Here is a 144179-nt window from a genome sequence, read left to right as displayed (position 1 = left end):
TGCTTTATTTCAAATGCGGCGGTGTTTTTATTGCACAAATTCCTGGAATTTAGGAGTAAATGTTTTTGCTTTAAAAAGCTGTATAAATATTTTGTATTTTTTATCATTAAAGGCATTGAAATTTAAATTAGGAACTGCTTACCAAAAATTTACTCAAGGTTAAATGGGTTGAGTGAAAAAAATCAAAACTTTCCGTTCTATACATTGCTTTAATTCAAATGCGGCGGTGTTTTTATTGCACAAATTCCTGGAATCTAGGAGTAAACGTTTTTGCTTTAAAAAGCTGTATAAATATTTTGTATTTTTCATCATTAAGGGCATTGAAATTTTAATTAGGCACTTCTAACCAAAAATTTACTGAAGGTTAAATTGGTTGAGTGAAAAAAAAACTTTCCGTTCTTTACATTGCTTTAGTTCAAATGCGGAAGTGTTTTAATTGTTCAAATTCCTGGAATCTATAAATAAATGTTTTTGCTTTAAAAATCTGTATAAATATTTTTTATTTTTCATCATTAAGGGTATTGAAATTTTAATTAGGCACTTCTAACCAAAAATTTACTCAAGGTTAAATGGATTGAGTGAAAAAAAAACTTTCCATTCTATACATTGCTTAAGTTCAAATGCGGAAGTGTTTTTATAGTTCAAATTCCTGGAATCTATAAATAAATGTTTTTGCTTTAAAAATCTGTATAAATATTTTTTATTTTTCATCATTAAGGGTATTGAAATTTGAATTAGGCACTTCTAACCAAAAATTTACTCAAGGTTAAATTGGTTGAGTGAAAAAAAAAACTTTCCGTTCTATACATTGCTTTAATTCAAATGCGGCGGAGTTTTTATTGCACAAATTCCTGGAATCTAGGAGTAAACTTTTTTGCTTTAAAAAGCTGTATAAATATTTTGTATTTTTCATCATTAAGGGCATTGAAATTTTAATTAGGCACTTCTAAACAAAAATTTACTCAAGATTAAACGGATTGAATGAAAAAAAACTTTCCGTTCTTTACATTGCTTTAATTCAAATGCGGAAGTGTTTTTATTGTTCAAATTCCGGGAATCTAGAAATAAGTGTTTTTGCTTTAAAAATCTGTATAAATATTTTGTATTTTTCATCATTAAGGGTATTGAAATTTTAGTTAGGCAATTGTAACCAAAAATTTACTCAAGGTTAAATGGATTGAGTGAAAAAAAAACTTTCCATTCTATACATTGCTTAAGTTCAAATGCGGAAGTGTTTTTATAGTTCAAATTCCTGGAATCTATAAATAAATGTTTTTGCTTTAAAAATCTGTATAAATATTTTTTATTTTTCATCATTAAGGACATTGAAATTTTAGTTAGGCATTTCTAACCAAAAATTTACTCAAGGTTAAATGGATTGAATGAAAAAAACTTTCCGTTCTGTACATTGCTTTAGTTCAAATGTGTTTTTAGTGTTCAAATTCTTATCTTCTAGAAATAAATGTTCTTGCTTTAAAAAGCTGTATAAATATTTTGTATTTTTCATCATTAAGGGCATTGAAATTTTAATTAGGCACTTCTAAACAAAAATTTACTCAAGATTAAACGGATTGAATGAAAAAAAACTTTCCGTTCTATACATTGCTTTAGTTCAAATGCGGAAGTGTTTTTATTGTTCAAATTCCTGGAATCTAGAAATAAGTGTTTTTGCTTTAAAAATCTGTATAAATATTTTGTATTTTTCATCATTAAGGGTATTGAAATTTTAATTAGGCACTTCTAACCAAAAATTTACTCAAGGTTAAATTGGTTGAGTGAAAAAAAAAACTTTCCGTTCTTTACATTGCTTTAATTCAAATGCGGAAGTGTTTTTATTGTTCAAATTCCGGGAATCTAGAAATAAGTGTTTTTGCTTTAAAAATCTGTATAAATATTTTGTATTTTTCATCATTAAGGGTATTGAAATTTTAGTTAGGCAATTGTAACCAAAAATTTACTCAAGGTTAAATGGATTGAGTGAAAAAAAAACTTTCCATTCTATACATTGCTTAAGTTCAAATGCGGAAGTGTTTTTATAGTTCAAATTCCTGGAATCTATAAATAAATGTTTTTGCTTTAAAAATCTGTATAAATATTTTTTATTTTTCATCATTAAGGACATTGAAATTTTAGTTAGGCATTTCTAACCAAAAATTTACTCAAGGTTAAATGGATTGAATGAAAAAAACTTTCCGTTCTGTACATTGCTTTAGTTCAAATGTGTTTTTAGTGTTCAAATTCTTGGAATCTAGAAATAAATGTTCTTGCTTTAAAAAGCTGTATAAATATTTTGTATTTTTCATCATTAAGGGCATTGAAATTTTAATTAGGCACTTCTAAACAAAAATTTACTCAAGATTAAACGGATTGAATGAAAAAAAACTTTCCGTTCTATACATTGCTTTAGTTCAAATGCGGAAGTGTTTTTATTGTTCAAATTCCTGGAATCTAGAAATAAGTGTTTTTGCTTTAAAAATCTGTATAAATATTTTGTATTTTTCATCATTAAGGGTATTGAAATTTTAATTAGGCACTTCTAACCAAAAATTTACTCAAGGTTAAATTGGTTGAGTGAAAAAAAAAACTTTCCGTTCTTTACATTGCTTTAATTCAAATGCGGAAGTGTTTTTATTGTTCAAATTCCGGGAATCTAGAAATAAGTGTTTTTGCTTTAAAAATCTGTATAAATATTTAGTATTTTTCATCATTAAGGGTATTGAAATTTTAATTAGGCACTTCTAACCAAAAATTTACTCAAGGTTAAATTGGTTGAGTGAAAAAAAAAACTTTCCGTTCTTTACATTGCTTTAATTCAAATGCGGAAGTGTTTTTATTGTTCAAATTCCGGGAATCTAGAAATAATTGTTTTTGCTTTAAAAATCTGTATAAATATTTTGTATTTTTCATCATTAAGGGTATTGAAATTTTAGTTAGGCAATTGTAACCAAAAATTTACTCAAGGTTAAATGGATTGAGTGAAAAAAAAACTTTCCGTTCTATACATTGCTTTAGTTCAAATGCGGAAGTGTTTTTATTGTTCAAATTCCTGGAATCTAGAAATAAGTGTTTTTGCTTTAAAAATCTGTATAAATATTTTGTATTTTTCATCATTAAGGGTATTGAAATTTTAGTTAGGCAATTGTAACCAAAAATTTACTCAAGGTTAAATGGATTGAGTGAAAAAAAAACTTTCCATTCTATACATTGCTTAAGTTCAAATGCTGAAGTGTTTTTATAGTTCAAATTCCTGGAATCTATAAATAAATGTTTTTGCTTTAAAAATCTGTATAAATATTTTTTATTTTTCATCATTAAGGACATTGAAATTTTAGTTAGGCATTTCTAACCAAAAATTTACTCAAGGTTAAATGGATTGAATGAAAAAAACTTTCCGCTCTGTACATTGCTTTAGTTCAAATGTGTTTTTAGTGTTCAAATTCTTGGAATCTAGAAATAAATGTTCTTGCTTTAAAAAGCTGTATAAATATTTTGTATTTTTCATCATTAAGGGCATTGAAATTTTAATTAGGCACTTCTAAACAAAAATTTACTCAAGATTAAACGGATTGAATGAAAAAAAACTTTCCGTTCTATACATTGCTTTAGTTCAAATGCGGAAGTGTTTTTATTGTTCAAATTCCTGGAATCTAGAAATAAGTGTTTTTGCTTTAAAAATCTGTATAAATATTTTGTATTTTTCATCATTAAGGGTATTGAAATTTTAATTAGGCACTTCTAACCAAAAATTTACTCAAGGTTAAATTGGTTGAGTGAAAAAAAAAACTTTCCGTTCTTTACATTGCTTTAATTCAAATGCGGAAGTGTTTTTATTGTTCAAATTCCGGGAATCTAGAAATAAGTGTTTTTGCTTTAAAAATCTCTATAAATATTTTGTATTTTTCATCATTAAGGGTATTGAAATTTTAGTTAGGCAATTGTAACCAAAAATTTACTCAAGGTTAAATGGATTGAGTGAAAAAAAAACTTTCCATTCTATACATTGCTTAAGTTCAAATGCGGAAGTGTTTTTATAGTTCAAATTCCTGGAATCTATAAATAAATGTTTTTGCTTTAAAAATCTATATAAATATTTTTTATTTTTCATCATTAAGGACATTGAAATTTTAGTTAGGCAATTGTAACCAAAAATTTACTCAAGGTTAAATGGATTGAATGAAAAAAAACTTTCCTTTCTATACATTGCATTAGTTCAAATGCGGAAGGGTTTTTATTGTTCAAATTCCTGGAATCTAGAAATAAATGTTTTTGCTTTAAAAAGCTGTATAAATATTTTGTATTTTTCATCATTAAGGGTATTGAAATTTTAATTAGGCACTTCTAACCAAAAATTTACTCAAGGTTAAATGGATTGAGTGAAAAAAAAACTTTCCTTTCTATACATTGCTTAAGTTCAAATGCGGAAGTGTTTTTATAGTTCAAATTCCTGGAATCTATAAATAAATGTTTTTGCTTTAAAAATCTGTTCAAATTCCTGGAATCTAGAAATAAATGTTTTTGCTTTAAAAAGCTGTATAAATATTTTGTATTTTTCATCATTAAGGGTATTGAAATTTTAATTAGGCACTTCTAACCAAAAATTTACTCAAGGTTAAATTGGTTGAGTGAAAAAAAAAACTTTCCGTTCTTTACATTGCTTTAATTCAAATGCGGAAGTGTTTTTATTGTTCAAATTCCGGGAATCTAGAAATAAGTGTTTTTGCTTTAAAAATCTGTATAAATATTTTTTATTTTTTAGTTAGGCAATTGTAACCAAAAATTTACTCAAGGTTAAATGGATTGAATGAAAAAAAACTTTCCGTTCTATACATTGCATTAGTTCAAATGCGGAAGGGTTTTTATTGTTCAAATTCCTGGAATCTAGAAATAAATGTTTTTGCTTTAAAAAGCTGTATAAATATTTTGTATTTTTCATCATTAAGGGTATTGAAATTTTAATTAGGCACTTCTAACCAAAAATTTACTCAAGGTTAAATTGGTTGAGTGAAAAAAAAAACTTTCCGTTCTTTACATTGCTTTAATTCAAATGCGGAAGTGTTTTTATTGTTCAAATTCCGGGAATCTAGAAATAAGTGTTTTTGCTTTAAAAATCTGTATAAATATTTTTTATTTTTCATCATTAAGGACATTGAAATTTTAGTTAGGCAATTGTAACCAAAAATTTACTCAAGGTTAAATGGATTGAATGAAAAAAAACTTTCCGTTCTATACATTGCATTAGTTCAAATGCGGAAGGGTTTTTATTGTTCAAATTCCTGGAATCTAGAAATAAATGTTTTTGCTTTAAAAAGCTGTATAAATATTTTGTATTTTTCATCATTAAGGGTATTGAAATTTTAATTAGGCACTTCTAACCAAAAATTTACTCAAGGTTAAATTGGTTGAGTGAAAAAAAAACTTTCCGTTCTTTACATTGTTTTAATTCAAATGCGGAAGTGTTTTTATTGTTCAAATTCCGGGAATCTAGAAATAAGTGTTTTTGCTTTAAAAATCTGTATAAATATTTTGTATTTTTCATCATTAAGGGTATTGTAATTTTAATTAGGCACTTCTAAACCAAAATTTACCCAAGGTTAAATGGATTGAATGAAAAAAAACTTTCCGTTCTATACATTGCATTAGTTCAAATGCGGAAGGGTTTTTATTGTTCAAATTCCTGGAATCTAGAAATAAATGTTTTTGCTTTAAAAAGCTGTATAAATATTTTGTATTTTTCATCATTAAGGGTATTGAAATTTTAATTAGGCACTTCTAACCAAAAATTTACTCAAGGTTAAATTGGTTGAGTGAAAAAAAAAACTTTCCGTTCTTTACATTGCTTTAATTCAAATGCGGAAGTGTTTTTATTGTTCAAATTCCGGGAATCTAGAAATAAGTGTTTTTGCTTTAAAAATCTGTATAAATATTTTTTATTTTTCATCATTAAGGACATTGAAATTTTAGTTAGGCAATTGTAACCAAAAATTTACTCAAGGTTAAATGGATTGAATGAAAAAAAACTTTCCGTTCTATACATTGCATTAGTTCAAATGCGGAAGGGTTTTTATTGTTCAAATTCCTGGAATCTAGAAATAAATGTTTTTGCTTTAAAAAGCTGTATAAATATTTTGTATTTTTCATCATTAAGGGTATTGAAATTTTAATTAGGCACTTCTAACCAAAAATTTACTCAAGGTTAAATTGGTTGAGTGAAAAAAAAAACTTTCCGTTCTTTACATTGCTTTAATTCAAATGCGGAAGTGTTTTTATTGTTCAAATTCCGGGAATCTAGAAATAAGTGTTTTTGCTTTAAAAATCTGTATAAATATTTTTTATTTTTCATCATTAAGGACATTGAAATTTTAGTTAGGCAATTGTAACCAAAAATTTACTCAAGGTTAAATGGATTGAATGAAAAAAAACTTTCCGTTCTATACATTGCATTAGTTCAAATGCGGAAGGGTTTTTATTGTTCAAATTCCTGGAATCTAGAAATAAATGTTTTTGCTTTAAAAAGCTGTATAAATATTTTGTATTTTTAATCATTAAGGGTATTGAAATTTTAATTAGGCACTTCTAACCAAAAATTTACTCAAGGTTAAATTGGTTGAGTGAAAAAAAAAACTTTCCGTTCTTTACATTGCTTTAATTCAAATGCGGAAGTGTTTTTATTGTTCAAATTCCGGGAATCTAGAAATAAGTGTTTTTGCTTTAAAAATCTGTATAAATATTTTTTATTTTTCATCATTAAGGACATTGAAATTTTAGTTAGGCAATTGTAACCAAAAATTTACTCAAGGTTAAATGGATTGAATGAAAAAAAACTTTCCGTTCTATACATTGCATTAGTTCAAATGCGGAAGGGTTTTTATTGTTCAAATTCCTGGAATCTAGAAATAAATGTTTTTGCTTTAAAAAGCTGTATAAATATTTTGTATTTTTCATCATTAAGGGTATTGAAATTTTAATTAGGCACTTCTAACCAAAAATTTACTCAAGGTTAAATTGGTTGAGTGAAAAAAAAACTTTCCGTTCTTTACATTGTTTTAATTCAAATGCGGAAGTGTTTTTATTGTTCAAATTCCGGGAATCTAGAAATAAGTGTTTTTGCTTTAAAAATCTGTATAAATATTTTGTATTTTTCATCATTAAGGGTATTGTAATTTTAATTAGGCACTTCTAAACCAAAATTTACCCAAGGTTAAATGGATTGAATGAAAAAAAACTTTCCGTTCTATACATTGCATTAGTTCAAATGCGGAAGGGTTTTTATTGTTCAAATTCCTGGAATCTAGAAATAAATGTTTTTGCTTTAAAAAGCTGTATAAATATTTTGTATTTTTCATCATTAAGGGTATTGAAATTTTAATTAGGCACTTCTAACCAAAAATTTACTCAAGGTTAAATTGGTTGAGTGAAAAAAAAAACTTTCCGTTCTTTACATTGCTTTAATTCAAATGCGGAAGTGTTTTTATTGTTCAAATTCCGGGAATCTAGAAATAAGTGTTTTTGCTTTAAAAATCTGTATAAATATTTTTTATTTTTCATCATTAAGGACATTGAAATTTTAGTTAGGCAATTGTAACCAAAAATTTACTCAAGGTTAAATGGATTGAATGAAAAAAAACTTTCCGTTCTATACATTGCATTAGTTCAAATGCGGAAGGGTTTTTATTGTTCAAATTCCTGGAATCTAGAAATAAATGTTTTTGCTTTAAAAAGCTGTATAAATATTTTGTATTTTTCATCATTAAGGGTATTGAAATTTTAATTAGGCACTTCTAACCAAAAATTTACTCAAGGTTAAATTGGTTGAGTGAAAAAAAAAACTTTCCGTTCTTTACATTGCTTTAATTCAAATGCGGAAGTGTTTTTATTGTTCAAATTCCGGGAATCTAGAAATAAGTGTTTTTGCTTTAAAAATCTGTATAAATATTTTTTATTTTTCATCATTAAGGACATTGAAATTTTAGTTAGGCAATTGTAACCAAAAATTTACTCAAGGTTAAATGGATTGAATGAAAAAAAACTTTCCGTTCTATACATTGCATTAGTTCAAATGCGGAAGGGTTTTTATTGTTCAAATTCCTGGAATCTAGAAATAAATGTTTTTGCTTTAAAAAGCTGTATAAATATTTTGTATTTTTCATCATTAAGGGTATTGAAATTTTAATTAGGCACTTCTAACCAAAAATTTACTCAAGGTTAAATTGGTTGAGTGAAAAAAAAACTTTCCGTTCTTTACATTGTTTTAATTCAAATGCGGAAGTGTTTTTATTGTTCAAATTCCGGGAATCTAGAAATAAGTGTTTTTGCTTTAAAAATCTGTATAAATATTTTGTATTTTTCATCATTAAGGGTATTGTAATTTTAATTAGGCACTTCTAAACCAAAATTTACCCAAGGTTAAATGGATTGAATGAAAAAAAACTTTCCGTTCTATACATTGCATTAGTTCAAATGCGGAAGGGTTTTTATTGTTCAAATTCCTGGAATCTAGAAATAAATGTTTTTGCTTTAAAAAGCTGTATAAATATTTTGTATTTTTCATCATTAAGGGTATTGAAATTTTAATTAGGCACTTCTAACCAAAAATTTACTCAAGGTTAAATTGGTTGAGTGAAAAAAAAAACTTTCCGTTCTTTACATTGCTTTAATTCAAATGCGGAAGTGTTTTTATTGTTCAAATTCCGGGAATCTAGAAATAAGTGTTTTTGCTTTAAAAATCTGTATAAATATTTTTTATTTTTCATCATTAAGGACATTGAAATTTTAGTTAGGCAATTGTAACCAAAAATTTACTCAAGGTTAAATGGATTGAATGAAAAAAAACTTTCCGTTCTATACATTGCATTAGTTCAAATGCGGAAGGGTTTTTATTGTTCAAATTCCTGGAATCTAGAAATAAATGTTTTTGCTTTAAAAAGCTGTATAAATATTTTGTATTTTTCATTATTAAGGGTATTGAAATTTTAATTAGGCACTTCTAACCAAAAATTTACTCAAGGTTAAATTGGTTGAGTGAAAAAAAAAACTTTCCGTTCTTTACATTGCTTTAATTCAAATGCGGAAGTGTTTTTATTGTTCAAATTCCGGGAATCTAGAAATAAGTGTTTTTGCTTTAAAAATCTGTATAAATATTTTTTATTTTTCATCATTAAGGACATTGAAATTTTAGTTAGGCAATTGTAACCAAAAATTTACTCAAGGTTAAATGGATTGAGTGAAAAAAAAACTTTCCGTTCTATACATTGCATTAGTTCAAATGCGGAAGGGTTTTTATTGTTCAAATTCCTGGAATCTAGAAATAAATGTTTTTGCTTTAAAAAGCTGTATAAATATTTTGTATTTTTCATCATTAAGGGTATTGAAATTTTAATTAGGCACTTCTAACCAAAAATTTACTCAAGGTTAAATTGGTTGAGTGAAAAAAAAAACTTTCCGTTCTTTACATTGCTTTAATTCAAATGCGGAAGTGTTTTTATTGTTCAAATTCCGGGAATCTAGAAATAAGTGTTTTTGCTTTAAAAATCTGTATAAATATTTTTTATTTTTCATCATTAAGGACATTGAAATTTTAGTTAGGCAATTGTAACCAAAAATTTACTCAAGGTTAAATGGATTGAATGAAAAAAAACTTTCCGTTCTATACATTGCATTAGTTCAAATGCGGAAGGGTTTTTATTGTTCAAATTCCTGGAATCTAGAAATAAGTGTTTTTGCTTTAAAAATCTGTATAAATATTTTGTATTTTTCATCATTAAGGGTATTGAAATTTTAATTAGGCACTTCTAACCAAAAATTTACTCAAGGTTAAATTGGTTGAGTGAAAAAAAAAACTTTCCGTTCTTTACATTGCTTTAATTCAAATGCGGAAGTGTTTTTATTGTTCAAATTCCGGGAATCTAGAAATAAGTGTTTTTGCTTTAAAAATCTGTATAAATATTTTTTATTTTTCATCATTAAGGACATTGAAATTTTAGTTAGGCAATTGTAACCAAAAATTTACTCAAGGTTAAATGGATTGAATGAAAAAAAACTTTCCGTTCTATACATTGCATTAGTTCAAATGCGGAAGGGTTTTTATTGTTCAAATTCCTGGAATCTAGAAATAAGTGTTTTTGCTTTAAAAATCTGTATAAATATTTTGTATTTTTCATCATTAAGGGTATTGAAATTTTAATTAGGCACTTCTAACCAAAAATTTACTCAAGGTTAAATTGGTTGAGTGAAAAAAAAAACTTTCCGTTCTTTACATTGCTTTAATTCAAATGCGGAAGTGTTTTTATTGTTCAAATTCCGGGAATCTAGAAATAAGTGTTTTTGCTTTAAAAATCTGTATAAATATTTTTTATTTTTCATCATTAAGGACATTGAAATTTTAGTTAGGCAATTGTAACCAAAAATTTACTCAAGGTTAAATGGATTGAATGAAAAAAACTTTCCGTTCTATACATTGCTTTAGTTCAAATGCGGAAGTGTTTTTATTGTTCAAATTCCTGGAATCTAGAAATAAGTGTTTTTGCTTTAAAAATCTGTATAAATATTTTGTATTTTTCATCATTAAGGGTATTGAAATTTTAATTAGGCACTTCTAACCAAAAATTTACTCAAGGTTAAATTGGTTGAGTGAAAAAAAAAACTTTCCGTTCTTTACATTGCTTTAATTCAAATGCGGAAGTGTTTTTATTGTTCAAATTCCGGGAATCTAGAAATAAGTGTTTTTGCTTTAAAAATCTGTATAAATATTTTTTATTTTTCATCATTAAGGACATTGAAATTTTAGTTAGGCAATTGTAACCAAAAATTTACTCAAGGTTAAATGGATTGAATGAAAAAAAACTTTCCGTTCTATACATTGCATTAGTTCAAATGCGGAAGGGTTTTTATTGTTCAAATTCCTGGAATCTAGAAATAAATGTTTTTGCTTTAAAAAGCTGTATAAATATTTTGTATTTTTCATCATTAAGGGTATTGAAATTTTAATTAGGCACTTCTAACCAAAAATTTACTCAAGGTTAAATTGGTTGAGTGAAAAAAAAAACTTTCCGTTCTTTACATTGCTTTAATTCAAATGCGGAAGTGTTTTTATTGTTCAAATTTCGGGAATCTAGAAATAAGTGTTTTTGCTTTAAAAATCTGTATAAATATTTTGTATTTTTCATCATTAAGGGTATTGTATCTTTAATTAAGCACTTCTAAACCAAAATTTACCCAAGGTTAAATGGATTGAATGAAAAAAAACTTTCCGTTCTATACATTGCATTAGTTCAAATGCGGAAGGATTTTTATTGTTCAAATTCCTGGAATCTAGAAATAAATGTTTTTGCTTTAAAAAGCTGTATAAATATTTTGTATTTTTCATCATTAAGGGCATTGAAATTTTAATTACGCACTTCTAAACAAAAATTTACTCAAGGTTAAATGGATTGAATGAAAAAAAACTTTCCGTTCTATACATTGCTTTAGTTCAAATGCGGAAGTGTTTTAATTGTTCAAATTCCTGGAATCTAGAAATAAATGTTTTTGCTTTAAAAAGCTGTATAAAAATTTTGTATTTTTCATCATTAAGGGTATTGAAATTTTAATTAGGCACTTCTAACCAAAAATTTACTCAAGGTTAAATTGGTTGAGTGAAAAAAAAAACTTTCCGTTCTTTACATTGCTTTAATTCAAATGCGGAAGTGTTTTTATTGTTCAAATTCCTGGAATCTAGAAATAAATGTTTTTGCTTTAAAAAGCTGTATAAATATTTTGTATTTTTCATCATTAAGGGTATTGAAATTTTAATTAGGCACTTCTAACCAAAAATTTACTCAAGGTTAAATTGGTTGAGTGAAAAAAAAAACTTTCCGTTCTTTACATTGCTTTAATTCAAATGCGGAAGGATTTTTATTGTTCAAATTCCTGGAATCTAGAAATAAATGTTTTTGCTTTAAAAAGCTGTATAAATATTTTGTATTTTTCATCATTAAGGACATTGAAATTTTAGTTAGGCATTTCTAACCAAAAATTTACTCAAGGTTAAATGGATTGAATGAAAAAAAACTTTCCGTTCTGTACATTGCTTTAGTTCAAATGTGTTTTTAGTGTTCAAATTCTTGGAATCTAGAAATAAATGTTCTTGCTTTAAAAAGCTGTATAAATATTTTGTATTTTTCATCATTAAGGGCATTGAAATTTTAATTACGCACTTCTAAACAAAAATTTACTCAAGATTAAATGGATTGAATGAAAAAAAACTTTCCGTTCTATACATTGCATTAGTTCAAATGCGGAAGGATTTTTATTGTTCAAATTCCTGGAATCTAGAAATAAATGTTTTTGCTTTAAAAAGCTGTATGAATATTTTGTATTTTTCATCATTAAGGGTATTGAAATTTTAATTAGGCACTTCTAACCAAAAATTTACTCAAGGTTAAATTGGTTGAGTGAAAAAAAAACTTTCCGTTCTTTACATTGCTTTAGTTCAAACGCGGAAGTGTTTTTATTGTTCAAATTCCGGAAATCTAGAAATAAGTGTTTTTGCTTTAAAAATCTGTATAAATATTTTGCATTTTTCATCATTAAGGATATTGAAATTTTAATTAGGCAATTCTAACCAAAAATTTACTCAAGGTTAAAAGGATTGAGTGAAAAAAAAAACTTTCCATTCTATACATTGCTTAAGTTCAAATGCGGAAGTGTTTTTATAGTTCAAATTCCTGGAATCTATAAATAAATGTTTTTGCTTTAAAAATCTGTATAAATATTTTTTATTTTTCATCATTAAGGGTATTGAAATTTTATTTGGCATTTTAACCAAAAATTTACTCAAGGTTAAATGGATGGAGTAAAAAAAAGCTTTCCGTTCTATACATTGCTTTAGTTCAAATGCGGAAGTGTTTTTATTGTTCAAATTCCTGGAATCTAGAAATAAATGTTTTTGCTTTAAAAATCTGTATAAATATTTTGTATTTTTCATCATTAAGGGTATTGAAATTTTAATTAGGCATTTCTAACCAAAAATTTACACAAGGCTAAATGGATTGAGTGAAAAAAAACTTTCCGTTCTATACATTGCTTTAGTTCAAATGCGGAAGTGTTTTTATTGTTCAAATTCCTGGAATCTAGAAATAAATGTTTTTGCTTTAAAAAGCTGTATAAATATTTTGTATTTTTCATCATTAAGGGTATTGAAATTTTAATTAAGCACTTCTAACCAAAAATTAGCCAAGGTTAAATGGGTTGAGGAAAAAAAACTTTCCGTTCTATACATTGCTTTAGTTCAAATGCGGAAGTGTTTTTATTGTTCAAATTCCTGGAATATAGAAATAAATGTTTTTGCTTTAAAAATCTGTATAAATATTTTGTATTTTTCATCATTAAGGGTATTGAAATTTTAATTAAGCACTTCTAACCAAAAATTAGCCAAGGTTAAATGGGTTGAGGAAAAAAACTTTCCGTTCTATACATTGCTTTAGTTCAAATGCGGAAGTGTTTTTATTGTTCAAATTCCTGGAATCTAGAAATAAATGTTTTTGCTTTAAAAAGCTGTATAAATATTTTGTATTTTTCACCATTAAGGGCATTGAAATTTTATTTAAGCACTTCTAATCAAAAATAAGCCAAGGTTAAATGGGTTGAGTAAAAAAACTTTCCGTTCTATACATTGCTTTAGTTCAAATGCGGAAGTGTTTTTATTGTTCAAATTCCTGGAATCTAGAAATAAATGTTTTTGCTTTAAAAAGCTGTATAAATATTTTGTATTTTTCACCATTAAGGGCATTGAAATTTTAATTAGGCATTTCTAACCAAAAATTTACTCAAGGTTAAATGGGTTAAGTGAAAAAAATAAAAACTTTCCGTTCTATACACTGCTTTAATTCAAATGCGGAAGTCTTTTTATTGCACAATTTCCTGGAATCTAGGAATAAACGTTTTTGCTTTAAAAAGCTGTATAAATATTTCGTATTTTTCATCACTAAGGGCATTGAAATTTTAATTAAGCACTTCTAACCAAAAATTAGCCAAGGTTAAATGGGTTGAGTAAAAAAAACTTTCCGTTCTATACACTGCTTTAATTCAAATGCGGAAGTCTTTTTATTGCACAATTTCCTGGAATCTAGGAATAAACGTTTTTGCTTTAAAAAGCTGTATAAATATTTCGTATTTTTCATCATTAAGGGCATTGAAATTTTAATTAAGCACTTCTAACCAAAAATTAGCCAAGGTTAAATGGGTTGAGGAAAAAAAACTTTCCGTTCTATACATTGCTTTAGTTCAAATGCGGAAGTGTTTTTATTGTTCAAATTCCTGGAATCTAGAAATAAATGTTTTTGCTTTAAAAAGCTGTATAAATATTTTGTATTTTTCACCATTAAGGGCATTGAAATTTTAATTAGGCATTATTAACCAAAGATTTACTCAAGGTTAAATGGGTTAAGTGAAAAAAATAAAAACTTTCCGTTCTATACATTGTATGTGCGGCTATTCTTCAGAGCAAAAGGATGAGCAGCTCTGCTAATGTGAATTGAGTTTGCGACTTCTCTTATCATTCTCGACTCAATTACTAGTGCAGTTTTCTAAAAAGTTTCTCAAGTTGAGATTACACTATTTATTTATGATTTTCTAACGTCATAAGCAGTGGCGGCGCTCGGGGTCGGCGACGTCGGCCACCGCCGACGGCCTCGCACCTGAGGGGCCTCGCAAAAAAGTTTTACAGTTACCTATTTATTTTAAATTTTTAATGACGCCAGTAACACCAGGTGACTACAAACTCATATTCGACAAAACATTAATTTTGAACACTTAAGCTCAATGCCGCTAGTAATGCCAGTAACTCTATGTGTTACTCTCCCCTGGGTAACGCCACATTTAGTACTGGTACTATGATTGAGCGACATCTGTAATTCGGTAATCGGAAGTTGCAGCATAATGAGCGGGCGACATCTGTTATCGAGATTTGCTGCTAGTCAACACTTCCTCTCAATGCCGTCAGTAACGCCAATAACACTAGTGTTACAGTGCGCGGGGTGATACCCTGCTAACACACTACTGAGCAGCGCCAAAAATTCTCTTGGCCTTATTATGCTAGCAGTTGGCGTAGTTGCTCAGGCAGGGAATGGTATCGTGGCGTAGCTGCAAAACACAGTGGCGTCAGATGGCGCAATTGTGTTAACTCATTGAGTTGATATCGGCCTCGATGTTGGTTTCATGGTATCGAAGCGAAAAAATAAATCGCCAATATCCACCCTTAGTCTGGCAAGACGACAAGGTTAAAATGTGTAGAATTTAATCACCGCTAATCGGAGAGTTAAGAAACTAACTAACTAAACAACATGGGGATTCTCCGTCCAGAGTCTCGTGCGCGAAATGAAATGAAAGAAATTTTCTTCCATACGGCGACTTGCAGACTCGCAAGAGCAAAGTTTCTTTTTATTTTATTATAAAGTCAACACCCCGACTTTCTAGTGGATAAACGTTTTTAAGTTATTTGTTATTAATTGCATACTTAACGGTAAGGTAAGTGAACATCAACTTTTTATCGACTTTAACGAAATTATTTCGTCAAGATCAATAGCTATATCTTTAGCAACTGGTAAATACTCGTAATATTAATCAAGAAATAGGTACTTAAGGTAAGTACTTAAATATAGGCAATCTATTTCTCCATAGAAACCGAAATAGAAAAGTGAATACATACCTAGTTTTAAACCTGCGCTAGTTTTTTTTCTCGAGAACATAAAAATTTGGGTAATTGTTTACTTTAGCACACAACTACTAAAATCCGACCAAAAATATCGGGAGAGGTGTCAAAAGACGCGTTTTGATCCCCACGAATCCGAGAGTGGAAATTCAAAATTTTATCTCGTTTCGGAGATATTTGCAAACAAAATTGAAAATTTTCATTTGGTTGTTGTTGTTTTGATGATTTTGTAGTACCCACAAGAAAAACTGTGGGTAGATGTGTTTTGCGCGGATATGGTTCTGGTCTCCAAACCGGTGTTGGACCCACCCAGGGTAATTTTTTATAAGCGCAGAAAGGTGTTCTGCGCAAAAATACTATGGATCGCACCCCCGGTTTCGGAGCGCTCCGGTGCCATTTTTCGGTTTCTTGGAAATAACACGGATTCGTGGTCCTAGGATCAAAACGCGTCTTTTGACACCTCTCCAGATATTTTTGGTCGGGTTTTAGCAGTTTAGAGTTAAACTAAACAATTACCAAAATTTGTTGCCTTTCGATCAGTGCCTTCGAGTTTGTTTTGTATGCGTGAAAATTCGTAACAATTATGTACAGAGTTCTTTTTCATACATCTCGTGTGGTGTTCCTTCAATACAAAATAATATGAATGAATAGGTATAACTAATAAATTCACTTCTCCATAAAAAGACATTGCTTATAAGGGGTCGTCCATAAATTACGTAAGGCAAATTTTCGAGCTGTTTTGACCACCACGCAACCCTTTGTCACAAACTGTCACATCTGCTTCGTATAATTTATTGTTTAATTAAGGGCATTGAAATTTTAATTACGCACTTCTAATCAAAAATTTACTCACGGTTAAATGGGTTTCGTGAAAAAAAATAAAAACTTTCCGTTATATACATTGCTTTAATTCAAATGCGGAAGGTTTTTATTGTTCAAATTCCTGGAATCTAGAAATAAATGTTTTTGCATTAAAAAGCTGTATAAGAATTTTGTATTTTTCATCATTAAAGGCATTTAAATTTTAGTTAGGCATTTCTAACTAAAAATTTACTCAATGTTAAATGGGTTTCCTGAAAAAAATAAAAACTTTCCGTTATATACATTGCTTTAATTCAAATGCGGAAGGGTTTTTAATGTTCAAATTCCTGGAATCTAGAAAGAATCGATTTTATTTTAAATAGCTGTATAAATATTTTATATTTTTCATCATTAAGGGCACTCAAATTTTAATTATGCACTTCTAACCAAAAATGTAGCCAAGGTTAAATGGATTCAGTGAAAAAAAAACTTTCCGTTCTTTACATTGCTTTAATTCAAATTCGGAATCGTTTTTATTGTTCAAGTTCCTGGAGTCTAGAAGAAAACGTTTTTGCTTTAAAAAGCTATATAAATATTTTGTATTTTTCATCATTAAGGGCATTGAAATTTTAATTTCACTTCTAACCAAAAACATACTCAAGGTTAAATGGGTTGAGTGAAAAAACATTTTCCGTTCTATACATTGCTTTAGTTCAAATTTGGAAGCGTTTTTATTGTTCAAGTTCCTGGAATCTAGAAGGAAATGTTTTTCCTTTAAAAAGCTGTATAAATATTTTGTATTTTCCATCATTAAGGGCATTGAAATTTTATTTAAGCATTTCTAACCAAAAATTTACTCAAGGTTAAATGGATTGAGTGAAAAAAAACTTTCCGTTCTATACATTGCTTTAATTCAAATTCGGAGGCGGTTTTATTGTTCAAGTTCCTGGAATCTAGGAGGAAATGTTTTTCCTTTGAAAAGCTGTATAAATATTTTGTATTTTTATATTTTTTCATATTTTTGTACTACCGACTGTTTTCTTTATTTATTGTAAATTTGTTTTTTGGTTTTGGGTTTACAGTCCAATGAATCAGAAAAACGCCTTTTTTATTTTCTCGCCAACGTTTCGACCTTTTATTTTGGTCTTCTTAAGGGCCTAATGACAAAAAAATATAAAACTTAGTATATAAGGCCTTGCATTGCAAAAGAGGGTTAATAATTATTAATTACATATACACACAAAAGTACATATATAACACAATTATTGAAATCACAGATTCTTACTCAAAATTACTGCGTTCTTCTTTGTCCAGTTGTTTTGTATAGATGTTTTGTTTTCTGCATTGTGCAGAAATTGTCATATATAAAATTTTATTTTATAGGACTTATTTATAAATTTGAATAAAATTTAAAAGAAATAAGTAATAAAATGAACACAATGTAAATTCAAACAACAAACTATATATATACGTATTTGACGTTTGTTGATATTTTGTCAGCCGGTTCGTGCTTGATGGACTATGTAGAGCAGCTGATGATTGTTGACATCGTTAGAAAATACACGTATAGATGTCGCTGATGTTTTTAGCTTCTACGCTTCTTTTATTAACGCAGTTTTTATCAGCTTTAATAAATATTTCTTCTAATAGGATTCTTTTTCCACAACTTTTCTCTCTAGCCAATACTTTAGTTCCTTCGAAATCAAATCTATGTCCAAAAGTAATAGCGTGGAGGGCGAGTGCACTTTTTTCTGTTTCTTTCTTCTCAACAGTTTTTCTATGTTGATTTAGGCGTTTGTATAAATGTTGAGATGTAGTGCCTATGTAACTTTTTCTTCGCTGGCAGTCAATACAGTCTATTTTGTATACAACGTTATTTTCTTTATTTGTTGGTATTTTGTCTTTAATCTTGTTGTACATTTTCCCAACATTGTTTTTATTTTTGTACGCAAAACGGACGTTGGCAGTCAACTCTTTGAATTTGTTTGTAATACATTTTGTAATATACGGGAAATATGAATTTGTCATAGTTTTAATTTCTGCTAATTGTTGTTGAGCGTTGGTGCTCGTTAATATTGGGTCGGTGTTTTTGTTGTTGATGGATATTTTATAATGATTTATTAATCTTGAAACCAATTTTGGCGTATAATCGTTCGCTTTGAGGATGCCTTTTATAATTAATTTGTTCTTGTTGTGGTATTTTTCATCACTTAAGTTAAGAACTCTGTTTATTAACCCTTTTGCGGTGCTGATTTTTTGGGTTAATGGATGTATTGACCTATAATTCAAAATACGACCTGATGAGACTGGTTTACGGTACCAGTCCGTGTTAAAGGTTCCATCCTGTGCGTTTCTGAAAATAACCATATCCGAGAATGGTAGCATATTTTGTTGTTCTTTTTCAAATGTGAACTCGATTCCTGGTTCTATGGCATTGAAGACAAAATACCAAGAAATAAAGAAAATAACGTTGTATACAAAATATACTGTATTGACTGCCAGCGAAGAAAAAGTTACATAGGCACTACATCTCAACATTTATACAAACGCCTAAATCAACATAGAAAAACTGTTGAGAAGAAAGAAACAGAAAAAAGTGCACTCGCCCTCCACGCTATTACTTTTGGACATAGATTTGACTTCGAAGGAACTAAAGTATTGGCTAGAGAGAAAACTGCGTTAATAAAAGAAGCGTAGAAGCTAAAAACATCAGCGACATCTATACGTGTATTTTCTAACGATGTCAACAATCATCAGCTGCTCTACATAGTCCATCAAGCACGAGCCGGCTGACAAAATATCAACAAACGTCAAATACGTATATATATAGTTTGTTGTTTGAATTTACATTGTGTTCATTTTATTACTTATTTCTTTTAAATTTTATTCAAATTTATAAATAAGTCCTATAATTAAAAATTTTATATATGACCATTTCTGCACAATGCAGAAAACAAAACATCTATACAAAACAAGTAAGGAAGGTTAAGTTCGGGTGTAACCGAACATTACATACTCAGTTGTGAGCTATGGTGACAACATAAGGGAAAATAACCATGTTGTAAAAAGAACCTAGGGTAACCCTGGAATGTATTTGTATGACATGTGTATCAAATGAAAGGCATTAAAGAGTATTTTATGAGGGAGTGGGCCATAGTTCTATAGGTGGACGCCATTTATGGATATAGCTATAAAGGTGGATCAGGGTTGACTCTAGAATGCGTTTGTACGATATGGGTATCAAATGAAAGGTATTAATGAGTATTTTAAAAGGGCGTGGACCTAAGTTCTATAGATGGACGCCTTTTCGAGATATCGCCGTAAAGATGGACCAGGGGTGACTTTAGAATTTGTTTGTATGATATGGGTATCAAATGAAAGGTGTTAATGATTATTTTAAAAGGGCGTGGGGCTTAGTTCTATAGGTGGACCCCTTTTCGAGATATCGCCATAAAGGTGGACTAGGGGTGACTCTAGAATTCGTTTGTGCAATATGGGTATCAAACGAAAGGAGTTAATGAGTATTTTAAGAGGGAGTGGGCCTTAGTTCTATAGGTGGACGCATTTTCGAGGTATCGCAATAAAGGTGGACCAGGGGTGACTCTAGACTTTGTTTGTACGATACGGGTATCAAATGAAAGGTGTTAATGAGTATTTTAAAAGGGAGTGGGCCTTCGTTTTATAGGTGTTCGCCTTTTCGAGATATCGCCATAAAGGTGGACCAGGGGTGACTTTAGAATTTGTTTGTATGACATGTGTATCAAGTGAAAGGTGTTAATGATTATTTTAAAAGGGCGTGGGGCTTAGTTCTGTGGGTGGACCCCTTTTTGAGATATCGCCATAAAGGTGGACCAGGGGTGACTCTAGAATTCGTTTGTGTAATATGGGTATCAAACGAAAGGAGTTAATGAGTATTTTAAGAGGGAGTGGGCCTTAGTTCTATAGGTGGACGCCTTTTCGAGATATCGCCATAAAGATGGACCAGGTGTGACTCTAGAATGCGTTTGTACGATATGGATATCAAATGAAAGGTGTTAATGAGTATTTTTAAAAGGGAGTGGGCCTTCGTTCTATAGGTGTTCGCCTTTTCGAAATATCGCCATAAAGGTGGACCAGGGGTGACTCTAGAATGAGTTTGTACGATATGGGTATCAAATTAAAGGTATTAATGAGAGTTTTAAAAGGGAGTGGTGGTAGTTGTATATGTGAAGGCGTTTTCCAGATATCGACCAAAATGTGGACCAGGGTGACCCAGAACATCATCTGTTGGATACCGCTAATTTATTTATATATGTAATACCTGCCAAGATTTTAAGGGTTTTTTATTTCGCCCTGCAGAAATTTTTCATTTCCTTCTACTTAATATGGTAGGTGTCACAACCATTTTATAAAGTTTTTTCTAAAGTTATATTTCGCGTCAATAAAACAATCCAATTACCTTACTATATTTCATCCCTTTTTTCGTATTTGGTATAGAATTATGGCATTTTTTTCATTTTTCGTAATTTTCGATATCGAAAAAGTGGGCGTGGTCATAGTCGGATTTCATTTTTCATACCAAGATAAAGTGAGTTCAAGTAACCACGTGAACTAGGTTCATTAAAGATATGTCGATTTTTGCTCAAGTTATCGTGTTAACGGCCATGCGGAAGGACAGACGGACGACTTTGTATAAAAACTGGGCGTGACATCAACCTATTTCGCCCATTTTCACAGAAAACAGTTAACGCCATAAAATCTATGCCCCTACGAAATTTCAAAAGGCTTGGTTAATTTTTGTTCGACTTATGGCGTTAAAAGTATCCTAGACAAATGAAATGAAAAAGGGCGGAGCCACGCCCATTTTAAAATTTTCTTTTATTTTTGTATTTTGTTGCACCAAATCATTACTGGAGTTGAATCTTGACATAATTTACTTATATACTGTAAAGATATTAAATTATTTGTTAAAATTTTACTTTAAAAAAAATTTTTTTTTAAAAGTGGGCGTGGTCCTTCTCCGATTTTGCTAATTTTTATTAAGCGTACATATAGTAATAAGAGTAACGTTTCTGCCAAATTTCATCATGATATCTTCAACGACTGCCAAATTACAGCTTGCAAAAGTTTTAAATTACCTTGTTTTAAAAGTGGGCGGTGCCACGCCCATTGTCCAAAATTTTACTAATTTTCTATTTTGCGTCATAAGTTCAACACATCTACCAAGTTTCGTCGCTTTATCGGTCTTTTGTAAAGAATTATCGCACTTTTTCGGTTTTTCGAAATTTTCGATATCGAAAAAGTGGGCGTGGTTATAGTCCGATATCGTTCATTTTAAATAGCGATCTGAGATGAGTGCTCAGGAACCTACATACCAAATTTCATCAAGATACCTCAAAATTTACTCAAGTTATCGTGTTAACGGACGGACGGACATGGCTCAATCAAATTTTTTTTCGATCCTGATTATTTTGATATATGGAAGTCTATATCTATCTCGATTCCTTTATATATGTACAACCAACCGTTATCCAATCAAACTTAATATACTCTGTGAGCTCTGCTCAACTGAGTATAACAACTGGACAAGGAAGAACGCAGTAATTTTGAGTAAGAATCTGTGATTTCAATAATTGTGTTATATATGTACTTTTGTGTGTATATGTAATTAATAATTATTAACCCTCTTTTGCAATGCAAGGCCTTATATACTAAGTTTTATATTTTTTTGTCATTAGGCCCTGAAGAAGACCAAAATAAAAGGTCGAAACGTTGGCGAGAAAATAAAAAAGGCGTTTTTCTGATTCATTGGATTGTAAACCTGAAACCAAAAAACAAATTTTGTATTTTTCATCATTAGGGGCACTAAAATTTTAGTTAGGCATTTCTAACCAAAAATTTACTCAAGGTTAAATGGATTGAGTGAAAAAAACTTTCCGTTCTATACATTGCTTCAGTTCAAATGTGGAAGTGTTTTTATTGTTCAAATTCCTGGAATCTAGAAATAAATGTTTTTGCTTTAAAAAGCTGTATAAATATTTTGTATTTTTCATCATTAAGGGCATTGAAATTTTAATTAGGCACTTCTAACCAAAAATGTACTCAAGGTTAAATGAATTGAGTGAAAAAAAAACTTTTCGTTCTATACATTGCTTTAATTCAAATTCGGAAGCGTTTTTATTGTTCAAGTTACTGGAATCTAGAAGGAAATGTTTTTCCTTTGAAAAGCTGTATAAATATTTTGTATTTTTCATCATTAAGGGCATTGAAATTTTAATTAGGCACTTCTAACCAAAAATTTACTCAAGGTTAAATGGATTGAGTAAAAAAAAACTTTCCGTTCTATACATTGCTTTAGTTCAAATGCGGAAGTGTTTTTATTGTTCAAAGTCTTGGAATCTAGAAATAAATGTTTTTGATTTAAAAAGCTGTATAAATATTTTGTATTTTTCATCATTAAGGGCATTGAAATTTTAGTTAGGCATTTCTAACCAAAAATTTACTCAAGGTTAAATGGATTGAGTGAAAAAAAACTTTCCGTTATATACATTGCTTAAGTTCAAATGCGGAAGTGTTTTTATTGTTCAAATTCCTGGAATCTAGAAATAAATGTTTTTGCTTTAAAAAGCTGTATAAATATTTTGTATTTTTCATCATTAAGGGCATTGTAATTTTAATTAGGCAGTTTTAACCAAAAATTTACTCAAGGTTAAGTGGATTGAGTGAAAAAAAACTTTCCGTTCTATACATTGCTTAAGTTCAAATGCGGAAGTGTTTTTATTGTTCAAATTCCTGGAATCTAGAAATAAATGTTTTTGCTTTAAAAAGCTGTATAAATATTTTGTATTTTTCATCATTAAGGGCATTGTAATTTTAATTAGGCAGTTTTAACCAAAAATTTACTCAAGGTTAAATGGATTGAGTGAAAAAAAACTTTCCGTTCTATACATTGCTTAAGTTCAAATGCGGAAGTGTTTTTATTGTTCAAATTCCTGGAATCTAGAAATAAATATTTTTGCTTTAAAAAGCTGTATAAATATTTTGTATTTTTCATCATTAAGGGCATTGTAATTTTAATTAGGCAGTTTTAACCAAAAATTTACTCAAGGTTAAGTGGATTGAGTGAAAAAAAACTTTCCGTTCTATACATTGCTTAAGTTCAAATGCGGAAGTGTTTTTATTGTTCAAATTCCTGGAATCTAGAAATAAATGTTTTTGCTTTAAAAAGCTGTATAAATATTTTGTATTTTTCATCATTAAGGGCATTGTAATTTTAATTAGGCAGTTTTAACCAAAAATTTACTCAAGGTTAAATGGATTGAGTGAAAAAAAACTTTCCGTTCTATACATTGCTTAAGTTCAAATGCGGAAGTGTTTTTATTGTTCAAATTCCTGGAATCTAGAAATAAATATTTTTGCTTTAAAAAGCTGTATAAATATTTTGTATTTTTCATCATTAAGGGCATTGTAATTTTAATTAGGCAGTTTTAACCAAAAATTTACTCAAGGTTAAATGGATTGAGTGAAAAAAAACGTTCCGTTCTATACATTGCTTAAGTTCAATTGCGGAAGCGTTTTTATTGTTCAAATTCCTGGAATCTAGAAATAAATATTTTTGCTTTAAAAAGCTGTATAAATATTTTGTATTTTTCATCATTAAGGGCATTGTAATTTTAATTAGGCAGTTTTAACCAAAAATTTACTCAAGGTTAAATGGATTGAGTGAAAAAAAACTTTCCGTTCTATACATTGCTTAAGTTCAAATGCGGAAGCGTTTTTATTGTTCAAATTCCTGGAATCTAGAAATAAATATTTTTGCTTTAAAAAGCTGTATAAATATTTTGTATTTTTCATCATTAAGGGCATTGTAATTTTAATTAGGCAGTTTTAACCAAAAATTTACTCAAGGTTAAGTGGATTGAGTGAAAAAAAACTTTCCGTTCTATACATTGCTTAAGTTCAAATGCGGAAGTGTTTTTATTGTTCAAATTCCTGGAATCTAGAAATAAATGTTTTTGCTTTAAAAAGCTGTATAAATATTTTGTATTTTTCATCATTAAGGGCATTGTAATTTTAATTAGGCAGTTTTAACCAAAAATTTACTCAAGGTTAAATGGATTGAGTGAAAAAAACTTTCCGTTCTATACATTGCTTAAGTTCAAATGCGGAAGTGTTTTTATTGTTCAAATTCCTGGAATCTAGAAATAAATATTTTTGCTTTAAAAAGCTGTATAAATATTTTGTATTTTTCATCATTAGGGGCATTGAAATTTTAGTTAGGCATTTCTAACCAAAAATTTACTCAAGGTTAAATGGATTGAGTGAAAAAAAACTTTCCGTTATATACATTGCTTAAGTTCAAATGCGGAAGTGTTTTTATTGTTCAAATTCCTGGAATCTAGAAATAAATGTTTTTGTTTTAAAAAGCTGTATAAATATTTTGTATTTTTCATCATTAGGGGCATTGAAATTTTAGTTAGGTATTTCTAACCAAAAATTTACTCAAGGTTAAATGGATTGAGTGAAAAAAACTTTCCATTCTATACATTGCTTAAGTTCAAATGCGAAAGTGTTTTTATTGTTCAAATTCCTGGAATCTAGAAATAAATGTTTTTGCTTTAAAAAGCTGTATAAATATTTTTTATTTTTCATCATTAAGGGCATTGTCATTTTAATTAGGCAGTTTTAACCAAAAATTTACTCAAGGTTAAATGGATTGAGTGAAAAAAACTTTCCGTTCTATACATTGCTTAAGTTCAAATGCGGAAGTGTTTTTATTGTTCAAATTCCTGGAATCTAGAAATAAATGTTTTTGCTTTAAAAAGCTGTATACATATTTTGTATTTTTCATCATTAAGGGCATTGTAATTTTAATTAGGCAGTTTTAACCAAAAACTTACTCAAGTTTAAATGGATTGAGTGAAAAAAAACTTTCCGTTATATACATTGCTTAAGTTCAAATGCGGAAGTGTTTTTATTGTTCAAATTCCTGGAATCTACAAATAAATATTTTTGCTTTAAAAAGCTGTATAAATATTTTGTATTTTTCATCATTAGGGGCATTGAAATTTTAGTTAGGCATTTCTAACCAAAAATTTACTCAAGGTTAAATGGATTGAGTGAAAAAAAACTTTCCATTCTATACATTGCTTAAGTTCAAATGCGAAAGTGTTTTTATTGTTCAAATTCCTGGAATCTAGAAATAAATGTTTTTGCTTTAAAAAGCTGTATAAATATTTTTTATTTTTCATCATTAAGGGCATTGTCATTTTAATTAGGCAGTTTTAACCAAAAATTTACTCAAGGTTAAATGGATTGAGTGAAAAAAACTTTCCGTTCTATACATTGCTTAAGTTCAAATGCGGAAGTGTTTTTATTGTTCAAATTCCTGGAATCTAGAAATAAATGTTTTTGCTTTAAAAAGCTGTATACATATTTTGTATTTTTCATCATTAAGGGCATTGTAATTTTAATTAGGCAGTTTTAACCAAAAACTTACTCAAGTTTAAATGGATTGAGTGAAAAAAAACTTTCCGTTATATACATTGCTTAAGTTCAAATGCGGAAGTGTTTTTATTGTTCAAATTCCTGGAATCTAGAAATAAATATTTTTGCTTTAAAAAGCTGTATAAATATTTTGTATTTTTCATCATTAGGGGCATTGAAATTTTAGTTAGGCATTTCTAACCAAAAATTTACTCAAGGTTAAATGGATTGAGTGAAAAAAAACTTTCCGTTCTATACATTGCTTAAGTTCAAATGCGGAAGTGTTTTTATTGTTCAAATTCCTGGAATCTAGAAATAAATATTTTTGCTTTAAAAAGCTGTATAAATATTTTTTATTTTTCATCATTAAGGGCATTGTCATTTTAATTAGGCAGTTTTAACCAAAAATTTACTCAAGGTTAAATGGATTGAGTGAAAAAAACTTTCCGTTCTATACATTGCTTAAGTTCAAATGCGGAAGTGTTTTTATTGTTCAAATTCCTGGAATCTAGAAATAAATGTTTTTGCTTTAAAAAGCTGTATACATATTTTGTATTTTTCATCATTAAGGGCATTGTAATTTTAATTAGGCAGTTTTAACCAAAAACTTACTCAAGTTTAAATGGATTGAGTGAAAAAAAACTTTCCGTTATATACATTGCTTAAGTTCAAATGCGGAAGTGTTTTTATTGTTCAAATTCCTGGAATCTAGAAATAAATATTTTTGCTTTAAAAAGCTGTATAAATATTTTGTATTTTTCATCATTAGGGGCATTGAAATTTTAGTTAGGCATTTCTAACCAAAAATTTACTCAAGGTTAAATGGATTGAGTGAAAAAAAACTTTCCATTCTATACATTGCTTCAGTTCAAATGCGGAAGTGTTTTTATTGTTCAAATTCCTGGAATCTAGAAATAAATGTTTTTGCTTTAAAAAGCTGTATAAATATTTTGTATTTTTCATCATTAAGGGCATTGTAATTTTAATTAGGCAGTTTTAACCAAAAATTTACTCAAGTTTAAATGGATTGAGTGAAAAAATACTTTCCGTTATATACATTGCTTAAGTTCAAATGCGGAAGTGTTTTTATTGTTCAAATTCCTGGAATCTAGAAATAAACATTTTTGCTTTAAAAAGCTGTATAAATATTTTGTATTTTTCATCATTAGGGGCATTGAAATTTTAGTTAGGCATTTCTAACCAAAAATTTACTCAAGGTTAAATGGATTGAGTGAAAAAAAACTTTCCATTCTATACATTGCTTCAGTTCAAATGCGGAAGTGTTTTTATTGTTCAAATTCCTGAAATCTAGAAATAAATATTTGTTACGGGCCCCTTAAGCCTCTTCCTTAAGATGGGCTCGCCTAGCGTGTTGGTAAAAGTGGTGTGTGCACTGGCATTAATGCGGGAGCTTCAGCCTGGGGAGGGTTCGAAACACGTTTACCAAACCAAGCCATCATCTGTGAGCTCGGGGCCGAACAAGAACTTAAACTTTGTACACTAACGAAAAGCTACCGGAAAGCCTGAGTACCACCAACTATGCCTGGAAAACCCCATACCTAGCAGCGCGTATCTTATTTTGGCGGCTGTTCTTAACCCACCCTACCATGGCTTTAAAGCTGTTAATAAAGACCCAAAAGACCAACCACACTACAGTGGAATTAGACCAACACAATTAAATTTACAATTTCATATTTACAAATTTTTATTACAGTTCAGCTCATTCTCCTTATAGGTTAAATAAATTTAAACGTATGTAAGACTTAGTGTAGGTGGCAATCTAATCGCAAAATTAATCACCAAGATCTTAATTTATATCCGTAACAACTAACTTTTTTTTCTTGGGTATTGATCAGACAGAAAAAACTAACCTACCTCAACAATATGTAAATTATATAGTTTATGAGTTCGGCGACCTTGCCGCTCACGAGAGCTTGGAGTTTCAGTGTAAAGATTAAGAAACCAAAACAAAAATTATTTCTCTAATTCTCTTGGTTTTATCATGAGATGATTCGAACTCCACACGAGAGATGGGTATTCATATGTATGTACGAAAGTACTTAAAAATGATGCGAACAACAAAGAAAGAAAGCTTGCATCCATGTGCATATCTGTACGTACATACATAAGTTGGTTATGTATGTAAGTACATGTCACTTACGTTCTCTATCGTAGCATTTATGTATACTTAGTAGGTTGGTGGATAAAATGAAATAAGTGAACTTACTTACATGTTTTCCAGTGGTAATGGTTTGCTTACTACGACGCTGTCCCACGAAGCGAAGAAGGCCTTCCTTGCTTGGTACGCAGCTGCTGGTGCACGTTCATATGCTTCAAATATTATAACCTATTTTATCCAACCAAATTTACCTTAGCAGTTAGGTGTGGTTATTTCTATGGCCAATATGGTATATAAGGTTTGCGAAGGGCGCATAAAAGGTGTCAAAGAATAACCGCCGCCGACCGGAGCGCCAGCAAAAAAAATGAATTTAAGAGAATGGTGAGCAATTGGAGCTAAGAGAGTCTCCCAAACATTGACAATTTCAAAGTTTTGGTTTTTGATTTCTTCGTTCTTTTTCTCAAAAGAGCGATCCGGAAATTAATAAAATGGATGACGATTTACAACATCTTGTGGAACTAGGTCAGTTTAACAGCTGATCATATGGTTTTCTTTATGTTAATGTACACCGATTAGCTATGTTGTTGAAATGCAATAACATAGTTACAATAAAAATATCCTAATGTTCATGGTTCAAAGTATGAGGTGGGTTTGGTCAAAGGCTGAGGCATGCTCAAGTCAATCCAGAGTCGGATGGAGGTCCCACTTCCCCCACCTAAATAAATACACAGTAAATTAGTGTTTTGCTTTCGAACACACACACATACGCGGCTCTCGGGCTAAAATATCCACAACCTTGAATCCAGAAGAGAGAGAGAGAGAGATGTTCACTAAGTAGTATCGCTGATATTATAATCCAAGGACGACGGCTCTCCGCAGAGAGAGAGATAGAGTGCTAGCTAGCTGCGGCCGAGATGGTGGAGACGACGGTGGCTCTCGCTAAGGGGTGCTAACGGCGGTAGTAGTGACGGCGGTAGTTAGGATCACGCCCAGAGAGAGAGTACTGGATGACGGTGGCTCTCACCAAATAGCTATGACAACGGGTGGCTAGGCTTCGGGATGGGATGTCCGTGGATCGGGATCGCGATGATGATGGTACCTACGGCGAAGTGTCTATATTAGTATGAGGCTAACTAACTACAATATATTGGCTCGGGTATTCGGCTAGGGTAGTAGGGGAGTTTGTCCCGCCGCAGGCGTTGGGAAGTGTTCCCCTCTTACCTGAGCCGTATATCCGTGCATTACCCTTCCTCTGAGTAATAGGGGGGGGGGGGGGGGGGGGGGGGTGAGTCCCGTCTTACTCAGAGGAGATGATAGCAAAATATTAGGGTTGCCCAATAGGCCGGGGGGGAAGTACCATCGGCAGAACCGACCTTGTAACTTTACCCCCCTCGACCCAAAGGGAGTCCCTGGAATATGGGTAGGGCTGCCCAATAGGCCTGGGGGGAAGTACCATAGGCAGAACCGACCTTGTAACTTTACCCCCCCCGACCCAAATGGAGTCCCTACAATGTATTTATATTGGCTCGAGCAGTCTACTAGAGTAGTGGGGAAATCCGCCCCGCCAATGGCGTTGGGACGGGTTTCCTTCCTACCCGAGAAGGCTGCTCGTGCATTACCTTTCCGATGAGTAATAAGGGGTGTGAATCCCGTCTTACTCACCGGAAATGTGGGTAAACCTGCGGGGTGTCCGATAAGCAGGGGGGGCGTACCATCGGTGGAACCGACCTTGTAACGCACCCTCCTAACCCAAAGGGCACCCCTTGTCGACCGCCAGTGGCGGCCGACACGCACTTCACTTACCTACGGCGAAGTGTGCCTGGTGTATTCCGGCCAATCATCTTATTCATAGGTAACTATGAACACGTTGGGAATTATGCTCGCATTGTCGCGCACAGCGCGCCACGAATGAAAATTCCCAAGCATTGTGCGTTCACCATCGCTGGCTTGCTTTGTGCTTGCGCGATGGTTGCTGGGCCGGTATGTATGTATATATGTATGTCGGTACATACACTACTAGGGGTGGGCAGTAAATGGAAAATATGATGTTAGGGGTGGGCGCTAAATAGAAAATAGATATTGTGGCGTAGCATTTGCTACGTTACAGTCCCCCTCCTACTTCGGCGGACGAAAGGTTGTGGTATTACAGGGTTTTTGCGCGGAGGCCTGAACTACCATGGGCAGAGCCCAGGTATGTTTTATCATTGGTTGAATCCGATGGCTCGGCCGACATGTGTGTATATGTGTTCGTTGATGTTTTTATTATTATGATTGATTGATTTTTTTTTTCTTCTTCTTTTTTCAACAATAATGTGTACATTTCATTTGTGTTTAAATTTACATTGCAAGTAGAAATTCATTTTAAATTTACATTTCAATATTAAGGTATATACATATGTACATTTTTATATTACAATTTCAATTTACATTTCAAAATTAAGGTATTTATATTTCATGTATAGAAAACTTATCAAACTAGGTCGGACCTTGCTTCTCCTCAACCAGCGAATCGTACCATCTTGTAGTGTTCTTTCAGCTTGATTATGGCGTGATCTTCGTCCACCCTACGCGCCGTGTTACACCCTTTTTGCGATTTATCCATAGTCCGGGCAAAGAAGTCTGGGCGTGGTTTCCATTAATAGTATCGTGTGGCTCTCGGTTTGGTGCATACGGTATAGTGTCACCAGCGGTTGGTTTGTCGCATACGATGGCGTTTAGATGGCCGGCTATTAATGGCGGGTTCCAGAATATCTTAGCGTCCAGTATTCGTGGCTTATTTGCGGGCCACGGTACTGCGTCGAATGGAGGCGGTTCCTCGGGCATGGCATATTTTGTTCGTGCTTCTCTCGGCCCAACGAAGTTGCGGTTAAAATTTATTTCGGCGGTTGATTTGTGTTGGGTCGTATTTATGGCGAACGCTTTTTCTGGTAGTTCCCGTTGCCAGTTCCGATGGTCTTGTTTCGTACGTTGTGCCACCCTTGTTTTGATAACGCGATTAACGCGTTCAGTAGGATTTTTGTGGGGGCACACGGTTTGGTAAATCGGTGGGTGATGTTATGATCCTTCAGGATCGTTGCCGGAGCGTTCGTGACGAGTTGCTCACCATTGTTGCTGAGGAGGATGGCCGGGTAATAACTTTGTTTTAGTGTTGTGTTGTGTATGTGTTCTGCGGCAGTGTTTGGCCCTTTTAGGTGTGTGGGTGCTTTTTGATGTGTTTCTATGAGCTCTAGGTGGTCTATCTTTCGCTCTTCGTCGAGGTGTTCCGCTTCTCTTATGTAATGCAGGGTTACGGGTGCGTTTGCTTTGGTTGCACCGGCTGTGGTAAGGGGCTTTCCATCCAGTGAGACGGTAACGTTGCGCTTTGCCAAAAAGTCCATACCCAGGATAACACTCTGCCAAATTAGGGATAACAGACACCAACGTACTGGCTGTTTGATCATTGTATTTGACCTTGACCGGGTAGGAGTGGGTGCTCGCAATGCACGATTGGTCGGCGAGTTGCACGTTGCGACGATTGGATAACGGTGGAATCTTTCGTCGTTCCAGATGCCTTCTTACGGCTTCATTGATGTATGTCACGGTGGCCCCCGTGTCGATCAGGGCGCGGCACATCAATCCTTCGATGGACACCTGTATGTAAAAACGTCCGTCGTTCCCCATCCCTTTGGCTACGGATGATAATAGTGCGGGTGTTATCGGATTATTTCGGTTCATTCCGTAGCACGCACAATCCCTGGAGAGCGTTCCGTCTCTGCCGCATCTAGAACAAAAAATTCGTCTTTTGTTGGTGCAATGGGAGCGGTGGTGGCCGCGTTTCTTGCATCGCCAGCAGGTGTTTCTTGCATCGTAACGGTCAGTGAGTGTGGACAGGGAGTGCGTTATTTGATCATTCTGCTCCTCCAGCTCCTCGATTATTACTGTGCTTAAGCTTTGTGCTAACAGTCGGCTCTGTTTGGCTTCTTCGCTCCGCAGTAGTTCGTACTCGTCGGTGAGCTCCATAAGTTGCTCTATCGTTTGGAACTCGCCCCGCTTCACAAAAAGTCGATACTCCACCCGTAGTCCGTCGTATATGCGTTCTAGATGATCTTCTTTGCACAAAGTCGGGTGGCGGCGAATCATCGTCTGGAGGGCGAGGATATAGTCCTTGGCCTTTTCTCTGCTCGTCTGTTTTCTTTGGCGGATAGCGTCCTCTAGCTGGCTAATGTGTCGCTTCGGCAAAAAGAATTTTCCTGCTTCGGAGCGGAAGTCAGCCCATGTGTGTAGTTGTTGTTTTCGCAGGCGGAACCATTGAAGGGCTTTGCCACGCAGTATCTCTGGAAGGATTGGGAGGAGTTGATCTGGCTTAATCAGATAGCATTCTGCCAGTTCCTCAATCCTTTCCAGGAAGTCGTATAATGTGTCGCCCCCAGCGTAATGTACATCCCAGCGGCGGACTCTATTCATGACCTCCGTGATACTTATTCCGCTCTGCTCGCGCTGGGGGGATATTGTTTTGATTGTGACGGCCGGCTTGGTGTTTTGCGTAGATGTGACTGGTCGGGCCTCTTCGGCGGCGATCTCCATCTCTACCTCTCTCAAAAGATTTTCTGTTGACTTACGCTTTCGTTGGTCTCGGACGTATGCACTGAGTGTGCTGCGCAATTCAGCGACGGTATGTCTTTCGGTGTAGATTCGGTAGCGTTTGCATTCTTCGATTAACCTCTCTTTCTTCAGCAGGTAAATGCAGCCTAGAGAGTCGACGTTGAGCGTGGTGGTGGTGTTTTCGCTTATCTTTGTGTCAATTGTTGGTGGTGTGTTCGGTGAACCCGTTCCTACAGTGTTGGTGCTCTCGTTGGCTTTGGCACAGTCGCCTGAGGAGACGGGTCCCTGCTCGGGCGCCATTTATGAGGTGGGTTTGGTCAAAGGCTGAGGTATGCTCAAGTCAATCCAGAGTCGGATGGAGGTCCCACTTCCCCCACCTAAATAAATACACAGTAAATTAGTGTTTTGATTTCGAACACACACACACACGCGGATCTCGGGCTAAAATATCCACAACTTTGAATCCAGAAGAGAGAGAGAGAGAGATGTTCACTAGGTAGTATCGCTGATATTATAATCCAAGGACGACGGCTCTCCGCAGAGAGAGAGAGATAGAGTGCTAGCTAGCGGTGGCCGAGATGGTGGAGACGACGGTGGCTCTCGCTAAGGGGTGCTAACGGCGGTAGTAGTGACGGCGGTAGTTAGGATCACGCCCAGAGAGAGAGTACTGGATGACGGTCGCTCTCACCAAATAGCTATGACAACGGGTGGCTAGGCTTCGGGATGGGATGTCCGTGGATCGGGATCGCGATGATGATGGTACCTACGGCGAAGTGTCTATATTAGTATGAGGCTAACTAACTACAATATATTGGCTCGGGTATTCGGCTAGGGTAGTAGGGGAGTTTGTCCCGCCGCAGGCGTTGGGAAGTGTTCCCCTCTTACCTGATCCGTATATCCGTGCATTACCCTTCCTCTGAGTAATAGGGGGGGTGAGTCCCGTCTTACTCAGAGGAGATGATAGCAAAATATTAGGGTTGCCCAATAGGCCGGGGGGGAAGTACCATCGGCAGAACCGACCTTGTAACTTTACCCCCCTCGACCGAAAGGGAGTCCCTGGAATATGGGTAGGGCTGCCCAATAGGCCTGGGGGGAAGTACCATCGGCAGAACCGACCTTGTAACTTTACCCCCCTCGACCCAAAGGGAGTCCCTACAATGTATTTATATTGGCTCGAGCAGTCTACTAGAGTAGTGGGGAAATCCGCCCCGCCAATGGCGTTGGGACGGGTTTCCTTCCTACCCGAGAAGGCTGCCCGTGCATTACCTTTCCGATGAGTAATAAGGGGTGTGAATCCCGTCTTACTCACCGGAAATGTGGGTAAACCTGCGGGGTGTCCGATAAGCAGGGGGGGCGTACCATCGGTGGAACCGACCTTGTAACGCACCCTCCTAACCCAAAGGGCACCCCTTGTCGACCGCCAGTGGCGGCCGACACGCACTTCACTTACCTACGGCGAAGTGTGCCTGGTGTATTCCGGCCAATCATCTTATTCATAGGTAACTATGAACACGTTGGGAATTATGCTCGCATTGTCGCGCACAGCGCGCCACGAATGAAAATTCCCAAGCATTGTGCGTTCACCATCGCTGGCTTGCTTTGTGCTTGCGCGATGGTTGCTGGGCCGGTATGTATGTATATATGTATGTCGGTACATACACTACTAGGGGTGGGCAGTAAATGGAAAATATGATGTTAGGGGTGGGCGCTAAATAGAAAATAGATATTGTGGCGTAGCATTTGCTACGTTACAAAAGGTAAGTATAACGATTTGATTAAAGGTTATTACAAACTCAATTAACATTATTTAGATACGTAGGAACCTAGGAAGATGGTTCTATTGTAGTTTCTTCAAAAAAAATCCTTTTATTAGGATGTTGTTCTTCTTCTCTTCTTGGCTAGGGTATAATTATTTGAAATGAAGTTAATTATTAATAACTATTTTCTTACTCTATTCAAAAGGTTACATATGGGTAAGAATTAAGCCAAACCAGTGAGAGTAGGTATTAATGCAAATTCATTCCTTTGTGCTTAGGTTTGCTTTGTATAATTATTTAGACTAACAGGTAACTCTAAAGGTAAGTATAATTCATGTTTTCAGGAGACGAATATTCAAGAACTAGAGATAAAATTAGTAGTAAGTATAATTGAAGATGTTCATTGTAGGTTATGACAAGGTAAGTATGCGCATGTACATCTACATGCAACTGGAATCCAAATCCCTGGATTTTATTTTTACATTGTAATGCGGGTCTTCTAACTCTGGTCTCTGGTGATTTCGGATCTGAAAGGGAAAACCGCCTTTTCCACTATCGGGTAAAACCGCGCTGGTTATAAACTTAACTTTTACATGTTTAGGGTTTACAATTATCAAAGCTAAAACCCTCTTAACAATTCCTTATATAAATGGTTGTAGGTAAATTGTTTTTTGTTGAATTAATTAGGATTTGTGTCTAGGTCCGTTTCTAGCTATCCCGAATCACTAGAACTTAATGATAAAGTGGAAAACCGCCTTTTCCACTGGCTCACTTGTATTCTAACTTTTTATATAAACGTTGAAAATTGACAAGTTAGATATAAGTATGTAGGATACATAGGAAAATTGTCTTGAAGGCTAAGGTTAAATTTTTACTGGAACCGGAATTTGTTGTAAGTGATAAGGCTTCGCATTGGGTGCGTATGGTCAGATTCGGCCACTATTTGCCGGCATACATTTGGGCATTATTTTGGCGCATTCAACTGGTGATTGATTCCGGCCGCAACAACACTTTTGCGCACGTTATTCAGGCTGCGATTGGAGGGCTTCAGTTAGGTAGCCTAAAAGAGGCATTTCACTTTAGACACTTTTAGCACAACACATAACTTTGATTTAAGTTTTAGAGCCTTTCTTACCAATTTCTTTAAGTTGGGTTTAATTTGATTGCAGGGAATGTAGTGGTGGTGGGAAGTGAGCTAGTTAAATTAGCACTCGCGATTTATCTTAACTTTTCGAGTTAAATTGGACACTTGGTTTACTAACTACACTTCCACACTTACGATCTGCTAAGCACGATGGTTCTTCAGGAAAAGAACGATTTTCGAGCCGGATATAAGGCCGAGACCCATGAGGTAGTAATTGACATATAGATTACCGATAATTTTCGTATCGAAAATCATATGTTCGAACTGATGATTGAAGGATGTTAATCTTAGAATAGTGTTGAGAACTACCGGGTGTTCTGTATGAAAATTTAAAAGAAAGCAAAAGTAGAAGAATTTTAAAAACAAGGGGAAACTGTGTTTATGTGAGGGTGAATAAAGTGCATGCATGTACCCATGGTACATGTTTTTGCTTTAAAAAGCTGTATAAATATTTTGTATTTTTCATCATTAAGGGCATTGTTATTTTAATTAGGCAGTTTTAACCAAAAATTTACTCAAGGTTAAATGGATTGAGTGAAAAAAAAAACTTTCCGTTCTATACATTGCTTTAGTTCAAATGCGGAAGTGTTTTTATTGTTCAAATTCCTGGAATCTAGAAATAAATGTTTTTGCTTTAAAAATCTGTATAAATATTTCGTATTTTTCATCATTAAGGGCATTGAAATTTTAATTAAGCACTTCTAACCAAAAATAAGCCAAGGTTAAATGGGTTGAGGAAAAAAACCTTTCCGTTCTATACATTGCTTTAGTTCAAATGCGGAAGTGTTTTTATTGTTCAAATTCCTGGAATCTAGAAATAAATGTTTTTGCTTTAAAAATCTGTATAAATATTTCGTATTTTTCATCATTAAGGGCATTGAAATTTTAATTAAGCACTTCTAACCAAAAATTAGCCAAGGTTAAATGGGTTGAGGAAAAAAAACTTTCCGTTCTATACATTGCTTTAGTTCAAATGCGGAAGTGTTTTTATTGTTCAAATTCCTGGAATCTAGAAATAAATGTTTTTGCTTTAAAAAGCTGTATAAATATTTTGTATCTTTCGACATTAAGGGTATTGAAATTTTAATTAAGCACTTCTAACCAAAAATTAGCCAAGGTTAAATGGGTTGAGTGAAAAAAGCTTTCCGTTCTATATATTGCTTTAGTTCAAATGCGGAAGTGTTTTTATTGTTCAAATTCCTGGAATCTAGAAATAAATGTTTTTGCTTTAAAAATCTGTATAAATATTTTGTATTTTTCATCATTAAGGGTATTGAAATTCTAATTAGGCACTTCTAACCAAAAATTTACTCAAGGCTAAATGGATTGATTGAAAGAAAACTTTCCGTTCTATACATTGCTTTAGTTCAAATGCGGAAGTGTTTTTATTGTTCAAATTCCTGGAATCTAGAAATAAATGTTTTTGCTTTAAAAATCTGTATAAATATTTCGTATTTTTCATCATTAAGGGCATTGAAATTTTAATTAAGCACTTCTAACCAAAAATTAGCCAAGGTTAAATGGGTTGAGGAAAAAAAACTTTCCGATCTATACATTGCCTTAGTTCAAATGCGGAAGTGTTTTTATTGTTCAAATTCCTGGAATCTAGAAATAAATGTTTTTGCTTTAAAAAGCTGTATAAATATTTTGTATTTTTCACCATTAAGGGCATTGAAATTTTATTTAAGCACTTCTAACCAAAAATTAGCCAAGGTTAAATGGGTTGAGGAAAAAAAACTTTCCGTTCTATACATTGCTTTAGTTCAAATGCGGAAGTGTTTTTATTGTTCAAATTCCTGGAATCTAGAAATAAATGTTTTTGCTTTAAAAATCTGTATAAATATTTTGTATTTTTCATCATTAAGGGTATTGAAATTTTAATTAAGCACTTCTAACCAAAAATTAGCCAAGGTTACATGGGTTGAGGAAAAAAAACTTTCCGTTCTATACATTGCTTTAGTTCAAATGCGGAAGTGTTTTTATTGTTCAAATTCCTGGAATCTAGAAATAAATGTTTTTGCTTTAAAAAGCTGTATAAATATTTTGTATTTTTCATCATTAAGGGTATTGAAATTTTAATTAAGCACTTCTAACCAAAAATTAGCCAAGGTTAAATGGGTTGAGGAAAAAAAACTTTCCGTTCTATACATTGCTTTAGTTCAAATGCGGAAGTGTTTTTATTGTTCAAATTCCTGGAATCTAGAAATAAATGTTTTTGCTTTAAAAAGCTGTATAAATATTTTGTATTTTTCACCATTAAGGCCATTGAAATTTTAATTAAGCACTTCTAACCAAAAATTAGCCAAGGTTAAATGGGTTGAGGAAAAAAAACTTTCCGTTCTATACATTGCTTTAGTTCAAATGCGGAAGTGTTTTTATTGTTCAAATTCCTGGAATCTAGAAATAAATGTTTTTGCTTTAAAAAGCTGTATAAATATTTTGTATTTTTCATCATTAAGGGTATTGAAATTTTAATTAAGCACTTCTAACCAAAAATTAGCCAAGGTTAAATGGGTTGAGGAAAAAAAACTTTCCGTTCTATACATTGCTTTAGTTCAAATGCGGAAGTGTTTTTATTGTTAAAATTCCTGGAATCTAGAAATAAATGTTTTTGTTTTAAAAATCTGTATAAATATTTTGTATTTTTCATCATTAAGGGTATTGAAATTTTAATTAAGCACTTCTAACCAAAAATTAGCCAAGGTTAAATGGGTTGAGTGAAAAAAGCTTTCCGTTTTATACATTGCTTTAGTTCAAATGCGGAAGTGTTTTTATTGTTCAAATTCCTGGAATCTAGAAATAAATGTTTTTGCTTTAAAAATCTGTATAAATATTTTGTATTTTTCATCATTAAGGGTATTGAAATTTTAATTAAGCACTTCTAACCAAAAATTAGCCAAGGTTAAATGGGTTGAGTGAAAAAAGCTTTCCGTTCTATACATTGCTTTAGTTCAAATGCGGAAGTGTTTTTATTATTCAAATTCCTGGAATCTAGAAATAAATGTTTTTGCTTTAAAAATCTGTATAAATATTTTGTATTTTTCATCATTAAGGGTATTGAAATTTTAATTAAGCACTTCTAACCAAAAATTAGCCAAGGTTAAATGGGTTGAGGAAGTGTTTTTATTGTTCAAATTCCTGGAATCTAGAAATAAATGTTTTTGCTTTAAAAATCTGTATAAATATTTTGTATTTTTCATCATTAAGGGTATTGAAATTTTAATTAAGCACTTCTAACCAAAAATTAGCCAAGGTTAAATGGGTTGAGGAAAAAAAACTTTCCGTTCTATACATTGCTTTAGTTCAAATGCGGAAGTGTTTTTATTGTTCAAATTCCTGGAATCTAGAAATAAATGTTTTTGCTTTAAAAAGCTGTATAAATATTTTGTATTTTTCATCATTAAGGGTATTGAAATTTTAATTAAGCACTTCTAACCAAAAATTAGCCAAGGTTAAATGGGTTGAGGAAAAAAAACTTTCCGTTCTATACATTGCTTTAGTTCAAATGCGGAAGTGTTTTTAGTGTTCAAATTCCTGGAATCTAGAAATAAATGTTTTTGCTTTAAAAATCTGTATAAATATTTTGTATTTTTCATCATTAAGGGTATTGAAATTTTAATTAAGCACTTCTAACCAAAAATTAGCCAAGGTTAAATGGGTTGAGGAAAAAAAACTTTCCGTTCTATACATTGCTTTAGTTCAAATGCGGAAGTGTTTTTATTGTTCAAATTCCTGGAATCTAGAAATAAATGTTTTGCTTTAAAAATCTGTATAAATATTTTGTATTTTTCATCATTAGGGACATTGAAATTTTAGTTAGGCATTTCTAACCAAAAATTTACTCAAGGTTAAATGGATTGAGTGAAAAAAAACTTTCCATTCTGTTCGGCTGGGGTGCGTATGCTCCTGAGTCGTAGGTCGGCGCACCGGGGTCGATCTCAGTGGGAATGTGGCGTGTAGAATAATGAAATAAACAAATAGGCGAGAATTTCTCGTTATAAAGGATGATCTTTATTCAGTAAAGATAAATAGCTAGGGTACAATATTACCTGAGTATAAAACGGCAGAGATCGTTGGCGGCAGATGCGTGCTGGTTGGCTGTTGAACTCAAAGAGGCCGGTTGTATAGCAAGCTACAACCGTTGACCCGCAAAATCCTCCGTTTTGGAGGGGAAAGGCACCCACACATCAACCCCGACATGCATATGCATGAGTGCTGACAAAAAGCACACATACACGCGCATGTACATGCATGCACATGCATGAGGGTGATGGTGTGGGTGGTTATAAATTAATTCGAGTATCGAGTATCGATTTGCAGAGTTGCATTGGGGGGGTCGCAATCAGATGCGGAAAAGTTAGGCATCCTGCCTAAATATGCCGGCCCCCCTTGCGATACGCAACATCGTTTTCCGCCAATGACCTCCGCTGAAACGAGAAAAATTATTATAAGACTTACACACTAAACTTAATCTAAGTGAAGAGTTCGTCTGCGACGCAACATGGCCGGGAATCCCTTTCGACTTGCTTAGCATGCCACCTGAGCTAAGATGAAAGAATTAGCGGTTATGAACAGTGAAGTGAATATTTCTTGCCATTGAATTGTACATAATTCTTAAATATAGAAATTCGGAATGTAATATGTGAATTGTCGATGGCCAGTAAGGCTGGACGAAGAGGCCGAGGTCTCCGTTCCAGAGTGGCACCATTGTTTGTTATTCTTTGGTTTTTTTTTTTTCCGGTCCGGATGGAGAGGCTGAGGTCTCCATTCCAGATTTGCGGGTTTTTTTTTGTTGGTTGGACGAAGAGGCAGAGGTCTCCGTTCCAGACTCGAGGGTTTTGAGGTTTTTCTGGGCTGGACGAAGAGGCCGAGGTCTCCGTTCCAGCGTATAACGTGTCGTGTCGCTCTCAGGGCGACTGTGGCATTTGATGGATGTGCCAGGGCGAGTGGCCGTGAGGTTGGTTGGGTGATGCGCGTTTTCGCTGCAGCGCATGCATTTCGTCAGTTGGGTATTATATTATTACCCTACAAAACACCTGGTCACAAACCTACCCACGCCCATGCAAATGTGACTACGAATGTAACCTGTCACCGTAAAATGACTAGTCAAATGACGTGGAGTGACGAGAGCGTTTTTGCAGAATAGTTAGGGCTGTGATTTCGAGCAGCTTATATATTTCAACATAACCAGCAAGATTGCGGTGTGTGGGAGGTTGGAGCGGACGTGATTCCAAGCCACCCGCGCAAAATTACTTGTTTTCGTGATACGCGTGGCGTTGTATTAACAAACGTACGTTAAAGTGTATGAATAAACCGAGTTTAAAACGAAGCGTAGACGCTGACAAAGGTATGTATTTAATTTTGTGCGCAAGCTCATGAAGAATAGCGAACATCGTAATTAAATTGGAACATGTACCAACTGCCGGTGCTTACATGCAGATTGGCGATGCGTTCTTCACGACGCGTTCTATCTGCACGTATCATTATTAGATTGCATGCAGCCCTGTCGTGTATTTATTGGTTAGCTGACAGCTGGTATGGTGAATTTGTGGTGTGCGAATATATAGATATATACATATATGTACTTGCTTGCCCTTGAAAAAAAAACTAGGTCACTGGGGCAGTAGCACACTAGGCCGGTAGAAACAGTTGACTTTTTCCCATTTCGGGATTTTGTCGTGTCGGGATTCTTTACTTTCGGGACTCGGATGGTTTTTGCAACGAGCTCTTATAATGACCTTTTGTGATATTTGTTGTTGAAAAACAACAAGTCCTGCCCCCCAGCCAGAAAACAGTACCCAAAAAAAAAAAAACGGAAAGGGTAACAGCAACGACAACAAAAAAATGTCTTTGTAAAAAAAATGTTAAATTTTTTGTGCAAGGAGAGGTTTGTTTTTGTTTTGTTTTCCTCTTTTTTTTGAATTCATTTGTTATGGATGACTGCTTGGTACTGCAGTAGATGCCCATATTGGCAAAAATACGAAAGACGCGTCAGTCCCGATTGTGATGTTTTGTGTGGTTTTCGGTACTTATTTTGTCCATTTAATGTTCGGTATCCGCCCTTAGTCTGACAGCACTAATGAAGCTGCTGTGGTTATTGCGGGTTGCCATCCAGTTGTTTTCCCGTAACAGGAATTTTCCAGGATACATGAATGCAGGATTGTGGTGGATAAATTACCCTCACCACATTGTTATTTGGATTTTCAAGCTGTTTTTTTTTTTTTTTTTTTTTTTTTTTTTTTTTTTTTTTTTTTTTTTTAGATGGAACCGATGCAAATGCTTCTCGTGTGTTTGGAGACTTGGGGAGAGGAGCCAATCCCGGAGCGGCGGAGGGGCTCCTACATTTGCCACGCGCCGGACGAGTTGGAAAGAAGAAAAAAAAAAATAATAAATGGATTTGTATTATCCTTCATATTATTTCGGCCTGATTAGTTACGGGGGGGGGGGTTGCTCTTGTGATGTAACCTTGTGTTGTCTTCTCTAATCTTATACAGACGCAAACAAGAAACGCACCATTGGGTGGTCGAGTTGGGTAACATGGCAACTCTGTCGTCTCTCGTTTTCTTGTATGTATCATACATACATACATACTGGTTTGAACATTCCAGTATAGAGAATGAAGCAAAAAAAAAATGAATCGAAAGATTTATTTTACCGTTTTTTTTTTTTTGCTTCAATTCATGTGGAGTTTTACGCGTTGCTGGACAAAAAAGGTAAGTGGTAAAATATTTTGCAATAATTTTACTGAAATAAATATTTTCTTAGGTTATTTCAGATTTTTAACTCATTTTCTTTATTTTTCAGGTGACTGGTGATGGAGATTTAGGACAATGGATGGGTTTGATGTGTCGTTCCCTTTTTTATTCTTTTGTAAGTTTTCCTAATTTTTTATTCTTTTATTTCATTTCAGGTTCACAGCTACTTACGTGGCTTTACGGAGGCACTAAATGAAGCGCGTGATAAACAAACCGCCACCGTTAGCCCGGTCATATGTACAATTGCACAATATACGTTTGATATGTTGCAATTTGCAAAAAGATTGAAAACAAAAGTCTTTCCGCATACGCGTGAAGTGAGCATTAATAATGTGGTCGAGTGGTCAGAGACGCGAGATTAGTTACGCTCTTATATACGTTGCATTTTATGGCATCCAAATTGTTTCAAAATTGCCGTTGCAGGATCAGATGATATTGTGGGTATATACACGGATGAACCGGCAGTGGTGCCTGTGCTCAGGAGTATTTTACGAACAATGGATTAATTCAATGGCTTGACGATTGATAGATTCAATATTGAAGTGCTATTCATACAAAAACAGTGTTATTCATTGAAACACTGTCACGGGTCGAAGCGGTAAGCGAACTTTTTGTCTGTTTCGTGAGTCCAGTGCTATACCACTTGGCCAAAACATGAAATAAAATATTTCGGAAAATATTCAATAGATCAAGTTTCAAAGGATGATATGTTGTCATCTCGCCAACAATTTGGTTTATGGAAGGCATGTCAACCTATATATTCTGTATTGCGACATTAACCCACCCTTACGCAAATGCTTGTGCACATATGTATGTACATGCATCACGAATATATGCCATTGGCCAATTAAAAAGTTCGCTTGACTTTGTCGTAATACGCTTCATTTGATAAACTTTGATATAATAGCAACAACAACAAAAGCTTTGCTGTAAGTCGAAAATTATTGCAATACATTGGTCTTTACCAAAAGTGGAAATAAAAAGTTTTATACAAACCGTTTAAGTCTAATTAATCAAAAGCAAACCAATGGCTTGGCGTCCACTAACCGCTGCAGAGTTGGCAGTGGGTTGTCAAAAAGGTGTTTGCCTTTGGACTGTGGATACAAATATGCATATAACACGGAGCGCTACACAAGCAGTATTCTTAAAACATCCAGGCCACTGCCCAATTACTTCGGTACAATGGAATGCCAATGGTACATGGCTTGCAACCGCATCCATTAGCGATACTGATATGTCATTATGGGATGTCGATAGACAACAAAATACTCCACTTCGTCGTGTTGGTCCACCTTGCTCATTGCTGAAATGGTCACCCGATGCTGCGAATCTATTTTCTGCCACTGTTGGTAATGTATTTCGTGTATGGTCGGCAAAAAAAAAAATGGACGCCTGAACGCTGGACAATCAATTGTGGTGTAGTACGATCGGCTTGCTGGTCACCGTGCGGCAATTTTTTTTGCTTTTTGTTACAACCGGCGATAGTATTTTATATCGTTTACTTTTTCAGGATGAACAAATTTTTGCATCTGGCGCTTCACCTAAAGAAGCTTTAAAAATAGCCGAACTTACCAAATTTAATGCCGGTCGTCGTGAGGTTGGTGGCGAACCACAAGTATTAGCCTGGGGTGCAGATGGTGGTCATTTGGCTGTGATGTTCAAAGATACACCCGGTATAGCACTCTTCAATACTTGTTTGAAAAAATTTGATATGACAATTTCACCATTATGTTATCTAACTGGCATAAATACAGAATATCCTTCATATGTTTGCTTCCAAAGTAAAACACAGCGTAATACGGATACGGGTTTAACAATTGGCTGGTCGAGTGGGCGTATAGAATACTTTCCGTTTGGAAGTATGTGAATTAATTCTAAATAAATAAGACTGGTGTTTTCTGTTCTGTAGGTACATAAATACATATACATTTTTTTTATTTAACTATATATGTAATACATAACCTCTATGTATATATATAGTATATGAGGTAAATTGCTACATATACATGTTTACTTTTGTAATAAACAGATAACAATGCTACGAATTGGGTGGTTCGTTGGATACAGAACGTGTTTGTGAAATAAAGGAAGGCTTGAATACAATCATGGCTGAGTTAGAGGCGTCGCTGAAAGCGAATAAGGCAGAAATATCACCATCAACTATGTTTGCAAGGGCCAGCATTAACGAGGGCGTAACTTACATTAATGGCTCACCACAAAATACGTTTGTACCTGGTCTTTATTGAATTGGCCGAATTTAAGGGTGTTTTCGTTGCTGGCGATGATTTTGATCAAGAGATGCTTTGCGTAATCATGTAAGTGTGTATGTAGACATATATTATGCGTATGGAAAACAATTGTGGTGTGTCGCAAACTCGGCAACGGAGTGGAGGCACCACAATTGTCTTTAAGATATTGAATTGACACTGGTTTACCCCAAGTGCACATCTAGTTCCTCATAAAAACCCCACACCCACATTGATTGCTTCGGATGTATGTAGCGCACTCCGTGCGCAACGATCAATTGGGTTAATATATATAAATGGTTTTACTTTGGTGGGGTTAATAAGAATACTGGTTACTCTTTTCTACAACAATCAGTATTTACTTTAGTGCGTCGGTAGTTTGATAATACTGGTCTGTGTTCGATTATCGTTAGCACGAACGCACATATTTATGAATGGAATGGTTTTCTTAAACAAATTGTGAGCACGGACTTTCGGTGTTTATGCTTAAACTGAAATTCACCTTAATTGGAGAAATGTTTGAAGACCTTTTGAAAGGTATTCAAGATCAATGTTCAAAACCTTTTGACAATCCGTCTAAAAAGAATTGTTAGTTATAAGGGCTTTTTGGAGGCCACTTATAACATGCTTTCTTTTAGTAAATTTTTATGAGGTTTCATTTATTTTTGTTTACACAATTTGTGAACCAACATCAACGCTTTGTAAGCTTAATGTTTGTTTGGGAAAGCTTTTATTGTAGACTTCCTACATGACGTGTACTTTGTTCTTATGAATTATAACTATTGGAGTCCTGATTGCTAGGCCCGCTTCGGTGCTGTTGGCCTCGTGCATTTGACCGAGTGCTGATGCAATATGTGGCAGATCCTGGATCTGCGTTAGGGTTCTGGTGTCCTTGCTCTGGGGAGCGAGTGACTTTTGGGTTAAATTTTTGGAAAGTGAGAAAGATAATGGGCTGAAAGCCTTTAGGTTCTGTGGCAGATCGGTTCACCCTTCTGCGGTAGGTTGTTATGATGTCCTCGTTATGGGATAACGAGTGAATGGGATGGTCTCTGGAGTCCTCGCTCGGTGCGGGCGAGTGAATTCGGGGATTTTCTGGTGTCCTCGCTCTGGGTGAGCGAGTGAATTATGGGGTTTTCTGTTCAGGGGGCCCCCCGGTTAGTCTTGTTAAAAAAAACTTAGATCGAAAAAAAAAATGTTTTTTTTTTGTTTGCGAGCTTTTTGTACGCTCTCCCGCGTCTTCGTGCGTCTCGCTCCGTATTCAGGTGTAGGAGTCCCTCCGGCAGACTCGAAACGAGACCGGAGGTAGAGAAAAAAAGAGAAGATGTAGGATCGACCTCCGGTAGACTCGCACCATCACGAGACCGGGGGGTTGATTAGGGCATAGCCACAAGCTTAGGGATAGCGGGGCATCACGGCGCGTGGTTGAAACGCGTCTTCATGTCCCGCGCTCCCTTTCCCCATTGCCATCGCGTAGTACGTTTTAGGATTCCCCTCCGGTAGACTCGCACCATCACGAGACCTGGGGGTTGATTATAATATATGGCTCGGGAGAAACGCAGGCTTAGGGGTAGAGAGACACGAAGACGCGGGTTCCTTAATTTGCTTTCTATGCTATCACCAACCGTGGGCCTCTGATTTTAGGTAGTCGAGGGAAATAGGATTTTGGTTTTTGGGGTTTTGGAAGGCGGGGTTTGCCCCCTTACATTTAATTCTCCTTGTCGTGGGACGGAAGGAGCACCAATTTCGTAATGGGTCTAGTTATTTGTCCCCTGGTTGTATGAACGTCAACAACACGCACACGGTTATCAGGGCCTGGGTGTGTGTTGACGATTCTGCCCATTCTCCACTCGTTGGGTTGGAGGTTGTCCTCTTTGATAACAACTAGGTCTCCGGGTTTTAGATTAGGTTGTAGATGTTTCCACTTGTATCGTTTCTGGATCTCGGTGAGATATTCGGTTTTCCATCGCTTGCAGAAAGTGTGATGGAGGGCTTTGAGTTTCTGCCACCGATTGATCATCGAGGCAGGGCTCTCACTCGCATCCGGCTCTGGCGGAGCCAGTAGATGGCTGCCAGTGAGGAAATGGCCTGGGGTAAGTGGCTCTAGGTCCGTTGGGTCATTCGACCCTGGGCTGAGTGGGCGCGAGTTGAGGCACGCCTCAATCCTGCACAAAAGGGTTTGGAACTCCTCCATGGTGTACTTATGGGGAGACGCGATCTTTTTGAAGTGGCTTTTGAAGCTCTTCACTCCCGCCTCCCACAAGCCGCCCATATGTGGAGCAGCGGCGGGAATAAAATGCCAGCTTAATGCTTGATGATTGTACTTTGAGACTGTTTTGTCTCGGCTTTCTGCCAGGAAGGCTTTAAACTCGGATCGTAAAGATCTTGACGCTCCGACAAAGTTTATACCATTGTCGGAGTAGATGTTTTTCGGACATCCTCTTCTCGCGATAAAACGCGCAAAGGCTGCGAGAAAGCATGGAGTACTAAGGTCACTAGTGGCTTCTAAGTGGATGGCCTTAGTGGAGAAACAGACAAAAAGGCATACGTAGCCTTTTGACAGTTGACATCCACTACCGCGGTAGCTTTTGATGTCGAAAGGCCCCGCAAAGTCTACCCCGGTATTGGTGAACGCGCGGGTCAAAGTAGTCCGTTCGCAGGGAAGGGTGCCCATGAGTTGGGACTGCGCCTGTTTTCGGTGAATAGTGCAGGTTTTGCAATTATGAATGGTTGCCCTAATCATGGTTTTGATGTTAGGTATCCAGTATTGGGTGCGTATCAGACGCAACATGAGTTGATTTTCCCCATGCAGACTTTGTTGATGAAACATTAGGACTGTAAGACGGGATAACCTGCAGTTGTATGGGAGGAGGATTGGGTGGCGTTCATTAAAAGCTAAGTCCTTTGACGCCCCGAGTCGCCCTCCTACCCGAATGATGCCATGTTGGTCTAGATAGGGATTAAGTGAGAGTATTGCACTTTTCCCTGCAATTGGTTTTCCGGCCTTTAGATAATTATATTCGGAACTATAATGTTGTTTCTGATAGATTTTAATTAAAAGTCGTGTAGTGGCCTTAATTTCATCAGGGGAGATTAGGTGCGACATGACCTGGAATGATTTTTTTGTTTCGGGGTGGGTTCTTCGGTAGAACCTCATAACGTGTGATAAGACCCGTAGAGCCCTAGGTAGGTCGGAAAAGCGTTGAAGAATATCGGTAGGATTGACGGTTGTTGTTGCGCAGGTCTTTGCCCTCTTTTCCTCTACGGAGGTGATGTAGTCACTTTCTTGTGCTGGCCATTGGGAAGTGTCTTCTTGCAGCCAAGAAGGTCCCTGCCACCACAACGAATTGTTGACCAATTCAGACGCAGGTAATCCTCTGCTGCCTAAATCTGCTGGGTTGGACTCTGAGTTCACGTGCAGCCAGTCCCTATGTCCGACCATGTCGATGATCTTGGTGATCCGATGTGCGACGAAGGTTGACCAGGAACAGGGCGGTTTCCTTATCCATGCGAGGACGATCGTTGAATCCGTCCACAGGTGCACTTTCACTGGTCCCAACTTGAGATTCCTGAGAATTGATTCGGTGATTTCCGCTAACAGCACGGCTCCGCAAAGCTCCAATCGTGGAAGAGAAAGAGTTTTCACTGGGGCTACTCGGGTTTTGGCTAGAAGTAGGTTTGTGCAGACATTATCATCCGTTTTGACACGCATGTAAATGACTGCTGCATAAGCCTTCTCGGATGCGTCACAAAATCCATGGATCTCGATGTCGGTTCCTGGAGAAAAGTTGACCCATCTAGGTATCCGGATTTTATCGATTTCATGGTATTGGTCGGTGAAGGTTTTCCATCGTTCCAGCGTACTGGTAGATACTGGTTCGTCCCAAGCGGTGCCTTCCAACCAAATACTCTGCATGAGTATTTTTGCCACAATGACCATTGGTGCCAGCCATCCTAAGTGATCGAAAAGTTTGGCGATTGCTGATAGTATCGCTCTCTTCGTAATGTTTTCCGGGTTGTCCAGCGTCCCTGCTTGAAAATAAAATAAATCGGATAGGGCATTCCATCGAATGCCTAACGCTTTAACTGAACTGGTATCTTCGAATGCCAGGAAGTTTTCATTGAGTAGGTCTGCTTTGGGGATGTCCCTTAGAATGTCCTCTGAATTGGATGTCCATTTGCGAAGTGGAAAGCCCGCTGAGTGTAGGACTTGACGAATTTCATCTCTGGCTTTAATAGTCGATGTGATCGTATGTCCACCCGCTAACACATCATCTACATACATGTATTCTCGCAGTATGCTAGCCGCTGTAGGGTGCGAGTTTGAGACGTCGTCTGCTAGTTGTAGGAGCGTTCTTATCGCGAGATATGGAGCGCAATTCACTCCGAAGGTAACCGTCTTTAATTCGTAAAGACTAATAGGGTCATTCGGGGAAGTGCGATGCACAATACGTTGAAATTTGGTGTGATTTTCGTTCACCCAAATTTGTCGATACATCTTTTCGATGTCGCTATTGAATACGAAGCGGTATAGTCTCCATCGTAAGATAAGTATGGGTAGATCGGCTTGTAGAACTGGGCCTGGGAGGAGAATATCGTTTAAGCTATTGCCGTTGGCCGTAGGGCTCGAGGCGTTAAATACTACGCGTACCTTGGTGGTTGTACTTTCTGCTTTTACAACGGCGTGGTGGGGCAGGAAATAATTATCCGAATCGTCGGATGGAATATTCTTTTCAATTTTTCTCATATGTCCGAGCGTTTCATATTCTGACAACACTCGAACATATTATTTTCCTAAATCTGGGTTTTTTATTAGCCGCCCCTCATTCCGGAAGAATTGAGAGCATGCACGCTTCAGGGATGGTCCTAAGTTAATATTGTTAGGGTAATCCTGCCGGAATGGTAGTGACACGGTGTACCTTCCATTCTCACTTCGCTGCGTTGTTTCTTTAAATATTTGTTCACAGTACCTTTCATCCTCATTTAATATTTTATTTTTGGGTACATTTTCTACCTCCCAGAAAGCTTTGAGTTGATTGTCTAACGCAACCTCGTTGTAAAAAGACATAATGCTCTTCGTTGGATTCGGTGATTCGATACGACCGGTTAGTATCCAACCGAACACTGTCTCTTGGGCTAAGAGTGTGTTTAGCACATTCTTCTTTATACCGCTCATTATAATGTGGGGATATATGTCTCCGCCAAGTATGAGGTCTACGTCTTCGTTGACGTAGAACCTCTTGTCTGCCAAAATCAAGTCTGGGAATGCCTGCATAGTCATTGCGTTGATATGGCAGGATGGAAGATTCCCAGTGAGTTTGGTTAGAACTAGTACGGGTGTAGTCAGGCTGAAGCAGGGATCCACTGGTGAACGTAGTTCGATGTTGGATGCTTCTTTCACCTGAGCTGACACCGCATTTGTGATGCCTGAAACATGGGCATGCATTTTCCTCGCTGGCAAATTGATTCTGCGTTTCAGTCTTTCAGTTATAAAGGAACATTCAGACCCAGAATCAATTAATGCCCGCGCGGAGAAGTCGGTACCATTATGGTGAATGTGTACGCGAGCAGTTCCTAATAGCACGCCTGTGCTGGAATTGGCATGGCAGGATTTGACATTCTGATTCGCCGAGGAAGGTGGTTGTCCCGACTCCTGCCTTTTCCTTGCCTGTGCCGAAGTTGATGGGGCATTATCCGCATCTTTGAAGGGATTTCGTACCGCCGGTTGCTGAAGTGTGTTCGCATGCAGGAGCGTGTGGTGACGAGAGTGGCATTTGGAACAGTTGTACGAACTGGTGCACCTCGTCACTGTGTGTCCTGGGGATAAACAATTCAGGCAGCCGTTTGTGGATTTGACGAATTTAATCCTTTCTACCGGATTTAAATCGCAAAAACGTGAACAGTTGCGTAATCTGTGCTCCGTAGATTTGCACATTTTACATATTGATTTTGTTGTTTGCTTGGTTACTTTGGTTTGAAAAGCACCAAGTCTTTTTGTAGGGTTTTCCGTCGACTGGCGCGACGTGTTTGATTTTTGCACTTTAGAAGTGGCATTCCCTGTAAAACCAGACACGGTTTCAATTGTCTGGAAACGATTTGACAAGAATTTGTCCATATCCTCCCACTTGGATATGTCCGTCTTGTGATCAATGCTCTGCTCCCATAGAGCCAACGTATTTTCAGGTAATTTTGTCGAACATAAATAGGTAATAATCGCATCCCAATTTGAAACATCGATCTGATGTGTTTTTAAAGATGCCAAGCAATTATTTATGTCGCGCTGTAAGGTTTTGATAGAGCTGTCGCACTCACTATCTATCTTTTTTAAATTAAACAAAATTTGTAGTTGTGAGTTTACGAGAATCCGTTTATTCTCGTATCTCTCACATAGGTTTTTCCAGGCTGTTTCGAAGCCTTCATTTGTCAAAGGACATTTCTTGACAATGTCCTTTGCCTCACCTTGGGTTTTTTGGTTAAGGTGGAATAACTTTTCTACCGGGCTTAAGCGACTGTTATTTTTATAGATGGCCGTGAACAGGTCACGAAACGTTGGCCAAGATAGGTAGTCGCCCTTGAATACCTCAGTATCGCAAGCTGGCATGCGGATACTGTGTTCGCGCCCGCGTTCTCCCTCAGGTTTGACTGCCCTATCTTTTTCCTCCTTCAATTTGGCTTGAAGTTCAGCCATGTTTGACATGCATCTCAGGAATACGGCATATGCCGCTTTATGCTTGATCTTGACCGCTGCAATTTTCTTTGCGTCGAGCGTGTCAGAGCCAAGCAACTCCTCTAGGGCGTTCTCTGCTTTTTCCCACTTAGCTTGCAACTCTTTTTGCTGTATTGCAAGAGTGTGTACAGTGTGCAGAGCCGCATTGATGTCATTAAAATCGGCCTCGAATTCGATTATTCGATCGGCCAATCTAATATATGATTCCATGTTCATGGATTAAAATTTGTGATCAAATAAAAGGGGTTGTAACACTGAAAAAACCTGTGCGAATCACCCAACCAACAACGATTAAAATATAGAAAAAACTCTTTATTTAACGCTTTCAATTTGTTTATTTTTTCACTGACTTTGCAGCTTATTTGTGCCGAAAACCAGGGAGAAGGGGAGAGCAACAACAACGTCTTTTGTGGAATTAAAGGGGGCCACTCGCCACTTCAACGTTCAAATTTGTTATAAATAAGTGCGCGCGCTGATATAACAACTCGACGAAAAGTGTAAAAACTCAGTGAAAACTGTTGTAAAAACTGTGTCGATTGAATTAGTGAAAATTAAAGTGCTTGAAAAGAAAATGAAAATTGCCACAGCCGTATGGCGTGAGATTTTAATGTGAATGTGAGGTTATGTACACCTCTTCCTTGTGCTGTGTCCGGAGAGCCTTACCGCTGGTGGGGGGACAGACCAGATAGTCACAAGGAATGTTAAACGACGTTTATGCAACGCGTTTGCACTTATTTTCCTTTTCGGCACTAAATTTTTTACACTTTTCGCGGTCAATAAGAAATCACTACGCACTTTAAATTGATTTTTCGCACTTTTTATTTGTTGTTTTAACCAAAAAAAAATGTGGCAAGAAATATTGCACTTACTCAGGTATTTTTTGGTGACTTGTATACTGGTGATGTGGCAAGTAGCTTATGGTATTGTAGTGGCTTCAGCTGGCTCAGTGTTTTTTCTTTTCACGTTTTGGTGTTATGTAGTGATATGTGCGATGATGTGAGAAGATGACTCGGTGTTTTTTGACGCTGGTATGATATCATAAACTTTTCGTTGGTGGGCAAACTTCTTTTTCGGATGACTTTATTTGTGATTTTGTGGTACGGTCAGCTATGATTATTTCTAATGTGGACTGTATATGCGCTTTAATTCCTTTCTCCGGCTCGAAGGACCAAATGTTCGGCCGGGGTGCGTATGCTCCTGAGTCGTAGGTCGGCGCACCGGGGTCGATCTCAGTGGGAATGTGGCGTGTAGAATAATGAAATAAACAAATAGGCGAGAATTTCTCGTTATAAAGGATGATCTTTATTCAGTAAAGATAAATAGCTAGGGTACAATATTACCTGAGTATAAAACGGCAGAGATCGTTGGCGGCAGATGCGTGCTGGTTGGCTGTTGAACTCAAAGAGGCCGGTTGTATAGCAAGCTACAACCGTTGACCCGCAAAATCCTCCGTTTTGGAGGGGAAAGGCACCCACACATCAACCCCGACATGCATATGCATGAGTGCTGACAAAAAGCACACATACACGCGCATGTACATGCATGCACATGCATGAGGGTGATGGTGTGGGTGGTTATAAATTAATTCGAGTATCGAGTATCGATTTGCAGAGTTGCATTGGGGGGGTCGCAATCAGATGCGGAAAAGTTAGGCATCCTGCCTAAACACATTCTATACATTGCTTAAGTTCAAATGCGGAAGTGTTTTTATTGTTCAAATTCCTGGAATCTATAAATAAATGTTTTTGCTTTAAAAAGCTGTATAAATATTTTGTATTTTTCACCATTAAGGGCATTGAAATTTTAATTAAGCACTTCTAACCAAAAATTAGCCAAGGTTAAATGGGTTGAGGAAAAAAAACTTTCCGTTCTATACATTGCTTTAGTTCAAATGCGGAAGTTTTTTTATTGTTCAAATTCCTGGAATCTAGAAATAAATGTTTTTGCTTTAAAAATCTGTATAAATATTTTGTATTTTTCATCATTAAGGGTATTGAAATTTTAATTAAGCACTTCTAACCAAAAATTAGCCAAGGTTAAATGGGTTGAGGAAAAAAAACTTTCCGTTCTATACATTGCTTTAGTTCAAATGCGGAAGTTTTTTTATTGTTCAAATTCCTGGAATCTAGAAATAAATGTTTTTGCTTTAAAAATCTGTATAAATATTTTGTATTTTTCATCACTAAGGGTATTGAAATTTTAATTAAGCACTTCTAACCAAAAATTAGCCAAGGTTAAATGGGTTGAGGAAAAAAAACTTTCCGTTCTATACATTGCTTTAGTTCAAATGCGGAAGTTTTTTTATTGTTCAAATTCCTGGAATCTAGAAATAAATGTTTTTGCTTTAAAAATCTGTATAAATATTTTGTATTTTTCATCATTAAGGGTATTGAAATTTTAATTAAGCACTTCTAACCAAAAATTAGCCAAGGTTAAATGTGTTGAGGAAAAAAAACTTTCCGTTCTATACATTGCTTTAGTTCAAATGCGGAAGTGTTTTTATTGTTCAAATTCCTGGAATCTAGAAATAAATGTTTTTGCTTTAAAACGCTGTATAAATATTTTGTATTTTTCATCATTAAGGGTATTGAAATTTTAATTAAGCACTTCTAACCAAAAATTAGCCAAGGTTAAATGGGTTGAGGAAAAAAAACTTTCCGTTCTATACATTGCTTTAGTTCAAATGCGGAAGTTTTTTTATTGTTCAAATTCCTGGAATCTAGAAATAAATGTTTTTGCTTTAAAAAGCTGTATAAATATTTTGTATTTTTCATCATTAAGGGTATTGAAATTTTAATTAAGCACTTCTAACCAAAAATTAGCCAAGGTTAAATGTGTTGAGGAAAAAAAACTTTCCGTTCTATACATTGCTTTAGTTCAAATGCGGAAGTGTTTTTATTGTTCAAATTCCTGGAATCTAGAAATAAATGTTTTTGCTTTAAAAAGCTGTATAAATATTTTGTATTTTTCATCATTAAGGGTATTGAAATTTTAATTAAGCACTTCTAACCAAAAATTAGCCAAGGTTAAATGTGTTGAGGAAAAAAAACTTTCCGTTCAATACATTGCTTTAGTTCAAATGCGGAAGTTTTTTTATTGTTCAAATTCCTGGAATCTAGAAATAAATGTTTTTGCTTTAAAAATCTGTATAAATATTTTGTATTTTTCATCATTAAGGGTATTGAAATTTTAATTAAGCACTTCTAACCAAAAATTAGCCAAGGTTAAATGGGTTGAGGAAAAAAAACTTTCCGTTCTATACATTGCTTTAGTTCAAATGCGGAAGTTTTTTTATTGTTCAAATTCCTGGAATCTAGAAATAAATGTTTTTGCTTTAAAAAGCTGTATAAATATTTTGTATTTTTCATCATTAAGGGTATTGAAATTTTAATTAAGCACTTCTAACCAAAAATTAGCCAAGGTTAAATGTGTTGAGGAAAAAAAACTTTCCGTTCTATACATTGCTTTAGTTCAAATGCGGAAGTTTTTTTATTGTTCAAATTCCTGGAATCTAGAAATAAATGTTTTTGCTTTAAAAATCTGTACAAATATTTTGTATTTTTCATCATTAAGGGTATTGAAATTTTAATTAAGCACTTCTAACCAAAAATTAGCCAAGGTTAAATGGGTTGAGGAAAAAAAACTTTCCGTTCTATACATTGCTTTAGTTCAAATGCGGAAGTGTTTTTATTGTTCAAATTCCTGGAATCTAGAAATAAATGTTTTTGCTTTAAAAAGCTGTATAAATATTTTGTATTTTTCATCATTAAGGGTATTGAAATTTTAATTAAGCACTTCTAACCAAAAATTAGCCAAGGTTAAATGGGTTGAGGAAAAAAAACTTTCCGTTCTATACATTGCTTTAGTTCAAATGCGGAAGTGTTTTTATTGTTCAAATTCCTGGAATCTAGAAATAAATGTTTTTGCTTTAAAAATCTGTATAAATATTTTGTATTTTTCATCATTAAGGGTATTGAAATTTTAATTAAGCACTTCTAACCAAAAATTAGCCAAGGTTAAATGGGTAGAGGAAAAAAAACTTTCCGTTCTATACATTGCTTTAGTTCAAATGCGGAAGTGTTTTTATTGTTCAAATTCCTGGAATCTAGAAATAAATGTTTTTGCTTTAAAAAGCTGTATAAATATTTTGTATTTTTCATCATTAAGGGTATTGAAATTTTAATTAAGCACTTCTAACCAAAAATTAGCCAAGGTTAAATGGGTTGAGGAAAAAAAACTTTCCGTTCTATACATTGCTTTAGTTCAAATGCGGAAGTGTTTTTATTGTTCAAATTCCTGGAATATAGAAATAAATGTTTTTGCTTTAAAAATCTGTATAAATATTTTGTATTTTTCATCATTAAGGGTATTGAAATTTTAATTAAGCACTTCTAACCAAAAATTAGCCAAGGTTAAATGGGTTGAGGAAAAAAACTTTCCGTTCTATACATTGCTTTAGTTCAAATGCGGAAGTGTTTTTATTGTTCAAATTCCTGGAATCTAGAAATAAATGTTTTTGCTTTAAAAAGCTGTATAAATATTTTGTATTTTTCACCATTAAGGGCATTGAAATTTTATTTAAGCACTTCTAATCAAAAATAAGCCAATGTTAAATGGGTTGAGTAAAAAAACTTTCCGTTCTATACATTGCTTTAGTTCAAATGCGGAAGTGTTTTTATTGTTCAAATTCCTGGAATCTAGAAATAAATGTTTTTGCTTTAAAAAGCTGTATAAATATTTTGTATTTTTCACCATTAAGGGCATTGAAATTTTAATTAGGCATTTCTAACCAAAAATTTACTCAAGGTTAAATGGGTTAAGTGAAAAAAATAAAAACTTTCCGTTCTATACACTGCTTTAATTCAAATGCGGAAGTCTTTTTATTGCACAATTTCCTGGAATCTAGGAATAAACGTTTTTGCTTTAAAAAGCTGTATAAATATTTCGTATTTTTCATCACTAAGGGCATTGAAATTTTAATTAAGCACTTCTAACCAAAAATTAGCCAAGGTTAAATGGGTTGAGTAAAAAAAACTTTCCGTTCTATACACTGCTTTAATTCAAATGCGGAAGTCTTTTTATTGCACAATTTCCTGGAATCTAGGAATAAACGTTTTTGCTTTAAAAAGCTGTATAAATATTTCGTATTTTTCATCATTAAGGGCATTGAAATTTTAATTAAGCACTTCTAACCAAAAATTAGCCAAGGTTAAATGGGTTGAGGAAAAAAAACTTTCCGTTCTATACATTGCTTTAGTTCAAATGCGGAAGTGTTTTTATTGTTCAAATTCCTGGAATCTAGAAATAAATGTTTTTGCTTTAAAAAGCTGTATAAATATTTTGTATTTTTCACCATTAAGGGCATTGAAATTTTAATTAGGCATTATTAACCAAAGATTTACTCAAGGTTAAATGGGTTAAGTGAAAAAAATAAAAACTTTCCGTTCTATACATTGTATGTGCGGCTATTCTTCAGAGCAAAAGGATGAGCAGCTCTGCTAATGTGAATTGAGTTTGCGACTTCTCTTATCATTCTCGACTCAATTACTAGTGCAGTTTTCTAAAAAGTTTCTCAAGTTGAGATTACACTATTTATTTATGATTTTCTAACGTCATAAGCAGTGGCGGCGCTCGGGGTCGGCGACGTCGGCCACCGCCGACGGCCTCGCACCTGAGGGGCCTCGCAAAAAAGTTTTACAGTTACCTATTTATTTTAAATTTTTAATGACGCCAGTAACACCAGGTGACTACAAACTCATATTCGACAAAACATTAATTTTGAACACTTAAGCTCAATGCCGCTAGTAATGCCAGTAACTCTATGTGTTACTCTCCCCTGGGTAACGCCACATTTAGTACTGGTACTATGATTGAGCGACATCTGTAATTCGGTAATCGGAAGTTGCAGCATAATGAGCGGGCGACATCTGTTATCGAGATTTGCTGCTAGTCAACACTTCCTCTCAATGCCGTCAGTAACGCCAATAACACTAGTGTTACAGTGCGCGGGGTGATACCCTGCTAACACACTACTGAGCAGCGCCAAAAATTCTCTTGGCCTTATTATGCTAGCAGTTGGCGTAGTTGCTCAGGCAGGGAATGGTATCGTGGCGTAGCTGCAAAACACAGTGGCGTCAGATGGCGCAATTGTGTTAACTCATTGAGTTGATATCGGCCTCGATGTTGGTTTCATGGTATCGAAGCGAAAAAATAAATCGCCAATATCCACCCTTAGTCTGGCAAGACGACAAGGTTAAAATGTGTAGAATTTAATCACCGCTAATCGGAGAGTTAAGAAACTAACTAACTAAACAACATGGGGATTCTCCGTCCAGAGTCTCGTGCGCGAAATGAAATGAAAGAAATTTTCTTCCATACGGCGACTTGCAGACTCGCAAGAGCAAAGTTTCTTTTTATTTTATTATAAAGTCAACACCCCGACTTTCTAGTGGATAAACGTTTTTAAGTTATTTGTTATTAATTGCATACTTAACGGTAAGGTAAGTGAACATCAACTTTTTATCGACTTTAACGAAATTATTTCGTCAAGATCAATAGCTATATCTTTAACAACTGGTAAATACTCGTAATATTAATCAAGAAATAGGTACTTAAGGTAAGTACTTAAATATAGGCAATCTATTTCTCCATAGAAACCGAAATAGAAAAGTGAATACATACCTAGTTTTAAACCTGCGCTAGTTTTTTTTCTCGAGAACATAAAAATTTGGGTAATTGTTTACTTTAGCACACAACTACTAAAATCCGACCAAAAATATCGGGAGAGGTGTCAAAAGACGCGTTTTGATCCCCACGAATCCGAGAGTGGAAATTCAAAATTTTATCTCGTTTCGGGGATATTTGCAAACAAAATTGAAAATTTTCATTTGGTTGTTGTTGTTTTGATGATTTTGTAGTACCCACAAGAAAAACTGTGGGTAGATGTGTTTTGCGCGGATATGGTTTTGGTCTCCAAACCGGTGTTGGACCCACCCAGGGTAATTTTTTATAAGCGCAGAAAGGTGTTCTGCGCAAAAATACTATGGATCGCACCCCGGTTTCGGAGCGCTCCGGTGCCATTTTTCGGTTTCTTGGAAATAACACGGATTCGTGGTCCTAGGATCAAAACGCGTCTTTTGACACCTCTCCAGATATTTTTGGTCGGGTTTTAGCAGTTTAGAGTTAAACTAAACAATTACCAAAATTTGTTGCCTTTCGTACCTAAGTATTTTCACAGAGTTCTTTTTCATACATCTCGTGTGGTGTTCCTTCAATACAAAATAATATGAATGAATAGGTATAACAAATAAATTCACTTCTCCATAAAAAGACATTGCTTATAAGGGGTCGTCCATAAATTACGTAAGGCAAATTTTCGAGCTGTTTTGACCTCCACGCAACCCTTTGTCACAAACTGTCACATCTGCTTCGTATAATTTATTGTTTCATTAAGGGCATTGAAATTTTAATTACGCACTTCTAATCAAAAATTTACTCACGGTTAAATGGGTTTTGTGAAAAAAATAAAAACTTTCCGTTATTTAGATTGCTTTAATTCAAATGCGGAAGTGTTTTTATTGTTCAAATTCCTGGAATCTAGAAATAAATGTTTTTGCTTTAAAAAGCTGTATAAATATTTTGTATTTTTCATCATTAAGGGCATTGAATTTTTAGTTAGGCATTTCTAACCAAAAATTTACTCAAGGTTAAATGGGTTTCGTGAAAAAAATAAAAACGTTCCGTTATATACATTGCTTTAATTCAAATGCGGAAGTGTTTTTAATGTTCAAATTCCTGGAATCTAGAAAGAATCGATTTTGTTTTAAAAAGCTGTATAAATATTTCATATTTTTATACTCAGTTGAGCAGAGCTCACAGAGTATATTAGCTTTGTTTGGATAACTGCTGGTTGTACAGGTATAAAGGAATCGAGATAGATATAGACTTCCATATATCAAAATCATCAGTATCGAAAAAAAAAATTTGATTGAGCCATGTCCGTCCGTCCGCCCGTTAACACGATAACTTGAGTACATTTTGAGGAATCTTGATGAAATTTGGTATGTAGATTCCTGGGCACTCATCTCAGATCGCTATTTAAAATGAACGATATCGGACTATAACCACGTCCACTTTTTCGATATCGAAAATTTCGAAAAATGGAAAAAGTGCGATAATTCATTAGCAAAGACGGATAAAGCGATGAAGCTTGGTAGGTGAGTTGAAATTATGACGCAGAATAGAAAACTAGTAAAATTTTGGACAACGGGCGTGGCACCGCCCACTTTTAAAAGAAGGTAATTGAGAAGTTTTGCAAGCTGTAATTTGGCAGTCGTTGAAGATATCATAATGAGATTTGGCAGGAACGTTACTCCTATTACTATATGTACGTCTAATAAAAATTAGCGGAATCGGAGAACGATCACTCCCACTTTTGAAAAAAAAAAATTTAAAGTCAAATTTTAAAAGAAAAGTTATAGTATGTCAACATTCAACACCATTAATGATATGGTGCAACAAAACGCAAAAATAAAAGAAAATTTCAAAATGGGCGTGGCTCCGCCCTTTTTCATTTAATTTGTCTAGGATACTTTTAACGCCATAAGTCGAACAAAAATTTACCAATCCTTGTGAAATTTGGTAGGGGCTTAGACTCTGGGACAATAACTTATTTCTGTGAAAAACGACGAAATTGGCCGAAGCCACGCCCAGTTTTTATACACAGTCGACCGTCCGTCCTTCCGCTCGGCCGTTAACATGATAACTTGAGCAAAAATCGATATATCTTTACTAAACTCAGTTCACGTACTTATCTGAACGCACTTTGTATTGGTGTACTAAATGGCCGAAATCCAACTATGACAACGCCCACTTTTTCGATATCGAAAATTACGAAAAATGAAAAAAAAAAATGCCATAATCATATACCAAATACGAAAAAAGGGATGAAACATGGTAATTGGATTAGTTTATTGACGCAAAATATAACTTTAGAAAAAAATTTGTAAAATGGGTGTGACACCTACCATATTAAGTAGAAGAAAATGAAAAAGTTCTGCAGGGCGAAATCAAAAGCCCTTGGAATCTTGGCAGAAATAGTGTTCGTGGTATTACATATATAAATAAATTAGCGGTACCCGACAGATGATGTTCTGGATCAGCATGGTCCACATTTTGGTCGATATCTCGAAAACGCTTTCACATATTTATTTTTTATTTTTATTTATTTATTAAACATTTTCTTAATGCATATTTTAAATAAATTACAATATTGAAAGAGCACATTCTGTTACTATATAGCATAAGAAAATTACATGGGATTTTTTATATTAAATTTTAAAATAGTATTAAATGCCAGTTCACATCGTAAAATTCTTTTTCAGTGTGGGGTGTATAGTTTTTAATAATGTTATAGAATAAACTCATAATAATTCAGATAACTAGTTAAGATTACGATAGAGAAACAAATGATAATTCGTTAATTAGTTAAGGTTCCGATAGAGAAACAGTTGATATAGTTACAAAAGTTAGATATGGTTTACAACAACGTCCTCAGCAATGCTTCTAGATCGTAGTGGCTAAAACTAATCAGATACATTTTTATTTTCTTTTGAAATAGGTTAAGATTTCTTATAACCTGTACAGAAGCAGGGAGAGAGTTGAACATTTTGCACGACGTGTATGTATAAAAGCTTCTGAAGTGAGATGTCCTAGAATGCGGGATTTGTACCGATGTAAGCAGATTGCTCCTAAGGTTGTAGACTTCAGAAGGATAACTTTCCAAGTACCCCGATCTAATAAAGGACTTTAAATAAATATAGATAACGACATGGTAGTATATCTAGTCTCCTAAAAGATAACATAGCGTGAGACCTGTAGTTTGCGCCACATATGCGTCTTATAATTCCCTTTTGGAGTGTTACAATGGGTGACAACTTACTAGCCGAGGCGCCGCCCCAGCAAGTAATCCCATATTGAAGTTTCGATTGGACTAGACCACATTAAACAGCTTTTAGAGTAGACATAGTGCAACACTTTTTGTGACGATAGAAGTGACGGGTAGTGTACAGAAAGTATTGTTTTAGTTTCTGAATATGTGCAGACCAATTAAATGATTATCGATTATAATACGTAAGTATTTGAAATTGTCAACAAAATCAATCCTGAAGCAGTTATCACAGCATTTAACGTTGGTTGCGAATGAACTTATCGTGGCATTCAAAGTGCACGCCATATGATGCATGTTAAAACGTGCGCATTCTGCTGAATGAAAAAAAAGATCACAAGCCTCAAATTCTTTGGGGCCAAGGCTAAAATACATCAACTTCGTTTTATTACTAACAAGTAGCTTGTGTAAAGCAAACCAAGTCCTCAGCATATGTACATCGTTGCTAATATCACATATTAGTTCGAAGTAACTCGTTGTACTATACGCAATGGCAAGATCATCTGCAAAGGCAGTCGTTTTGCCCTTCAATGGAATTGAAAAAATTGAATTAATATAAATGAGGAACAGTACCGGGCCAAGGACAGAGCCTTGGGGTACGCCCAGATTAACTTCCTGCAGGCTACTGTAGTAACTACCCACTTTAACTTTTTGTATTCTATTAGAAAGATAAGATGTAAACCATTTGTACATAAAGCCACGAAAACCTGCACGATGTGTTTTTCCAGAAGTATATTCCTGTCTACCATATCAAAAGCTTTTGTTATGTCGACAAATAAACCAGCACAGTTACTTTTACTATCTAGAGCTTTGTACACCTTCGAGCAGATATCTAGCAGAGCGTCCTCTGTTGAGAGTCTGGATCGAAATCCGAATTGCATGGGGCTGAAAAAGTTCGACTAGGAGCCACTCCCTTTTAAAATACTTACTAACACCTTTCGTTTGATACCCATATTGTACAAAAGCATTCTAGGGTCAACCCTGGTCCACCTTTATAACGATATTCCGAAAAGGCGTCCACCCATAGAACTAAGGCCCACTCCCTTTTAAAATACTCATTAACACCTTTCATTTGGTACCCATATCGTACAAACAAATTCTAGAGTCACCCCTGGTCCACTTTTATGGCGATATCTCGAAAAGGCGTCCACCCATAGAACTAAGGCCCACTCCCTTTTAAAATGCTCATTAACAAATTTGATTTGATACCCATATCGTTCAAACAAATTCTAGAGTCACCCCTGGTCCACCTTTATGGCGATATCTCGAAAAGGCATCCACCCATAGAACTAAGGCCCACTCCCTTTTAAAAATACTCATTAACACCTTTCGTTTGATACCCCTATTGTACAAACGTATTCTAGAGTCACCCCTGGTCCACGTTTATGGCGATATCACGAAAAGGCGTCCACCCATACTTTTAAAATACTCATTAACACCTTTCATTTGATACCCATATCGTACAAAACGCATTCTAGAGTCAACCCTGGTCCACATTTATGGCGATATCCCGAAAAGGCGTCCACCCATAGAACTAAGGCCCACTCCCTTCTAAAACCCTCATGAATACCTTTAATTTGATACCCTTTTCGTACAAACACATTATAGAGTCACCCCTGGTCCACATTTATGGCGATATCTCGAAAAGGCGTCCACCCATAGAACTAAGGCCTACTCCCATTTAAAATAATCATTAACACCTTTCATTTGGTACCCATGTCGTACAAACAAATTCTAGAGTCACCCCTGGCCCACTTTTATGGCGATATCTCGAAAAGGCGTCCACCCATAGAACTAAGGCCCACTCCCTTTTAAAAATACTCATTAACCCTTTCGTTTGATACCCCTATTGTACAAACGTATTCTAGAGTCACCCCTGGTCCACGTTTATGGCGATATCACGAAAAGGCGTCCACCCATAGAACTAAGGCCCACTCCCTTTCAAAATGCTCATTAACACCTTTGATTTGATACCCATATCGTTCAAACAAATTCTAGAGTCACCCTTGGTCCACCTTTATGGCGATATCTCGAAAAGACATCCACCCATAGAACTAAGGCCCACTCCCTTTTAAAAATACTCATTAACACCTTTCGTTTGATACCCCTATTGTACAAACGTATTCTAGAGTCACCCCTGGTCCGCGTTTACGGCGATATCACGAAAAGGCGTCCACCCATAGAACTAAGGCCCACTCCCATTTAAAATACTCATTAACACCTTTCATTTGGTACCCATATCGTACAAACAAATTCTAGAATCACCCCTGGTCCACTTTTATGGCGATATCTCGAAAAGGCGTCCACCCATAGAACTAAGGCCCACTCCCTTTTAAAATACCCATTAACACCTTTCATTTGATACCCATATCGTACAAACGCATTCTAGAGTCACCCCTGGTCCACATTTATGGCGGTATCCCGAAAAGGCGCCCACTTATGGAACTAAGGCCCACTCCCTCTTAAAATAATCTTTAATACCTTCCATTTGATACGCATGTCATACAAACACATTCCAGTGTTACCCTAGGTTCATTTTCCTACCTGGTGATTTTCCCTTATTTTGTCTCCATAGTTCTCAGTTGAGTATGTAATATTCGGTTACACCCAGCCTTTCTTACTTGTTCATCATTAAGGGCATTGAAATTTTAATTAGGCACTTCTAATCAAAAATTTACTCAAGGTTAAATGGGTTGAGGAAAAAAAACTTTTCGTTCTCTACATCGCTTTAATTCAAATGCGGAAGTGTTTTTATTGTTCAAATCCCTGGAATCTAGAAATAAATGTTTTTGCCTTAAAAAGCTGTATAAACATTTCGTATTTTTTTTTTATCGGCATTGATCCACCTTTATGCCTAAATGGCGTCCACCTATAGAACTATGGTCCACTCCCTCATAAAATACTCTTTAATGCCTTTCATTTGATACACATGTCATACAAACACATTTCAGGTTTTCCCTAGGTTCATTTTACTACGAGGTGATTTTCCCTTATTTTGTGTCCATAGCTCTCAACTGAGTATGTAATGTTCTGTTACACCCGAACTTAGCCTTCCTTACTTGTTATTTTTAAGAAGCTTTTTGAGCGTGCATAAAACTGCATTTGTAGTTTAATAGATTTTATTGTACCAATCTTTTAGAAAAAGTGGAAGCAGCCACGAAGAACCATAAAAGTTCAGCACTACAGGCTACCTCCGAACTGGTGATGGTTGGAAAATTGTTTAAAATCAATGTCAATTTGAAGAGGCTTCGGACCGATTTTAATGAATTTGATTGAACTACCAAACTGTATACCCAAGAAGTTGGTAAGGATAGCATCAAAATAGTTGCGGAACTCTTATGAATATTTTTAAGTGTTTTTCGAGTTTTTTTGAAGTTATTTTCGAAATTGATTTGCAAAGTTTTCTTTTCACAATTTATTTAATTTTCTTTTCGATTAACGGAAAATATAATTTGTTTATTAATTTAAATTTTGCTGCTATCTTCATCTTTACAACTGTTTGTGTATACCTATGTACAACAAAAAATGTAGATGGCGTGTCATTGGCAAATGACTTGATGTGGCGTCGAGAGTTTTTATACCTTTCATGAACATGAAATGGTATATTAACTTTGGTCCGATGTTTGTAACGTTGAGAAATATAGAAGATAGACTCACCATTAAGTATACCGAATTGATCAGGGCGACAAAATGAGTTGATATAGCCATGTCCGTCGGTCCGTCCGTCTGTCCGTCGGTCTGTCTGTTTGAACGCAAACTAGTCCCTCTAATTTTGAGATATCTCAATGAAATTTGGCACACGGATGTATTTTTGTACTATATTAGACATTTTTCGGATACGGTAGGATCGGACCACTATAACATATATCTCCCATACAACCGATCGTTCAGATAAGTCGATTTTGGTCATTCCTGCGGCAATTTAGAAAGTATAAACGTGAAAATCGGTGACATATATTTTAATATATCATAGAAGATTTTCTGAAAAAATGACTTTGATCGGAGCTATATCTAGTATATATCCCATACAACCGATCGTTCAGATAGAAAGATTTTTGGCAATTTCTCCCTTAATTTCCTATATAAAAACGTTAAACTTGGTGATATTTATTCTAATATATCAAAGAAGATTTCATGAAAAAATCATTTCGATCGGAGCTATATATAATATATATCCCATACAACTGATCGTTCAGATAGAAAGATTTTTGGCCATTTCTCCCTTAGTTTCCAAAATAAAAACGTGAAACTTGGTGATATATTCTAATATATCATAGAAGATTTCCTGTAAAAATCATTTGGATCAGAGCTATATATAATATATATCCCATACAACCGATCGTTAAGATAAGGGGGTTTTTGCCATTTTTATACCTTTCATGAAAATGAAATGGTATATTAATTTCGTCACGAAACCCAAAATTGTAAGTCCTTAAAGGAAAATAGATAGGCCCACCATTAGGTATACCGAAATAATCAGGATGAAGAGCTGAGTTGATTTAGCCATGTCCGTCTGTCCGTCAGTCTGTTTGTATGCAAACTAGTCCCTCAATTTTTGAGATATCTTGATAAAATTTGGTAAGCGGGTGTATTTGTGTGTCCGATTAGACATTTGTCGGAACCGGCCGGATCGGACCACTATAGCATATATCTTCCATACAACCGATTTTTCAGAAAAAGAGGATTTTTGTCATATCTTACTCAATTTAACAGATTGAAGCTTCAAACTTCACCATATAATTTCGTATATTGCACATATTGTTGTATGAAAAAATTGATGAGATCGGTCGTATATATAGTATATATCCCCCACAACCGATTGTTCATATAAGAAACTTTTCGTAATTACTGCCCTATTTTAAGAGCTAGAGGCTTCAAATTTCACCGATTGCTTACGTATATAGTATATATTGTTGTCTGAAAAAATCATAGAGATCGGTGGTATAAATATTATATACTTCATATAAACTGTAATTTTTGCCCCTTTTTTACGGCTAGAAGCTTCAAAATTCATCAAATTTCATCAAATAGTTACGTTTACGTCATTATCATAATCATAAAGATCGATGATATATATAGTATATATATATATTATATATATATATTTTCGCAATTTTTGCCCCATTTTAAAAGCTACAAGCTTCAAATTTCACCGAATACTTACGCATATAGCATATATTGTTGTCTGAAAAAATCATAGCGATTGGTTGTATATATAGTATATATCTCATACAACCGATTGTTCAGATAGAAAGATTTTTGGCCATTTCTCCCTTAATTTAGAAAGTATAAACGTGAAACCCTGTGATATATATTTTAATATATCATAGATGATTTTCTGAAAAAATCACTTTGATCGGAGCTATATATAGTATATATCCCATACAACCGATTGTTCAAATAGAAAGATTTTTGGCAATTTCTCCCTTAATTTCCAATATAAAAACGTTAAACTTTCTGATATTTATTTTAATATATCATAGAAGATTTCATGAAAAAATCATTTCGATCGGAGCTATATATAATATATATCCCATAGAACCGATCGTTAAGAAAAGGGGATTTTTTGCCATTCTTTCTTTTATATTTATCTTAAAAATCGTTTAGGTATGTAGATCTGTTCAATATATATTTCTTATCGTATACATCCGATTATTCGGAGATTACTAACGGAATAAGATTATTGTTCAGCCCCATTCATGAAATGTATGAAGTCTTCGGCACAGCCGAAGACAGTCCCGTATTTACTTGTTTTTTGCTCTGTTTTATTATTGTTGTTGTTAAATATAATTTACTTGCTATGCTGTTTGTTTATGTTGTTGTTGCTTATGTTAGGAAACCATATTTATTTTTCGATTTTGGTTTGGGTTTTTCTTTATCGTTTAGTAGTGTTGTTATGATTTTACTTTCACTTGTCATCAGCGGCATTTAACTTTTTTCCTTTTTTACGTAAATTTGGGTTTGAGCTAGGACTCAGAATGAATGGAAGACACTTTCTGTCGGAGATTGTAGAAAGCTATGATAAGCAAATATTTAAAGCAATAAAATCATACTAAAAAGGTAATGCTACTTATATATGATATATAACACTTTGTTTCCTCTTCAACAGCGCTGAAACTAATCGCACCGTTCCGAACGAACTCAGAAATATCGCATTTGAAGATGGTACTAGTAGTTTAAGTACTGTTCCCTCGCACCTTTTCTATTTATTGAATAAGTTATGAAATTAATGCAGACTTTAACACTTCACTTTTTATCTTTACACGATTTGAAAACGAAAATATATATAAAAGTATAGCTAAATATGCAAAGGAGCGCATCCGCGATTGCTGGTTACTGATAGTAGACTGAGTTGACTGTGCTCTTGTCAGTGACGATGGCAGTACGGTGTTGGTTGGCACCTTTCCAGTCGCCGGACACGGGTGAGCATAGGAATTGCCGCAGTCTAATGGCGATGGAGGCGGCTTAAACAGAAAGCAAACTTGTCCCATAAGAATACAAAATTATTTCGATAAAATCCTCAAATGATCCCGTAAGATGCCAGACCTCATTCTGACAACAACCTCAACGAATGCCGAATCAGATCTTAAAACAATGCCAAAAATCTTTTGAAAAATATGAATGACCCATCAACAGTGGTAACCTCTTTTGGCTGCCCAAGATTTCCTGATACACATTTCTGAAATTTGTACCAGACCGTTGCCAAACCCTTCTCCAGGTTGAAACTGATAATGCATGTTCGGAGAAGGATGCCCTGTCAAGGACCCTCTATTCGTACCCCATCCCAACATATGTAGGAACGCTACTCCTGTTAGCAATCTGTAGACTACTTTTTAGAATACAACAAAAAAGAGACTCACCTCTACCGTTAATATCGTCCCCTCCCCATACGCTGTGATACCCATTCGCATCCGCACTTATGACATGCCATCACTGCACCTTCCTTGATTCACCAGCCTTTCGAACTCCTCTGGTTGGGCTTCCACGTTATGGGCCATGTGGCTGGATGTTTTAATAAGGGACAGCTCTCGTTTTCGAACCATGACTGCAGCTCTTATACTGCTGCTAGTCTTTGTGTAATAAACGCTGAATCCGCGAACGCTGAGTTCAGAAACCTTTCCTCCAGATGAGACTCATGGGCCATGTATCAGCGCCACATCAAACAAACCCTTCTCAAGTGTCAGGAGGAGCTCGCTCGACGCCACTTTACTGTGTTGGATATTTATCTGTAAGACTCGCTACGTCACGTAGCGCCACATTCAAGGCCTGCTTCGCAACTTTGTTCATCTTCTTCTCCGTGAAAACCAGAGTCTCATCGTTAGCTCCCTTTAGTATCACCGAATACGTTGGAGTCTGGCCACGCTTTCACGTTTTTATTTCTTATTTCCTGTTGTTGTTGTTGTAGCGATAAGGATTCTCCCCGAAGGATTTGGGGAGTGTTATCGATGTGATGGTCCTTTGCCGGATACAGATCCGGTACGCTCCGGTAACACAGCACTATTAAGGTGCTAGCCCGACCATCTCGGGAACGATTTATATGGCCACATTAAACCTTCAGGCCATACCTCTCTCCCCACCCCCAAGTTCCATGCGGAGCTTGGGGTCACCAGAGCCTCGTCTGTTAGTGAAACAGGATTCGCCGCGGATAGGTGAGGTTGACAATTGGGTTTGGAGAAGCTATATATTGCGCTGGCGACCTGAAAGGGTTGCGCTACACAGCCCCTTGAATCTGGTATTTTAGTCGCCTCTTACGACAGGCATACCTACCGCGGGTATATTCTCACCCCCTAACCCGCTGGGGGTGTACATATATATATATATATGTACTATATATATATATATATATATATATATATATGTACTACAGCTTGTAGAATGCATGGCTTTCTAGAACTTCTCTCCGCTTTGCAGAATTTGAATTTTCTCTCGGGGCACTGTGTCTTTGGTCCATGCCAAGCGATCGCTCACGTCGTGGGTTGGATTAACGTTAGTTCTTTGTCCGGACTAGTAGACTACTCTTCTACCGAACGCATTGAATGCATACTACCATCGCAATCAGCGTTCGAATCATCACTGATAGCGATTTCTTCCTCCCGGGCTTGCGACGCCATCATTTTTTCACTTCTCATCCGTACTTACTTTAGAAGTTTTTGAGCTCATATTGGTCGTACGACTACCTCCCTAACAGCGATCTTGCTGTGGTAAGGCCGAAGCGGTCCGGTTGCAATTCATCCAATGGGGAGCCATGCCTAGCACCCTGGATTAGGAGGTTGAGGAGATGTCAATTTTACCTTGTTTAATATTATAAATAGTTATAAATATTTTAATAAGTTTTAAGAGAAGAGTATTAATTTTTTGTCAACTCATAATTGGTGAAATAGAAATAAATTTATGATTTTGGTTGAAGTCAGTAAAGAAAATAACAACTTTATTTAAAAAAATAAAATAAATAAATGTAAGGCACGATATCCATCGAAGAGATCTAAGGCCGAGCTTCTCTTCAAATTTGCGTCGTGCTCCTCTTGATTTTCCCTACAAATTGACAGGACGGGACCTACATGTTTTATGCCGACTCCGAACGGCATCTGCAAGTCAGATGAGTTTTCACTGAGAGCTTTTCATGGCAGAAATACACTCGAAGCGCTTGCCAAACACTGCCGAGGGGCGACCCCGCTTAGAAAAATGTTCTTCTAATTGAAAAACCTTATTTCTAAAATTCTGATGTTGCTTTGCCTGGGGTGCGAACCCAGAGCATACTGTGTGGCAGGCGGATCACGCTACCATCAATCCACGGTGGCCGCCGACAACAACTTTATTTATCACACATTTAATGAATATAACCAAAACTATTTATTTAATCGCAATCATCAATATTTATCTCTAGATAATACCATAAAAATATCACCATTTCGACTGCTGAGTGGAATTTCACGCTATCTCAGCCACCATTTGGAAAACGCGCTACCTCTGCATAAATTTAAATTGTTTTGTCATGGGCTGGGGCATTTATACAAAAAATTCTTAATGAGGCTTTCAGCCGAGATAGGGCGATGTTCCACTCAGCAGTCATACATGTAATATTGTGCGCAATCAATTTTTTTATTCACGAAGTATTTTGCTTGTAGCAGTTTAAGTTTTACAATAAAAAATTATAATTTAGTTACATTTCCTCATGGAAAAGAAAAACAAAAACATTTTAATAGAAATATATCAGCACTATGATGTTTGCGAGTGTACCCTCTCTGTACTGTACTATTAATTTAGAAGTACTACATACTTTTATGACAGCATTTGATTTACAACAGCACTTATGAACATCCCGTAATTTCTTTTATATATAATAGAGCAGGACTTTGATCAGATACATTTGCAAAAAACTTGAACGAAGAAGCAGTATCCGAATCAGATTCTGCCACAGCACAAAGAGCTCCGTCCACAACGCCCGGTGTTCCAGAATCTATTTCACATGACCTAGATACACACATGGCTTCCGCATAGACAGAGTGACCACAACAGCTCCTTTTTACTATAGTTTCTTTTCTATAATTTGCTGTATACCATCCGATAACTTCCATTTCCCTGTCCGGTTGTAATACACTTTTGCAAAGTTTTATTGTTCTTACTGTAGGATATTCCTCAAAGGGGGAGTCCATTTTAAGTATACCTAAATCTATTGCTTGGTCTCCCTTCGCTGGTCTTTTAGTAACAGGACTCGCATCGCGAGATTGCCAGTGATTGTTTATACCAGCTTCAACTGTGACTTTTTCCCCCAAATATAAGCTCAGGCATATATAAGCTGTAACCACGTATTCCATAGTGATTAATGATCCAAGGCACCAATATTTGTCGTTATGATAAATTCCCACCACAAATGAATTATCCTTTTTATTCTTAGAACTGCTAGAACTGCTAGAACTGCTACCTTCAACGCCAAATTTCACATTTGTGAAGGTGAAAGAGAAGCCAAGCGCGACCAACAGAAGCCCGTAATTATTGTGCAAATTCATCTTGTTTTGACTTTTTTAGACGCTTGTTAAATATCAAGTAAATCAAGATATGTTTTGTGGGCCTTATTTATACATATGTGGATTGTGTGAATAAAAAATTTGTAGAAACTTCTAGATTTGTTTTGAAAAGAAAATTTCTTTGTGAGTTGTTTAGATATTTGCACAGTTTAATTGTGCTATTGAATTGAAAAAGGCCGTGTGATATATTGTTTGTATTTTTAATGAATAAACACAGAAAAGTACAAAAGGTGTTGTTATGTTCTATGTACGTCTTTATTGAAAGAATTTATAAAGTGGATATAAGATATGATATAGATTTAACGATAATAAAGTTGGCTAACATGGTTACAGAGATGTTATAATTAATTAGTTAATGTTAAATTGTACGGTTTCTACCTCTGGTGCAACTATTACTACGTCATCAGGTTGTGAAGCTGCCCCTGGCGATAGTTGTACTCTCTATGATCGGTTAATATGGTTTAATATGTTTGCTCCCGGAGTGCGGCTGAGCTCCGTTCCTTCACTCATTTCCTCTCTTGCGTAGCTGCTGTTGCCTTGCATGTAGTTTCTTTCGTCCCCTCTGTAACTTGGCTTTTGGGTTCTTGGCGCGCCGGCAGCCCGTATTTGGTTAACATGCCTTTTGTAGTGGTTGCTGTTGAATAAGATCTCGTAGTGCAGATCATCCATGCGCCTTATTAACTTACCGCGCAGTAAGTTGCTCGGCTGTGGATTTCCCGAAAGTAAATGCACCGAATCGACAGTTACGAATTCGCTATACCCATCTTTTTGTTGGATAAATTATTTACGTTTTCGGGTCGAATCAAATCGAGGCGCGTGCATAGTCGTCGCCCTAAGAACAGTTTTGCTGGGGACTCGCCTGTTGTACTGTGTGGAGCATTGCCATAAGAACTCATTTATATTTTGTTTTAACGTTCTCGTTGTGGTCTCTACCGCTTTTAAGGCATTTTTCATCGTTTCCACATTGCGTTCCGCTTGACCGTTTATGGCTGGGTGATATGGGGCTGTAGTTTTATTGTATTTGACGCCTACTTGGCTTAAGAATTCTTTGAACTCAGCAGACTTTAAATTCGTTCCGTTGTCAGAAACTAGTACTTCAGGGACCCCATATGGTGCAATTACGTCATCCAGCAAGGCAATCGTGGCAGTTGAGGTCATTATTTTGGTAGTTTTGACTTTTTATCGATACCTGGCCAGTATATAAAAGAACATGCGATGCTTTTCATTTTAACAACACCCAGCTGTGCCCCGTGCAATTCTTGAAGTAATTTCTTTCGAAGTTTCATAAGAATAACGACGCATGCTCGAATGTAAGACAGCCAAATGATACGTAGTACTGGCTTTCTGGGGCTTTGTACCCCGCTCTGGTGAGGCATTGACCTATTTCTAGTATTTGAAGTATTTTTCCCAAACTTTGATCCCTACGGATTTCTTGGGCAATAAGTGGAGCTGTAACAGGTAGTTGGCTAATCTGTCGTATCATAAAATTATCGAATTCATCACCATATTCCGTGATGTATTGCTTTAGTTTATTTGTTGAAACCGGTAAACGGGAGAGGTAATCTGCTTTACCACTTTCCTTAAATTTTTTAATAGTGACATCGAAATTAAATTTGCTCAGGAAATCAGCATAGTTTGCCATTCGTGATATACATAATACCGGCGAGCGATTAGTTGTCTGTTATTAATGTGAAACGTCTCGCATATAAGTATTTGAAAAACTTTTGAACGGCGCATACATTTGCAAGTGCCACTTTGTCAATTTGGGAATAGCGTTGTTCTGTTAGACTCATGGTACGACTTGCGTATGCAATTTGTCGTTCCTTGTTGTTGTCTACGCGGTGAGAAAACACAGCACCTAAGCCTGTTTTACTAGCATCCGTTGCTAATCCTAGTGGGAGTGCTGGATCATACGGCATTGGCACTTGTGGTGAAACCAAAATTTGCTTTATGCTCTGATATGCCGATTCGGCGGCCGGTGGCCAATAAAATTTCCCTTTTTTCATAATATCACGCAATGGTCTTTCTAGTGTTACGTTACCTAGAAATAGTTGTAGTTGCTCGATTGCTGTATGCCTTGGTGCATGTAGTATAGCGTCGATATGCTCGGTTGATTTGTGTATGCCTTGGGCACCGATATTGTGCTCAAAAATACTCTATTGCAGATGCAGCACATACACATTTGGATTTATTTAATTTGAACCCAAGTTTTGTAAGCTTCCCTAACGTACGATCCAAAGTTGTTAGCAGTTCATTCATATTTTCAACCACAAACACCTGAAGTGTTAGTCTCCACATATTTTTTTTTAAAGTGCTTCGCAAATAATCTTAAACTATATTCAATAATTTTAGAAATTAAGCGCCGAAATATTTCTATAATTTTGTCCCAACAAAACTACTTGCCATGACTGCCTGCGCAACGACGAGACAAAACGCTTGAATGTAAAGGATTTATATCCAATAAGCGACTGTTACAGCAACAGCCCTACCCAGAATCTTCGTAAATTATTTTCCTAACTACTACAAGACGCACAACCAATTTAACGAATCAATTAATTTTACTTTAAACTATAAGACCTTCGATGCACACAAGACTCTTCCAATGCCAATGCAGCCTTCAATTTTGTCTTTCAGCTTCAACTGCAGCAATTACATACTAGCAGACCCCGAAGAAGTTGTGCTGCCCTAAAATGTGTCTATCTGCATAAATTTTAATAAGCTTTTTCCGTTTAACTCTGCCATCCCCCCTCTACACTTTTTCACTCCTCCCTCCGTCTTTTTCGCTTCATCTATCTCCATCTTCGTCTCATTCTATTTTTTTCTCAGTCTCCTTCTCTTTTTCTCTTCTCTCAAGTTTTTCTCATTCTTCTTCATACCTTATTGCCAGTCCCAGAGGGTGGTATGTATTTTATTCCAGTCCCATTCCGAATCTCATTGCCAGTCCCACTCCGAGTCTCAGTCTCAGTCCCAGTCATAGTCCAAATCCCAGTCCGTCTCTGGTCTACTCGTTTACTTCCTGGAAAAAAGCATCGTAAATACTAATATAGGCAAATGTATATACCAAATTTCAGGCAAATTTAATAGGACGTATGTAAATAGGTATGTGGGTATTATTAATTCATGTCTTTATTTCGGCTTCGCATGTATATTTATCAGTTTTGCCAGGTTGATGCGACTAAATCGAATATGACAACGAAAATTACTTTAAAACTCACAGCAACAACTTCTATTTGATATGCATAAAACACAAACATTCTACGGTTATCCGGGTCCATGTTTTGGCCTATATCTCGAGACCCTAGTCACCCAACGGTGTAAAACTTACTCTGTACTAAAGCACACATCAACAGCTTCAATTTCATACCCATAATGTAAAAACGCTGTCTATGCGTTCACGGGCCCACGTTTTGGCCTATATCTCGAGACCCTGTGCGTCGATCGCAACCAAGCCTATGTGCAAACCACCGCGTGAGGTATACGCAACTTGTGTGAAAGTTTGAACAAAATCGACCGGCGCATCTCTTCAAACACCGGCTACAAACTAACACACAGTTTAGCCTTACTTGTTATATATAAGATATATATATATATATATATATATATATATATATATATATATATATATATATATGATTTCGTTTCGATTATTTGAAATCGTTTTCTCTGGTATTTTTATACTCAGTTGAGAAGAGCTCACAGAGTATATTAACTTTGATTGCATAACGGTTGGTTGAACAGGTATAAAGGAATCGAGATAGATATAGACTTCCATATATCAAAATCATCAGTATCGAAAAAAAATTCGATTGAGCCATGTCCGTCCGTCCGTCCGTCCGTCCGTCTGTCCGTTAACACGATAACTTGAGTAAATTTTGAGGTATCTTGATGAAATTTAGTATGTAGGTACCTGGGCACTCATCTCAGATCGCTATTTAAAATGAACGATATCGGACAATAACCACGCCCACTTTTTCGATATCGAAAATTTCGAAAAATCGAAAAAGTGCGATAATTCATTACCAAATACGCATTAAGCGATGAAACTTGGTAGGTGAGTTGAGCTTATGACGCAGAATAGAAAACTAGTAAAATTTTGGACAATGGGCGTGGCACCGCCCACTTTTAAATGAAGGTAATTTAGAAGTGTTGCAAGCTGTAATTTGGCAGTCGTTGAAGATATCATGATGAAATTTGGCAGGAACGTTACTCTTATTACTTTATGTCTGCTTAATAAAAATTAGCAAAATCGAAGAACGACCACGCCCACTTTTTAAAAAATTTTTTTTTAAATTCAAATTTTAAAAGAAAAGTTAATATCTTTACAGCATATAAGTAAATTATGCCAACATTCAACTCCAGTAATGATATGGTGCAAAAAAATACAAAAATAAAAGAAAATTTCAAAATGGGCGTGGCTGCGCACTTTTTCATTTATTTTGTCTAGGATGCTTTTAATGCCATAAGTCGAACAAACATTAACCAATCCTTGTGAAATTTGGTACAGGCTTAGCTCCGAGGACGATAACTGTTTTCTGTGAAAAAGGGCGAAATCGGTTGAAGGCACGCCCAGTTTTTATACACAGTCGGTCGTCTGTCCTTCCGCTCGGCCGTTAACACGATAACTTGAGCAAAAAACGATATATCCTTATTAAACTTAGTTCACGTACTTATCTGAACTCACTTTGTATTGGTGTAAAAAATGGCCGAAATCCGACTATGACCACGCCCACTTTTTCGAAAAAGTTTTGCAAGGCGAAATCAAAAGCCCTTGGAATCTTGGCAGGAACACTGTACGTGGTATTACATATATAAATAAATTAGCGGTACTCGACAGAAGATGTTCTGGGTCACCCTGGTCCACATTTTGGTAGATATCTCGAAAACGCCTTCTCATATACAACTAAGGGTCACTCCCTTTTAAAACCCTGATTAATACCTTTAATTTGATACCCATATCGTACAAACACATTCTAGAGTCACCACTGGTCCACGTTTATGGCGATATCTCGAAAAGACGTCCACATATAGAACTAAGGCCCACTCCTTTTTAAAATACTCATTAACACCTTTCATTTGATATCCATATCGTACAAACAAATTCTAGAGTCACCCCTGGTCCACCTTCATGTCGATATCTCGAAAAGGCATCCACCTATAGAACTAAGGCCCACGCCCTTTTAAAATACTCATTAGCACCTTTCATTTGATACCCATATCGTACAAACAAATTCTAGAGTCACCCCTGGTCCACCTTTATGGCGATATCTCGAAACGGCGTCCACCTATAGAACTAAGGCCCACACCCTTTTAAAATACTCATTAACACCTTTCATTTGATACCCATATCGTATCGAAAAGGCGTCCACATATAGAACTAAGGCCCACGCCCTCTTAAAATACTCATTAACACCTTTCAGTTGATACTCATATCGTACAAACAAATTCTAGAGTCACCCCTGGTCCACATTTATGGCGTTAACTCGAAAAGACGTCCACCTATAGAACTAAGGCCCACACCCTTTTAAGATACTCATTAATACCTTTCATTTGATACCCATATAGTACAAACAAATTCTATAGTCACCCCTGGTCCACGTTTATGGCGATATCTCGAAAAGGCGTCCACCTATAGAACTAAGGCCCACACCCTTTTAAGATACTCATTAACACCTTTCAGTTGATACTCATATCGTAAAAACAAATTCTAGAGTCACTCCTGGTCCATCTTTCATTTGATACTCATATCGTACAAACAAATTCTAGAGTCACCCCTGGTCCATCTTTATGGCGATATCTCGAAAAGGCGTACATCTATAGAACTTAGGCACACACCCTTTTAAAATACTCATTAGCACCTTTCATTTGATACCCATATAGTACAAACAAATTCTATAGTCACCCCTGGTCCACGTTTATGGCGATATCTCGAAAAGGCGTCAACCTATAGAACTAAGGCCCACACCCTTTTAAGATACTCATTAATACCTTTCATTAGATACCCATATAGTACAAACAAATTCTATAGTCACCCCTGGTCCACGTTTATGGCGATATCTCGAAAAGGCGTCCACCTATAGAACTAAGGCCCACACCCTTTTAAGATACTCATTAACACCTTTTAGTTGATACTCATATCGTACAAACAAATTCTAGAGTCACTCCTGGTCCATCTTTCATTTGATACTCATATCGTACAAACAAATTCTAGAGTCACCCCTGGTCCATCTTTATGGCGATATCTCGAAAAGGCGTCCACATATAGAACTAAGGCCCACGCCCTCTTAAAATACTCATTAACACCTTTCAGTTGATACTCATATCGTACAAACAAATTCTAGAGTCACCCCTGGTCCACCTTTATGGCGATAACTCGAAAAGACGTCCACCTATAGAACTAAGGCCCACACCCTTTTAAGATACTCATTAACACCTTTCATTTGATACTCATATAGTACAAACAAATTCTATAGTCACCCCTGGTCCACGTTTATGGCGATATCTCGAAAAGGCGTCCACACATAGAACTAAGGCCCACGCCCTCTTAAAATACTCATTAACACCTTTAAGTTGATACTCATATCGTACAAACAAATTCTAGAGTCACCCCTGGTCCACCTTTATGGCGATAACTCGAAAAGACGTCCACCTATAGAACTAAGGCCCACACCCTTTTAAGATACTCATTAACACCTTTCATTTGATACTCATATAGTACAAACAAATTCTATAGTCACCCCTGGTCCACGTTTATGGCGATATCTCGAAAAGGCGTCCACATATAGAACTAAGGCCCACGCCCTCTTAAAATACGCATTAACACCTTTCATTTGATACTCATATCGTACAAACAAATTCTAGAGTCACCCCTGGTCCACCTTTATGGCGATATCTCGAAAAGGCGTCCACCTATAGAACTAAGGCCCACACCCTTTTAAAATACTCATTAACACCTTTCATTTGATACTCATATCGTACAAACAAATTCTAGAGTCACCCCTGGCCCACCTTTATGGCGATATCTCGAAAGGGCATCCACCTATATATCTAAGGCCCACACCCTTTTAAGATACTCATTAACACCTTTCATTTGATACTCATATAGTACAAACAAATTCTATAGTCACCCCTGGTCCACGTTTATGGCGATATCTCGAAAAGGCGTCCACATATAGAACTAAGGCCCACGCCCTCTTAAAATACGCATTAACACCTTTCATTTGATACTCATATCGTACAAACGCATTCTAGAATCACCCCTGGTCCACGTTTATGGCGATATCCCGAAAAGGCGTCCACCCATAGAACAAAGGCCCACTCCCTTTTAAAACACTTATTACACTTTTCGTTTGACACCCATATTGTACAAGCGCATTCTAGAGTCAATCCAGGTCCACATTTATAACGATATTCCGAAATGCGTCCACCTATAGAACTTAGGCCCACTCCCTTTTAAAATACTCATTAACACCTTTCATTTGATATTCATATCGTACAAACAAATTCTCGAGTCAGGCCTGGTCCACCTTTATGGCGATATCCCTAAATGGCGTCCATCTATAGATCTATGGCCCACTTCCTCTTAAAATACTCTTTAATACCTTCCATTTGATACACATGTCATACAAACACATTCCAGGGTTACCCTAGGTTCCTTTTACAACATGGTGATTTCCCTTACTTTATCTCCACAGCACTCATCTGAGTATGTAATGTTCGGTTACACCCGAACTTAGCCTTCCTTACTTGTTATACTCAGTTGAGCAGAGCTCACAGAGTATATTAAGTTTGATTGGATAACGGTTGGTTGTACATATATAAAGGAATCGAGATAGATATAGACTTCCATATATCAAAATAATCAGGATCGAAAAAAAATGTGATTGAGCCATGTCCGTCCGTCCGTCCGTCCGTTAACACGATAACTTGAGTAAATTTTGAGCTATCTTGATGAAATTTGGTATGTAGATTCCTGGGCACTCATCTCAGATCGCTATTTAAAATGAACGATATCGGACTATAACCACGCCCACTTTTTCGATATCGAAAATTTCGAAAAACCGAAAAAATGCGATAATTCATTGCCAAAGGCGGTTAAAGCGATGAAACTTGGCAGATAGGTTGACGTTATGACGCAGAATAGAAAATTAGTAAGATTTTGGACAATGGGCGTGGCACCGCCCACTTTTACAAGAAGGTAATTTAAAAGTTTTGCAAGCTGTAATTTGGCAGTCGTTGAAGATATCATGATGAAATTTGGCAGGAACGCTGCTACTATTACTATATATGTGCTAAATAAAACTTAGCAAAATTGGATGAAGAACACGCCCACTTTTTAAAAAAAAAATTTTTTTAATTCAAATTTTAACAAAAAATTTAATATCTTTACTGTATATAAGTAAATTAAGTCCAAATTCTACTCCTGTAATGATATGATGCAACAAAATACAAAAATAAAAGAAAATTTCAAAATGGGCGTGGCTCCGCCCATTTTCATTTAGTTTGTCTAGAATAATTTTAATGCCATAAGTCGAACAAAAATTTACCAATCCTTCTCAAATTTGGTAGGGACATAGATTCTATGACGGTAACTGTTCTCTGTGAAAACGGGCGAAATCGGTGGAAGCCACGCCCAGTTTTTATACACAGTCCACCGTCTGTCCTTCCGCTCGGCTGTTAACACAATAACTTGAGCAAAAACCGATATATCTTTACTAAACTTAGCCCACCTACTTACCTGAGCTCACTTTATCTCGGTATAAAAAATGGCCGAAATCCGACCATAACCACGCCCACTTTATCGATATCGAAAATTACGAAAAATGAAAAAAATGCCATAATTCTATACCAAATACGAAAAAAGGGATGAAACATGGTAACAGGATTGGTTTATTGATGCAAAATATAACTTTGGAAAAAATTTTGTAAAATGGGTGTGACACCTACCATATTAAGTAGAAGAAAATGAAAAAGTTCTACAAGGCAAAATCAACAGCCCTTGGAATCTTGGCAGGAATACTGTTAGTGGTATTGCATATATAAATAAATTAGCAGTACCCGACAGATGATTTTCTGGATCACCTGGTCCACATTTTGGTCGATTTCGCGAGAACACCTTCACATATACATCTAAGGGCCACTCGCTTTTAAAACCCTCATTAATACCTTTAATTTGATATCCATATCGTACAAACACATTCTAGAGTCACCCCTGGCCCACCCTAATGGCGATATCTCGAAAAGGCGTCCACCTATAGACCTAATGCCCACTCCCTCTTAAAATGCTCAATAACACCTTTCGTTTGATACCCATATCGTACAAACATTCTAGAGTCACCTCTGGCCCACCCTAATGGCGATATCTCGAAAAGGCCACCTATAGACCTAATGCCCACTCCCTCTTAAAATGCTCAGTAACACATTTCGTTTGATACCCATATCGTACAAACATTCTAGAGTCCCCCTGGCCCACCCTAATGGCGATATCTCGAAAAGGCGTCCACCTATAGACCTAATGCCCACTCCTTCTTAAAATGCTCAGTCACACCTTTCGTTTGATATCCATATCGTACAAACATTCTAGAGTCACCCTTGGTCCACCTTTATGCCGATATCTCAAAAAGGCGTCCACCTATAGAACTAAGGATTACTCCCTTTTAAAATACTCATTACCACCTTTCATTTGATACCCATATCGTACAAATACATTCTAGAGTCACCCTGGCCCACCCTAATGGCGATATCTCGAAAAGGCGTCCACCTATAGACCTAATGCCCACTCCCTCTTAAAATGCTCAGTAACACTTTTCGTTTGATACCCATATCGTACAAACGTTCTAGAGTCACCCTTGGTCCACCTTTATGGCGATATCTCGAAAAGGCGTCCACATATAGAACTAAGGATTACTCCCTTTTAAAATACTCATTACCACCTTTCATTTGATACCCATATCGTACAAACACATTCTAGAGTCACCCCTGGCCCACCCTAATGGCGATATCTCGAAAAGGCGTCCACCTATAGACCTAATGCCCACTCCCTATTAAAATGCTCAGTAACACCTTTCGTTTGATACCCATATCGTACAAACATTACAGAGTCACCCCTGGCCCACACTAATGGCGATATCTCGAAAAGACGTCCACCTATAGACCTAATGCCCACTCCCTCTTAAAATGCTCAGTAACACCTTTCGTTTGATACCCATATCGTACAAACACATTCTAGAGTCACCCCTGGCCCACCCTAATGACGATATCTCGAAAAGGCGTCCACTTATAGACCTAATGCCCACTCCCTCTTAAAATGCTCAGTAACACCTTTCGTTTGATACCCATATCGTACAAACATTCTAGAGTCACCCTTGCTCCACCTTTATGGCGATATCTCGAAAAGGCGTCCACCTATAGAACTAAGGATTACTCCCTTTTAAAATACTCATTACCATCTTTCATTTGATACCCATATCATACAAACACATTCTAGAGTCACCCCTGGCCCACCCTAATGGCGATATTTCGAAAAGGCGTCCACCTATAGACCTATTGCCCACTCCCTCTTAAAATGCTCAGTAACACTTTTCGTTTGATACCCATATCGTACAAACATTCTAGAGTAACCCCTGGCCCACCCTAATGGCAATATCTCGAAAAGGCGTCCACCTCTAGACCTAATGCCCACTCCCTCTTAAAATGCTCAGTAACACCTTTCATTTGATTCCCATATCGTACAAACACATTCTAGAGTCACCCCTGGTCCACCTTTATGGCGATATCTCGAAACGGCGGCCACCAATGGAACTAAGGATCACTCCTTTTCAAAATACTCATTAACAGCTTTCATTTGATACCCATATCGTACAAACATATTCTAGAGTCACCCCTGGTCCACCTTTATGGCGATTTCTCGAAAAGGCGTTCACCTATAGAACTAAAGCCCATTCCCTTTTAAAATATTCATTACCACCTTTCATTTGATACCCATATCGTACAAACACATTCTAGAGTCACCCCTGGTCCACCTTAATGGCGATATCTCGAAAAGGCGTCCACCGATAGACCTAAGGCCCACTCCCTCTTAAAATGCTCAGTAACACCTTTCATTTGATACCCATATCGTACAAACAAATTCTAGAGTCAGCCCTGGTCCACCTTTATGGCGATATCCCTAAATGTCGTCCATCCATAGAACTATGGCCTACTCTCTCTTAAAATACTCTTTAATACCTTCCATTTGATACACATGTCATACAACCACATTCCAGGGTTACCCTAGGTTCATTTTCCTACATGGTGATTTTCCTATTTTGTCTCCATAGCTCTCAACTGAGTATGTAATGTTCGGTTACACCCGAACTTAGCCTTCCTTACTTGTTTTATGTAGTTTTGTAATATTTTGCGCAGTTAACTCTGCCACGTCATTGTGTTGTTGTTTAACTTTGCCACGACTATTTTGCAATTCATCTTCAATGGAAGTATTTTTGTCTTTACGTCCTGCTTTGCTACTCGTAGATAACTTCAATAACTATTGATTCTTTGCTGCAGCTTTAGATTTCTTCTTAGCCTTTCCATCTTCGCTATCATCTGAATCATCGTCACTGCTTACTGACTTTCGTCTTTTGTTTTTGGAACGCAATTCTAATTTCTTCTTTTTAGCCAGTTTAGCTTTTTTATCATCATCGCTGTCATCACTATCTCCTGAGCTATCTGAAGAAGAAGAGTCACTTTCTTTATGGCTTTTCTGTGGTTTCGGCTTCTCCGCTTGTGGCGGCTTCTTTACTCACTAATCTGCGTCTGCGGTTGTGCGGTCTGTGTCTGTGCCTGCAGCTTTTCACGTTCATGAGGTTTTAAAAATGGTGATGGCGTTCGCGACAAACTCGAACTATATCTGTCACGCAACTTATCATTACGCACAGTTGTTGTAACGGGAGCACTAGCAGCAGGTGCAGGAGCTGCAGCAGGTGTGGGTGCAGGAGCTACAGCAACTGGTGGCGCCTGTTTCTTTACAGGTGGTGCTTCAGTAGTATGAATTATTTCTATTGACTTGGTTTTGCGAGTATTTTCAGCTCGTTCCTCTTTGGATAAATCAATTGTTTTGACTGGAGGGTCGGCGAATTCAACAGACGAACGGCGCCCTGAGCTTTCACGTGCTTTTGGAATTTTTTCAGATGGTTGACTGGATTCGCCATCGCTTATTTCATACGTGCTCCTACTAATACTCTTTGCAATGCTTCTTCTAATGCTACGTTTTCTTTCAACACTACGCTTTCTTTCAACACTGCGCTTTCTTTCATTACTTCTCTTCCTGTCAATACTCCTCTTTCTATCAAGACTGCGTTTTCTATCAAAACTTCTTCCTCGGTTTGCACTGTTCTTATTTTTTGGGCTAGCTTTTTTGGGTGGTGCGGGTGGTAGATGTATTTCAGGTTCTGGTACAGGCTCATCATCATCCAATTCCCAATTCGAACTCTCTAAGGCAGATTCAGCTTTTGGGCAATCAAAATTATTGCGTGGTTTCCAACCACCACCACCACCAAAATTATTACGTTCACGTGTATTATTTTGTATTGGTGACATTGCTCTGCGACCTGGGCTAAATCGACGATCTCTGGATTGCCTTTGAAATGGCATATTATTTTGTGGTGAAAATGTACGGAATTTATTTTGCATTGGTGACATACGACGATCACGATCACGCGAGAACCTGCGTTGTGGAGAAAATCGACGATTAAAACGTCCTCCAAAACCACCACCACCTCCATCAAAACGACCACCACTCGGACTACGACGCCAAAAGTTCATACGGCCTCGATTATTCCCTCCACGTCCACCACGGGAATTCATCATTGGCGAACGGCGTCGATTGAAACGACGTGGTGAGCGGGAGCGCCGATGTACTTAAATAGGGTTAGCTCATTATTTTAAAGTAGGACTGCTACCTGCCCAAGTTTCCGTTTCAAATACACTTTCTACTATATAGGAACAATTACGGACAATAAGAAAAGTTAGTAACGTTTCCTTTCTCACAAAAATCTTTTCTATTTTTATTCTTTTATAACTCATGCTGACGTCCAAATTTTTTTGTTCAAACAAAGCCATTGTAAAACTGTGTTGCAATGAACTTGAGAAGTCAGTCAATGTTAGCCGCCCAATCACGGCTGCCTACGACGTACGTAAAGAAAAGAAATGTAAATTGTTTGGTGTACCGGAAATACGTTGTTAAGTATTTTTCGATGCGCTGCCACCACATTGGCAAATAGCATGAACTCGCAATAATGGTAGTAACGTATAGATCATTGTATAACAAAACTGCCGAATAACTCTTATTTGATTGAATAGTTTTACTTATAAAGAGTTTTCTCGCGGAAAAAACGATATCAGGAAGAGATAAGAAGTAAATCTCCTGTAAAGAGAGAAAGAAAAAAGAAACCCTGCTAGGAAGAAACTTTTTGGTTTTGTATGCATACACTTTTTATAAATCAATCAACACAGAGATTTATTTTGGAGTATAAATCATTTTTCTCTTTGAACAATTCTTATTTCGGGAGATAAGTACATATATAAATCTCAGGGCGTAATTTTTTGTGTTTAAAGTAAAGTATATATCAGTGTGAATTTTTATTTATTTTTTATGTTATTTATTTTTATTTTTTTGCTGGTGTGGCATGTTGCATGTTGCAAGTTGCAAGAAGATTGATTATTGGCAAATTTAGCGAGTCATTGCAGTTAGGGATATGCACAGTAAAGGTATTCTCAATGACATATTAGCTTATTTGAGTGAGTCGAAAGCGCAATTTGTTACTGTTGTAACTTATATATATATACTAGCCTTTACCCGCGGCTCCCAGAGAAAGCCACGAAAAATGACCCCGACGCTATCGCGGACGGATCCCGAAAACCATCCAGAAATGCCCCGGAAGGGTCTCCAAAAGTCCCCGGCATAGCACCAAAAAACCCGAAATGACAACGACACAATTCTAGACTTATCCAGAAAATCACACAGAAATGATGCCGGAAGTTACCCCAAATGATCCCGAAATGGCCCCGACGGAATCCCGGACGGATCCAGAAAACCGTCCGGAACCGATGTCGGAAGGGACCCAAAATGACCCCGAAAAAGTCCCGTAATGATCCCGGAAACCATCAAGAATTTATCTCTCAAAGGTACGCAAATGATCCCGAAAATACCACGACGGGATGCCGGACGGATCCCGAAACCCATCCAGAAATGATGCCGGAAGGGTCCCCAAATGATCGCGAAATAGTCCCGAAATGATCCCGGAATAGTCCCGAAAATGTCCCAAAAGAACCCCGACGGGATCTCGGACGGATCCCGAAAACTATACAGAAATTATCCCGGAAGGGTCCCAAAATGATCCCGAAATAGTCTCGATAAAGTCCCGAAATGACCCCGGCGGGATCCCATAAGGCAGCAGGCGCGTTGGAACGAATAAAGAGTTACAAAGAAACATACAGGTAAAGCCAATAAAAGCGTGCTAATAAAAACAATTGAAGGAGGGCGGATGGCTGGAGGAGAAGGAGAGGACCACTGGTCGTTTTTCCAAAATTGTTTAGATATCGAACTGTATGTGCCAGATACCAGAAACTATTGACTTAGGAGAAAATTTATATTGAGTTATAACAATTTATAGATTTCGTTATTTCAGTTTTATCCCATTTTCACGCTCTCGCACAATTTCAGACATTCTGTCTCTATATTAATTTGTACTAGGCGTGCTTTTTGTTATTGGTATTGTACCACTCCTCTTCACTGCAGCCAAGAAAGCAAATACCACACAATAGTCCAATGGTTAGGCGATTGTGATTTCAGCAGTTTGACCGCGGTTCGATTCCCGGTAAAACCTGTTGAAATAAATAAACATTACGAAATTGCCTGAGGATGATGACGTGGCGGTTTTCGAAATGGCACCGTTGCAATATGCCAGTAAATGTTTCCTTCTTTTCAGTTTTTCGCAACAAAACCAAAAATAATAATTGAATAACAATTATCGTTTATCGGTGTTAAGATCATTAATTCTAAAACATCTTAAGTTAAATTATTAAGTTATATTTGTTCGCAATCTAATTATGTGATGTATTGTATACTGCCATAAAACCAGATTAAATACGGAAAACCACACATACCCCACGCATTAAGTTATATTTGTTCGCAAACTAATTATGTGGTCTATTGTATACTGCTATAAAACCAGATTAAATACGGAAAAACACACATATCACACTTATTAAGTTATATTTGTTCGCAAACTAATTATGTGATCTATTGTATACTGCCATAAAACCAGTTTAAATACGGAAAAGCACACATACCCCACTCATTAAGTTATAGTTGTTCGCAAACGAATTATGTGATCTATTGTATACTGCCATAAAACCAGATTAAATACGGAAAACCAACCATATCCCACGCATTAAGTTATATTTGTTCGCAAACTAATTATGTGATCTATTGTATACTGCCATAAAACCAGATTAAATACGTAAAAGAACACATACCCCACGCATTAAGTTATAGATGTTCGCAGACTAATTATGTGGTCTATTGTATACTGCCACAAAACCAGATTAAATACGGAAAACCACACATACCCCACGCATTAAGTTATATTTGTTCGCACACTAATTATGTGATCTATTTCATACTGCCATAAAACCAGATTAAATACGGAAAAGCACACATACCCAAATTACTAAGTTATATTTGTTCGCAAACTAATTATGTGATCTATTGTATACTGCCATAAAACCAGATGAAATACTAAAAACCACACATACCAAACTTATTAAGTTATATTTGTTCGTAAACTAATTATTTGATCTATTGTGTACTGCCATAAAACCAGATTAAATACGGAAAAGCACACATACCCTACTTATTATGTTATATTTGTTCGCAAACTAATTATGTGATCTATTGTATACTGCCATAAAACCAGATTAAATGCCGAAAAGCACACATACCCTACCTATTAAGTTATGTTTGTTCGCAAGCTAATTATTTGATATATTGTATACTGCCATAAAACCAGATTAAATACGGAAAAGCACACATAATAAAAAAATAAATAAATGTAAGGCGCGATAACCTCCGAAGGGATCTAAAGCCGAGCTTCTCTTCCAATTTGCGTCGTGCTCCTCTTGATTTCCCTACAAATTGGCCGGACGGGACCTACATGTTTTATGCCGACTCCGAACGGCATCTGCAAGGCAGATGAGTTTTCACTGAGAGCTTTTCATGGCAGAAATACACCCGGAGCGCTTGCCAAACACTGCCGAGGGGCGACCCCGCTTAGAAAAATTTTCTTCTAATTTAAAAACCTTATTTCTAAAATTTTGATGTTGCTTTGCCCGGGTTGCGAACCCAGGGCATACGGTGTGGTAGACGGAGCATGATACCATCACACCACGGTGGCCGCATTAAGTTATATTTGTTCGCAAACTAATTATGTGATCTATTGTATAGAGCCATAAAACCAGATTAAATACGGAAAAGCACACATACCCTACTTATTACGTTATATTTGTTCGCAAACTAATAAGTTGATCTATTGTATAGAGCCATAAAACCAGATTAAATGCGGAAAAGCACACATACCCCACTTACTAAGCTATTCTTTACCAGCGGCCCCGTCCGCAAGGAGAAAATAAAATATATGGGCTATTCACGTTTCCCCGCTTATCAAGATATCTGTTTAAAAATGATTTTTGTCAATGTATTTTATTTTTGTAATAAGAGTAAAAAAAATAACTAAATGAGCCAATAACCTGAAAGGCACGCTTACGTGAATAGTAAAATACAGTTTTTTTGAATTAAAAAAATTAATTTTGTTCCTAAGTTAAATTAATTGATATGAGAGGGGTGAAGGGATTACTATTCATAGAACAAAAGGAGTAAAACTACAATTAGCTAAAGCCAAAGATAATTGTTTAGATGAAATATTACAAAAAGTGTAATTATATTATGATATATTAACTGAGTTGGCAGGATCGCCATATAATATATTAACTGAGCTGGCAGAATCGCCACATAATACATTAACTGAAATTAAAACAAAATAGATTTTGCTGGCGCCAATGTTCAGCGCAGAAATCTTATTGTTCTTTATTCATGAATACTTTCTCTTTTATAGTAAAATTACTTACAATACTATTACAACATTTACATACAATACTTGCACACTAAGAATAACTACATTCCATTTCTATATACCTAGTCAGCAGAATATTCTTATTACCTAACTATGTAATAATATTTGGTCAGTCGTACTGACAAACCGACGCTGTCGATCAGGAATGCTTATCGATACGTGAGCTAACCAGTGTGACGCATATGGGTTAAACAACTTTAAACGGAGACGGCTCCCCGCTGGGTTCAATATAACTTCTCTATGCCGCTACGACTATGTCACTATGAGTTATTTGTGTGTGGTCGAAAGTGAAACTCATTTGGTTGGTGCATTACAAGCTAGACTTATTCTGGCATTTACATAAATAAATACAAACATCTTGTATTATAGTAATGCCACAATAGTTATAACAGTTCGTTACAGAATTCATTTAAAAAAATCAAAAATAGAACGAAAAAGCTGTGCTAGATATTAAAGATAAAACATACCGGACAAATCCCGAAAACCATCCATAAATGATCCCTGAGGCGTCTCCAAATGATCCCGAAATAGTCCCGAAATTACAATGACAGGGTCCATTACGGATCCCGAAAACTATCCGGAAATGATGCGGGAGGATCCCAAAATGATCCCGAAGTAGTCCCGAGAAAGTCCCGAAAGGACCCTGACGAAATACAGAACGGATCCGAAAAATCATACTGAAATGATGCCGGAAAGATCCCCAAATGACTCCAAAAAATACCTAAATTACACTGACGGGGTCCCGAAAACCATACAGTAATGATCCCTCAAGGGTCCCCAAAAGATTTCGAAATAGCCCCGAAAACGCCCCGAAATGACCCTTACTGGTACCAGGACGGATCCCGAAAATCATCCAGAATTGATCTCTGAAGAGTCCACAATTGACCCCGAAATAGTCCTGAAAAAGTCCCGAGATTATCCTGACGGGATCCCGAAAATATTCCAGATATTATCAGGGAAGGATCCCCAAATGATCCCAGAACAGTCCCAAAAATATGTCGGAAGGGACCCCAAATGATCCCGAAATAGTCCCACAAGGACCCTGACGGGATCCAGAAATGATCTCGGAAGGATACCGAACCAACGGGATCCCAGATGGATTCGGAAAACTATCCCGAAATGATCCCGACAAAGTCCCGAAATTACCCTGGCCTGAAATGATGCCGGAAGGGTCCCAAAATCATTCCGAAAAAGTCCCGAAATTATCCTAATAGGAAATGATTCCGAAAATGTCCTGAAATGACCCTGGCGGGATCCCGAAAACCATACAGAAATGATCCCGGAAGAGTCCCAAAATGAACCCGAAATAGTCCCGAATTTACCCCGACGGAAAATCCCGGAAAAATTCCAAAGTGATCCCGAAATAGTTCCGAAAAAGCCCCAAAATAACCCGGACGGATCCCGAAAACTATACAGAAATGATCCCGGTAGAGTCCAAAAATGATCCCGAAATAGTGTTGAAAAAGTCCCGAATTGACCACGATGGGATCCCGAACGGATCCCGAAATCCTTCCAGAAATTATCCCGGAAGAGTCCCAAACTGATCCCAAAAAAGTCCAGAAATCACCCCGACGGGATCCTGAAAACCATCCAGAATTTTTCTCTGAAGCGTCCGAAAATAATCCCGAAATAGTGCGGAAAAAGTCCCGATATTACCCGATGGGATCCCCAAAACCATTCAGAAATGATGCCGGAAGGGTTAACAAATGATCCAGAGATAGTCCCGAGATGACACTGACGGGATCTCGAATACCATGTAGAAATGATCCCGGAATAGTCCCGAAAAAGACCCAAAATAACCCCGACGGGATCCCGGACGGATCCCGAAAACTATACAGAAATCATACCCGAAGAATCTCAAAATGATCCTGAAATAGTCCTGAAAAAGTCCCGATATGACACGACTGGATCCCCAAAACCATCCAGAAATGATGCCGGAAGGGTTAACAATTGATCCCAAGATATTCCCGAGATGACCCTGACGGGATCCCGAATACCATCTAGGAACGATCCCGGAATAGTCCCGAAAAAGACCCAAAATAACCCCGACGGGATCCCGGACGGATACCGAAAACTATACAGAAATGATCCCGGTAGAGTCCCAAAATGACCCCGAAATAGTCCTGAAAAAACCCCTAATTGACCCCGACGGAATCCCGGGCGGATCCCGAAAGCCATCCAGAAATTATCCCGGAAGAGTTCCAAAGTAATTCCGAAAAAGTCTCGGAAGAGTCCCGAAAAGATCCCGGAAGGGTCTCCACAGGAACCAGACGGGATTGCAAATAACTTTAAGCTAATTATAAAAGCATGTTAATAAGGCAGCAGGCGCGTTGAAGCGAATGAAGAGTTAGAAACAAACAAACATACAGGTAATGCTATAAAAGCGTGCTAATAAAAACAATTGTAGAGCGGATGGCGGGAGGAGAAGGGGATCGTTTTTCCAAAATTGTTTAGATCTTAGGATATTTGCATTTAGTTATAAAAATTTATAGATTTTGCACTAGAGGGGGAGAGGAGAGGGGGGGGCGGATGGAGGGTGTCACTGCTAATTTTGTAAGCCCTCGACTTATTTTACCCATTAAGTTTGTAATATTGGTGAAGGCCAGTATACGTAAAGTATAATTTGTAAAAATTGTTAAAAAGTAATTATTCGAAGAGGTCGTGGGACCCTCTTCCCCTTTTGCGTGTTCCAAAAACAAATCGCCAGTAGACTATTGTCTCTGTCCCAATTTTCATCAAAATCCGTGTAGCCGTTCTGTCACAATGACGAAAAAATGCAATAATTAAATTATAACTGTACCTAGGGGGCGGGGACCTCTCCCCTTTTCAAAAAAATATAGCTGGTATATCTTTCTAGACTATTGCCTATATGTGTACCAAATTTCATCCAAATCGGTCCATTAGGTTTATAGGTGGACGCCTTTTCGAGATATCGCCATAAAGGTGGACCAGGGGTGACTCTAGAATTTGTTTATACGATATGGATATCAAATGAAAGGTGTTAATGAGGCTTTTAAAAGGGAGTGGTGGTAGTTGTATATGTGAAGGCGTTTTCCAGATATCGACCAAAATGTGGACCAGGATGACCCAGAACATCATCTGTTGGATACCGCTTATTTATTTATATATATAATACCACTAACAGTATTCCTGCCAAGATTTCAAGAGTTTTTTATTTCGCCCTGCAGAACTTTTCATTTTTAATATGGTAGGTGTCACACCCATTTTACAAAGTTTTTTTCTAAAGTTATATTTTGCGTCAATCCAATTACCATGTTCATCCCTTTTTTGGTATAGAATTATGGCATTTTTTCATTTTTCGTAATTTTCGATATCGAAAAAGTGGAAGTGGTCATAGTCGGATTTCGGCAATTTGTTATACCAATACAAAGTGAGTTCAGATAAGTACGTGAACTGAGTTTAGTAAAGATATATCGATTTTTGCTCAAGCTATCGTGTTAACGGCCGAGCGGAAGGACAGACGGTCGACTGTGTATAAAAACTGGGCGTGGCTTCAACCTATTTCGCCCTTTTTCACAGAAAACAGTTATCGTCCTAGAATCTAAGCCCCTACCAAATTTCACAAGGGTTGTAAATTTTTGTTCGACTCATGGCGTTAAAAGTATCCTAGACAAATTAAATGAAAAAGGGCCCATTTTGAAATTTTCTTTTAATTTGTATTTTATTGCACCATATCATTACTCTAGTTGAATGTTGACATAATTTACTTATATACGTAAAGGTATTAAAGTTCTTTTAAAATTTGACTTAAAAAAAAAAAAAATTTTTAAAGTGGTCGTGGTCGCTCTCCGATTTTGCTAATTTTTATTCAGCGTACATATAGTAACAGGAGAAACGTTTCTGCCAAATTTCATCATGATACCTTCAACGATTGCCAAATTACAGCTAGCAAAACTTCTAAATTACCTTCTTTTAAAAGTAGGTGCCACGCCCATTGTCCAAAATTTTACCAATTTTCTATTCTGCGTCATAAGTTGAACTCACCTACCCAGTTTCATCGCTTTATCCGAAGTTGGTAATGAACTATCGCACTTTTTCGATTTTTCGAAATTTTCGATGTCGAAAAAGTGGGCGTGTTATAATTCGATGTCGTTCATTTTAAATAGCGATCTGAGATGAGTGCCCAGGAACATACGTACCAAATTTCATCAAGATACCTCAAGTTATCGTGTTAACGGGCGGACAGACGGACATGGCTCAATCAAATTTTTTTTTCGATATTGATGATTTTGATATATGGAAGTCTATATCTATCTCGATTCCTTTATACCTGTATAACCAACAGTTATCCAATCAAAGTTATTATACTCTGTGAGCTCTGCTCAACTGAATATAAAAATCAAAAATAGAACGAAAAAGCTGTGCTAGATATTAAAGATAGAACATACCGAATTTTAATTACGAATAATTAGCGGCAGATCCATGGCCATAAAAGCTCATAATTTAAAAATTCATGTGTGCTGAACTACCGGTTTCGCAGAGTCCGTAAATGATCACGGAAGGGCCCCAAAATGGTACCAAAATAGTCCCGAAATGATCCCGACGGGATCCCGTAAACCATCCAGAAATGATCCCTGAGGGGTCTCCAAATGATCCCGAAATAGTCCCGGACGGATCCCGGAAACTATCCAGAAATGATGCCGGAAAGGTTCCCAAATGATCCCCAAATAGTCCCGAAATGACCCGGACAGATCCCGCAGACCATCCAGAAATGATGGCGAAAGGGACCCAAATGATCCCGTTTTAGTCGCGAAAAAGTCTCGAAATGACCCCGACGGCATCCCGAACGGATTCCGAAAACCAACGGATTCCGAAAAAATCCTGAAATTACACCAACGGGATCCCGAAAGAACGCCGAAAACCATCCAGAAATGATGCCGGAAGGGACCCCAAATGATACCGAAAAATTCCCGAAATTACCCCGACGGGATCCTGAACGGATACGAAAATAATTCAGAAATGATACCGGAAAGGTCCTCAAATTATCACATAATAGTCGCGAAATGACCCTGACGGGATCCCGGACGGATCCCGAAAACCATCCAGAAATTATGCCGAAAGCGTCCTCACCCCGACGGGATCCAAAAAAACATCTAGAAATGATGCCGGAAGGTACCAAAAATGATGCCGTATTATTCCAGAAAAAGTGACCCCGACGGGATCCCGGTCGGATCCCGAAAACCATCTAGAAATGATGCCGGAAGCTACACCAAATGATCCCGAAATAGTCCCGAAATTACTCCGACGGGATCCCGGACGGATCCCGAAAACCATTCAGAAATGATGCCGGAAGGGACCCCAAATGATACCGAAAAAGTCCCGAAATTATGCCGGTAGGTACCCCGAATGATCCTAAAAAGTCCTGAAATGAGCCCGACGGGATCCCGGACGGATCCCCAAAATCATCCAGAAATGATGCTGGAAGGGACTCGAAATAATCCCGAAAAAGTCCCGATTTTATCACGACGGGATCCCGGACGGATCCCGAAAACCATCCGGAAATGATTTTTACCCATTGAATTTGTAATATTGGTGAAGCTCGGTATACGTATAGTTATAATGTGTAAAAATTTCAAATTTCATCAAAATCCGTGTAGCCGTTCTGGCGTGATTCAATCACAAGGACGAAAAATACAATAATTAAAATATAACTGTTCCTAGGGGGCGGGGCCCGCCCCCCTTTTCAAAAAAAAAAAAATATAGCTAGTAGATCCTTCTACACTATTGGCTATATGTGCACCAAATTTCATCCACATCCGTCCATCCAAACATACAAACATCCAAACACTCCCATTTATAATATACTAGCCTTTACCCGCGGCCCCGTCTGCAAGGAGAAAATCAAATATATGGACTATTATATTAAAAAAAATGTTTCTGTCTAATGCATTTTATTTTTGTAATTGAGTAAAAAAAAAAAAAGAACTAAATGAGCTGATAACCTGATAGGATCGCCAAATGATCCCGAAATAATCCAGAAAAAGCCACGAAATGACCCCGACGCTATCGCGGACGGATTTCGAAAACCATCTAGAAATGCCACGGAAGGGTCTCCTAAAGTTGCCGGAATAGTCCCAAAAAACCCGAAATGACAACGACACGATTCTAGACTTATCCAGAGAACCACAAAGAAATGATGCCTGAAGGGTACCAAAATGATTCCGAAATAGTTCCGAAATGAGCCTGATGGGCTCCCGGGCGGCTCTCAAAAACCATCCAGAAAATATCCAGGAAGGGTCCCTAAATTATCCCGCCATGGTCCAGAAAAAATTCCGAAATGACCCCGAGGGGATCCACGACGGATCGCGAAAACCATACAGAAATGATCCCGAAATAGTCCCGAAGAAGTCGCGAAATGACCCTGGCGGGATCTTGAACGGATTCCTAATTGACCCTGACGGGATCCCGCACAGATCTCGAAATCCATCCAGAAATGATCTTGGAAGGGCCTCAAGATGATCCCGAAATAGTCTGGGGAAGGTCCCGAAATTACCCTGATGGGTTCCCGTACAGATAGCGAAATCCATCAAGAAATGATGCCGGAAGAATCCCCAAATGATCCCGTATTAGTCCCGAAAAAGTCCCTAAATTACGGCGACAGGATCCCGGATGGATCCCGAAAACCATCCAGAAATGATCCCGAATTAGTCCCGAAGTCCCGAATTGATCTTGATGGGATCTCGAATGGATTCCTAAATGACCCTGACGGGATCCCGGAGAGATCCCGATATCCATCCAGAAATGATCTTGGAAGGGCACCAAGGGCGATCGTGAGGGCTTAGGCTTTTATTCCCTTGTGAATACAAATCTTTACCGATAACTCTGTTATCGATTAATTTATCGAATTCTCGCAAAGTAATATTACATTGCCATCGGAGTTACACATGCGTGCAAAATTTCAGCTCAATCGGACACCGGGAAGTGTATCAAATTTAACTTGCAAGATTTGATTACAGACAACAGCCAAGTGAAAGTAAATAAAAGCTTATAAAAAATATTCATAGTTATCGTTTTAAGTGGTGTGCATCACCCTGTTTTGGTGCAAATGAAAATGCCCAATTGCTATCCTACAGTTAAATTCTGACTTAACTAAACATGACGACAGCTTCTCTTAGGACCGACTATCAGTTACTGCATGATAAAAATGTTAAAGAGGTCTGAAGTTCTGCTGGATTTCCAGTACTCCCAATGGATTTTTGCAATTTCTACCAAATATTCAGAATCATCGATTGGACTGTCGGCTGGTCACCCTATGTTTAAGAAAAGAACAAATGAAGCTATGAAGGAGTGATATTCTAACTTTAACAGAGATGTTATATTCTTACTTAACCATAGGTGGTGAGTTAGTATAGATATTTTATGTTTAGGCGTGAATAGTACTAGTTCTTTGTTTGAGTTGACATTGAGACCACCCTACGAAGATCATCTGTATACTACACGCTGTACCTCCTACAAAAAATACTGCCATGAACGGCATATGGAAGATCTTTCCCCCATACCAGTTCGTGTCATACAGAAATCAGTTCAGAGTGAGAGTCCTAGCAAAGGTGGGAAAAGTGCACCTTTTGGTGTACACCAGGTGCAGCACTTATTATAAATCAGCACATGTTATTATAAATCAGGAAAGGGAGAGCATGGGGAAAAAAGTATACAATTCATGTTAGGTAATATGTGCCGGGTGCGTTCGTGTTATACTAACCTTCAGCTCCCGACTATGTCTTAATCAGGGGCGGAAACTGTTATTCCTTTTATAATATAATTTCTTGCAAAACTATTAAATTTAAACTTTTTTGAAAGTCCGAGTTTAACTAGTTCTATCCGACTCAAAAAATAAAAATAAAGATTTTACTTTTATGGAAAAAGTCCGAAAAATAAAAAGGATGCCTGATTCGACATGATATTGCTATAGGGATACCTCGGAACTCAAACATTTTCACCTAGGACAATTTTTTGCCCAGGACTTTTTCGACTTCGAAAAAAAAAATTATTATTTTCCGTCCCTGGTTTTAACAGCTGTTTATATGAAAAAGCTAAGGAACAAGGCTTTATCCTAAAATGCCTAAAACTAAAAAAACGCTTATGGAGCTCTGCAATTAGTCGGCGGAATGTTGCAGATCAAGAACAGAGCTAGTTCCAGATTTGCCACATATAAGTAAATTTGTGAAGAAAATCATAGATTCAAAACCAAATTATACCTGGCGACATATGGGGGATCTCACTAGGAATAATTCAGATCTTTACAAAACTTTTTCTTTTTTTCTTCCAAATAATTGCAAAACGGCTGAAATTTAAAAAAAAAGTGATAAATTTTCAAACCTCAAACCATTAATTTAAGTAAACAGGTGATACGTCAATCACTTTAGTGGTAGAACTACGAACAATGCTTATGCATCAACAATATTTTGTTGCATTTTGACCTCATTTTTTAAATCGGGCCCCATTGTGCGAAATATGATAGATTGATAGGGAAATTGTACAACATATACTAACTACGTACGTTTATTTAAACAATCAAGCAATCTATTTTCAAAACATAGCAGAACAGACCTCGGTTTAACATCACAATAATGAGATGATCTATAATTTGATAAGATTTATTAATATATAAATATTTATTAACATACTCGCATACGTACTTATAAACATGGATATAAGTGAAATACTTTTAAGTATTTTCTGCTGGTCCAGAAATCAACTTAATTTGCAGATAAATACATACTTCAATATGACGGTTTATTGACATTCCAGATAAAACGCTAGGAATTTTTTTATCATTTAACCAATTATTATTATATCCAACAGTTTATCATGCATACTAACACACATACACACACACATACTCGTGCACTTGGCGCTTAAGGATTAGTTAAATTTATGGCTTGGGTTTTTTCCTGCACCAAATTGTCTACATTAGGCATGTCAAGTCTTTGTTAGTTCATCTTGTTTTTACGATATTTTTTTATTGTTATTTCAGTGATGCCACGAGCTCGACATCTGCCAATTGTCAACAAATGTTATGGATAATACAGAACTTGCTGAAATTGTTGCTGAAAATCGCATTAAGATGGTTATAAATGAGGAAAAGTTTGTAGTCATTTCTTGTTTAATATTTTCAAAATTATTTTCGTACATACTGAGTTCCTGGTATTTTTTTGTTATATTTGTTACTAACTCATTCGGCATTAATTTCTGATTTGGGCTGTCTATTCAAGTATTACATAGGTTGTGTTTTATTAATTTTTATTTCCCCACCTCTAACTTTTAGCCCTTCAGTTTGGTAATCACGTTTTACCTAAATGAGCTTTTTGTAGTAAGTACAAATGGTTTCTCCTTTTTTAACAAATCCATATCCGAACTATGCATGCAGCCCCTATCGTTGTATGATTCCTAGATGTTTTTTAACATAATTTTATTTCATACTAAATTTGTCTTGTTTCACTTTATTTTTTATTTAATTTTATTTAAATGTATTTTATTTCATCTCATTTTATTTTTATAATTTTTTTTTAATCTTTTTAAATATATCTTTTTTTTCTTTCTATTTAATTTATTTAACTTAATTTAATTTTATTTTTCTTTTATATTATTCTATTGCGCTGTATTTTTTATACTCAGTTGAGCAGAGCTCACAGAGTATATTAACTTTGATTGGATAACGGTTGGTTGTACAGATATAAAGGAATCGAGATAGATATAGACTTCCATATATCAAAATCATCAGTATCGAAAAAAAATTTGATTGAGCCATGTCCGTCCGTCCGTCTGTCCGTTAACACGATAACTTGAGTAAATCTTGATGAAATTTGCTACGTAGATTCCTGGGAACTCATCTCAGATCGCTGTTTAAAATGAACGATATCGGACTATAACCACGCCCATTTTTTCGATATCGAAAACTACGAAAAATGAAAAAAATGCCATAATTCTATACCAAATACGAAAAAAGGGATGAAACATGGTAATTGGATTGGTTTATTGACGCAAAATATAACTTTGGAAAAAACTTTGTAAAATGGGTGTGACACCTACCATATTAAGTAGAAGAAAATGAAAAAGTTCTACAAGGCGAAATCAACAGCGTTTGGAATCTTGGAAGGAATACTGTTAGTGGTATTGCATATATAAATAAATTAGCAGTACCCGACAGATGATTTTCTGGATCACCTGGTCCACATTTTGGTCGATATCGCGAAAACGCCTTCACATATACATCTAAGGGCCACTCGCTTTTAAAACCATCATTAATACCTTTAATTTGATATCCATATCGTACAAACACATTCTAGAGTCACCCCTGGCCCACCCTAAAGCGATATTTCGAAAAGGCGTCCACCTATAGACCTAACGCCCACTCCCTCTTAAAATGCTCAGTAACACCTTTCTTTATTTACCCATATCGAACAAACATTCTAGAGTCACCCCTGGCCCACCCTTTAGCCTTCCTTACTAGTTAACTTTAACTTTAACTTTAACTTTAACTTTAACATTCACTTTAACTTTAACTTTAATTATACTCAGTTGAGCAGAGCTCACAGAGTATATTAAGTTTGATTGGATAACGGTTGGTTGTACATATATAAAGGAATCGAGATAGATATAGACTTCCATATATCACAATAATCAGGATCGAAAAATAATTTGATTGAGCCATGTCCGTCCGTCCGTCCGCCCGTTAACACGATAACTTGAGTAAGTTTTGAGGTATCTTGATGAAATTTGGTATGTAGGTTCCTGAGCACTCATCTCAGATCGCTATTTAAAATGAACGATATCGGACTATAACCACGCCCACTTTTTCGATATCGAAAATTTCGAAAAACCGAAAAAGTGCGATAATTCATTACAAAAGACCGATAAAGCGACAAAACTTGGTAGATGAGTTGAACTTATGACGCAAAATAGAAAATTAGTAAAATTTTGGACAATGGGCGTGGCACCGCCCACTTTTAAAAGAAGGTAATTTAAAACTTTTGCAAGCTGTAATTTGGCAGTCGTTGAAGATGTCATTATGAAATATGGCAGGAACGTTAATCTTATTACTATATGTACGCTTAATAAAAATTAGCAAAATCGGAGAAGGACCACGCCCACTTTTAAAAAAAATTTTTTTAAAGTAAAATTTTAACAAAAAATTTAATATCTTTACAGTATATAAGTAAATTATGTCAAGATTCAACTCCAGTAATGATATGGTGCAACCAAATACAAAAATAAAAGAAAATTTAAAAATGGGCGTGGCTCCGCCCTTTTTCATTTAATTTGTCTAGGATACTTTTAACGCCATAAGTCGAACAAAAATTAACCAATCCTTTTGAAATTTGGTAGGGGCATAGATTTTATGGCGTTAACTGTTTTCTGTGAAAATGGGCGAAATCGGTTGATGTCATGCCCAGTTTTAATACACAGTCGTCCGTCTGTCCTTCCGCATAGCCGTTAACACGATAACTTGAGCAAAAATCGATATATCTTTACTAAACTCAGTTCACGTACTTATCTGAACTCACTTTATCTTGGTATGAAAAATTAACGAAATCCGACTATGACCACGCCCACTTTTTCGATATCGAAAATTACGAAAAATGAAAAAAATGCCATAATTCTATACCAAATACGAAAAAAGGGATGAAATATGTTAAGGTAATTGGATTGTTTTATTGACGCGAAATATAACTTTAGAAAAAACTTTATAAAATGGTTGTGACACCTACCATATTAAGTAGAAGAAAATGAAAAAGTTCTGCAGGGCGAAATAAAAAACCCTTAAAATCTTGGCAGGTATAACAAATATAAATAAATTAGCGGTATCCAACAGATGATGTTCTGGGTCACCCTGGTCCACATTTTGGTCGATATCTGGAAAACGCCTTCACATATACAACTACCACCACTCCCTTTTAAAACTCTCATTAATACCTTTAATTTGACACCCATATCGTACAAACTCATTCTAGAGTCACCCCTGCTCCACCTTTATGGCGATATTTCGAAAAGGCGAACACCTATAGAACGAAGGCCCACTCCCTTTTAAAAATATTCATTAACACCTTTCATTTGATACCCATATCGTACAAACAAAGTCTAGAGTCACCCCTGGTCCAGAAAGGCCCACTCCCTCTTAAAATACTCATTAACTCCTTTCGTTTGATACCCATATTGCACAAACGAATTCTAGAGTCACCCCTGGCCCACCTTTATGGCGATATCTCGAAACGGCGTCCACCTATGGAACTAAGGATTACTCCCTTTTAACTCATTAACACCTTTCATTTGATACCCATATCGTACAAACGCATTCTAGAGTCACACCTGGTCCATCTTTATGGCGATATCTCGAAAAGGCGTCCACCTATAGAACTAACGCCCACTCCCTCTTAAAATACTCATTAACTCTTTTCGTTTGATACCCATATTGCACAAACGAATTCTAGAGTCACCCCTAGTCCACCTTTATGGCGATATCTCGAAAAGGGGTCCACCTATAGAACTAAGCCCTTTTAAAATAATCATTAACACCTTTCATTTGATACCCATATCATACAAACAAATTCTAAAGTCACCCCTGGTCCACCTTTATGGCGATATCTCGAAAAGGCGAACACCTATAAAACGAAGGCCCACTCCCTTTTAAAAATACTCATTAACACCTTTCATTTGATACCCATATTGCACAAACGAATTCTAGAGTCACCCCTGGCCCACCTTTATGGCGATATCTCGAAACGGCGTCCAGCTATGGAACTAAGGATTACTCCCTTTTAAAATACTCATTAACACCTTTCATTTGATACCCATATCGTACAAACGCATTCTAGAGTCACACCTGGTCCATCTTTATGGCGATATCTCGAAAAGGCGTCCACCTATAGAACTAAGGCCCACTCCCTCTTAAAATACTCATTAACTCCTTTCGTTTGATCCCCATATCGTACAAACAAAGTCTAGAGTCACCCCTGGCCCACCTTTATTCCGATACCTCGAAAATGCGTCCACCTATAGAACTAAGGCCCACTCCCTCTTAAAATACTCATTAACTCCTTTCGCTTGATACCCATATTGCACAAACGAATTCTAGAGTCACCCCTGGCCCACCTTTATGGCGATATCCCGAAACGGCGTCCACCTATAGAACTAAGGCTCACTCCCTTTTAAAATACTCATTAACACTTTTCGTTTGATGCCCATATTGTGCAAACGAATTCTAGGGTCACCCCTGGTCCACCTTTATGGCGATATCTCGAAACGGCGTCCACCTATGGAACTAAGGATTACTCCCTTTTAAAATGCTCATTAACACCTTTCATTTGATACCCATATCGTACAAACGCATTCTAGAGTCACCCCTGGTCCATCTTTACGGCGATATCTCGAAAAGGCGCCCATCTATAGAACTTAGGTCCACGCCCTTTTAAAATACTCATTAATACCTTTCATTTGATACCCATATCGTACAAACGCATTCTAGAGTCAACCCTGATCCACCTTTATGGCTATATCCCTAAATGGCGTCCACCTATAGAACTATGACCCACTCCCTCATAAAATACTCTTTAATGCCTTTCATTTAAAACACATGTCATACAAACACATTCCAGGGTTTCCCTCGGTTCATTTTCCTACATGGTTATTTTCCCTTATGTTGTCACCATAGCTCTCAACTGAGTATGTAATGTTCGGTTACACCCGAACTTAACCTTCCTTACTTGTTTTAACTTTAACTTTAACTGTAACTTTAACTTTAAATTTAACTTTAACTTTAACCTTAACCTTAACTTTAACTTTAACTTTGATTTTAACTTTAACTTTAACCTTAACTTTAACTTTAACTTTCATTTTAACTTTAACTTTATTTTTAACTTTAACTTTCGCTTTAACTTTAACATTCACTTTAACTTTAACTTCAACTTTAACTTTAATTTTAAATTTAACTTTAACTTTAACTTTTACTTTAACTTTAACTTTAGCTTTAACTTCAGCTTTAACTTTAACTTTAACTTCAACTTTAACTTTAACTTTAAGTTTTACTTTGACTTCAAATTTAACTTTAACTTTAACCTTAACTTTAACTTTAACTTTAACTTTAACTTTAACTTTAACTTTAACTTTAACTTTAACTTTAACTTTAACTTTAACTTTAACTTTAACTTTTACTTTTACTTTAACTTTAACTTTAACTTTAGCTTTAACTTTAGCTTTAACTTTAACTTTAACTTCAACTTTAACTTTAACTTTAAGTTTTACTTTGACTTCAACTTTAACTTTAACTTTAACTTTAACTTCAACTTTAACTTTAACTTTAACTTTACCTTTAACTTTAACTTTAACTTTAACTTTGACTTTAACCTTAACTTTAACGTTAACTTTAACTTTAACCTTAACTTTAACTTTAACTTTTACTTTAACTTTAACTTTAACTTTAACTTTAACTTTAACTTTAACTTTAACTTTAACTTTAACTTTAACTTTAACTTTAACTTTAACTTTAATTTTCACTTTAACTTTAACTTTATTTTTAACTTTAACTTTAACTTTCGCTTTAACTTTAACATTCACTTTAACTTTAACTTTAACTTTAAATTTAACTTTAACTTTAACTTTAACTTTAAATTTAACTTTAACTTTAACTTTAGCTTTAACTTTCACTTTAACTTTAACTTTAACTTTAACGTTAACTATAACTTTAACCTTAACTTTAACTTTAACTTTTACTTTAACTTTAACTTTAACTTTAACTTTAACTTTAACTTTTACTTTAACTTTAACTTTAATTTTCACTTTAACTTTTAACTTTATTTTTATACTCAGTTGAGCAGAGCTCACAGAGTATATTAAGTTTGATTGGATAACGGTTGGTTGTACATATATAAAGGAATCGAGATAGATATAGACTTCCATATATCAAAATAATCAGGATCCAGAAAAAATTTGATTGAGCCATGTCCGTCCGTCCGTCCGTCCGTCCGTCCGTTAACACGATAACTTGAGTAAATTTTGAGGTATCTTGATGAAATTTGGTATGTAGGTTCCTGAGCACTCATCTCAGATCGCTATTTAAAATGAACGATATCGGACTATAACCACGCCCACTTTTTCTATATCGAAAATTCCGAAAAACCGAAAAAATGCGATAATTCATTGCCAAAGGCGGTTAAAGCGATGAAACTTGGTAGATGGGTTGACGTTATGACGCAGAATAGAAAATTAGTAAGATTTTGGACAATGGGCGTGGCACCGCCCACTTTTACAAGAAGGTAATTTAAAAGTTTTGCAAGCTGTAATTTGGCAGTCGTTGAAGATATCATGATGAAATTTGGCAGGAACGTTACTACTATTACTCTATATGTGCTAAATAAAAATTAGCAAAATTGGATGAAGAACACGCCCACTTTTTAAAAAAAATTTTTTTTAAATTCAAATTTTAACAAAAAATTTAATATCTTTACTGTATATAAGTAAATTAAGTCAAAATTCAACTCCAGTAATGATATGATGCAACAAAATACAAAAATAAAAGAAAATTTCAAAATGGGCGTGGCTCCGCCCATTTTCATTTAGTGTGTCTAGAATACTTTTAATGCCATAAGTCGAACAAAAATTTACCAATCCTTTTGAAATTTGGTAGAAGCATAGATTCTATGACGTTAACTGTTCTCTGTGAAAATGGGAGAAATCGGTGGAAGCCACGCCCAGTTTTTATACACAGTCCACCGTCTGTCCTTCCGCTCGGCCGTTAACACAATAACTTGAGCAAAAACCGATATATCTTTACTAAACTTAGCCCACGTACTTATCTGAACTCACTTTATCTTGGTATAAAAAATGGCCGAAATCCGACCATAACCACGCCCACTTTATCGATATCGAAAATTACGAAAAATTAAAAAAATGCCATAATTCTATACCAAATACGAAAAAAGGGATGAAACATGGTAACTGGATTGGTTTATTGACGCAAAATATAACTTTGGAAAAAACTTTGTAAAATGGGTGTGACACCTACGATATTAAGTAGAAGAAAATGAAAAAGTTCTACAAGGCGAAATCAACAGCCCTTGGAATCTTGGCAGGAATACTGTTAGTGTTATTGAATATATAAATAAATTAGCAGTACCCGACAGATGATTTTCTGGATCACCTGATCCACATTTGGTCGATATCGCGAGAACGCCTTCACATATACATCTAAGGGCCACTCGCTTTTAAAACCCTCATCAATACCTTTAATTTGATATCCATATCGTACAAACACATTCTAGAGTCAACCCTGGCCCACCCTAATGGCGATATCTCGAAAAGGCGTGCACCTATAGACCTAATGCCCACTCCCTCTTAAAATGCTCAGTAACACCTTTCGTTTGATACCCATATCGTAAAAACATTCTAGAGTCACCCCTGGCCCACCCTAATGGCGATATCTCGAAAAGGCGTCCACCTATAGACCTAATGTCCACTCCCTCTTAAAATGCTCAGTAACACCTTTCCTTTGATACCCATATCGTACAAACATTCTAGAGTCACCCCTGGCCCACCCTAATGGCGATATCTCGAAAAGGCGTCCACCTATAGACCTAACGCCCACTCCCTCTTAAAATGCTCAGTAACACCTGTCGTTTGATACCCATATCGTACAAACATTCTAGAGTCACCCCTGGCCCACCCTAATGGCGATATCTCGAAAAGGCGTCCACCTATAGACCTAATGCCCACTCCCTCTTAAAATGCTCAGTAACACCTTTCGTTTGATACCCATATCGTACAAACATTCTAGAGTCACCCTTGGTCAACCTTTATGGCGATATCTCGAAAAGGCGTCCATCTATAGAACTGAGGATTACTCCCTTTTAAAATACTCATTACCACCTTTCATTTGATACCCATATCGTACAAACACATTCTAGAGTCACCCTGGCCCACCCTAATGGCGATATTTCGAAAAGGCGCCCACCTATAGACCTAATGCCCACTTTCTCTTAAAATGCTCAGTAACACCTTTCGTTTGATACCCATATCGTACAAACATTCTAGAGTCACCCCTGGCCCACCCTAATGGCGATATCTCGAAAAGGCGTCCACCTATAGACCTAGTGCCCACTCCCTCTTAAAATGCTCAGTAACACCTTTCGTTTGATACCCATATCGTATAAACATTCTAGAGTCACCCTTGGTCCACCTTTATGGCGATATCTCGAAAAGGCGTCCACCTATAGAACTAAGGATTGCTCCCTTTTAAAATACTCATTACCACCTTTCATTTGATACCCATATCGTACAAACACATTCCAGAGTCACCCCTGGCCCACCCTAATGGCGATATCTCGAAAAGGCGTCCATCTATGGACCTAGTGCCCACTCCCTCTTAAAATGCTCAGTAACACCTTTCATTTGATTCCCATATCGAACAACTAGAGACACCCCTGGTCCACCTTTATGGCGATATCTCGAAACGGCGTCCACCTAGGGAACTAAGGATCACTCCTTTTCAAAATACTCATTAACAGCTTTCATTTGATACCCATATCGTACAAACATATTCTAGAGTCACCCCTGGTCCACCTTTATGGGGATTTATCGAAAAGGCGTTCACCTATAGAACTAAAGCCCATTCCCTTTTAAAATACTCCTTACCACCTTTCATTTGATACCCATATCGTACAAACACATTCTAGAGTCACCCTGGCCCACCCTAATGGCGATATCTCGAAAAGGCGCCCACCTATAGACCCAATGCCCACTTTCTCTTAAAATGCTCAGTAACACCTTTCGTTTGATACCCATATCGTACAAACATTCTAGAGTCACCCCTGGCCCACCCTAATGGCGATATCTCGAAAAGGCGTCCACCTATAGACCTAGTGCCCACTCCCCCTTAAAATGCTCAGTAACACCTTTCATTTGATTCCCATATCGTACAACTAGAGACACCCCTGGTCCACCTTTATGGCGATATCTCGAAACGGCGTCCACCTAGGGAACTAAGGATCACTCCTTTTCAAAACACTCATTAACAGCTTTCATTTGATACCCATATCGTACAAACATATTCTAGAGTCACCCCTGGTCCACCTTTATGGGGATTTCTCGAAAAGGCGTTCACCTATAGAACTAAAGCCCATTCCCTTTTAAAATACTCATTATCACCTTTCATTTGATACCCATATCGTACAAACACATTCTAGAGTCAGCCCTGGTCCACCTTTATGGCGATATCCCTAAATGGCGTCCATCCATAGAACTATGGCCTACTCTCTCTTAAAATACTCTTTAATACCTTCCATTTGATACACATGTCATACAACCACATTCCAGGGTTACCCTAGGTTCATTTTCCTACATGGTGATTTTCCTTATTTTGTCTCCATAGCTCTCAACTGAGTATGTAATGTTCGGTTACACCCGAACTTAGCCTTCCTTACTTGTTAATTTTAACTTTAACTTTAATTTTCGCTTTAACTTTAACATTCACTTTAACTATAACTTTAACTTTAAATTTAACTTTAACTTTAACTTTAAATTTAACTTTAACTTTAACTTTAACTTTAACTTTCACTTTAACTTTAACTTTATTTTTATACTCAGTTGAGCAGAGCTCACAGAGTATATTAACTTTGATTGGATAGCGGTTGGTTGTACAGGTATAAAGGAATCGAGATAGATATAGACTTCCATATATCAAAATCATCTATCGAAAAAAAATTCGATTGAGCCATGTCCGTCCGTCCGTCCGTCCGTTAACACGATAACTTGAGTAAATTTTGAGGTATCTTGATGAAATTTGGTATGTAGGTTCCTGGGCACTCATCTCAGATCGCTATTTAAAATGAACGATATCGGACAATAACCACGCCTACTTTTTCGATATCGAAAATTTCGAAAAATAGAAAAAGTGCGATAATTCATTACCAAATACGGATTAAGCGATGAAACTTGATAAGTTAGTTGAACTTATGACGCAGAATAGAAAAATAGTAAAATTTTGGACAATGGGCGTGGCACCGCCCATTTTTAAAAGAACGTAATTTAGAAGTTTTGCAAGCTGTTATTTGGCAGTCGTTGAAGATATCATGATGAAATTTGGCAGGAACGTTACCCTTATTACTATATGTCTGCTTACTAAAAATTAGCAAAATCGGAGAACGACCACGCCCACTTTGTAAAAAATTTTTTTTTTAAATTCAAATTTTAAAAGAAAAGTTAATATCTTTACAGTATATAAGCAAATTATGCCAACATTCAACTCCAGTAATGATATGGTGCAACAAAATACAAAAATAAAAGAAAATTTCAAAATGGGCGTGGCTCCGCCCTTTTTCATTTAATTTGTCTAGGATACTTTTAATGCCATAAGTCGAACAAAAATTTACCAATCCTTGTGAAATTTGGTAGAGGCTTAGATTCTAGGACGATAACTGTTTTCTGTGAAAAAGGGCGAAATCGGTTGCAGCCACGCCCAGTTTTTATACACAGTCGACCGTCTGTCCTTCCGCTCGGCCTTTAACACGATAACTTGAGCAAAAATCGATATATCTTTACTAAACTCAGTTCACGTACTTATCTGAACTCAGTTTGTATTGGTGTACAAAATGGCCGAAATCCGACTATGACCACGCCCACTTTTTCGATATCGAAAATTACGAAAAATGAAAAAAAATGCCATAATTATATACCAAATACGAAAAAAAGAGATGAAACATGGTAATTGTATTGGTCTATTGACGCAAAATATAACTTCAGAAAAAAACTTGGTAAAATGGGTGTGACACCTACCATATTAAGTAGAAGAAAATGAAAAAGTTTTGCAGGGCGAAATCAAAAGCCCTTGGAATCTTGGAAAGAATACTGTTCGTGGTATTACATATATAAATAAATTAACGGTACCCGACAGATGAAGTTCTGGATCACCCTGGTCTACATTTTAGTCGATATCTCGAAAACGCCTTCACATATACAACTAAGGGCCACTCCCTTTTAAAACCCTCATTAATACCTTTAATTTGATATCCATATCGTACAAACACATTCTAGAGTCACCCCTGGTCCACGTTTATGGCGATATCTCTAAAAGGCGTCCACATATATAACTAAGGCCCACTCCTTTTTAAAATACTCATTAACACCTTTCATTTCATACCCATATCGTACAAAAAAATTCTAAAGTCACCCCTGGCCCACCTTTATGGCGATATCTCGAAAAGGCATCCACCTATGGAAATAAGGCCCACTCCCTTTTAAAATACTAATTAACACCTTTCATTTGATACCCATATCGTACAAACAAATTCTAGAGTCACCTCTGGTCCACGTCTATGGCGGTATCCCGAACAGTCTTCCACCCATAGAACTAAGGCCCACTCCCTTTTAACACACTTATTAACACCTTTCGTTTGATACCCATATTGTGCAAACGCATTCTGGAGTCAACCCTGGTCCACGTTTATAACGATATTCAGAAAAGGCGTCCACCTATAGAACTAAGGCCCACTCCCTTTTAAAATACTCATTAACACCTTTCATTTGATACCCATATCGTACAAAAAAATTCTAGATTCACCCCTGGCCCACCTTTATGGCGATATCTCGAAAAGGCATCCACCTATGGAAATAAGGATCACTCCCTTTTAAAATACTCATTAACACCTTTCATTTGATACCCATATCGTACAAACAAATTCTAGAGTCACCCCTGGTCCACGTTTATGGCGATATCTCGAAAAGGCGTCCACATATATAACTAAGGCCCACTCCCTTTTAAAATACTCATTAACACCTTTCATTTCATACCCATATCGTACAAAAAAATTCTAAAGTCACCCCTGGCCCACCTTTATGGCGATATCTCGAAAAGGCATCCACCTATGGAAATAAGGCCCACTCCCTTTTAAAATACTAATTAACACCTTTCATTTGATACCCATATCGTACAAACAAATTCTAGAGTCACCTATGGTCCACGTCTATGGCGGTATCCCGAACAGTCTTCCACCCATAGAACTAAGGCCCACTCCCTTTTAACACACTTATTAACACCTTTCGTTTGATACCCATATTGTGCAAACGCATTCTGGAGTCAACCCTGGTCCACGTTTATAACGATATTCAGAAAAGGCGTCCACCTATAGAACTAAGGCCCACTCCCTTTTAAAATACTCATTAACACCTTTCATTTGATACCCATATCGTACAAAAAAATTCTAGATTCACCCCTGGCCCACCTTTATGGCGATATCTCGAAAAGGCATCCACCTATGGAAATAAGGATCACTCCCTTTTAAAATACTCATTAACACCTTTCATTTGATACCCATATCGTACAAACAAATTCTAGAGTCAACCCTGATCCACCTTTATGGCGATATCCCTTAATGGCGTCCACCTATAGAACTATGGCCCACTCCCTCTTAAAATGCTCTTTAATACCTTTTATTTGATACACATGCCATACAAACACATTCCAGGGTTACCCTCAGTTCATTTTCCTACATGGTTATTTTCCCTTATGTTGCCACCATAGCTCTCAACTGAGTATGTAATGTTCGGTTACACCCGAACTTAACCTTCCTTACTTGTTTATATTTTATTTTTATTTTCTTACATAAATTTTTTTGCTATTTGTTCAATTCATTTTTTTCTACTTTTTTAAATTTAATTTTATTTTACTTTTCTTATTCTGCTTCATACTATTTTAATGTATTCTATTTATTAGCTTTAATTTATTTTATTTTTTCTATTTTATTAATTTATTTTTTTATTCTATTTCACTGTATTTTAATGTATTCTATTTTAGATTATTTAGTTTCAATTTATCTTATTTTCCTTCATTTTCTTTTACTATATTTAATGTTTTTTTTAGTTTTTATTAATCTTTATTTTTTTATTTTATTTTATTTGATTACTTGTTGCCATTATTTGCGTTTTGTTTTATTTTAATTTGTTGCATTGCATTGTTGTATTCCATTTTATTTTACTGGGTTGAATTTTATTATTTTCTTTTTTTGTTTCATTTTATTTTATTCCATTCAAAAAAAAAATTTTGTTTTCAGTTAAATAAATAAAAAAAAAAATGTTGTCTTTAGCTTTAACATTAAAGCACGTGTATTTAGAATATAATATGAAAAAGGTTACATTAAAAACTCAAGCGCATGCGTCGGCTTTTCTTTGCCATTTCAGCAAAAACTTCATAAACGGTAACAATTTGATCACGGTGTGTCATGCACAGCCATTCAATTGATTTTCACTCATCGTGTTTCTAAAATAGTTTTTAATCAGCGTAAGAGTTGAAAAAGATCTCTCGTTCGTTGCCGTTGTTACTGGAAGCGTACACATGATTTTCAACAACATGTGAACATTAGGAAAAGCCACAGAATCGCATTCCTGTAATATTAATCATAGATAAATTTATAAAAAAAAACCAAAGTACCTCCTTCAGGAATAAGTAGAATTCATGCTTTTTGAGCCTATGCATGAGATCTAACGTATACGTATATAAAATTCAAAAGAAAGAACTGATCGAATAGAAAAAAATTAAATTTAAACAAGTAAGGAAGGCTAAGTTCGGGTGTAACCGAACATTACATACTCAGTTGAGAGCTGTGGAGACAAAGTAAGGGAAATCACCATGTTGTAAAAGGAACCTAGGGTAACCTTGAATGTGTTTGTATGACATGTGTATCAAATGGAAGGTATTAAAGAGTATTTTAAGAGCAAGTGGCCATAGATCTATAGATGGACGCCATTTAGGGATATCGCCATAAAGGTGGACCAGGCCTGACTCGAGAATTTGTTTGTACGATATGGGTATCAAATGAAATGTGTTAATGATAATTTTAAAAGGGAGTGGGCCTAAGTCGGACGTCTTTTCGAGATATTGCCATAAAGGTGGACCAGGGGTGACTCTAGAATTTATTTTGTACGATATGGGTATCAAATAAAAGGTATTAATAAGTATTTTAAAAGAGCGTGGACCTAAGTACTATAGATGGACGCCTTTTCGAGATATCGCCATAAAGATGGACCAGGAGTGACTCTAGAATTTGTTTGTACGATATGAGTATCAAATGAAAGGTGTTAATGAGTATTTTAAGAGGACGTGGGCCTTAGTTCTATATGTGGACGCCTTTTCGAGATTTCGCCATAAACGTGGACCAGGGGTGACTCTAGAATTTGTTTGTACGATATGGGTATCAAATGAAAGGTGTTAATGACTATTTTAAAAGGGCGTGGGTCTTAGTTCTATAGGTGGACGCCTTTTCGAGATATCTCCATAAAGGTAGACCAGGGGTGACTCTAGAATTTGTTTGTACGATATGGGTATCAAATGAAAGGTGTTAATGACTATTTTAAAAGGGCGTGGGTCTTAGTTCTATAGGTGGGTGCCTTTTCGAGATATCGCCATAAAGGTGGGCCAGGGATGACTCAAGAACTTTTGTGTACGATATGGGTATCAAATGAAAGGTGTTAATGAGTATTTTAAAAGGGTGTGGGCCTTAGTTCTATAGGTGGACGCCTTTTCGAGATATCGCCATAAATGTGGACCAGGGGTGACTCTAGAATTTGTTTGTACGATATGGGTATCAAATGAAAGGTGTTAATGAGTATTTTAAAAGGGCGTGGGTCTTAGTTCTATAGGTGGACGCCTTTTCGAGATATCTCCATAAAGGTAGACCAGGGGTGACTCTAGAATTTGTTTGTACGATATGGGTATCAAATGAAAGGTGTTAATGAGTATTTTAAAAGGGCGTGGGTCTTAGTTCTATAGGTGGACGCCTTTTCGAGATATCTCCATAAAGGTGGACCAGGGGTGACTCTAGAATTTGTTTGTACGATATGGGTATCAAATGAAAGGTGTTAATGACTATTTTAAAAGGGCGTGGGTCTTAGTTCTATAGGTGGGTGCCTTTTCGAGATATCGCCATAAAGGTAGGCCAGGGGTGACTCAAGAACTTTTGTGTACGATATGGGTATCAAATGAAAGGTGTTAATGAGTATTTTAAAAGGGTGTGGGCCTTAGTTCTATAGGTGGACGCCTTTTCGAGATATCGCCATAAATGTGGACCAGGGGTGACTCTAGAATTTGTTTGTACGATATGGGTATCAAATGAAAGGTGTTAATGACTATTTTAAAAGGGCGTGGGTCTTAGTTCTATAGGTGGGTGCCTTTTCGAGATATCGCCATAAAGGTGGGCCAGGGATGACTCAAGAACTTTTGTGTACGATATGGGTATCAAATGAAAGGTGTTAATGAGTATTTTAAAAGGGTGTGGGCCTTAGTTCTATAGGTGGACGCCTTTTCGAGATATCGCCATAAATGTGGACCAGGGGTGACTCTAGAATTTGTTTGTACGATATGGGTATCAAATGAAAGGTGTTAATGACTATTTTAAAAGGGCGTGGGTCTTAGTTCTATAGGTGGACGCCTTTTCGAGATATCTCCATAAAGGTAGACCAGGGGTGACTCTAGAATTTGTTTGTACGATATGGGTATCAAATGAAAGGTGTTAATGAGTATTTTAAAAGGGAGTGGGCCTTAGTTCTATAGGTGGACGCCTTTTCGAGATATCGCCATAAAGGTGGACCAGAGGTGACTCTAGAATTTGTTTGTACGATATGGGTATCAAATGAACGGTGTTAATGACTATTTTAAAAGGGCGTGGGTCTTAGTTCTATAGGTGGGTGCCTTTTCGAGATATCGCCATAAAGGTGGGCCAGGGGTGACTCAAGAACTTTTGTGTACGATATGGGTATCAAATGAAAGGTGTTAATGAGTATTTTAAAAGGGTGTGGGCCTTAGTTCTATAGGTGGACGCCTTTTCGAGATATCGCCATAAATGTGGACCAGGGGTGACTCTAGAATTTGTTTGTACGATATGGGTATCAAATGAAAGGTGTTAATGACTATTTTAAAAGGGCGTGGGTCTTAGTTCTATAGGTGGACGCCTTTTCGAGATATCTCCATAAAGGTAGACCAGGGGTGACTCTAGAATTTGTTTGTACGATATGGGTATCAAATGAAAGGTGTTAATGAGTATTTTAAAAGGGAGTGGGCCTTAGTTCTATAGGTGGGTGCCTTTTCGAGATATCGCCATAAAGGTGGGCCAGGGGTGACTCAAGAACTTTTGTGTACGATATGGGTATCAAATGAAAGGTGTTAATGAGTATTTTAAAAGGGTGTGGGCCTTAGTTCTATAGGTGGACGCCTTTTCGAGATATCGCCATAAATGTGGACCAGGGGTGACTCTAGAATTTGTTTGTACGATATGGGTATCAAATGAAAGGTGTTAATGAGTATTTTAAAAGGGCGTGGGCCTTAGTTCTATAGGTGGATGCCTTTTCGAGATATCGACATAAAGGTGGACCAGGGGTGACTCTAGAATTTGTTTATACGATATGGGTATCAAATGAAAGGTGTTAATGAGTATTTTAAAAGGGAGTGGGCCATGGTTCTATAGGTGGATGCCTTTTCGAGATATCGCCATAAAGGTGGGCCAGGGGTGACTCTAGAATTTTTTTGTACGATATGAGTATCAAATGAAAGGTGTTAATGAGTATTTTAAAAAGGCGTGGGCCTTAGTTCTATAGGTGGACGCTTTTTCGAGATATCGACATAAAGGTGGACCAGGGGTGACTCTAGAATTTGTTTGTACGATATGGGTATCAAATGAAAGGTGTTAATGAGTATTTTAAAAAGGAGTGGGCCTTAGTTCTATATGTGAACGCCTTTTCGAGATATCGCCATAAACGTGGACCAGGGGTGACTCTAGAATGTGTTTGTACGATATGGGTATCAAATTAAATGTATTAATGAGGGTTTTAAAAGGGAGTGGCCCTTAGTTGTATATGTGAAGGCGTTTTCGAGATATCTACCAAAATGTGGACCAGGGTGATCCAGAACATCATCTGTCGGGTACCGCTAGTTTATTTATATATGTAATACCACGTACAGTATTCCTTCCAAGATTCCAAAGGCTTTTGATTTCGCCCTGCAAAACTTTTTCATTTTCTTCTACTTAATATGGTAGGTGTCACACCCATTTTACCAAGTTTTTCTCTAAAGTTATATTTTGCGTCAATAGACCAATACAATTACCATGTTTCATCCATTTTTTCGTATTTGGTATATAATTATGGCATTTTTTTCATTTTTCGTAATTTTCGATATCGAAAAAGTGGGCGTGGTCATAGTCGGATTTCGGCCATTTTTTATACCAATACAAACTGAGTTCAGATAAGTACGTGAACTGAGTTTAGTAAAGATATATCGATTTTTGCTCAAGTTATCGTGTTAACGGCCGAGCGGAAGGACATACGGTCGACTGTATATGAAAACTGGGCGTGGCTTCAACCGATTTCGCCCTTTTTCACAGAAAATAGTTATCGTCCTAGAAGCTAATCCTCTACCAAATTTCACAAGGATTGGTTAATTTTTGTTCGACTTATGGCATTACAAGCATCCTAGACAAATGAAATGAAAAAGGGCGAAGGCACGCCCATTTTGAAATTTTCTTTTATTTTTGTATTTTTTTTGCACCATATTATTGCTGGAGTTGAATGTTGGCATAATTTACTTATATGCTGTAAAGATATTAACTTTTCTTTTAAAATTTGAATTTAAAAAAAAAAAATTTTAAAAAGTGGGCATGGTCGTTCTCCCATTTTGCTAATTTTTATTAAGCATACATAAAGTAATAAGAGTAACGTTCCTGCCAAATTTCATCATGATACCTTCAACGACTGCCAAATTACAGCTTGCAAAACTTCTAAATTACCTTCATTTAAAAGTGGGCGGTCCAAAATTTTACTAGTTTTCTATTCTGCGTCATAAGCTCAACTCACCTACCAAGTTTCATCGCTTAATGCGTATTTGGTAATGAATTATCGCACTTTTTCGATTTTTCGAAATTTTCGATATCGAAAAAGTGGGCGTGGTTATTGTCCGATATCGTTCATTTTAAATAGCGATCTGAGATGAGTGCCCAGGAACCTACGTACCAAATTTCATCAAGATACCATATGGGTATCAAATGAAAGGTGTTAATGAGTATTTTAAAAGGGAGTGGGCCATGGTTCTATAGGTGGATGCCTTTTCGAGATATCGCCATAAAGGTGGGCCAGGGGTGACTCTAGAATTTTTTTGTACGATATGAGTATCAAATGAAAGGTGTTAATGAGTATTTTAAAAAGGCGTGGGCCTTAGTTCTATAGGTGGACGCTTTTTCGAGATATCGACATAAAGGTGGACCAGGGGTGACTCTAGAATTTGTTTGTACGATATGGGTATCAAATGAAAGGTGTTAATGAGTATTTTAAAAAGGAGTGGGCCTTAGTTCTATATGTGAACGCCTTTTCGAGATATCGCCATAAACGTGGACCAGGGGTGACTCTAGAATGTGTTTGTACGATATGGGTATCAAATTAAATGTATTAATGAGGGTTTTAAAAGGGAGTGGCCCTTAGTTGTATATGTGAAGGCGTTTTCGAGATATCTACCAAAATGTGGACCAGGGTGATCCAGAACATCATCTGTCGGGTACCGCTAGTTTATTTATATATGTAATACCACGTACAGTATTCCTTCCAAGATTCCAAGGGCTTTTGATTCCGCCCTGCAAAACTTTTTCATTTTCTTCCACTTAATATGGTAGGTGTCACACCCATTTTACCAAGTTTTTCTCTAAAGTTATATTTTGCATCAATAGGCCAATACAATTACCATGTTTCATCCATTTTTTCGTATTTGGTATATAATTATGGCATTTTTTTCATTTTTCGTAATTTTCGATATCGAAAAAGTGGGCGTGGTCATAGTCGGATTTCGGCCATTTTTTATACCAATACAAACTGAGTTCAGATAAGTACGTGAACTGAGTTTAGTAAAGATATATCGATTTTTGCTCAAGTTATCGTGTTAACGGCCGAGCGGAAGGACATACGGTCGACTGTATATGAAAACTGGGCGTGGCTTCAACCGATTTCGCCCTTTTTCACAGAAAATAGTTATCGTCCTAGAAGCTAATCCTCTACCAAATTTCACAAGGATTGGTTAATTTTTGTTCGACTTATGGCATTACAAGCATCCTAGACAAATGAAATGAAAAAGGGCGAAGGCACGCCCATTTTGAAATTTTCTTTTATTTTTGTATTTTTTTGCACCATATTATTGCTGGAGTTGAATGTTGGCATAATTTACTTATATGCTGTAAAGATATTAACTTTTCTTTTAAAATTTGAATTTAAAAAAAAAAAATTTTAAAAAGTGGGCATGGTCGTTCTCCGATTTTGCTAATTTTTATTAAGCATACATAAAGTAATAAGAGTAACGTTCCTGCCAAATTTCATCATGATATCTTCAACGACTGCCAAATTACAGCTTGCAAAACTTCTAAATTACCTTCATTTAAAAGTGGGCGGTCCAAAATTTTACTAGTTTTCTATTCTGCGTCATAAGCTCAACTCACCTAGTTTCATCGCTTAATGCGTATTTGGTAATGAATTATCGCACTTTTTCGATTTTTCGAAATTTTCGATATCGAAAAAGTGGGCGTGGTTATTGTCCGATATCGTTCATTTTAAATAGCGATCTGAGATGAGTGCCCAGGAACCTACGTACCAAATTTCATCAAGATACCTCAAAATTTACTCAAGTTATCGTGTTAACGGACAGACGGACGGACGGACGGACATGGCTCAATCGAATTTTTTTTCGATACTGATGATTTTGATATATGAAAGTCTATATCTATCTCGATTCCTTTATACCTGTACAACCAACCGTTATTCAATCAAAGTTAATATACTCTGTGAGCTCTGCTCAACTGAGTATAAAAAGTCATATCTACACGGAAAAACCACTAATGTGTTTCACATTTTAAAATGTGAAAAACACATTAGGGGGACTCATGTAACCGTATAAATGCCTTATAAAGTGTGTAAACGTATAAATTTATCTAGTTTACGCACGAGCTGTCAAATTTTGTATGAAAAATCATTTACACAATTTGTATAAATTTACGCGCACATTTCATTGTGTAAACGCGGTAAACTCAAAGGAATGCAACCTTGCAGACATTACAGACGGCATTTTCATCAAAAATCTCCAACATCAGCAAGTACAGGCGTTTTAGTTTTGATTTTTCACTTAATCTTGGTATTTTTTAATTTGTATAACAATCAAAAAAATTTTTTTGGAAATAATACAGCTGAAAAACAATCAAGTTAACAAGAGTATTACTAGGTGCGTTCATATAACCGCGTGTGTAAATGGATATAATTTTACACCTTATAAGTTTATATGCTATCATGAGTCCCCCTATTATTATTTCATTTATCAAATAATTTGAATTTTACATTTGTTGAGAATTCATCGTAACTTGAAAAGCGCCTTACAAATCTGGCATCACAGTTGTTTCCTATTGCGTCTTTCTACCATTCTTGGAATGTCATACCTACATATCTTCTCAACAACTGAATTACTCTCGCGATTTGTTATGTATGTACATACCTACATACCAATGTACCTATGTAATCATTGTCCTTCATATAATATAAGACATAATCAGGTGATGGAAAAATATATACATAGAGAAAACGGTTAGGCATTCTTATATTGTCTAACGGGCAGTCATTAAAGTTTTTCTTTTGCTACAGTAAGAAAGCATTGTTTTACTTATCTTAATTTTCAACAAAATTTGGTCCATCAAAACGGATCAGCGGGTCTATTAATACAGTTAATTAATCCTCGATTTTGACATAAGTTTTGTCAATAGTGAGTGACAACGAGGAAGTTACGGATGAAAATTCCAAGGGCAAATCTACATCATCACAAAAACCGAGACGAAACACTGCCCCTTCCATAACTATCACTAACCCTGGTAGCGGCGTCAGCACAAGGTCAACTTCACCTCGCAATCAACTGCCATCAGAGCTCCTGTTCAAAGTTGTGTCACAGCGGTCGAGACTTGATTCGATGCGTGAACTCATAGATCAGATTCCAAATGAGACTGAAGACATCACTTTGAGTGATGTGCAAGTGTGGGTCACACAATTAGATGAGTTGCACAAAGCGTTTATAAAGGACCACTCAATAGCTGAGGTTACTTGGCCAATTAGTATGGCAAATCATGAACACTTCACTAAAAGTTATCAGACAATAGAATGCAAATCATACATGACAGCAAAGCTTAAATTGGGGCGTTTGCGAGAAATTCTTACACCAACAACGGTCTCGTCATCGTCGACAGCGCGTGTTGTTCTCGGTGACACAAGGTTTACCAAACTTCCCGATATGGAACTACAAAAGTTTAATGGAGAATATGCGAAGTGGCCAGAATTCAACCAGTGACGCAACAACTTTCTCAGCAAAAACAACGGGCTTGTGACATGTAAAGAGAATCACTTCATTGTCATGTGCCCCAAATTTCGAGCTTTAGATAAGGGGGCACGAAAGCAGGTGGTTATTGCCAAGTCATTGTGTTATAATTGCCTTGGACCACACTCAGCTCGATCATGCAGATCAGTACACCTATGCAAGGAGTGCAATGGTAAGCATCATTCCATGTTACATGACCCTTCACGGCCCATATCAGCTTCGACCTCAACATACGGCCAGTCACAACAATGACTATACGCTCATCATAACAAAGAAGAATACTCTTTAACCAAGGATGTCTCAGTTACCACATGCATAAAATCACCTCCACAGAAAGAGGATGCCATGGCAGCGCATACGTCAACACCTTCACAGTCAAGGGTTGTGAATTCATCAGATCAATTTACATTGCTTGCCACTGCATTAGCTTTCGTGAAAACGTCAATCACAATTAATACAGTCCGATTGCTCATTGATACAGGCTCTCAGCTATCTTTTATCACGGAGAGAATGGTGAATCAGCTTCACCTTCAACGACAACATTCTCACGTTACAGTTGTGGGCATTGGGGGGCAAAAGGCACTACAAACTAAAGGTTTCGTTTCAAACGTTCTTTCGTCATTATATGGAAGTACAGACATCGAGATTAAAGCTCATATCATACAAAAAATATCCAACTGTATACCACCTGCAGACGTTCCTCTCTCTCACCTCCAATGGAGCCATCTAAACAATTTACAGTTAGCTGACCCAAACTTCAGAGTATCCAGAGCCATTGACCTCATAATTGGAGCTGATTATTACGGTCAAATAATCAAACCCAACATCATTCGGCATTCCACAACTACTCCAATAGCTCAACTGTCAATCTTTGGATGGTTGGTGTTGGGTCCTGTCTCATCTACAAACTCTAAAACATTCCGTGTTCATCATGTAGAAACGAATGCCCAAAATGAAGAGCTTCAGACATTAATAACAAAGTTTTGGCTCCAGGAGGAAATACCGTCAGACGTCCCTCAAACAACAACACCCGATGAAGACGAATTTGAAGCACATTTTGTAAAAGCTCATTGCAGAGATGAAAAAAGTAGGTATGTTGTAAGATTGCCATTAAAGTTTCCGTCAACAAATTTGGGCGAATCCCTTCACCTTGCCCAACTGTGCCTACAACGGACCGTCAGAAAGTTAAAAACGGATGAAGATTACTCTCGACTTTACACCAATTTCATGAATGAATATGAGCACCTTGGTCACATGGTGAAATCACCTCATTCATCAGTGTCGGAACTTCCGCATTATTATTTGCCTCACCATGGTGTGCTGAAACCAGAGAGCACAACTACTAAGTTAAGAGTTGTGTTCAACGGTTCCAGCCATACATCATCTGGGCTTTCACTCAATGACATCATATATACCGGCCCAAATCTCTTGCTTAATATTACGGACGTTCTGATCTGGATACGTCAACATCGCTACATCTTTGCAACAGACATCACCAAAATGTATCGGCAGATCAAAGTACACCCAGATGATTGGAATCTTCAACGCATTTTATGGCTTAACGAAGATTATGTAGAGGTTCCTTATCAACTTACCACAGTGACGTATGGTACCAAAGCAGCACCTTATTTGGCAGTGCGAGCTCTCTTACAACTAGTTGAAGATGAGGGACACAAATTCCCTTTGGCGGTTTCATCACTAATTCAAGGTCGGTATGTTGATGACATTTTTGGCGGCGCAGATTCTATTTCGGAGCTCCAAGAAAGGGCGCTCCAGTTGAAAGATTTGTGTCACGCGGGCGGTTTCCAACTCGCAAAGTGGCATTCCAACAATATTGCATTAATAGAAAAGCTACGTTCAAGCGAAAATATATCTACACCACTCCCACTAGACGACTCTGCCACAAAAATTCTTGGCTTAATATGGATACCACAAAATCCATTTACATGCAAGTCGACATTCATTTCATTGATATTAATTTTTGCAGATATTCGGTCCCATGTAAGACTAAAACATTTAATTTTTCGCATGGAATACTAACAGGTTTCGTAATTCGCGTGAAAAACTAGCATATTTCGCTTTTTCGCGCCGGAAACTAAGACAATTGAATCACGCCTGCCTTCCATGCAAACACGAAATGCTCTGTTTTTCGATGGGAATTTGAAACGTACTAACTTTCGTTGGGAGCGCCAAAAGCCTTAGTCTCAAGGAAATCAATTTTATGGCAATACCAGGAAGTCCTCTCATCTTCTCTATGACTTCGATGACTATTGCTTATGAGCACAGACTTTATCTGGTTAACAGGGCCAAATTACCAGCACTACATTCATTAACTTAACACACACACAAATTTCATTGAACACATTGACTTACGTGAGGCTACCAACACATTCATTGATTTGATCCTGCATGGTATCAGCACCAAACAAAAAACAAAAAGTTAGTACCTGGCTTTGAACTGAGTTTATTCGGTAGGTGTAGGAAGTGTGCTCCCTAGTATTTCCAGTTTCCTTGCAAAGGCAATGAAAAGCTGATTGATTATTAAGCAATTGGCCGGCTGTTTGTGTGACTCCATAATAGTTGCAGAGCTTTAAAGAAGCACACTTGAAAAATCTACAGAGATGTTTAAACACCACGCTTAGGACTATCATGATATGTCTTCTTATGATGTTAGACCATCCTATCATACCTTAAATAAGTAGTATAATATCGACTTGAGAAAATTTTTAGAAAACTGCACTAGTAATCGAGTCGAAAATGATAGAGAACTCGCAAACTCAATTCTGGTTAATTATTGAGCTCAAGGCCGCAAGGATAAATAAAACACCATATATTTTATAGTACTGTGACGAATATTAGTGACACTAAGTGATACTCCCATCACTAATCTGACACTAAGTAAATAGAGCCACAACAACAATGAAGCTAGCTGCTACACTTGTATGTACGTAAACGAATAAATCATTATGTCTACACATATGTACATACACGCAGCAGAGAAGAGATGCACAAACACATGCAGATATGTTATCTGAAATGCTCCCAAAAGTATGCAATTGTAATTGTGGAAGTGTCGCTCACAAATACACGCATATGAGAAGCTATATACGTGCATCTGTAGTTATAATTATATGGCGGTAACTAAGTAAATTCTTGTAGCGCCTAGAAGATGCCACGAGGAAATTACAGAGTACAAAATCACCAGCGGTAGAGGCGCTAGAGGCAGTTTCAGTTAAGCACGCTACCTGTCGGGCAATAGAACAGTTTCATTTAAGCTATCAGTCAGTTTAGTTATTAAGCAAGCTAGTTGCAAAGTATAAGTGTTATTGTGAAGCACTTTAATAAAGGCCATTTTTCCACTATTCAATATTGGAGTTATTTATTCAACAGTTTAGCGATACGAAAGTTAGCAGAAGATTGCAAATAAGGGGAATTGCAGTAAATTCGTTACAATTGGTGTCAGAAGAGGAATTGTTGAATAAATTCCGAATAATGGGAATACAACTTGGACATGGCAAAGTTGAGTGAATTGGGGATACAGCAACTGAAAAAGGAGTTGGAGAACCGTGGATTGAATACAACCGGCAATAAGATGGAATTTCAAGCACGGCTACGAGAGGTAATGGAGTCGCAAGGAATTGATGTGGACGAGTATGTCTTTTATCCTGATCGGGACGAGACAACAACGAAAATTGAAGAAAAAAACGAAACATCGCAGACAGTTACGAGCACAGACTTGAACATGATGCGCAAATATTGACAGTTACATCAATGTCGTCGCAAATATCAGAAATGTCGACACAGATTACATCCAATATGGAAACTCAGCTGGAATCGCAGGAGAACCGTATAACAGCAAAGATTGAAGCACAAGAGGAACGAATATCAGAAATGTCATCGCAAATGTCATCTCAAAATGACAGATATAACATCTCAACTGGCATCTCAACTGGAAGAACAAAAGATAAGTGTAGCATCCCAACTGGAGTCACAGGAGACACGTATAACATCTAAGATGGAAACACAGTTAGCAGAACAGAAGACATATATGGCTGAGCAGTTGAAAGCACAAGAATCTCGCATATCTTCGCAACTGTCAGAACAGGAAGCAAGGGTATCATCAAAACTGGAAGCACAGGATGCAAAAATCGCTCAATTTCAGGCAGAAGTCGATGATTTGAAAGGTCGTATGGAGCAGTTACAACTAAATCGCTCAGCTGTTTCAGCAAGCAATCGAAAGGTAAAGACACCATCCTTTGACGGTTCTGTTCCTTTCCAGGTCTTTAAGATTCATTTTGAGAAGACCGCAGCAGTGAACAACTGGAGTGCTGATGATAAAGTTGCTGCACCATTCGTGGCATTGAAAGGATCTGCTGCTGAAATCCTACAGACTATTCCTGAGGGAGAGCGGAACAACTACGAAACATTGATGAGCGCTCTAGAGAGGCGACACGGAAGCCACACACAGGAAGCAGATACACCAAATAGAGTTGCAAAACCGCTACCAAAAAGCTAAGGAGACTTTGCTGGAGCTTGCGTCGGATGTTGAAAGGCTGGCATATTTAGCGAATGCGGACGCACCCGTGGAATACACTGAAAGGGCAAAGATTCAGAGCTTTATAAATGGCATACTGGACGTCGAAACAAAGCGAGCTACATACGCAAACCCAAAGCCAACATTCGCAGAAACGGTTTCACAAGCTCTGATTCATGAAACAGCGTCGCTTCTGTGTAAGCCAGTTTTCAAAGTACGCCGTGTGGAAGTAGAAAGGCCAGAGTGGGTAGACGCATTATTGGAGGCGCTGAAAGGATAGCAAAAGCGGAGTGAAAGAGTTATCAAATGCTTCAAATGCGGGAAGCCCGGTCACATTGCACGTCATTGCGATCTTGATCCTAGTGGTTTCAACAGCATGGGTGGTCTTAATAACAAAGCTGGAGGGGATGAGCGAGAGCGAGTAAGATGTAGAGATCGAGAGCTAGCTCCAGCTATTGAATGTCCTGGGATATCTGTGTCGCAAATTGGTAGAAAATCGAGCAGTCTTACCATCAGTGGGAATGTGGATAGCAAAGCACGTGTTCTGACTGTAGATACGGGCGCATCTCATTCCTTAATCCGATCTGACTTGGTCAACAGGAGAGTAAAACCGTTACCTGGAGCAAAGTTGCGTACGGTTACTGGCGAGTATAACCAAGTCCAGGGAGAAGTGGTATGTGAACTGTTGATTGGGAAGGTCACAGTTCTACACAAATTCGTTGTAGCGGAGATCGTTGATGAAGTCATATTGGGAGTGGACTTCTTGGTTGACCATGGCATCAAGATCGATATGCAGAGAAGGGTGATGCGTTATAAGAACCAGGATATACCACTTAACTTCAGTTTGCAGAAAGGGTTCAGTAGTAATCGAGTACTGGTGGAGACAAAGACCACGAAAGTCAAAGGCAAAGGTTGATAGATCGAATGGGCCAAATAAAGCAAAATCAAAAGTACCTGCGAGAGAAACACTGGCATTGACAAAATGGACACACAAAATAGAAGCAACGAATTTCCCAGAAAAAATGCGAGGGTAGTTTCAAGAAGGAGTGCACTACTGTTGTGCAACTGGGAACGATACTGATTATGCGAAGCCAATCTGTCAAGCGCTAGCTCCACGAAGTAGTTCATTGTCCAAACAACAGAGTGTGAGGGAACGGCCCAGGGTAATGAGTAGTAAGATCAAACACTGGCATTACAAAAACTTTAATTCGGAAGGTTTCTTGGAGGGAGATCTTGTACTGCTATACAACCCTCACCGGCGGAAAGGTGTTCCATACAAATTTCGGCGCAGTTGGGAAGGCCCGTACAAAGTTGTGAAGAAGATCAGTGACACCATCTACCGCAAACCATTGGGAAACCACGAAGTAGAAGGGTGGTACATTTGGACATGCTAGCAGCGTTTAGATCGGGAGATTTGTCTGATCGGGACGATCAGACCTAGGTGGAGGGCAGTGTGACGAATATTAGTGACACTAAGTGGTGTGATGGTGGCGTGCTCCGCCTACCACGGCGGATGCCCTGGGTTCAAACCCCCGGGCAAAGCAAAATAAAAAATTTTAGAAATAAGGTTTTTCAATTAGAAGGAAATTTTTCTAAGCGGGGTCGCCCATCGGCAGTGTTTGGCAAGCGCTCCGGGTGTACCTCTGCCATGAAAAGCTCTCAGTGAAAACTCATCTGCCTTGCAGATGCCGTTCGGAGTCGGCATAAAATCATGTAGGTCCCGTCCGGCCAATTTGTAGGGAAAATCAAGAGGAGCACGACGCAAATTGGAAGAGAAGCTCGGCCTTAGATCTCTTCGGAGGTTATCGCGTCTTACATTTATTTTTTTTATAAGTGATACTCCCATCACTAATCTGATACTAAGTAAATAAATCCACAACAACAATGAAGCAAGCCGCTACACTTGTATGTACGTAAACGAATAAATCATTATGTCTACACATATGTACGTACACGCAGCAGAGAAGAGATGCACACACACATGTAGATATCTTATCTGAGATGCTCCCAAAAGTATTCAATTGTAATTGTGGAAGTGTCGCTCACAAATACACGCATATGAGAAGCTATATACGTGCATCTGTAGTTATAATTATATGGCGGTAACTAAGTAAATTCCGGATGCGCCTAGAAGATGCCACGAGAAAATCACAGAGTATAAAAGCACCAGCGGTAGAGGCGCTGGAGGCAGTTTCAGATAAGCACGCTACCTGTTGGGCAATAGATCAGTTTTATTTAAGCTATCAGTCAGTTTGGTTATTAAGCCAGCTAGTTACAAAGTATAAGTGGTATTGTGAAGTACTTTAATAAAGGCCATTTTTCCATTATTCAATATTGGAGTTATTTATTCAACAGTTTAGCGATACGAACGTTAGCAGAAGATTGTAAATAAGGGGAATTGCAGAAAATTCGTGACAGTATTACGTATAATTTATATAATTGGTCGATATTTCGGTTTCAATCTGAAACCATCCTCAGGAACAAATGAATATACTTGATCGTCGATCAAATTATAATACCACAAAATATATTGTGTTTTCGTATGGGTTAACCGGGGATTGCCCGTATTGCTTTTAAATGTTCGAAAACATTTATTTCAAGCAATTTTTTAATTTTATAATTTATTTAATTAATTGGGAAAAATTTAAACAACGTGACATCAGGACGGACAAGGCGACAAGTGTTTCGAGTATACCTTGTAAATCTCTTCAAAGCCTTTTCTCCCGGGAGTGGGAGTTGAACCCGCACTCCTACGATAGTTGAAATGGTTACAAACGCATTCAGCTACGTCATGCCTTAGTTGCTGTAAAGTTTTTCCCAATTGCCTTCTTTTGCCTATATTCTTCTACACATCACATACTTCGTATGTAATTATGTGTTGAAGTTATGCATATTTGTAAGGAGGTTTCAGAGAAACTTGGTATTGTAGAACCAGATAGAACAAAAAGAGCAACAATACCAAGTTTCTCTGAAACCGCCTTACAAACATGCATAACTTCAACACATAATTACCAAAATTTTTTTTTTAAATTAGTTTTTTTCAAGTTTTTAGTCTTTATTTAATTCCCTATTATTTCTCATTCTATTTAGTTCTTATAGTGCCTCATTGTTAGAAGGAATCTTTCCTGACAATTTTTTACAATCTAAGTCCTTAATACATAATCCTTCCAAATATTTTATTCGACTCTGTGCCACGTATGCTTGTCCCTCCTCGAACTCCAAAGTATTTTGATGTCACATCTGCCGCACTGTATGTAATATTTGTTCCAAATATGAGCCAAATCAGACCACAAATACGAATTTTTTAATATCTCGATTCTTGCGCCACCTGGCGCCGATTTTTTTCATAGGTCACTTTCTATTCATGTAAGTATTATGTGTTCCGAATATGAGTCAAATCGGACCACAATTACGATTTTTTGAAATATTTCGATCCATGCGCCACCTATTGGAGGTTTTTCTTATTATTGCATTGTCATCGGGTTCTGAACTACATTCCAAGTTTGAAGCTTGTAGCTTATCGGGAAGTTGCAGTAATTTTAATTACAAAATTCGTGTCGGCCGGCGGGCTGGCCTGTCATGTCAAGCTAAATAAAACCGTTTAAAAAAGAATTGCATAGCACTACCATGTGCCCTAAGCTTTAAATTCGATTCATACGAAAGCGCCTGAATTTCACATGAAAGCGCAAAGAAAAAGCACTTCCATATGAAGCCAAGGCAAATCGGTATGATATTCAAATTTTCACTAATTGACAACAAAAAAATTTTCAAAAATATTGTAGTACTGAGAAAATTTCATTTATTCATTAAAGGGACCATCAAAATTCTTTAAACCTTTAAAATAATTTGTCTTTGTTTTTTTTTTTTTCAATTTAAAAAAGTTACAGTGTATATATAATTTTGTATATGTATTGTATTCGCACTTCAATATGAAAATTTTTGAGCAGCCCTGCACATTAGGATCCCATTAGAGAAATACGTTAGATTTCGATTGGAGAACTATAGTTTATCTCGTTTTGATAATTAGGTCCCGTTTTATTTGAGAACGCCATGTTTGCACAATGTTTCTTGAATCATCCTCTAACATTAGAGATTCGAGAACAAGCGTAGTTAAGTAATCGTCTTCTAATCTTCATCTAACTGCAGTGTTTGTTGGGATACATAATAAAGCAGGTATATAAAGAAGAGCAATGAAATTGAACAAACAGTTTCTGTTAAATTCCCAAGAACCTTGGTAAAAGGGGGCATCTACGAATAGATTTTGCAAACGAAAACTCAGCCGTTTGAACCAGAAGAGCATAAAAAGGCCCCCAGTCTCGTTCACAAAGAGTTGGACAAATCTTAGGCGATAAATGCACGTTGACCGCGTTCTTCTCAGAATACAATACCCGAAACTTGAATTATAGGAAAACAACTATGCACGTCACTCTGGCTGTGACATCAGTTCCGTGTGTGCTGAAGTAAAGATCTTAAACAAGTCAATTGAAAGTAGATTTAAAATCTTAAAATACTTTGAAAATTAGATTGCACCAAATTGCGTCATGTTGTTTGCCACAACGGGCACCGGATCGCGACAGAACCGAATTTTTTTAGTATTTGACATTGCACATCATTAGTAGCTAGTTTGTACTATATCAAAAACACGTATGCAATTAAATTGATAAGAAAACAATTTGTTTTTGTGATAGTGAATTTTCTAAAACATCAAAACATCTTCTGCTAAAGATGAAATCATAGGTTTCTTATGGTAATGACTGGCGGAAAAAAATATTATTTGTTTATTGAGGTATTTTTAAAGTTGGGTTATAAATACAAAGTAAATGTACTACATAAATTTGTTGTTGAAAATGTTTACTTGCGCCATTACATCACACCTTCACCATTGCATCGAAATTTCATTGCGACAATGTTTTGTTCTCATCAAACTAAGACTGCGAGTAGTAAATTAAGGTTAATTTGCTTATTTCTTGTTTTACATTTAAAATATACACAAATGACATACTTAAATATATTAATTTTGCTACTTTTCCTCTTCTCTTTCCAGTTACTCCTATGAGCTAATTAAAGAGATCGCTGATTTCTTTTTAGAACGCACCAGCATACGGCCCAAGATCGGCATCATTTGTGGTTCGGGTCTCAACTCATTAACCGATCACATTACCGATGCAGAAGCATTCGAATACGAGAGTCCCTGCAAAAATCGCGAGTACTCCATGTATGCATGTATGGAGTACTCGCTATGGACCAACCGAGTACTCCAAAATTAACCACAATTCATACAAAAAATATGGTCCAATTAACATTGCGATGTCCTAGGACTGGACCATATACTCCAGCTCCGCATTACATCAGAGTAATCCATGTAGTACCCACAGTCCGATAAACATCGTATAGTGTTTACAATCGTTAAAAACGAGCAATGATCGGCTTACAATGTGTTCGTGTAGAAACATGAGTTGGTCCATTGCTGCATTACAGTGGAGTATAATGGTAAGTACTCCAGTGGACCACATGATCCAACGATTTTTGCAGGGGTATACCAAATTTTCCCGTGTCCACAGTGGAGGGTCATGTTGGTCGTATGATTTTTGGTTATTTAGAAGATATGCCTGTGGTGGCAATGCAAGGACGTTTTCACTATTATGAAGGATATCCATTGGCTAAATGTCCAATGCCTGTGCGTGTCATGAAATTAGTTGGTATTAAATATTTATTTGCTACAAATGCTGCTGGTGGTTTAAATCCCGAATATAAAGTTGGTGATATTATGATTGTACGTGATCATATAAATATTATGGGTTTTGCTGGTAATTCACCGTTACAAGGACCGAATGATCCACGTTTTGGACCACGTTTTCCACCCATGACCAATGCATACGATCGTCATTTGGTACGTAAAGGCTCCATTACTGATACTTAGCATAGACTTGACTTGGCTTTCGAACTGTCACTTACAGTTCTGTTAAATGAACATTGCATGTTATTGATTACTCAAAACTTAACTTGACTTAGAAGTCTGTTGAATTTTGATTTTCTATGTAAGTTCTAAGTGACGTTTACATTTTGAGATGCCATTTGTTTGTTTCCATTTCATTTTGACATTTTGTCACACAAATTGACATTTATTTAAAAATAAATTTCAACGCTGATTATGATGCCAGATTTTATGCGCCAAGTGGAGTATAATCGCGGCTAAGTTGCCAAGTTTACGCCAAGTCAAGTCAAGTCTATGCTAAGTATCACTAATGGGGGCTTAAGGCGCGTAAAGTGGTACGTGATATGGGCATAGAGAATGATGTGCACGAAGGTGTTTATACGTGTTTGGGTGTTCCAAATTATGAGACGGTAGCCGATTGAAACTGTTACGTATTATGGGCGTGGATGCTGTGGGTATGTCGACGGTGCACGAAGTTATTACAGCGCGTCATTGTGATTTGACAGTGTTCGCTTTTAGTTTAATAACAAATAAATGTGCTACCGATTATGATAGCAGCGAAGAGGATGCGAATCATGGATTTGTGGTGAATTAATGTGTCGTATGATACGTGAACTTGCGGCGGAAGCGCAGGAGAAAAATGGCACGAAATGAATGAGAGAATAACATTAGAAATATAAGGAAAATTATTGATAGTTATTTGTTAATAGTTTGTAAGAGTTCTTTGTTTGTAATATAAGCAATGAATTGTAGCTATATAGTATGCTGGCTGAGTATAATACCTAAGGCTTGGTTTTTATTAGGTCAAAATGAGTGACATCAAAAACTGCCTCAAACAGACTCGCTGCTCAGTTGGGGTCAAAAGTGTTTCCATTATGTCACATTACTGACACGAAGTCGATAAAGCAGTGCGTGGTCAAAACCCAAACTAAAATTTAGTGTTGTTCTATTTGACAACTCATTCCATTATTTTCCGTTGTTTCACACGCTTTGGTATTATTTATTGATGTGACGCCTGTTTGCAAACGAAAATAAATTGCCAACATATTAGCAAATGAACTTTGACTGTCAAATTTGCTATACCATTGGGCAGTTGTCCTTTACAACAATTGATCAATTTATTTGTGACTTTGTAGTCAAAACGTACCGCAAACGCATTTGACGTTGTATCAAAAGCCGACTTCATTTATATGACCGAGTTTGTGGTCTAATTTGACATAGTGAAACCAAGCATAATTTTGTTTTAAAGCACCTAAAAGAAGCAACGAAATTTTTTTTAATTTGAAAAAAAAAAAAAAAACAATACAAATAAAAAACTAAAACAAAACTTAGAACTCGATTAGTCAGGTATAGATTTAATTCTTTCTTTCCTTTCTTGTGTCATTTAATTTCTTTAAATATTTAAAAAAATCGACCAATGTAAAAGAGCGAATTAATTGCTAAGAACGTTTTCTGTTATAACTGGAATTGATTAAAAAATTTTATAATCTTTGGAAAAAATATGAAATTTGACCTTATTTTTGGGTAAGTTATAAAAATTAAAAAAAGACTCTTCCATTATTTAAATTAAAAATGTAAAAGCTTTTCTTCAGTGAAAATTAAAACAAAATAAATTAAAAAAAATATCATAGAACTGGTTTAGAAAAAATTTCCTTATGCTGCATTTACATTGCTCATTTGTTCAACCAATTTCTTGTGAATTCGTAAAATGACCAGTGCGAATGGATTGCATTTTTTGATCAACTTGTTTCTGAAGCAAGCAAATATTTTGGCTAAATTTAAAATTTAATACACATCTATTTTTTAGTAAAAAAAAATATAAAAAAATTGACAAAAAACAAAGTATAAAACTTGCTTTTTAATTCTTTTTAATAAAAAAAGTAAGACTTAGTTTTTCAATAAATTTTTATTTTGTATATACATATGCCCTTAAACCTTAATTGAAATTTTTGCGCACAAAAGCAGTACTGCTAAATTTCAGTATATTTTATACTCAGTTGCAACTGAAATGTGTTGAAATGTGCCCGTCCATTTTATCTCTACTTTGTTCTCCACTTCTATGACCGATACTCTCTGTGTCGCGATTCATCGCCACCAAAGCTGAAGCGGCCAAAGTTGCTGGGTTAAACTCTATTCAACTTAAACTGTTGTTTAAACTCGGACTGAAAAACCGGGCATAAGTGATGATAAGCGTTTTTTATACCAGCGAATGCAGTTGTATATACATGTAAAAAACCACGGCTATTAAGAGACATTTAATGAAACCTATATGTATTAATTTAAATAAACAAACAAAAGAGGTTTTCTTTCATAGTTTTCAAATACTTAAATGAAATAAATGGTAAGTAAAGCTTTCTACATTAAAGCGGCTATTGAGATCAATGTCTCAAACAAAATAAAAAATCTGTCTTTGTTCTAAGTGAAATGATTTAATTAAAGATGCTGAAACTGGTTTGTCGTTGAAGTAAAGTTTACAAGGTACGACAGAAAATCGTTCCCATATACATTATTGTCTGGAGTATTTCCGGGGTATTATGTTGGCGGATCTCATTCTGTCTAGCAATCTGCCGAATCACTATAAAAAGCAAAGTGGGCCGGCTTTAAAGTATTGACAGGTAATCTTTTTGCTGTCCTCCCAGCATCGCTTTATTATGAAAGAATTCGAGAAATCCGGTCATATTTTCCAATCTTGGCGAGAGAGCGTGACCTTGTGAGACCGCAAGATGTGTACGACCGGTTAATCAAGGACATAAATCCAGACAGCTTACGGATAAACACAAGCAGATGATATAGAAGAAAATCTAAAGAGCTGTAACTTCTACGTCGGTGCTAATATGCTATGGTCCGTAAAGTTCCGCTCAAAACCGACAAAGCACTATGGCATAATAACCTTCGATTTTGGCGAAAATTCCAGAATTGAAGGCCAACAGACGCGCATATATACACAGTGCTTCTTTCAATACCATCAACGCCGAAGAGGTTGAACAAGCCATCAAACTTGCTAAACCATGCCGAACCTTGGCAATGAGGGATCAAGTTACCTTGCGCTCGTCTTCAACTTGTCTCTGTCCACTTTCGGCATCTGGCATCCGATCAGGACCTATGTTTGGAAGAGCGTGGAGAGAAACGAAATGCTGAGCAAAGTGTCTATTGAATACTCAGAAACCTGGGCATCCTAAGGAACATTTTGAGTCCAGTTTATACAGTAAATTTACAAGACCCAAGTGATATCACGAATATTCGCATTAGCAGCTGACGAGCTTGCGCACTACATTAACCTTCAACGATGATAGGAGCTGCCATCAAGAGAGTAGGAAAGAAATGATAGCCGACTTCTCTGCGCGTATTCAGCCCTAGAAAATATCAGACATTCAGCATATAACCGTAACATCCGTGATCGTAAGACTCGTCACGTAGAAAAAAAGGGGTTTCGGGTTATAAAATAGGCGATCGTACTACTTGATTCGTATTCGGCATTGTAATATTTGTGAACAAGTAACTAACGTAATCGCTGATTGACAACGATTTCGATAGAGTGCCTGCCATTAATTTCTGACCAGAAGGATTTCACTACCTTACAAGAGGAAGTATCTGCCCATCGATTTCTTAGCTAACCGAGGTTCTCTATAAACCAAATAACCGGTACACAGCCTCATCTGGTTAGCTTCCCAATCCAATCTTGAGGGGATGAAGGTGCTGAAAGTCCCACAGAAGGCAGTTTTCGGCACAAAGTAGTCTATAATGGTTGGGATAGAGTTTAAATTGTTGGGAATGCTGGAGTGCCAAAGTCAAAGCACTCATGACTCGCAAAGCGAAACCAAATCAGCGGCCGAAGCCGCAATATTCCCAGGCATACATATGTTCAGCATTACATTCAGGGCCAATATTATATTGACATAGCTAACTACCTGGAAATTTATCCACAATTTGATTCATTGTTCTATCGCTAACAGTAAAGTCGCTACGTAGGTTAATCAGTTTAACGATAACTACTGTCGATTTGTAAATATGTTTTGAAACAACCCAAATGACAAAGTTTTTGTTTTTGCTATATATAGTTACCTACTTTTAGATTAATTCGTAATTATATGCAGTGTTTTATCATTAACCCTTCAAAGCAAAATTCTGAGTTATCGGCACACAAATTACCCAGCATGTAATTTACCTATATCTCTAGTACCAAGCAAGAATTTCTAAACTCTTGTTTTGAATTATATAACCACCTACTTCTAGATTAATCCACTATTTTACTCCAGGTTACTATCACTAACGGTTCATCTTCAGCGTCCGATTTATCGGTTGATCGATCAGTGCTTACTACCAATTTTATTTTTTTTTTCAGTATATCTCTTGAACAAAACAGTATAGGGATTCAAGGGGTTGTGTAGCGCAATATATAGCTTCCCCAACCCAATTGTCAACCTCACCTTCGAGCGGCGAATCCCGTTTCACTAACAGACGAGGCTCTGGCGACCCCAAGCTCCTCATGGAACTTGGGGGTGGGGAGGGAGGGATGGCCTGAAGGTTCAATGTGGCCATATAAATCGTTCCCGAGATGGTCGGGCTAGCACCTTAATGGTGCTGTGTTACCGGAGCGTATCGGATCTGTATCCGACAAAGGACCATCACATCGATAACACTCCCCAAAGCCTTCGGGGAGTAACCTAATCGCTACAACAACAACAACAACAACAACAAAACAGTATACGAAAGTTTTTTTACATTCATATAGCTACCTAATTCTAGATTGTTTCACGATTTGTTTTAAGGTTCTACCGTTAACGGTTAAGGCTCTAGGTGTATTAATCGATTTTTCGATAACTACTGTTCCTTTGTGTATATCTCTTGAACCAAGCCAAATGACAAAGTTTTTGTTTTTCCAGTATATAGGTACCCAATTGTTGATTAATCCACAATACTACATAAACTTCTATCATTAACCCTTCATGGCAAAATGGGAATTTATCGGTACACAAATGACCCGGCCAACGAAACAAACCTTTTTTCACATTATATTTACATATTTGTAGATTAAGACACAATCAGGCTTCAATTTATCTTGGTTTAAGAAATATACACCGAAAACCCGATAAACCCCCTTAGCGCCTTAACCGTAACCGCAAGAACCTTGAGTGGAGTTGAGCCTCAATCTACAAAGAGGTATATGCAATAACAATTTTTTTGAAATTTTGCTTGGTTCTGGGGATATCAACAATAATGGGTTTAGTCGTCAGCAATTGTTGCTAAAGCGATATCTCACGTAGCACATGAACGGTTGATGGCCGAATCTTGGATTAAATTGTGAATTAAACTTAAAATAGGTGGCTATATAACGCAATAAATAGGTTTAAAAAATCTTGCTTGGTTCAAGAGATATTGCGCAATTTAAGTGCTGGGCCATTTGTGTACCCATTAATTCCCATTTTACCCTGAAGGCTTAATGATAGAAGTTTATGTCGGATAGTGGATTAATCAACAATTGGGTACCTATATATTACAAAAACAAAAACCTTGTCATTTGGTTTGGCTCAAGAGATATACACAAAGTCAAAATAGTTATCGAAAAACCGATTAACCGTCGTAGCGCCTGAACCGTTAATAATGGAAACTTGAAGTAATAGACAATCACATTATATGAAAGCTTGAAAGAATGTAAATATTAAATTTGAAAAAAATGCGGAAGTGTTGTTATTGTTCAAAATATTTTGTATTTTTCATCATTAAGGTTTTTGTAATTTTAATTAGGCACTTCTAACCAAAAATTTACTCAAGGTTAAATTGGTTGAGTGAAAAAAATAAAAACTTTCCAATGATAATTATTTTTATTTTTTAATTTTTCTAAATTTGAAGAATTGTATTTTGTTTTTGGAATAGTAAGTAGACAATTTTTCAGACAACCTGCCATAGCTGCACAGACAGATCCATTTCGAAGAGTGCTGAACCTTCATCACTTACTATTCCAAAAACAAAATACAATTTTTCAAATTCAGAAACATTAAAAAATAACAATAATTATCATTAGAAAAAAAATTATTGATCTGGCCTTGAGCTCGAATCGAACCTTGAATCATTTATCAATAGGCCGATAAAAAACAAAAACAAAAACTTTCCGTTCTATACATTGCTTTAATTCAAATGCGGCGGTGTTTTTATACTCAGTTGAGCAGAGCCCACAGAGTATATTAACATTGATTGGATAGCGGTTGGTTGTACAGGTATAAAGGAATCGAGATAGATATAGACTTCCATATATCAAAATCATCAGCATCGAAAAAAAATTTGATTGAGCCATGTCCGTCCTTCCGTCCGTCCGTTTTGAGGTATCATGATGAAATTTGGTACGCAGGTTTCTGGGCACTCATCTCAGATCGCTATTTAAAATGAACGATATCGGACTATAAACACGCCCACTTTTTCGATATCGAAAATTTCGAAAAACCGAAAAAGTGCGACAATTCATTACCAAAGACGGATAAAGCGATGAAACTTGGTAGGTGAGTTGAACTTATGACGCAAAATAGAAAATTACTAACATTTTGGACAATAGGCGTGGCACCGCCCACTTTTAAAATAAGGTAATTTAAAAATTTTGCAAGCTGTAATTTGGCAGTCGTTGAAGATATCATGAATAAATTTGGCAGGAACGTTACTCCTATTACTATATGTATGCTTAATAAAAATTAGCAAAATCGGAGGACTACCACGCCCACTTTAACACATTTTTTTTTTTTAAATCAAATTTTAACAAAAAATTTAATATATTTACAGTATATAAGTAATTATTTCGACATTCAACTCCAGTAATGATATGGTGCAACAAAATACAAAAATAAAAGAAACTTTGAAAATGGGCGTGGCTCAGCCCTTTTTCATTTAATTTGTCTAGGATACTTTTAATGCCATAAGTCGAACAAAAATTTACCAATCCTTGTGAAATTTGGTAGGGGCTTAGATTCTAGGACTATAACTGTTTTCTGTGAAAAAGGATGAAATTGGTTGAAGCCACGCCCAGTTTTTATACACAGTCGACCGTCTGTCCTTCCGCTCGGCCCTTAACACGATAACTTGAGCAAAAATCGATATATCTTCACTAAACTTAGTTCACGTACTTATCTGAACTTACTTTGTATTGGTATAAAAAATGGCCGAAATCCGTCTATGACCACGCCCACTTTTTCGATATCGAAAATTACGAAAAATGAAAAAAATGCCATAATTATATACCAAATACGAAAAAAGGGATGAAACATGGTGATTGGATTGGTTTATTGACGCAAAATATAACTTTAGAACAAAACTTTGTAAAATGGGTGTGACACTTACCATATTAAGTAGAAGAAAAGGAAAAAGTCCTGCAAGGCGAAATCAAAGCCCTTTGAATCTTGTCAGGAATACTGTTCGTGGCGTTACATATGTAAATAAATTAACGGTACCCCACAAATGATGTTCTGGGTCACCCTGGTCCACATTTTGGTCAGTATCTCGAAAACGCTTTCACATATACAACTACCACCAATCCCTTTTAAAATACTCATTAACACCTTTCATTTGATACCCATATCGTACAAACAAATTCTAGAGTCACCCCTGGTCTACCTTTATGGCGATATCTCGAAAAGGCGTCCACCTATAGAACTAAGGCACACTCCCTTTTAAAATACTCATTAACACCTTTCATTTGATACCCATATCGTACAAACAAATTCTAGAGTCACCCCTGGTCCACCTTTATGGCGATATCTCGAAAAGGCGTCCACCTATAGAACTAAGGCACACTCCCTTTTAAAATACTCATTAACACCTTTCATTTGATACCCATATCGTACAAACAAATTCTAGAGTCGGCCCTGATCCACCTTTATGGCGATATCCCTAAATGGCGTCCACCTATAGAACTATGGCCCACTCCCTCATAAAATACTCTTTAATACCTTTCATTTGATACACGTGTCATACAAACACATTCCAGGATTACCCTCGGTTCATTTTCCTACATGATTATTTTCCCTTATGTTGTCACCATAGCTCTCAACTGAGTATGTAATGTTCGGTTACACCCGAACTTAACCTTTCTTACTTGTTATTGTTCAAATTCTTGGAATCTAGAGGTAAATGTTTTTCTTTAAAAAGCTGTATAAATATTTTGAATTTTTCATCATTAAGGGCATTGAAATTTTAATTAGGCATTTTTAACCAAAAATTTACTCAAGGTTCAATGGGTTGAGTGAAAAAAACTTTCCGTTCTATACATTGCTTTATTTCAAATGCGGGAGTATTTTTATTGTTCAAATTCCTGGAATCTAGAAGGAAACGTTTTTGCTTTAAAAAGCTGTATAAATATTTCGTCTTTTTCATCATTAGGGGCATTGAAATTTTAGTTTGGCACTTCTAACCAAAAATCTACTCAAGGTTAAATGGGTTGAGTGAAAAAAACTTTCCATTCTATACATTGCTTTATTTCAAATGCGGGAGTGTTCTTATTGTTCAAATTCCTGGAATCTAGAAGGAAGCTTTAAAAAGCTGTATAAATATTTCGTCTTTTTCATCATTAAGGATATTGAAATTTTTATTAGGCGCTTCTAAACAAAAATTTACTCAAGGTTAAATGGGTTCAATGAAAAAAAACTTTCCGTTCCATACATTGCTTTATTTGAAATGTGGAAGTGTTTTTATTGTTCAAATTCCTGGAATCTAGAAGTAAATGTTTTTGCTTTAAAAAGCTGTATAAATATTTTGAATTTTTCATCATTAAGGGCATTGAAATTTTAATTTGGCACTTCTAACCAAAAATTTACTCAAGGTTAAATGGGTTCAGTGAAAAAAAACTTTCCATTCTATACATTGCTTTATTTCAAATGCGGGAGTATTTTTATTGTTCAAATTCCTGGAATCTAGAAGGAAGCTTTAAAAAGCTGTATAAATATTTCGTCTTTTTCATCATTAAGGATATTGAAATTTTTATTAGGCGCTTCTAAACAAAAATTTACTCAAGGTTAAATGGGTTCAGTGAAAAAAAACTTTCCGTTCCATACATTGCTTTATTTGAAATGTGGAAGTGTTTTTATTGTTCAAATTCCTGGAATCTAGAAGTAAATGTTTTTGCTTTAAAAAGCTGTATAAATATTTTGAATTTTTCATCATTAAGGGCATTGAAATTTTAATTTGGCACTTCTAACCAAAAATTTACTCAAGGTTAAATGGGTTGCGTGAAAAAAGACTTTCCGTTCTATACATTGCTTTATTTAAAATGCGGAAGTGTTTTTATTGTTCAAATTCCTGGAATCTAGAAGTAAATGTTTTTGCTTTAAAAAGCTGCATAAATATTTTGTATTTTTTATCATTAAGGGCATTGAAGTTTTAATTTGGCACTTCTAACCAAAAATGTGCTCAAGGTTAAATGGGTTCAGTGAAAAAAAAACTTTCCGTTCTATACATTGCTTTATTTCAAATGCGGAAGTGTTTTTATTGTTCAAATTCCTGGAATCTGGAAGGAAAGGTTTTGGTTAAAAAAGCTGTATAAATATTTCGTCTTTTTCATCATTAAGGGCATTGAAATTTTAATTAGGCACTTCTAACAAAAAATTTACTCAATGTTAAATGGGTTGAGTGAAAAAAATCTTTCTGTTCTATACATTGCTTTAGTTCAAATGCGGATGTGTTTTTTTTTTGCCTTTTTGCCTTTTTCATCATTAAGGCACTGAAATTTTAATTTGGCACTTCTAACCAAAAATTTACTCAAGGTTAAATGGGTTGCGTGAAAAAAGACTTTCCGTTCTATACATTGCTTTAGTTCAAATGCGGATTGTTTTTTTTTTTGCCTTTTTCATCATTAAGGCACTGAAATTTTAATTAGGCACTTCTAACCAAAAATGTGCTCAAGGTTAAATGGGTTCAGTGAAAAAAACTTTCCGTTCTATACATTGCTTTATTTCAAATGCGGAAGTGCTTTTATTGTTAAAATTCCTGGAATCTAGAAGGAAGCGTTTTTGCTTTAAAAAGCTGTATAAATATTTCGTCTTTTTCATCATTAAGGGCATTGAAATTTTAATTTGACACTTCTAACCAAAAATTTACTCAAGGTTAAATGGGTTGCATGAAAAAAGACTTTCCGTTCTATACATTGCTTTAGTTCAAATGCGGATTGTTTTTTTTTTTGCCTTTTTCATCATTAAGGCATTGAAATTTTAATTAGGCACTTCTAACCAAAAATTTACTCAAGGTTAAATGGGTTGAGTGAAAAAAATCTTTCCGTTCTATACATTGCTTTAGTTCAAATGCGGATGTGTTTTTTTTTGCCTTTTTGCCTTTTTCATTATTAAGGCACTGAAATTTAAATTTGGCACTTCTAACCAAAAATTTACTCAAGGTTAAATGGGTTGCGTGAAAAAAGACTTTCCGTTCTATACATTGCTTTATTTCAAATGCGGAAGTGTTTTTATTGTTCAAATTCCTGGAATCTAGAAGGAAGCGTTTTTGCTTTAAAAAGCTGTATAAATATTTCGTCTTTTTCATCATTAAGGGCATTGAAATTTTAATTACGCACTTCTAACCAAAAATTTTCTCAAGGTTAAATGGGTTCAGTGAAAAAAACTTTCCGTTCCATACATTGCTCTATTTGAAATGTGGAAGTGTTTTTATTGTTTAAATCCCTGGAATCTAGAAGTAAATGTTTTTGATTTAAAAAGCTGTATAAATATTTAGTATTTTTCATCATTAAGGCACTGAAATTTTAATTAGGAACTTCTAACCAAAAATGTGCTCAAGGTTAAATGGGTTCAGTGAAAAAAAACTTTCCGTTCTATACATTGCTTTATTTCAAATGCGGAAGTGTTTTTATTGTTAAAATTCCTGGAATCTAGAAGGAAGCGTTTTTGCTTTAAAAAGCTGTATAAATATTTCGTCTTTTTCATCATTAAGGGCATTGAAATTTTAATTAGGCACTTCTAACCAAAAATTTACTCAAGGTTAAATGGGTTGAGTGAAAAAAATCTTTCCGTCTATACATTGCTTTATTTCAAATGCGGAAGTGTTTTTATTGTTAAAATTCCTGGAATCTAGAAGGAAGCGTTTTTGCTTTAAAAAGCTGTATAAATATTTCGTCTTTTTCATCATTAAGGGCATTGAAATTTTAATTAGGCACTTCTAACCAAAAATTTACTCAAGGTTAAATGGGTTGAGTGAAAAAAATCTTTCCGTTCTATACATTGCTTTAGTTCAAATGCGGATGTGTTTTTTTTTGCCTTTTTGCCTTTTTCATTATTAAGGCACTGAAATTTAAATTTGGCACTTCTAACCAAAAATTTACTCAAGGTTAAATGGGTTGCGTGAAAAAAAACTTTCCGTTCTATACATTGCTTTATTTCAAATGCGGAAGTGGTTTTATTGTTCAAATTCCTGGAATCTAGAAGTAAATGTTTTTGCTTTAAAAAGCTGTATAAATATTTTGTATTTTTCATCATTAAGGGCATTGAAATTTTAATTAGGCACTTCTAACAAAAAATTTACTCAAGGTTAAATGGGTTCAGTGAAAAAAAAACTTTCCGTTCTATACATTGCTTTATTTGAAATGCGGAGGTGTTTTTATTGTTCAAATTCCTGGAATCTGGAAGGAAACGTTTTTGCTTAAAAAGCTGTATAAATATTTCGTCTTTTTTATCATTAAGGGCATTGAAATTTTAATTAGGCACTTCTAACCAAAAATTTACTCAAGGTTAAATGGGTTGCGTGAAAAAAAACTTTCCGTTCTATACATTGCTTTATTTCAAATGCGGAAGTGGTTTTATTGTTCAAATTCCTGGAATCTAGAAGTAAATGTTTTTGCTTTAAAAAGCTGTATAAATATTTTGTATTTTTTATCATTAAGGGCATTGAAATTTTAAATAGGCACTTCTAACCAAAAATTTACTCAAGGTTAAATGGGTTGAGTGAAAAAAATCTTTCCGTCTATACATTGCTTTATTTCAAATGCGGAAGTGTTTTTATTGTTCAAATTCTTGGAATCTGGAAGGAAACGTTTTTGCTTAAAAAGCTGTATAAATATTTCGTCTTTTTTATCATTAAGGGCATTGAAATTTTAATTAGGCACTTCTAACCAAAAATTTACTCAAGGTTAAATGGGTTGCGTGAAAAAAAACTTTCCGTTCTATACATTGCTTTATTTCAAATGCGGAAGTGGTTTTATTGTTCAAATTCCTGGAATCTAGAAGTAAATGTTTTTGCTTTAAAAAGCTGTATAAATATTTTGTATTTTTCATCATTAAGGGCATTGAAATTTTAATTAGGCACTTCTAACAAAAAATTTACTCAAGGTTAAATGGGTTCAGTGAAAAAAAAAACTTTCCGTTCTATACATTGCTTTATTTGAAATGCGGAGGTGTTTTTATTGTTCAAATTCCTGGAATCTAGAAGTAAATGTTTTTGATTTAAAAAGCTGTATAAATATTTTGTATTTTTTATCATTAATGGCATTGAAGTTTTAATTAGGCACTTCTAATCAAAAATTTTCTCAAGGTTAAATGGGTTGAGTGAAAAAAAATCTTTCTGTTCTATACATTGCTTCAGTTCAAATGCGGATGAGTTTTTTTGTTCAAATTTCTGGAATCTAGAAGTGAATGTTTTTGCTTTAAAAATCTGTATAAATATTTTGAATTTTTCATCATTAAGGGCATTGAAATTTTAATTTGGCACTTCTAACCAAAAATTTACTCAAGGTTAAATGGGTTCAGTGAAAAAAAAACTTTCCGTTCTATACATTGCTTTATTTGAAATGCGAAGGTATTTTTATTGTTCAAATTCCTGGAATCTAGAAGTAAATGTTTTTGATTTAAAAAGCTGTATAAATATTTCGTCTTTTTCATCATTAAGGGCATTGAAATTTTAATTAGGCACTTCTAACCAAAAATTTACTCAAGGTTAAATGGGTTCAGTGAAAAAAAAAACTTTCCGTTCTATACATTGCTTTATTTGAAATGCGGAGGTATTTTTATTGTTCAAATTCCTGGAATCTGGAAGTAAATGTTTTTGCTTTAAAAAGCTGTATAAATATTTTGTATTTTTTATCATTAAGGGCATTGAAATTTTAATTAGGCACTTCTAATCAAAAATTTTCTCAAGGTTAAATGGGTTCAGTGAAAAAAAAACTTTCCGTTCTATACATTGCTTTATTTGAAATGCGAAGGTATTTTTATTGTTCAAATTCCTGGAATCTAGAAGTAAATGTTTTTGATTTAAAAAGCTGTATAAATATTTTGTATTTTTCATCATTAAGGGCATTGAAATTTTAATTAGGCACTTCTAACCAAAAATTTACTCAAGGTTAAATGGGTTGAGTGAAAAAAGCTTTCCGTTTTATACGTTGCTTTATTTCAAATGCGGAAGTGTTTTTATTGTTCAAATTCCTGGAATCTATAAGTAAACGTTTTTGCTTTAAAAAGCTGTATAAATATTTTGTATTTTTCATCATTAAGGGCATTGAAATTTTAATTAGGCACATCTAACCAAAAATTTACTCAAGGTTAAATGGGTTCAGTGAAAAAAAAACTTTCCGTTCTATACATTGCTTTATTTGAAATGCGGAGGTATTTTTATTGTTCAAATTCCTGGAATCTAGAAGTAAATGTTTTTGATTTAAAAAGCTGTATAAATATTTTGTATTTTTTATCATTAATGGCATTGAAGTTTTAATTAGGCACTTCTAATCATTAAAATTTTTTCTCATGGTTAAATTTTATCAAGGTTAAATGGGTTGAGTGAAAAAAATCTTTCTGTTCTATACATTGCTTTAGTTCAAATGCGGATGTGTTTTTTTGTTCAAATTTCTGGAATCTAGAAGTGAATGTTTTTGCTTTAAAAATCTGTATAAATATTTTGAATTTTTCATCATTAAGGGCATTGAAATTTTAATTTGGCACTTCTAACCAAAAATTTACTCAAGGTTAAATGGGTTGTGTGAAAAAAGACTTTCCGTTCTATACATTGCTTTACTTCAAATGCGGAAGTGTTTTTATTGTTCAAATTCCTGGATTCTAGAAGGAAACGTTTTTGCTCTAAAAAGCTGTATAAATATTTTGAATTTTTCATCATTAAGGGCATTGAAATTTTAATTTGGCACTTCTAACCAAAAATTTACTCAAGGTTAAATGGGTTGTGTGAAAAAAGACTTTCCGTTCTATACATTGCTTTATTTCAAATGCGGAAGTGTTTTTATTGTTCAAATTCCTGGAATCTGGGAGGAAACGTTTTTGCTTAAAAAAGCTGTATAAATATTTCGTCTTTTTCATCATTAAGGGCATTGAAATTTTAATTAGGCACTTCTAACCAAAAATTTACTCAAGGTTAAATGGGTTCAGTGAAAAAAAACTTTCAGTTCTATACATTGCTTTATTTGAAATGCGGAAGTGTTTTTATTGTTCAAATTCCTGGAATCTAGAAGTAAATGTTTTTGCTCTAAAAAGCTGTATAAATATTTTGAATTTTTCATCATTAAGGGCATTGAAATTTTAATTTGGCATTTCTAACGACAAATTTACTCAAGGTTAAATGGTTTGAGTGAAAAAAATAAAAACTTTCCGTTCTATACATTGCTTTAATTAAAATGCGGAAGTGTTTTTATTGTTCAAATTCATGTTATCTAGAAGGAAACGTTATTGCTTTAAAAAGCTATACAAATATTTCGTCCTTTTCATCATTAAGGGCATTGAAATTTTGATTAGGCACTTTTAACCAAAAATTTGCTCAAGGTTAAATGGGTTCAGTGAAAAAAAACTTTCAGTTCTATACATTGCTTTATTTGAAATGCGGAAGTGTTTTTATTGTTCAAATTCCTGGAATCTGGAAGGAAACGTTTTTGCTTAAAAAAGCTGTATAAATATTTCGTCTTTTTCATCATAAAGGGCATTGAAATTTTAATTAGGCACTTCTAA

General features: G+C 36.1%; 1 protein-coding gene and 2 pseudogenes across 3 annotated transcripts; 2 read left to right on the top strand and 1 right to left on the bottom strand.

Moving 5' to 3' along the window:
• Window positions 1-29563: 29563 nt before the first annotated feature.
• Window positions 29564-35815, bottom strand: LOC137251894 (uncharacterized). Of its 3 annotated transcripts, none has more exons than XM_067786869.1 (3): window positions 35544-35815; window positions 33808-35468; window positions 29564-33414 (listed from the first exon to the last, which is right to left on the bottom strand). In XM_067786869.1, exon 3 carries the CDS (start codon window positions 32949-32951, stop codon window positions 31170-31172), a length of 1782 nt encoding a protein of 593 aa, XP_067642970.1. In that variant the 5' UTR covers window positions 32952-33414; window positions 33808-35468; window positions 35544-35815; the 3' UTR covers window positions 29564-31169. The 3 variants fall into 3 exon arrangements, with proteins under 3 accessions (XP_067642970.1, XP_067642971.1, XP_067642973.1); XM_067786870.1 differs by having other exon boundaries at window positions 33808-34394; window positions 35688-35764; XM_067786872.1 differs by lacking the exon at window positions 33808-35468.
• LOC137254353 (aladin-like) lies at window positions 34805-44475 on the top strand (annotated as a pseudogene).
• A 2-nt stretch (window positions 44476-44477) lies between these two features.
• Window positions 44478-131148, top strand: LOC137251893 (purine nucleoside phosphorylase-like; annotated as a pseudogene).
• Window positions 131149-144179: the final 13031 nt, after the last annotated feature.

Source organism: Eurosta solidaginis, chromosome 5, assembly GCF_040869045.1.
Source record: "Eurosta solidaginis isolate ZX-2024a chromosome 5, ASM4086904v1, whole genome shotgun sequence".
Classification (NCBI taxonomy): domain Eukaryota; kingdom Metazoa; phylum Arthropoda; class Insecta; order Diptera; family Tephritidae; genus Eurosta; species Eurosta solidaginis.
The sequence above is the reverse complement of the archived record's forward strand: the minus strand, read 5'-3'. Positions and strand labels throughout refer to the sequence as shown.

Excerpts from the sequence above, each read along its gene's own strand:
- LOC137251894 (XM_067786869.1), bottom strand. The coding sequence starts at position 32,951 with ATGGCGCCCGAGCAGGGACCCGTCTCCTCAGGCGACTGTGCCAAAGCC.